The sequence below is a fragment of the Rosa chinensis genome, chromosome 2, assembly GCF_002994745.2.
Source record: "Rosa chinensis cultivar Old Blush chromosome 2, RchiOBHm-V2, whole genome shotgun sequence".
In the NCBI taxonomy this organism is placed as follows: domain Eukaryota; kingdom Viridiplantae; phylum Streptophyta; class Magnoliopsida; order Rosales; family Rosaceae; genus Rosa; species Rosa chinensis.
This window is the reverse complement of record NC_037089.1, coordinates 68256000-68394670: the sequence shown is the minus strand read 5'-3', so window position 1 is coordinate 68394670 and position 138671 is coordinate 68256000. Positions and strand designations below refer to the sequence as shown.

General features: G+C 38.5%; 5 protein-coding genes, 4 long non-coding RNA genes and 1 pseudogene across 10 annotated transcripts; 3 read left to right on the top strand and 7 right to left on the bottom strand.

Annotated features, from left to right (window-relative positions):
• Nucleotides 1-15182: 15182 nt before the first annotated feature.
• Nucleotides 15183-19413, top strand: LOC121051380. Its single transcript, XR_005805536.1, has 3 exons — nt 15183-15780; nt 16456-16526; nt 19253-19413. It is a non-coding gene; the product is annotated as an uncharacterized LOC121051380 (long non-coding RNA).
• Nucleotides 19414-39797: 20384 nt separating this feature from the next.
• LOC112189259 lies at nt 39798-41098 on the bottom strand. Its single transcript, XR_005806469.1, has 2 exons — nt 40749-41098; nt 39798-40234 (listed from the first exon to the last, which is right to left on the bottom strand). It is a non-coding gene; the product is annotated as an uncharacterized LOC112189259 (long non-coding RNA).
• Nucleotides 41099-41887: 789 nt separating this feature from the next.
• On the bottom strand, nt 41888-45203 carry LOC121051682. The gene is made up of 3 exons (XR_005806468.1): nt 44434-45203; nt 43838-44356; nt 41888-42430 (listed from the first exon to the last, which is right to left on the bottom strand). It is a non-coding gene; the product is annotated as an uncharacterized LOC121051682 (long non-coding RNA).
• On the top strand, nt 42878-73065 carry LOC121051683. The gene is made up of 3 exons (XR_005806470.1): nt 42878-42976; nt 72328-72351; nt 72799-73065. It is a non-coding gene; the product is annotated as an uncharacterized LOC121051683 (long non-coding RNA).
• On the bottom strand, nt 59736-62679 carry LOC112184845 (annotated as a pseudogene).
• An 870-nt stretch (nt 73066-73935) lies between the features above and the next one.
• On the bottom strand, nt 73936-76737 carry LOC112189257 (elongin-A). Its single transcript, XM_024328550.2, has 8 exons — nt 76582-76737; nt 75705-75942; nt 75479-75616; nt 75269-75347; nt 75076-75150; nt 74867-74933; nt 74389-74439; nt 73936-74316 (listed from the first exon to the last, which is right to left on the bottom strand). The coding sequence occupies exons 2-8, from the start codon at nt 75894-75896 to the stop codon at nt 74205-74207; spliced, it is 714 nt and encodes a 237-aa protein (XP_024184318.1). The 5' UTR covers nt 75897-75942; nt 76582-76737; the 3' UTR covers nt 73936-74204.
• Nucleotides 76738-77077: 340 nt separating this feature from the next.
• LOC112190119 (glutamyl-tRNA(Gln) amidotransferase subunit A, chloroplastic/mitochondrial) lies at nt 77078-81828 on the bottom strand. Its single transcript, XM_024329540.2, has 10 exons — nt 81257-81828; nt 80460-80771; nt 79912-80091; nt 79697-79791; nt 79241-79316; nt 78989-79066; nt 78500-78593; nt 78361-78410; nt 77572-77685; nt 77078-77416 (listed from the first exon to the last, which is right to left on the bottom strand). Exons 1-10 carry the CDS (start codon nt 81797-81799, stop codon nt 77321-77323), a joined length of 1638 nt encoding a protein of 545 aa, XP_024185308.1. The 5' UTR covers nt 81800-81828; the 3' UTR covers nt 77078-77320.
• Nucleotides 81829-91147: 9319 nt separating this feature from the next.
• Nucleotides 91148-97750, bottom strand: LOC112188482 (beta-amyrin synthase). 2 transcript variants are annotated; one of them, XM_040514877.1, is made up of 16 exons: nt 97522-97750; nt 95311-95496; nt 94767-94856; nt 94455-94655; nt 94120-94204; nt 93806-93972; nt 93521-93712; nt 93289-93402; nt 93075-93194; nt 92842-92964; nt 92640-92756; nt 92397-92453; nt 92112-92302; nt 91803-91980; nt 91555-91719; nt 91148-91422 (listed from the first exon to the last, which is right to left on the bottom strand). In XM_040514877.1, exons 1-16 carry the CDS (start codon nt 97726-97728, stop codon nt 91303-91305), a joined length of 2313 nt encoding a protein of 770 aa, XP_040370811.1. In that variant the 5' UTR covers nt 97729-97750; the 3' UTR covers nt 91148-91302. The 2 variants fall into 2 exon arrangements, with proteins under 2 accessions (XP_040370811.1, XP_024183372.1); XM_024327604.2 differs by having other exon boundaries at nt 92640-92738.
• An 8402-nt stretch (nt 97751-106152) lies between these two features.
• Nucleotides 106153-106734, top strand: LOC112184844. The gene has a single exon (XM_024323073.1). The coding sequence runs from the start codon at nt 106153-106155 to the stop codon at nt 106732-106734; it is 582 nt and encodes a 193-aa protein (XP_024178841.1).
• Nucleotides 106735-131308: 24574 nt separating this feature from the next.
• On the bottom strand, nt 131309-132746 carry LOC121051324. Its single transcript, XM_040513553.1, has 2 exons — nt 132124-132746; nt 131309-131987 (listed from the first exon to the last, which is right to left on the bottom strand). Exons 1-2 carry the CDS (start codon nt 132744-132746, stop codon nt 131309-131311), a joined length of 1302 nt encoding a protein of 433 aa, XP_040369487.1.
• Between the last annotated feature and the right edge of the window lie 5925 nt (nt 132747-138671).

The following is a 138671-nucleotide window of genomic DNA, read 5'->3' as shown; positions in this document are numbered from 1 at the left end:
TAATGTTGTAGAGAGTTGTACAAGTTTGATTCACTAGTGATCGAATTTTACCCTATGGTGGAGTAATTAGAGTGGTACTCTTTGTTCTGCGGTGGTCTTAAATGTCTATTGAATTTGAATTTTGATTGTTGACATTTGGTGGTATTCTGCCATGACAGTTACTGCATTGATCAAAAATATTTGTGCTGATCCATCACCATGATATGATAGTCATTGTGATATTTGTTATTGTTTTGTGGTTTTTGATCTATATAGAAGTTAATGGAAAATGCTTTAGAACCCACATTTCGGCCAATATCCGATTACGACGATTTGATAGGTTAGTATGAGCTTTTATCTGTTTTTATAGGTTATGCATAGTGGTTTTTTTGTAGTGGGTAAAAGTGGATTGAGAAGTTAACAAAACATTTTGGTGTGGTGAGTGCTACTGACCTAGAAGCGTACTAATGATGAGCAATGTTAGAATAAATGTTTTGTTGGATGGTTAGTTAGCATTCAGCTATGAATACATGTAATTTCGTAGTTGCTTTTGTTGAAAAGAGAATGTAATTTCCAGTCCTTGTTTTTGTAATAGTTAAGAGAGAAATTTTACAAGAAAGTAAGAACTATTGGTTACAATATCAACATGCATTTATCTATGAATGAACCATTGTATGAGCTAATTACTTTCCTTATTATGGTAGGCTTTTTGGTTCCTAAAGAAGTCTATACAGTAGGAAAGTTTTAATTTATATTGTGTTTTGCTAAGTTCATGTGGTTTTGGTCACTTTGTAGTGGCTATGGATATATTAGTGTTCTGAGTTTCAATTATACTTTTTAGACACCAGCAATTCATTTTTCTGAGCGAAAGTTCTACCTAGAGTGTAATGCTTCAGTTCTTAAGGAGATAAAACTGTTAATATTGCAGTAGCAACCTAATACATGATTGATCATTTGATTTACTCATTATTGATTTGGAGCCAGTAGCAGTAGCAGTAGAGGCTGGAATAGGGGAAACTATCGATGTAAGAGGAAGCAAAATATGGTGGGAAGCGCTATCGAGAGTTGCGAGAGGAAGCAAGCTTAACTAGAGAGGATGTGGGATGAAAAGGAAAAAGTGACCAAGAAATACAAACAATTGAAGATAAAACTGAAGAAGAAGCAAGAAGAGATCAAAAACTAGAGAAACAAATGCAAACAACTAATGATGATGCAGCGTAAGATAGAAGAAGGTGCTACTGGGAATGAAGATATTTTAGCTGTACAACTAGAGACCAACATCAACATACCATAATCTTCATTAAAATATAGTACTTATATGTAATAACTAATATTGAATGTAATATCATATGCTACTGCTACTGCTACTATTGAATATGCTACTGTTAGATATGCTACTGCTCAGACAGCCATATTGCATGACCTAAATTGTGGTGGCCAAGTTCATCACTGAAATTAAAATTATTCCTGTAAATCACAACAATACAATGTCATCTGCTACAGTTGAATATACTACTGCATAAAAACAGTCATACATGACAATTTATCCCTACAATACTCATTTCCTTAAGAGCTCAAAAAATTAATTTGAGGCACCTCTACAATATAAAATTAGAGTGTGAACATACATATAAAAAATAAAATAAAAAGTTTCAAAGATCTATTAAAGATTGAATGTAATGCCATGAGCTACTCTGCTACTGTTGAATATGCTACTGAAGATCTATTATAGATTGACAGATCCAATTGCTCATGCTCATGCCACTGCTACTAATTCTGCTCCTGCTCTTGCTATTGCAAATGAAGCTGCTACTGAACCAAGAACACGTTCAGCAATAAAGAAGCAAAAGAATCCTGCTACTGCTACTGTTCATGCTACTGCTCATGGTATTGCAAATGAAGTTGCTACTGAACCATGGACACGTTCAGCAATAAAGATTGGACGATGACGAGTGCAGTAGTAGGACTAAGCGATGTCGTGCAGTAGCAGAACACGAGTACGAGGGTAGTAGAAAAATTGAATGAGTATGAGTGCAACGAGTGTGGTAGCAGGATTGGACGAGTGTAGTAGCAGAACACGATTACAAGTGCTGTACTAGAACTTGACGAGTATGAGTGTAGCGAGTGCAGTAGTAGAATTGGACAAGTGCAGTAGCAGGATTAGACGATGACAATCGTAGTAGCAGAATTGGACGAGCATGAGTGCAGCGAGTGCAGTAGCATGATTGGACTAGTGCACTAGCAGGATTAAGCGATGACGAGTGCAGAAGCAGAACACGAGTACAAGTGCAGTAGCATAACTAAATGAGTATGAGTGCAGCGAGTGCAGTAGCAGTATTAGACGAGTGCAGTAGCAAGATTAGGCGATGAGATAAGAGTAGTATGAGAGTGAGGTTTTGTGAAGTAACATAAAAGGGATTATTCTAAAGAAGAAGAAGAAAAGTAACATAAACGGATTATTTTCAGAAAAAAAAAAAAGTAATATAAAGGGATTATTCTCATAAAAAAAAAGTAACATAAAAGGATTATTTTTAGGAAAAAAAAAAGTAACATAAAAGGATTAGAAGTCAAAAAAAGTAGTTAAAGGTAAAAAAGTAAATTAATTCATGACATGTGGCAAATGAAGTGTACATTGTCCTTATTTGTAAGATTTAATTCTTATAAAGGGGTTAGAAGTCAAAATGAGTAGTTAAGGCTTAAAAAATAAATTAACTCATCCCATTGTCCTTATTATAAGATTTAGTCCTTATATGTTTAATTCAATCTTTAGAGGATGTATTTGTTAAGTCATCTTTTGTCAATAACTTATATGTAATTTGTTATATTATTTGTTCATGTGATTCGTAGTGATTTCTGATTGGTCCCTTAAATTAATTTTTCTTTCTTTTTTTTCACTCTTTACATGATCTCTACTATATTCGAGTGATATTATTAATTGGGACCATCACATGACAATATCATATGGTACTCTAGAACCACAGAATAATTCCTCGTATGTTGTAAGTTTTATTGTAATCGATCTTCTTGCTTGTGGAAGAAAAGGCTAGGAAGCTAGATAGAGTTACATATTACTTTTATGTTTAATCAATTTGAGGAATATCCGAGATGGAGGTATACATATACAAGTGAAATGAAGAGAAATGCGGAGCAAAACGATTGGAGAATACGATAACTTATCTCAGGTTAAAGAAGATACAGGGTTTCAGGGGAGGCCCTAAGGGTGTGCAAGTGGTGCTGTCGTACAAGGCCTCCTCTGTGTTTCAAATACACATATATAACATTAGATAATATATTTTGTTCTACCCATGCATGCATGAAAGACTTTTCAGTCTAGTTGGTAAGTTGAATTTGCTCTCTTTCCTTTTCCCCTCCCCCCCTTTTTTCTTTCTCCCTTACCAACCACCCCCATTCTTTCACTTCCCTTTTTTTATCTTTCTTTTCGGACTTCTTTTTCCTTTTTTTTAATCTCGTGTTTGTTGGGAGCTTTTATTTATACCTCCAAAATTAGTATTTGAACCTCTCAACTTAATAGACCTCTAATTTACTTTTACAAATAACCAATATGTTATTTATACCTCCCTAATTTTGTCAAAATGCCCATTGCCCAATAAAATCAATAAAAGTCTTTTTTTTTTTTTTAAGATTCTATTCATATCTCCAAAATTAGTAAATGGACCTCCTTCAATTTTTGAACAATTTACAATCCTATTTTACCTTAAAAAAAAATTAAAAAAATCTCCAGGTGGTAGTCACTCTCTCTCATGTAATTTTGTCACTGCTATTTTATTTCTTTTATTCCATATGTATTTTAGTGTTTCTTCCATGAACTTGTGCATGTGACGTTGACGAGTTATATCAAAAGTTCAAAGGTTAGCTAGGTACTATAGAACATATGAATGTGCATAATCATCATATGATTGTTCAAAGGCCAAACATAAATATTCAAATTTCTACTAGAAAACTAGGTATAAATTTCTAAGTAGAAAATTATATGATTGTTCAATGGTCAAACATAAATATTCAAATTTCTACTAGATAACTAGGTATAAATTTCTAAGTAGAAAACTGACAGAAAAGATGCTAAAACTAGGTATAACTTTCTAACTAGGTATTAAGCTTGATAGATTCTATCTCACCTCTGAGTCGGGGAGTAGAATCTCACCACCAAAATTGACTTTTGAGAGATAAAGAATAACTGTTGCTAATAATTTTAGGGTTTATGTTGGAGGAGAAAGTTTTCTCCAAGTTGTTCTTATTATTATTATTATTATTTTCTCCCATCTTTTGTGTCGTTGTTGGTAATTATTTGATATGAGTTGACAAAGTCAACTATTACTTAGAAAAAGAGAGAGATCTAAATATCAATCTTGGAGGTATGAATAGAAGCTCCCTTAGCATTATTTGAAACTTTTTTTTTCTCTGTCTCCCTTTTCCTTTTTTTAAGATTTATTTGAAATTTTCTTAGATCTTTATTAGCTATTTGAGGATAATTTTTACATTGTTGAATGTGATGTTGTCATAATATTAATTTTATTATGTCGATTTATTTTTTCGAAGTCATTATGCAATGAACATAAGGAGTTGGTCAAATTTTCGCACTAAATCTCTCAATTTTTAGGACCAACCCTGCAGGGCTTAGAAGCTCCATCTCTCTCATGTATGTTTATACTTATTCTGTATTATTTGTCGCAGAACTTACATCAGTTCAAGTTTTTGAGTATAAGTTGCATGGATTGTCTTTGGTTTATTATAGTATAACATTGCTCTGTGAATCACTTGTCGATGTACATGATTGTAATCACGTGTCTGCTTCACAGGTATGGTTCGAAGTTTGTATGTTACACGCACGTACATTGCCATAAAATGTGGAGAAAACTTGACCCAAAATTTTAGATAATTCAAAGTACAAACAAGGTTTTAAGTTTCTCCGAAACTGCCGAAATTTCCGTCGAAATTTCCGTAAATTTGAAGTACCGAAACGAAATTCATATGCTATATCATTTCCGTCAGGAGTTTTCCGAAATTTACCGAAATTTTCCGTACATTTCCGCGAAATTCTAAATTTCCGAAATATCTTCACACACAAAATATATTTAAATATTCAAACCGAAATTTTGTCCGAAATTTCTCTGAAATTTCTGTTAAATTCGTATTTCACAGTTTTCGACTTTTCGCTGACAAAATATGAAATTTTGATTTTTTTTTTTCAATCCTCCTCATAACACAGAAACTCTCTTTCTATCATGTGTATCATCCACCATATAATTATTAATTAAGAAGGTATGTTGAAGGCTTTACTGTTCTTTTTAGTTTTTACTAGTATTTTCTTAGTGCGTGGCTTTTTGACCACCATGACCATAATGATGTCTTTCAACTTTTTCGTAGGCTTGGAGTTTAGTTTTCTCACAACAAACTTTGAATTTTTCTAATTATTAGTGAAAAAGGCGTGATGGCCAAGCCTCCCACTGGTTCCAGCCATAAAAAAAAAAAGTAAATCACATTCACATTATCAATATACATAACATTTATAATTACATATAGAATTATATATAGTGTTTAGCAACTTACTACAGTTTTAGTTAATTACTCGTCGTCTCGTCCATATTAAATATCACAATTCTATTATTTATGTATAATTTTAGAGAGTTTACATTGTAAATAGGTTTATTATAGGTTAGTTTAGTCTATGTAAAAGTTTCATTCAAAAATATCATTTTATACATGCAATTAATGTGATTTCTTTATTTTTAACCGAAATTTCCACCGAAATTGAAACTTTCTCCGAAATTTCTTTAAATTTGAAGTACCAAAATCGAAACCGAAACCGAAATTTGAAACCTTGAGTACAAAAAAGGAGGTCAATGTGCTTTTAAGAGAAGAACAAGGATTAACAAGCAAACTACATAATTTGTTGATGTTTTGATACTCTTGATGCAGGATATAAAGCTGGCTTCACTGCCACAAATTTGGCCTTCACTCACCATCAGTGAAAAATGACCCTCGGTTCCGTGTCCCAATAAAGCGGCTAGTGGCGGTAATAAGTCATACAGAATCAATGATGGATTGATGGTAAAAAAAGTCGGAAAGTAATGGCGTCTGTTGGGTCATTGGGGACCAATCGTTACCATGTGTAACACCAGTAGTCACGGTCCAGCCACCGTTGTTGACAATACTTTCCTTTGCTGGCTTGACAAAGACCCAAGGAACCCACCATCGACTTGCAGGTGTCTGCCATTATGGGTCGCACAGAGACTTCATACAATCATACCCACTAATACAATTAATACAATCTCTGCCTCTCTGGTGAGTGGTGACTACCAAAGTTTCAAATTTCGGTTTCGATTTCGATTTCGGTACTTTAAATTTAAGGAAATTTCGGAGAAAGTTTCGATTTCTGTGGAAATTTCGGTTAAAAATAAAGAAATCACATTAATTGCATTTATAAATGATATTTTTGAATGAAACTTTTGTATAGACTAAACTAACCTACAATAAACCTATTTATAATATAACCTCTCTAAAATTATACATAAATAATAGAATTGTGATATTTAATGTAGACGAGAAATTAACTAAAACCGTAGTAAGTTGTTAAACTAGTGTTTTTATCTATATGTAATTATAAATGTTCTATATATTGACAATGTGAATGTGATTTATTTTTTTATATTTTTTTTTATAGCTGGAACCTAGTGGGAGGCTTGGCCATCACTCATTTTTCACTAATAATTAGAAAAATATAACCAGGGGGAGTAATACAAAAACCCAGTGAATGAAAATGAATAAGTGCAACAAAAGTAATATAAAATATTAGTAATAAGAGCTAGTACGATGTGGTTCGATCCATGTGGTTGAACTGCTCCTAAGTATATGAATTTTGAAAATGATTTTGGTACTTCATCACATGGGTATTGTATGTGTGTTGATCTCTTTCCACATGCAATCCATATATCAGATATTGTGGAATTACCCAATATGGTGTTTCATTGTATGAAGCATACAACATTTGGGATGAAGAATGATCAAAAAGGCCATATGTGCTTCCACCTTGTGAGCTTGATCCAATTCCGTAAGTACTTTCTGAGGTAGAACTCATTTCATGATGAGGATAATGAGAATGGAATGAGTTAGGGTTATCACTATATTGAGTTCCTATGTCCATTGAGTCAAGACTTGAAGAAAGTGATTCAAACTCATTTAAAGAAAAATGACTATCACGTCTTCCTTGTGCATCCCTAGCTCTAGAATTGTATTCACGATTTGCATCAGGATAAGTAGTATTATCATCACTACTATATTGGTTGTAGTGCCATGATTTGCCACTCCCCTGTCATTTCCATAATTTGCCTCACGATTGGAAATAGAATCATAATGTGGTTGGAGACTTAGAGCATGAGTACTTTGGTAGCAGATAAAGCAAAGAGGATTTTGTTGTATCCAATTTCAACTTGGTTGGAAAAAAAAAAATCAAAATTTCATATTTTGTCAATGACAAACGAAATTCACATAAATTTCAGAGAAATTTCGGACAAAATTTCGGTGTGAATTTTTTAATATATTTTTTGTGTGAAGATATTTCAGAAATTAAGAATTTCGCGGAAATGTACGGAAAATTTCTGAAAATTTCGGGAAACTCTTGACGGAAATGATATAGCATATGAATTTCGTTTCGGTACTTCAAATTTACGGAAATTTCGACGGAAACCTTGGTGACTACATATATTCCATTTTTAAGAAAAATTAAATAGAAATTATTCTGAAAAAACTCTACATGAGATTTTTCTTTCATATGAAAGAACAATATATCATCTCTTGGTCCATCACCGAATTGCAAAAATGCTCTTTCTCCTGCAAGCTGCAAATGAGCAAGTCAGCTTACTTGGCTAGAAATAATCACTATAGTTTCAGAGTATGGATGCTTCTGGGACTAATGCACAAACAATATATGAGGGTATAAAATTAAAAACTATAGATTCACAGACTATGCATGCTTCTTGCACTAAAGGAAATTTACTGGCCAGTGAAAGGACTATCTACTACAGAATAAAGAAGACAAGAAGTACATTCTGTTCTCCAATGTTTAGAAAACCAGTTTTTTCAATGCCTCCAGATTGATACTAATACACGATACAAACTTAAGTGACTTGAAGTAATTAGATATGCAGTCAACAAACCTGGTTATGAGATTGACGAAGTAACTTGAAGTAATCAGATATGTAGTCAACAAACCCATGCATATTCTGTATGGGTGCTAACTTCCATACTTCCTCACAGCTGTCTCTGGAAGTTCCTGCACATTTTTCATATGTTAATGAGCTTGAGATGAAAAGGTAAAGTAATATTTGTATCATAAACAAACATACATGCAGACATCAATGTGCAGCAACCAAGATCAAGGGCATATAAATCAATTAATTAAGATGAAGCTAAAGTAAACAACATAGATCTAATGACCAGCATGTTACACCAGCATTGCAAGTGCGCATCTACCATAAACTGAACTATAGTGAACTTAACTAAACAGAATGCCAACCAAGCTACAAACTGATGAGATATACAAAAAGCAGATCAGGTAAATGCAACAAGTTACCACTACCCATTTACCCTTTGCCATTTCCCTACTAAAGTTTGGATTGCCCCATATACAATTGCCAAAGGACTACAACCAAAACCACAAATTGGTCATAATTCGCAGAACTTTATCACTCCTAGATTATGATAGTTAGCAAGACCATTGGGAAATGGCACTCTTGAAGAAGTTCTTGGACACATTGAATTCAACAAAGGAAGATTGTTCTTGGTCCATCATTGGGAAATGGCACTCTTGAAGAAGTTCTTGGACACATTGAATTCAACTAAGGATGATTGGAGATAAAGCAACAGACAAATTAAGGCCAATGAGATTTATTGAAGTTACCTTAGACATTTCAAAAGCAAGAACATCAACCTTCCCATGGTAGTTGAGTGTTTGACGATCAGAGAGAGATATACTGAGAGAGGGGGGGGAAGCAAAACAAAGCTCTTTAAGGTTAAGGGTCTTGGTGACACTAAAACTCTTTTTTTTTTTTGGCTTTTATTGGTTCTATTACTCCCCTGAACATTGGGCCTAAAATCAGATTAGTACATCTTTCTGAAAATTGATTACGATGATCCTTATACTCTCAAATAACATCACCCGAGTCTAAAATTTAAATTTGGCTCGAAATATGATGTCAGCTATTGAGTTGGAGCCGACATGGGGGCCCACTTATCAGTTTTTTCAACCCACAAGAAGGGCAAAACAGACATTTTCATAATAAAATGATTTTTTTTTTATTTTTTTAAAAGGGGCTAAATACTGGTTACTACCCTATAGTTTGGGTCCAAAATCAATTCAGTCCTTAGACTTCTATTTTCATCAAAAACATCACTGTACTTTCAATTTTAATCTAATAGGTCCAATTCGTTAATTTTCTGTTGTGGGTTCCAGTTATAGTTAAGTTATTTGTTTAAAAACTTTTTATTTGATAGATTTCTAATAGTGAGACTCACTCCTAAACTGACTATGCATACCATCTCAACACTGCATCATAAAACATAGGCCTCATATGAGCCACGTCAGCAAGTTAACAAAATCAATTAATAGAAAACTAACAGATTGGACCTATTAGATTAAAATTGAAAATGTAGGGGTGTTTTTGATGAAATTAGAAGTTCAAGGACTGAATTGATTTTAGACTTAAACTATACGGTAGTAATCAGTATTTAGCTCAAAAAAAAAAAAGTTGTCTTCGTTTTCTTCCGAACCTCCAATTCCCTTTCCTCTTCCTTCTCCTTATCATTCTCCTTCTCCTTCTTCCGAACCCATCAAAAACCAACCTTCATCAAAGAAGCATCATAAACCCACCTACATGCAGGTGCGTATGCCATAACAAACTTACCTGTAACAATCCATATAAGCTCAAATGCACATCTTCAAACACAAATTGAAGTTCAAAACATATAATCACAATTCACAACATCTTCCACTGTACCCCAACCATAGTTCAAGCTCTCAATTTGAAGATACACACCAGCAATTTCAAGTATAATATCTTGCTTTCACAAAATTCTCACAAATTTGAGGCAGCGATAATCCATTAAAGAATCGACTCTAACTGATCAGCTATCTGGAAAACCAAGAATCATATCTCTTTCAAATTCAACACCGAACACTGTAAATACACAAAATCAAAAGCAAAATGTGAGTATGGGTCAAAACCTCGCTGCGCAATGTCATGGTCAAGACATTTCCTTTCTTGACCCGCTCCCAAGGATGAGCAAAGAGCATCCGAAGCTTGACGACAGAGCTCTTCCAGACGCTCGCCTCCTGAAACTGAAACTCGTATTTTAGCCTTGTTCGTCGTAGCTTTGCATTCTCGGCATCGATTTTAGCCTCGGGGGCCGAAACGCAACCAGTTTCGGTCGATTCGTCTAGTTTGGAAGGAGAGGCGGCGGCGGAGAAAGAGAGGAGGAGGAGAGTGAGAAAAGACAGAGGAATTGCTTGAGGGGTTCTTAGAAGACCGAGGTCTCAGTGAAGGGAGCGCGGACATGGAGGGGTCGGAGGAGACGACGTCGTTGCCGTCAGAAGAATCGATGGGTCTGGGTCTTTTCCGTTCAGACTGGAGCTAGTGAGGAAGTTGTTGATGACCCAACCCCTGTGGGTGCAGTGGAGCTAGATCTGGGATTGGCTGCTGGTGCGGATGCCCAGAGGTCACTTGGAAGCTCTATTTGCTTCCATGGCCGCTTCACAGAGAAAGAGAGAGAGAGAGAGAGAGAATATGGAGAATATAGAGAAAAAATTAGAAAAATTTGAAATATCCATTTTGCCCTCCACTACTAGAGAAAACCCATTTAGAGACAAAATTTTTTGGGACGGACCAATTTTTTGTCCCCCAAACACATAATTAGGGACAAATTTTTTAATTTTGTCTCTAAAAGTTTTGGTCTTCCGAATTGTTCATTCAACGTTGTTAGAGACAAATAAATTTAAATAGGGGACGAAAAATATTTGTCCCAAAATTTAATTGGGGATGAGATTTAATTTGGTCTCCTATATTTTTTTTTATTTTGTAAATAATTGGTAAAAATTTAAGCGGAGAATTATGATGACTTTTAAAATTTAGACGAAAAGAAATAGGGGTGAAATTTTTTGCCCCCAATTCTATTGGCAATATTTTTGCTTTACTGAAGTTTTTTTTTTGGCTAGTTTAGCAATAGTTAATAAAAGAATTTTTGTCTTACTTACATTTTCTTTTGGCTGGATTTAGCAAAGAATCAATAAGCAGTAGGAGACCTCTGGCGGGATTTAGCATAGAGTTAATAAGTAGGAGTCCTTTTAAGGTAGGAGAACTTTGGAAGGATTTAGCATTGTTAATAAGTAGGAGACTTTTTAAGGTAGGAGACCTTTGGCTGGATTTAGCAAAGAGGTTATAAGTAGGAGACCTTCTAGCGGGATTTAAGAGAGAGTTAATATAGGAAACTTTTTAAGGCTTTAGCGGGAATCTTTAGTGATGATTATGATTTAGGTCTCCATAAGTAGGAGACCTTTTATTCTGTAATATTGATCAGGGCATAATACCACTTTGAGTCTTATTCATACAATCCTCCAAACACCAATACCTCCGAGCAACAAGGTCTCTGTCATAGAATCTCTCTTCTCTCTTATTTTGCTTTCGCTTAGCCTCTAGTTATCTTTTGGTTTCTTCTCTTCTCTCCGTCTCATAGTCATTATAGTTGGAGAAACTATACTACGAATTTTCAGAATTTTTACTTCAAAATCCAAAGGCCTAAGATCTCTTCAATTAGATTTGTCGTACAAAAAAAAAAAGTATTTTTTTTTTTAACAAACAGCAAAGTTACAAGTCATATTTAATAAACCCTACGAGAGGAATAGAAGATCATATTTAAAAAAAAAATATTTTAATTTCTTATTATCTCTAATCTCTAATTTTACTTATTTACCCTTCTAAATTAATGTGGTTCATATAGTATATGTATAAGGGGTATTTACGTAAACAAAATTTATGATAATCATATGTATGGTATTTATTTATTTATTTATTTTTATAATTATATTTAGAACTAAAGTCATTTTACCACCATGAACTTTACATCTAAAATCATTTATGTTCCTAAACTTCTAATTTGATCACATATGCCCTTATACTCTCCAATATAATTAATCAAAGCCATTAGTAAACTAATTCATCCAATGATTTTAGGTATAAAGTTAAGGGTGGAAAAATGACTTTAGTTCTAAATATAATTATAAAATAAATAAATAAATACCATATTGGAGAAGTACAAGGGCACAAGAGTTCATATTAGAAGTTTAGGGGCACAAATGATTTTAGGTATAAAGTTAATGGTGGAAAAATGACTTTAGCTCTTATATTTATCATATATAATTTATCTTTAATTAAAATTTACTTGGACATTTAATTCAGCCAATGCGCAACGAAGATTTGAGTTTCTAGATAATCCGACCTCAACAAGCGTGATCAAGTTCTTCAATCATTAGTGATATGAATGTTAGCTTATTAGATTTACATATAAAAAAAATATGAAAGTCAACTTCATTAATGTCAAAAAAGAGATTATAGGTGGTTCCATTAAGTTTTTGAACTACAATGAGTTATTTTTTGAAACATGGGTTCATCAACTTTTTTTCTTTTGCAAAAATTGCTCCATCATGAATTATCCTCACTTAGATTCGTTTTGAGAGAATTTTTCTTCACCTGGATTCCACTTCTCACTCGGATTTCCCTTAAAGAAATACTCCTCGCCCAGATAGACTATGAGAAGATTTCTCCTCACTTGAATTCTACTCCTCACTTTGATTTCCTTTGAAGGGAATACTCCTCACCTAAATTCGGTTTGAGAAGATTTCCCCTCACCTGAATTCCACCCCTCACTTGGATTTCCCTTGAAGGGAAGGGAATGCTCCCCACCTAATTAAATCCGGTTTGAGAGGATTTCCCCTCATCTGGATTCCACTCTTCACTTGGATTTCTCTTGAAGGGAATACTTCAACCCATATTCGCTTTGAGGAAATGAGAGATTTATCCTTACACAGATTTATATTTAGGGGATTCACTTTGAGAGGATTTCTTTTCACCCAGGTTCGCTTTGGGGAGGATTTCTTTCAATTAGGAGAGTATTTTATATTGAATATAATGATGTTTGTGTTTCTTACTAAATATCCACTTTTATAGAATTGGATTATTCAATGTATGCTTTGGGAATTCTCCATTTTTTTTTACATGGTTTAAATTTCAAGTTAGTATTGATTTCCACTCTTGATATTTACTATAAAGATAATTTTATTTAGCTTACTTATGGATTTTCATTCTTGATATTAACTTTTGGTGTTCGATTTTCGTTACATTATGCATTTATGCTCATCATGAATTGTAATAACCCGAAACTTAGTATCCCTGTAGAGCACTCTAAGATACCTTAAACTTAGAAATAATCCAAGTATCTTCTAAGCATTTTTTTTTTCCGTTTAGAAACCGATAATACCACATGCTATACTTACAAGTCATATAGGTAATTTTTTTTTTACCTTAAGGAAAGCACTAAAGTTCTTTACTTATTAATTGGGTAAATGTGCATATGGATGTGTATGTGTAAATACATATATATATATATATATATATATGCATATATATATATTTAGCAAGTGGATTTATGCTTTCTTTCTTTTTATTTTTTTTAAATTTTATTTTATCCTTTTAATCATTTAACCTAAATAGTAATTAGTCACTCACCTTATAATAATTTGCCACTTACTTATTTTATGCTTAATTCTAGCCTATTTAAGCATATGATCTGATCATATTTTCCCACAAGCTTGAAGATCAAATGCAAAATTGATCAAAACTCCCTTAGTTGAAGAGAAAACCCAACTAGAAGTTCTTCACACAAATCCTTCACCCTTTCTCTCTTAAGACATTCCCTTTTGTGAAAGAAGTCCAAAGTTTGATCACAAGACCTTCTGAGTTTCTTAAGTAAGTACATGAATACATTTTTATGTTCTTTTATCTTTAAGATTTATCAAACTACATAATCAATGATAAGATGGAAAAGGATCTGCTTTTATGCAAACCAGTATTTTCGTATATAAAAAAATCTGTTTTTTCAAAAATAATTACATTATTAGATTCCTCATCAAAAGTTCTTCAATTTAGGCTTTTGAATCACTAAAAAAGGTTAAGAAATGAAGAAGTTATGGCTAATCAAGTTTTCAACTTTTATACTTGCTGGAAATCTCATGCAGTCATCACAACTTCAAAAATTCATATCTCCCTCATTTCTTAACCATTCTCTACAAACTTTATATCAATTTGAAGCTTAGGACCTCTACTTGTGATCTGGAAAGTTTGAGAATTAATGGTAATTTTATACTATACGTAAAGACTTAGATATCAAAGGACAGTAATAAAAATATCGGTTTCTGCACTGTTATGGTTCTTGACCATTTCTGGACTATATCACTCTGATCTGGACTATATGACTTATTCCATTGAATTCCTTATGAAAAATCCTATGACTTGGTGTCCTCACTTGACTATTTCGGACATGATTTGAACAAGTTATAAAAACAGAAAGTTGACGGTACTTGGTGTATTATTTTGATTGACGAATGGACACTTTGGACTAAGATTTCCAATACTATGGAAAAATGACTACTGACTCTTTGACTACTAACTAATATTCTCTTACTACTTTTAATTTTCAGTACCTTTATTTTATCGCACATTTACTTTCAAGTTTAATTTGCAGTACCTTTATTTTATCGCACATTTACTTTCAAGTTTAATTTGCAGTACCTTTATTTTTTTCGCACATTTACTTTCAAGTTTAATGTAATACCCCGAAAAATCCAAATTAAATTTTGTGGATTTGTATAATTGATTTCTCGGTATTAAGAGCGAGTACGAAGCTTGGAGAAGTTGTGGAAGTAGTTCGAACGGTTTTATTTCGAAATCGAACGTTATTTAGGGGGGGTCTCAAAAAGTGACTTTTTATGCGTACCGAATTTGGGAAAATTTCCTTCATGAAAGTTGTAGAGCTCGTCGATACGATCGCGTGCATATGTGGAACGCAATATTCGGAGTTCGTATGAGAAAGTTATGATCAATTGAAATTTGGGGAACTTTCTATAAATAGCAAAAAAATCCCGAAAATTTTCATTTTTGGAAATCTTCTGCAGATTTCTCTCCCGAGCCCAGATTTCGGCCTCTCTCTTCCACCGGCCATATCTCCCTCCACAGACCTCCGATCGACTTAATTCCAAAAGAAATTTCATTCACCTTGAAGTCAGTTAAAACTTCCTAGAAGACATCAAAGTGAGAAAAGAACCGTGGAAGGCGTTAGGAGGCCGAGAAGCTGCACAGCTCGAGCTGGAATTCGCCGATGCTGCTCTTCCTTCACCGGCCGATATCTCTCTCATCCGACCTCAAATCGAGTTGATTCCAAAAGGGATTTTGCTAGGCTTGAGCTATATTAGAACTTTGTAGAAGAGATCGAAGGGAAATAACCAACGTGGTAGCCTATACAAGTCGAAGAACACGGTATAGTCGAGCTGGAAATCACCTCCCTTCCCCAGCGTCATTCTCCCTCCTCCGGCCACCTTTTGCCGTGATTCTTGAGGGAATTCTGCACTTCTGAGGATGTAGATCATTTCCCCTAAGGTGGATTGCATCGATTTCATCTGTAGAGATCGAATTGGAACGAATTCAAAACTAGGGTTCATCGGATCCATCGGCTTCTAAGGTAAAATTCGATCGATTGGTTCATAATCAGACTTTTGTGTAGTTATGAAAGTTTCAATTCGAGTTAAGATGAAGAACTTTCATGTTGGGAGTTTTGTCTAATTTTGACTTTGAATGGGCGGCGGTGCCGCCACTGTGATGGTGGTTTCCGGCGACCTCCGGCCACCCCAAGGACAGTTTCTGTCCATTTTTGTGTTCTACGTGTCGATACGATCGTCTGCATATATTATTCATAATTTTTGGATATCGTATGATTTAATTATGAATGTTACGGTTTCGATTAATTTCGATTATTCGATTAATGATCTGTGAAGATCGGACCGTCCGATGGACTTGTAGTTTTGATATGTTGATCGTATGACTGTCCCAGTGACCATGTGTGGACACGGGAGAAGATCCGACCGTTGGATCTTCGTATAATTGTGGATTAGTATTTTGGAAGGCGATTCGTGAGAATCCGACCGTTGGATTTTCATGAAATTTTGTGGAGATATTTATAAGGAGGATTCAGGAAGATCCGACCGTTGGATCTTCGTGATAAATTAGGAGGATGATCCTAAGGGCGATCTGTGAGGATCCTACCGTTGGATCATCATATAACTGCGATCTGACCGTTGGATCGTCATTTAATTTTGTTTATGAGTTGTTGGCTAAGTTATGATCATATTGGATTTAGGTGATTGACGGTCTTCCTTGGTGAGCGGTTTTGATGGGTTTTGTGAAATTGAAGACGCAACGGGATTAGAGGTGAGTAAACCTCACGTGGTTCATATTACGAACCGAATAAATTTAATTACTTTATTTTGTCGTAATTGTGTGAAAATATTTATGGAATAAATATTTGTTTTAAATCATATGGACTTGATCAACTACGGTCCATAGGTAAGTAAAAATGATTTTATTATACAAATGAATTTCACGGTTTTTATACTTGAACTATAGTTGGTATTAGTGGTCATTCCTGAGTGGATGATTACGTATATATATATTTACGTGAAATATATATGTTGATTGATGTATGATTGGTATGATGAAATGATTGAGAATTGATTGGATATTATTCAAGCTATTAATCTCCCATTTAATTGTTGAATAATGAAATGTTGATCATGAGATGTGAAAGCTATTTTATATGGTCAATTATGAATATGTGGAAATTATTTTAAGAAGTAAAGATTTGTCTTGAAATAATATGTCTCTTTATATGGGTGTACATATAAATTTATACACATTTATACAATCTAAAACTTATAAAGATTGTATGTTGAGAAATTGGTTATGTCTGAGAAGTACAATTGTGAAGCCGGGTGTTATCTACTACCCCGTGCTTAAGTGAATTACTGGTAAATGTGTTTTGGTGTTATGTTTAGCCTTGGGCCCTAGTCCCTACAGATAGTGCACTATTATACTCTTAGGAAGGTTGCTTACTTTGAGTATACATACTTTGGTAGTGTCCTTGGTATGCTGATGGTTGTCCCATGCTTTGGTATAGTACGTTGGACCCTAGCATGTGGATTTATGATTTGTTACCAGTCAACCTGGTTTTCCCGTGTTTTGGGTATAGTACGTTGGACCCTAACACGTGGATTTATGATTTGTTACCAGTTAATCTGAAAATTCACTAAAAAGAGAAGTGTACTTATGTGAAATTGATCAAATATCTATTCATGATATGTGAAGGTGTTATGTGAAATTGATCAAATATCTATCCATGATATGTGAAGGTGTTATGTGAAATTGATCAAATATCTATCCATGATATATTTGAAATATGTGAAGGTGTTATGTGAAATTGATCAAATATCTATCCATGATATATTTTGAATATGTGAGGGTGTTGGTAAAAAGAAAATCAAGCATGCATTGCTTTAATGTTATTTCACATATTAATGATGCAATATTTGCTGATTGAGTTTTAAAAGAGAGTATCGAAAAATACCTACTTTTATGTTTATATGATTTTTGGAATTACCTTGTGAGTGTGTTGATTGTTTACCTGAGTTATAATAACTGTAATTAAATAAATCAACAGTTCTTTCTTGTTTACTCACAAGCTTTGCAAAAAGCTTACCGGGTTTGGTGTTGTTGCAATCCCGGTACACTATTCAAATTGTGTAGCGGGTAATCTCACAGGTCAGGAGAATCAGGGCAGTGATCGTGCGGTTTAGAGAATTAGTATTAGATTTACAACATTTGTTTTGTGAGGAGAATTATACTCATTGAGTTTTACAATTTGATTTGGTGAGAGTGTGTTGTAATAAGTAGCTTGAGGATTTGGTTTATGTAATATCAAGAGGTGTAATTAGTGGTTGTTTCTGAGAGAAAAAAATTCAGAGCGTTATTTGTATTGTTATTAGTCATGTTCCGGATTTGAATACTTATTTCAAAATTCGGGGTGTGACATTTAATTTGCAGTACCTTTATTTTATCACACATTTACTTTCACGTTTAATTTGCAGTACCTTTATTTTTTTCGCACATTTACTTTCAAGTTTAATTTGCAGTATCTTTATTTCATTGCACAATTACTTTCAAGTTTTGTTTATATATATATATATATACACGCGTAATTATGTATATATATATATATTAATTTGTCCACACAATTTCAGTTATATTTATAAGCTTGTTTATATGCTTTGTTACTATTTATGTAGCTGTTTTATTTACTACTTAAAGCTTTCTATGCTTTATTGACATAATTATATCTGGAGATGTGAAATTGGGTGATTAGTACTACCCCGTGCTTAAGTGAATTACTGGTAAAAGTGTGTTGTGTTATGAGAAGTTAGCCTTGGGCCCTAGTCCCTACAGATAGTGCACTATTATACTCTTTGGAAGGTTGCTTACTTTGAGTATACATACTTTGGTAGTGTCCTTAGTATGTTGCGGCTGTCCCATGCTTTGGTATAGTACGTTGGACCCTAGCATGTGGATTTATGAGTTGTTACCAGTCAATCTGACTTACCCGTGCTTTGGTATTATGGACCCTAGCACGTGGATTTATGAGTTGTTACCAGTCAATCTGACTTACCCGTGCTTTGGTATTATGGACCCTAGCACGTGAATTTATGAGTTGATACCAGTTAATCTGAAATATTCACTAAGAAGAGAAGTATACAAATATTTATTTTGATCAAATAAATGTTTGCAACATGTTATGTTATGGTGTTAAGTGAGAAGAGAATCGAGCATGCATTGTTTTGAGGTTATTTGCACCTATTATTGCTGCAGTATTTGTTGATTCGACCAAGAGATGTGACTATGTGATTTATTACCAGTTTATATATATATACGTCTGTTGTGTGTATACAAATACATATTTAAGATTTGGTGTGAACATATAAATGGTTCTCGGTACATTTTACTTGGTTGTTCAGTTTTGATTTTCTTATAAGACACACTAGTATAAGAATGTAAGTTGTACTTACTGGGTCTGTGTTACTCATGACGCTACACCTTCATGTTTTCAGGTAACGAGTAGATGCATGGGGGAAAAGGGGATGAACCTACTAAATAAAAGAAAGTTTTTCCTACTATTATTTCAAGAGAATGAGTACTGTAATATATTTTGCTAAACTTTGGTATTGTATAAATAATGATTTCGTTTCCTAATAAAAGTATTATTCAGATATATCTATACATAGTCTTTTACTTTCTTTCAATTTATTCAAGAAGAAAATTGTATTTGTTTTGACTCACGTCACAAATTCACGAGCCATATTTTAGTACAATATTGGCCTTGGATTTGGGGGCGTGACATGAATCTATTTCTGTACAACATTATGATTGCTTTCTTTGATGTTTCCTTATGAAATCCTGTTTACTCCTTTCAATATTCCTTTATCAAGGTCCAACATATATTTTCATTGCCTCAGTTTCATGAATTTTCTTGGAGTCAGCGGTATTTTATGATTAAGGCTTTTGGTGCAGGTATACTGATCAGACACATGTTCAAGGATAGTCCATATGCCTCTGGTTCTCCATCAAAAGCCATCTGCATTATTGATCATAATTTGTTACAGATATTATTTATAGTTGAAGACTTGTGAAGCATATTATGAAAGTGCTCAATTTGTTAATATTTGTTGGATTTGAAAAAAGAGTTGATGTTAGGCTCTGTTTATTACTATTATCCATAATAAATTCAAATTTTTGGTAAAAACAAATTCTATTTATATAATTGGCGACAACCATTAGATTTGTTGTCTAATATTATTCAATAATTTATTAAAAATAAAAATTTAATTTAAAAATAATTTAAAATTTGAGAATAAAAGGAGACGGAGTGAGTTTCGTCCCCTATTTGTCTAATTGGCGCCATTAAATTTGAAAAAAAAAATTAAATTTTGAAAATAAAAGGAGACGGAGTGAGTTTGTCCCATATTCCTCTAATTGGCACCAATTTATTTTATTTTCCCTCCATTCTCTCAATGCTCAAATGAGAATGGGGGATGAAATTTCATTGAATATGAGACAATTTTTAATTCTTCTCGAAATACATTAGGAGACGGAATTTATCGGTCGTTGCCTTAAATAATTTGGGACGAGCTTTAGGAGACGACTTTAGCCACAAAACGGTTCCGTCTCAAATTTTTTTGGGGGACGAATTCTCAGCTATTAGAGACAAAATAAATTTTTCTCTGAATGGGTTTTCTCTAGTAGTGCTCCCTATGGGCCCCCATGTCAGCCCCAACTCAGCAGCTAATGTCATATTTCGAGCCAAATTTAAATTTTGGACTCAGGTGATGTCATTTGAGATTCTAGGGACTAGGGGTGGGCGCGGTTCGGTGCGGATCGGTGTTAGGCCAATCCCGTAACCGAACCGCTTCATTCGGTTGTGCTATATTTAAAACCGCAACCGCATTTTAAAAACCTACACCACTTACTTCGGTTACACCGTTTTGCGGTACGGTACGGTGCGGATCGGTTTCGGTTGTGTTCGACTTTCTTTTTTTTTTTCGCATATTTTCGACCAAAGTCGACAAATTTAGCTATCCTAAAATGAGTAACCATTACTATCAAAATATCAATAAAATAACCCACTCATAATCTGTTCACTAAATCAAGTAATGAACAATTTAAATAACCTGTTCATGACATCAACATCTCAAGTTCTAAACTAGACAAATAAGTGAATAACGTTAACAATCTGTTAAACACTCAAACCTGCAGATCAAGTATAAAATATCAACAATTTGCTCCAATTGTTCAACATTTCAAACCAAAAAGCAATTTCCAAAACTAAATCAAACTAAATCACTTGTAGCAGTTGGTGTTGTTCATATGTGCTTGACCTAGTTGGTGTCGCATTGGGAGTTTGTGATGCTCCACTTCCCTGAGAATGAAATCAAACACATAATTTAGCATAAATGAACATAGTTTGCGTCTTTGCGATGCTCAACTAATTTGCTATACTAGTAGCTCAATAACAGTAAACAATGAAACAATCAATTAACAATTATCAAACACCCATTATAAAACACTCACACAGTCATTATCAAACAGTCTGTTAAAAAAAAAAAAAGGAAATTCCAACATAATCAAATAAATGCAAGGTTTAAAATTTGGCAAAACAAAAGCAAAAGGAGACAAAAGCAAAAGGAGATAGGCCATCAAAACCTCCAGATCACACAATTTGTGGAAGAACATAACAAATCTTCAATAGAAAACAGAGAATCATGACCGAAGAAGCAAGCAACTGCCCCTATCGATTCCATCTAGAGAAGAGATCAGACGACGTCCTCGGTCGGAGATCGATGCGTCCTCGGTCGGAGATTGACGGCGTCTTAGGTCAGAGATCGACGGCGTCCTTGGTTGGAGATCGACGGCGTTCGATGTTGTGAGAAGTGAGAGCTGAGAAGAGCGGCTGTCGAGAGAGAGAGAGAGAGGTGAAGGTCGAGAGAGGTGAAGCAGAGAGGTGAAGACTGAAGATTGAAGAGTGAAGACTCGAAATGAGGGGTTGACTAAGTCAGCTAGGGTTTGATAATGATCGAGAGTAATCCGGTGCATAAGAGAGTATGTGTAACCTGTTTTGCACCAATAACAAATCGACAACTATTTAACAATAATATTAATTTAAATAAAATAATATTTATTTTAATAAATATTAAATATTCAGGCGGTTCGGTTTTTTCCGGTCGGTTCACAAGGTGAACCCCATCCCGAACTCGAAAAATCCGGTCTGGTGCGGTCAAGTCAATTTTTCACATTGCTTTCATACGGTTCAGTCCTTGAGCCGGTTCGGCCGGTTTTTACCTTCCAGTTCGGTTTCTGCCTCCCTTAATAGGGACTATCGTAATCGATTTTCAGAAAGAGAAACCAATATGATTTTAGGCCCAAAATTCAGGGGAGTAAACTGAATTTAATCCAAAATAAAAACCAATTAGAGACACACCATCAGAAATATTGGTGAGCACAAATTGGGTAGACACACTGTTATCCTAAGAGTGGGGAGGAAATGTTATCCTTAGCCCACTTTTGTAGTAGTGCTTTAGATATGAAGAAGTCCCAATATATTTAGCCAGATTCGTAAAACTAGTGGGAGGGCTCAGCCACCGGAAATCTGCTCTCATAATCTCATGGGATTGGTTATCACCATTTTCCCCACATTTTCAAGTGCCAACAAACAGAATCAAGGGATTGGTTATCACAATCCGTTTTAATTTAATTTTGGCTGAACAATGGGATATGCTGAAATTTAAGGATGAGTATGAAGACAAAGAATCAGCTTAACATTGTTATTGATACTAGTGAGAGATAATTAATACTACAAAAGGAAATTGACCCAAAGAAAAAGAAACAAATGAACAAAAAATGATCATTATTGAGGAGTAATACAACTAAGGACAACCAGAATGTCTCCGAGGCTAAGAATTTGAGGCCACCACCAAGATTTTCTGAAAATGGGTGCTTCATTCAACGATGCGTTGCAGAGCTCAATTGAGCATTCGGTCCAACACTTCTCCCTTTACACATACAAGAACATTTAGAACGGCATCTTCTTTGGCTTGAATGTCCTCTCAATGGGCTTGCTCTAATTAGAAGAGGAACCCAAAAAACCCATTTGACTAGGCCTCATCAAAAAGCCCGCGGATCAAGTGGACCGATGGAGGCCCGCCGGCCCTGAGGGCTAAAAGCCCGGCCCGACCCGTTAAAAAGCCCACAAAAGCCCGCCTCGGTGGGTAGTGGGCCGGCCCGCAAAAAGCCCACAAAAACCCAGCCAGGCCCGTAAGCCCGGCCCTCCAAAGGCCCGCTAGGCCCAGCCCGTAAAAGATTATATATATGTGTGTGTGTGTGTGTGTGTGTGTGTGTTTATATATATATATGTAGATATGTGTGTGTGTTTATAAATATATATATATATAGACACATATAGATATATATATATATATATATATTTGTGTGTTATATATATATAGATATAGATATATATATATATATATATAACACAAATATATATATATATATATATATATCTATATCTATATGTGTGTATATATATAGAGATATATATATAGATATATATATTTGTGTGTGTGTTTATATATATATGTGTGTGTGTGTGTGGAAGTTCTTACACTTCTATATAAAATATGTGCTAATGTGCATATATATATATATTCTACATATTGGTTGACCAATCCGATCGGATTCGAAAATATGGTGAAATTGGCTAAATTTTTTACCACACTCATAATTTATTGTAATAAACTCATCCAACGGTCGGTTTTTCATTTTCTTTGAATTGATGGGGGTTGCTCTTTGGAGTGTATGATACATAAATATAGGTTTATAAGAGTAACTACGTTTGACCTAGTTGATCGAATTCGAAACGAGAACCAAATTGGCTGGATTTTCTACAACCACCATAAAATATTACAATCTCTCCATCAAGCGGTTGGTTTCTCTGAATTCATTTTCCACTTCATGGTTGCTTTAGAATGAACTTAAAAAATTTAAATGCAATGTATAAGTCATACAACTTTAGGAATAAAATTGGTATAGTCCAATGTGTTTGTAATTAAAATTAATTTTTTTTATCTTATGTCCACGCACATCCATCGATTGAATATATACAAACGTGAAGTGAAAAAATAAGCACGTTTCGCGGTTGCCACACCATCGGTCAACCAATAAAACATTTTAAGTGACTACGGTTGACCAATCTGATCGGATTCGAAAATATGGTGAAATTGGCTAAATTTTTTACCACACTCATAATTTATTGTAATAAACTCATCCAACGGTCTGTTTTTCCATTTTCTTTGAATTGATTGGGGTTGCTCTTTGGAGTGTATGATATATAAATATAGGTTTATAAGAGTAACTACGTTTGACCTAGTTGATCGAATTCGAAACGAGAACCAAATTGGCTAGATTTTCTACAACCACCATAAAACATTACAATCTCTCCATCAGGCAGTTGGTTTCTCCGAATTCATTTTCCACTTCATGGTTGCTTTAGAATGAACTTAAACAATTTAAATGCAATGTATAAGTCATACAACTTTAAGAATAAAATTGGTATAGTCCAATGTGTTTGTAATTAAAATTAATTTTTTTTATCTTATGTCCACTCACATCCATCGATTGAATATATACAAACATGATGTGAAAAAATAAGCACGTTTCGCGGTTGTCACACCATCGGTCAACCAATAAAACATATAAGTGGCCACGGTTGACCAATCCGATCGGATTCAAAAATATGGTGAAATTGGCTAAATTTTTTACCACACTCATAATTTATTGTAATAAACTCATCCAATGGTCGGTTTTTACATTTTATTTGAATTGATAGGGGTTGCTCTTTGAAGTGTATGATATATAAATATAGATTTATAAAAAATTAGTGTCTTTAAAAATTTATTTATCAATAAATTAATATCTATATATAAATATAGATTTTTTTTGGTACAATATAGTTATATATATCTGTTATCTTTGGTTGTATATGATCATTATCCATTGAATTTTCAAAGCTTGATTAAAACAAAAAAAAACTTGTGTCTTTAAATATTTATTTATAAATAAAGCCCGCAAGGCCAAGCCTGGCCAGGCCTGAAAAAGCCCGCAAGGCCAAGCCCGGCCCGGCCTGAAAAACCCCGCAAGGCCCGCTTTATATGGACGGGCTTGGATCCTTTGATTTTTAATAAAGCCCGGCCGGATCCGGCCCGCAATTATTTAAAAATATAGCAAGTCCCTTCCCAAGCCCGCTATGCATGGGCCGGGCGGGCCGGGCCGTTGACGACCCCTACATTTGACTTCTTCATGGGAGGGGCACTGCGTAATACAAGGCAGATAATATGAGAAGGATGTAACTTCATTAAAATGCCTTAAATAGAATGAAATAAGTTCACCTCCTCTAGAACGCAGTTCTCTTAAGGGCTGGGATCGGTTCTGTTTTTCAATTTTTTTGCAGGAACTTGAACCGGAACCAATGATGTTTTTTCAGTTCGGTGTTGCTACATTTTTTTGCCGGAACCGACTTGGAACGGTTCGGTTACGGCTTGTAACGGTTCCTGTACACATAGCAAAACAGCAGCAAATCTATCTAGTTTCTTAGCTTCCCAGCCACATTATGTTCTGCAATTTTCTCAGTTTCTCCATTAAAGAACACAGCATAACTGGAGGAGGAGAAGAAGAAGAATATGGCTTCCTGTGATGCCCCGGAAATTCATAATTATTTTCTGAGGATTTTCCAGAATTAATTTTATAACTATTGGACGGTTTCGTGGCTCGTGGATGGAGCAGAAGTGTTTCGGGCGAATAATTAATTGAAGGATATGGTTTTAGGGGGGTTGCTAAAGGTTGACTTTTTATTCGTTGAGATTCTCCGAAAACTTCCTTCACGAAAGTTGTAGAGCGTGTCGATACGAGTTCGTGGACATGCGGAATGCTTAAATCGGAGTTCGTATGAGGAAGTTATGGCCATTGGAAGGAATTTCCATTTTATTATAAATAGAAGTTTCCCGAAGGAGAAACTTACTATTTTCATTTCCTTCCATTTCCGGAAACTCATTTTTTTTCTCTCCCTTTTTCTCTCTCGGTCGATACCTTCAGTATCGAAGAAAACCGCCTGACCCGACCCGAACCCGGCCGATCCGACCCGGCTTTTCCGGCCAACTGCGGCGGTCTCCGGCCGCGTGAAACTTGGCCAGCAGGGTCGCCTCCTCCGTCTGGTCGTCCCTCTGGTGTTCTCTTACGGCGATTCTCCGTCTCGGTGGCAGTTCAAGGCGGTGCAGATTGGAGAAATCGGACCCGACCGGAAAACACAGTTCCGACGTCGGCACGGCTTCGATTTTTCTTGGTTGAACTCAGAACAGCCTCGCCGATCGATCCTTGGTGGTTGTTTGGATCGATTCACGTGAAAATTCGATCAACTCAGTTGGGATTACTGTTCACGGCTTGTGAGGTAGTTTTCGATCCCTTAAGCTTGTTTTCTGACTTCGATCCAGTTATGAAAGTCCACAAGCATGCTTAGATGAAGCTTTTTGATGTTGGGAGTTTTGTGAGATTTTGAGTTTTGGCCGGCGGCGGTGCGCCACTGCCTGTGGCGGCGTTCCGGCGGTGTTCCGGCCATGTATGGAACTGTTTCTGGTATTATATGTCTTCTACTCGTCGATACGAGCGTTTCGATATATAATATGCAAATTTTGGAGTTCGGATGGATTTGTTATGATTTTTGCCGTTTCATATCGGTGAATTTAATTGATCCGTGAAGATTCGAGCGTCCGATCGACTTGTGGTTTGGTCACATCGATCGTGGATGTATTCCGGAGACTTTGGGAGGTCTCGGATGTGGTTTCACCTCATTTGGCGTCACCTTGGGAATTTTGGTTCGATTTAGGGTTTCGAATGTTATCCCTTGTGATTCGTTGACTGAATGAGAGCTGTAATTCCATAGGTACGTGACCTAGTACCCTTTGGACAGCTATTTTGTGGATTGGTTGCCTTGTTCTGAATTGAAGACGCAGCGGGAATTTCGAGGTGAGTAATCTCACAAGGTTCATTGATGTATGGAATACCTTTATCGTTTGGTGAGTAAATCTCACGATATGTGTTGTGAGCAGGATTGATATATGTTATGAGTAGGATTGATATGTGTTATGAGCATGATCGATATGTGTTATGAGTAGCATTGATATGTGTTATGAGCAGGATTGATATGTGTTATGAGTAGGATTGATATTCGTTATGAGCAGGATCGATATTTGTTATGAATATGATCAATATTTGTTATGAACATGATTTCCCTATTGTTTTGGAGTTATTAGGTTAACTACGAAAATAGTTGATATTAGTGGCATTTGTAAGTGCATGGCTATGTATGTCTATATATATATTATGGGGTATATATATATACATATGTATTCTTGTATTAGCGGCATTTGTAAGTGCATGACTATGTATGTCTATATATATATTATGGGGTATATATATATACATATGTATTCATGTATTAGTGGCTTGGTAGTGGATCTTTGTGATGATTGTCACATGTAAAGTTCATGTAGAAATATCTGTGTGAAATCTATGTGATGATCGCTATCTATGTGATGACCAGCGATATCTATGTGATGAGTAGTAAGATGATTGCTATCTATGTGATGACCGGCAAAATCTATGTGATGAACGCTATCTGTGTAATGATTGGCGATATCTTTGTGAATCTATGTGTTGGTGCTTGAAATCTATGTGATGATCAGTAGAATGATGAACATCTGCGTGATGATTGATGAAATCTGTGCGATGATCAGTGTGATGATCGCTCGGTAACGGAGCTGAATTGTTATTAAGTTAACAAAGGTCGAGAGGACTGCTGTGATGGCTGGGGCTACCTACAGACGTCAGAGTGTGGGACTTCGATGACTACCTTGTCTTGAATTGCTTGACTTAATGTAACCTCCTGAACTAATTTATATGCAGGAGTTACTATGAATTGTCTTGCTTATTTTGTTATGTGATTGCCTTGATTTCTCCTTGATTTTATTGTTTGATGGTTTGTTTTACATTAGGAGCCATAGTGGGGATGACTTGAACTCTGTGGTGAGGATAAGAAGGTGATTCATTGTTTTTCATCATTAATGTCATGTTGATGACAAAAGCTCCTAGGGGGGAAAATAGGAATTAAGTGTGATTTTGGAAGTCGCCGTAGTGCGTTAGGGTAGTGTCAAACATTGCTTGACGGAGTCTTGTTTGACCGAAATTTGTGTAATTGGATGTTAAGATTGAGGTTATGAGCAGATGGCTTTTGTGGAATTTGTGTAATTGGTTTTGAATTACTCATACGAGCTTCATAAGCTTACCGGGTGTGTTGTGTGGCAACCCGGTGCACTATTCAATGGAATGGTGTAGGGGTTAATCCTGCAGGTTAAGGAAATCGTAGCTGAAGCTGGAGTGGCGCTTTTGCAGCTTTACGGTAGGAAGCTATCTTTGTGACTTTACCGTTGATAAGGACTTCCGTTGTAGTAAGCTCTGAGGAGCATTTACGTTTATCTTGTTGTTGACAATTTAATTCGTAAGCTGATGTAATATATAACTCTTTGGAGCGAGTGTATATTAACTTTGACGATTTAGGGCATCAATATATGTGTAAGTTTAAGGGAAAAAGATTTCAGGTACTTTGTATTGATGACTGGACATTCACGCATATATAATTATGGGGTTATATATCGATTAATTGTGTATAAAATCAGGGGCGTGACACTTCCATTTTAGATTCTTTCAAGTTCTAACAGCAATCTGCAGATTAAAAATCAAATCGACATTATGTCATTATCCAAAGTCAAAACACATGAAGATGGAAAAACACATCAAATTGCACAGTTTAAATGCAAACAACAAATCTAAAAACACAGCAAACTGATAAATCTAGAACACAAATCCATGCAATAGATCTGGAGAAATCTCATACCAGTAGTTATGAAGAAGAAGAAGAAGAGAAGATCGATTCAAATTGATGAAATATGCCTCTAGTAGTCTGGTACAATCTCCATAAGACTGAAATAATAGCTATGAAGAAGTGCATAAGAATTAAGAAGGAAGAGGAGGAGGAGAGAAGAAGAATGGTTGCCGCGGGGGGGGGGGGGGGGGATATGGAACTATGGAAGTATGATTAAAAAGAAACAGAGAATATAGAGAAAGAGAGAGACAGAACAGAGAAAGAGAAAGAAGAACAGAGAAAGAGAAAGAGAAAGAATAAAGAAAGAGAAAAAGGGACAATAAAGAAAGAGAAAGGGAGGTGGTGGAGAACCGAGAGACAGAGAGAAATGGGAGTGGGAGGGTGAGGTTTGTATTTTATTAGAAAAAAAGACAGAATAAGGGTTTGGGCAGTTGAAAGTGACTTTATGGGGAAGGAGTAAGACTGACAGCACGTGTAGGTTAGGGGTTTGACTATGGATATTGGTTCCAGACACTCTTCCAGAACTAAGAACCGAAACCGAACTGAAAACTCACAAAACGGTTCGGTTCTGAAAATAAACCGATTTTGACAGCCAAGAACCGCACCGAACCGGCCATTTCTGTTCGGTTCTTTCGGTTTTCGGTCTAAAAATCCCAGCCCTAGTTCTCTTCATAACAGCAGCATTTCTCACCTTATGATGACTGCTCAAATGGAAGAGCCAAAAAAGGTTAATACCAGGAATGTAAAACCAGAATATGTGATTAAGCATACATGGGGCTTTAAGAAAATCTACAGAACACTTTAATAATTCCTCAAGTATCAACACGTTTTTGATGCAATATGTTTTGGGTATCATTTTATGGTAAATGAGGCCAAGTTTTATGTAAAGGAGTTCATTTTTTTTTCTCTAAATCTCATGTTTACCGAATAGAAAATATCCTAATTAGAGCCTTGACCCCGATTACAAAGAAATGATACCTAAAAAGTAAAAACATGTTGTATGCCATATTAGTTTGTATAAGACCATATGTGATATACACAAATCGGAAAATAAACTGCAAATTGGAGGGAAGAATATAACACAAGTCATACGGGCATGCCGCACCATGCTTCATCATAGAAAATTACATTACGTTTCAGGCTTTCCTGGTCCACGCTTGGGTCTCATTAGTTGTTTTTTGGGTTTTCTTTGTTGTGCTAGTCTTGGGCCTGTCTTCTTTTTTACCAAAGGAGGTTAAGGCCCAATTTGACATTGCTTCCTACGGTGCTTTTAGAACCAAAAGCGCTTTTGGGTCTAATCCAAGGTGTTTGGTAAAATCTTAAAAAGCTGCTTTTGGTCACTCTAGCTTCTCCCAACAACAAGTTTTCAGAAGCTACAATTTGTAGCTTTTCAAAATGACTTCCTCAGACAGAATGTGAAAAACAAGAATTCGACATAAATCCATAGAGACTACAAAATCACTGAAGATTGAGTAATTTGGACACAAACCCACAGAGACCGCGGGAAGAAGACGGAGGAGGACAAGTTGAGACGCCGTATCCGGCGAGCTTCGACACCCCAATCTCAAAGCCAATCCTCACCGATTCGACTCAAAACCCCAATTGAATCAGACCATTCAGACTTTCAGAGCTCTCGAAGTCATCGAGAGGGACTTCCTCGTCACCGCCGAAAGCTTCACCTCTCTCTTCTCCTCCCTCTGCCTCGCCTCCCCTAGGTCTGCAATTTAATTGATCGTGCATGTTCTTCTTCCCCTCTCTCTCCCTTTCTGAACAATCTGCAAGTTCATCAATCCCATTTCTTCCCAGCAAATTGAGTGGGTAGAGGTTTCGCGATTTTGCACCATGCAATTTCAATAGTCATCTGCAGTTGGTAACCCATGAATTGAATTGGTTGCTAGGGAGTGATTAGAAAATAGAATGGTCTTGGACTCCTGGGTATGGATCTCGACCAGAGAGAGATAAAGATGAAAAGAATGTTTAATTATATTGATCATCACAATCTCAAAAAAGTTATGTTCATTAATTAATATTAATTACTTTTTATTCTCACACCACTTTTGAAAAATAGTTTATCAAACACTGAACTATTTCTCCTCACAGCAATACCAAAAGCAATTATGGCCACAACGAGTAGAACCAAAAGCACTTCTGCTCACGACACAGCAATGCCTAACTAAACCTAAGTCATTTTTCTTTTTTTGAGTAAGGAAGATCGACAAGAGACAGGTTCCTTTTTGGTTAATTTTATTTATTCTTGGGGTTACCTAGTTTCTTGTATTTGCGCTTAACAAAAAAAAAAGGTGGGTGTGTTAGGAGTATGTTGAGTAGCATGTTTGTGTGAAGGGTGTGCTAGTATAGTGTGCTCTATAATGACTCTTTCTGACAGCCTTCTGGGCAAGTCATTATTGTACTGCTTGCTAAATTGCATAGTAGTTGACATTTTCAACTATAAAAAAAGATGGTTTAATTTTGCTTTCTTCAGCAAGTTGCTCTTTGTGTTGGAAACGTTGTAGTTGCCTGCAAAAATTAACCAGAACCACTGCAAGGAAAAACAATCATTCTGTATTCTATTTAATGTATCAGTCTTTGACGGATAGATTTGGATAAAATCAATAAGATGATAGATCAAGATCCAACTATAAGAGAACAGAAAACCTACCTCCTCCACCCCAACCTCTTTTATTGCTTGATGGTGGAAGTGGAACCTTTTCATAGAGACGAACATGCCGACCTTGTTTCCCTACAAAATATGAATAGTTCATAAGCCTTTTTTTTTCCTTTGGATCACTTGAGATAAGAGCAACACTACACCAGCCTTTGAACCTAAAAATTGTAAATTATGCAAGGCTTAACCACAAATCTAGAGGGTGTCTTAAAAAATACACTAACAAACCCTTTTAGAACGCGCCCCACACGCTGGTGTGTTTCTGAGAAGTTGATGTTCGGTCCGGCGGCGCGTCCTTGGGACGCTGTCGTCGGACGGGCCTGTGAGGCTACTGTGTGCACTGGCGGGGTCCTATGGCTTAGGCGCGGCCCAGGAACGGTGGTTGCAAGGTGTTCGAAGGGTTGGGTAGTTCTAGTCCGATCTGACCTTCTCTGGTCGTGGACGAGCTCAGGGATAGAGCGGCGATGATGGGTTGTTAGCCGACGGCGAGATCTGGGGTCTCTATCTCCTGTATGGATAGGGTTTCTGCCTGAGGTGATTGGGTTCGGAGGATCGGGGCCTCAATCTCCTGGCAGTGATGATCACGAAAGGGATCTATCATGCTTTGAGGTCCGGCCTCCATTGGTTGCTGAGATCGTCATTCGATGGAGTCAGAATGTCGGGTTGATGACGCAGGTTCGTTGGCAGTGGGAATGGAAGTCTGTTGTTCGTTGGCGGCAGAGTCGGTGCCGATATTGGAGGACTGCAAATGTGGAATTGGTTGGGGCCTTTAGAGTTTGGGCCGAGCTTAGGGAGTTGGGCCCTGGTTGGTGGGCTACTGTTTTTAGTTGTTTAAATACTAGCTTTTTTGTTTTGCTAGTTTTTAGTTGTGTTTTATTTTCAATAATTAAGTTCCTACCGAGTGCAAGTAGGAGTACGAGGGCTTGGTTCCGGTATGTGCACTCTGTGTGCCTGGTCTGCTCTAAGTTGGTGGCGAGTTCCTTGCATTGGCAAATGGTCGCAACCTTTTAGTAGCAGTAATGTGTCTACTCTAGGCAGGCGGCGAGTTCCTTGCTTTGTGAAATGGTCGCTGCCTCCTAGTGGCAAGGTGAAACTTAGTGTCGCCGGATGTTTTATCCAGTGGCAACATAATGGAAAAGCTGTGAGTATGAGAATTATGCTAAGCTGTAATCGAGTTGCAGACCAAGTTATCTTTCCGTCGTGTCACCGCTGTGTGACTTATGTCAAAGCAAATAGAGTCGCCAGTGGAGCGTTCTTTGTTAGCTGGTGCTTAGTTGAATACAGTTGTTTAGTAGAGACTCATGATAGTTTTTCAGGATGTTCTCTAGTTGCGTATTGCAATAAGGGGTTTTGGTTTATTGTCCCCCTTGTATTCAACAGTTTCATTAATGAAGGCTTGAGAGCAGCCGCACCACCATTTCTTCAAAAAAAAAAAAAAACCACAAAGCTAGAGAGCAAGTATTTCAACAAATTAACAAAATGATCCTTGCTCTGCTAGAATATGATGAGGGAATTGAATTCTTCAACCAGTCAGCCGCTTCATTTTCAGCCTCATCCACTTCCCTCAATTTGGCCTGAAAGTAACCACCCAGTTAGATAATTATACAAATTTCTCATAGAATCATTGAATAGATCTACAACTTAGCATTGTTTTAGGGAAACTAAAAGAAACAAATTTGGCTGGCCAAAATGGAGAAAAACCCACCTGATACAATTGCAACCATCTGAAATTGACTTTCTTTTTCCTCATCCTTTCGATCACCAGATTAGTCCTCTCAATACCAAACTCCTTCTCATAGAATTTCTTCCACAACTTATCGGTTACTGGACTCAAATCCCTACCCTACAAATAACAACTCAACAAACATATCAGAACAATTGCTAGAGCATGGCAAAAAGATTTCAAGAAAAAAAAAACAACACTGAACCACTTACTTTCGTACTCTTCTCGATATACATCAAACTGGTCTTTTGTACAATGTGGCAAGATTTGCTCAGGAAAATCGAAATCCGTTTGGCCTACATCCCCAAGGTACCACTTACTCTCTCTTACTCACTCACCGCCGGCAAATTTTCCGGGCCGGAGAGTCCTCCTCCTCCCCTTACTATCACTGAAGCCGATCACACCAGGTTCAATTTCTGATCTGTATTCTGATTCGCGTTTTCGTGCTCTTCTTTTTTTACTTTGGTTTGGATCACAATTTCGTTTCCTAAATCTGTTCTCTAAAAGACATTTCATTTGTAATTTTGTGTTGTTTCCATCATACAGATGCTGTGGCATGTTGCAATTTGCGTTAAATACCCATCTTACTGGTGGAAGAAAACGAGTTACTGTCGGTGCCTGTATATGTTGTATATGGGATTTAAGGATGACTTGTTTTTCAGAAGTTTCACTTCATTATTTAATTATGGTAAGTTTGTCAAACCGGATTAGAAATTAAAGAGATTTGTGTTTCCGTCTTTACTTCCAGCCTTCTGAGCTGTACAAATATTGATTATATTTTCCTTGTGTTTCCTTACATTTGACTATGGCTAATTGAATGTGATTTCTTTTAAATACTAATATTGATTACTTTCATTCTGATTTAGATCTTTGAAAACATGTCTGGGCAAAGCTAGCGTTCAAATAAGGTTCCTACTGTTATAATGCTTGGAATTATGAAAGCTGAAGAAAACGAGCAAGAAAGTTCTGGAAAGTTTTCTTGTATTACTTTATGAAATAAACTGATTACAAGAATGCAATTATATACGAGAAGGAAAAACAAGCAACCATGCCTTTTAACCTCAACTCTACCCATAACTAAGCTTAACAACTCTACTTTAACAACTAAAAGTAAGGTATGAACAGTGGAAGTTAAGGTATACAAGTAAACCAGAAAACCATGCTGCAGCCATACTGTAGCAGTAAACTAAGCCATGCTGCTACTGTCAATACTCCCCCTCAAGTTGGATCAAGAGGATTCATTGATCCAAGCTTGCCCAAAATTATGAGAAACTGACTAGTGGGAAGAGATTTGGTGAAAATATCAGCCAATTGATCATAGCTTCGGGTGAAGTGAGTATCACTGATCTTAGACAGAACTTGAGGTCGAATGTAGTGACAATCAACTTCTATGTGTTTGGTTCTTTCATGAAAAACCAGATTAGAAGCAATATGCATTGCAACTTGATTGTCACAGAAAAGGGACAATGGCTGACAACTAGGAAATCCCAAATCAGATAGGAGACCCTTTAACCAAATAAGCTCACAAGCAGTGGAAGCCATAGCTCTATACTTAGCCTCAACACTAGAACGAGCAACAACAGTTTGCTTTTTGCTCTTCCAAGTAACCAGATTTCCACCAACAAATGTATAGAAGCCAGTTGTTGATTTTTTATCAAGAGAATTGCCTGCTCAATCAGCATCGGTGTATCCCATTATGTGAGTGTTTCCATTGTTTTTCATCAAAATACCTCTTCCAACAGAACCTTTGAGATAACGAAGAATTCTCTTCACAATGTGAAGATAAGCTAAAGTTGGAGCATGCATGAATTGACTAACAATGCTTACATCATAAGAAATATCAGGTCGAGTGATTGTGAGATAGATAAGCTTACCCACTAATCGCTGATAGGAGGTTAAATCCAAGAAAGGCTCACTTAATACATTAAGTTGCAGCTTGCTGTCAAGAGGAGTGCGAGATGGTTTACAATCCTCCATTTCTGCATCTTGCAGTAAATCAAGTATGTACTTTCTCTGATTGAGAAAGAGACCTTTATGAGAAGTAGCCATTTCTATGCCAAGAAAGTACTTAAGGATTCCCAAATCTTTAATAGCAAACTTGTTTCGAATAGATTGCTTGAGAGACTGAATCTCCTCAAAATTGTCACTAGTCACTATCAAATTATCAACATAGATGAGCACCACAAGCTTACTGGTTGAACCAATTCGAACAAACAAGGAAGAATCTGCATTGCTTCTGTAAAAACCAACTTCCTCAAGTACTGAACTGAGCTTAGCATACCAGGCACGAGGGGATTGCTTTAAACCATAAATGGACTTGTGCAACTTGCATACTATTTCAGGATCATGAGATTGAGGATGATCAGGAGGTAATTTCATATAGACCTCCTCTTCAAGATCACCATGTAAGAAGGCATTTTTCATATCCATCTGGTACAACGGCCAAGAATGGTTAACTGCAACTGATAACAAAACTCTTACTGTACTCATTTTAGTAACAGGAGCAAAAGTCTCCTTGTAGTCTACTCCATATGTTTGAGTAAAACCACGAGCTACTAAACGAGCCTTATATCTCTCCACAAAACCATCAGAATGAAGTTTTGTTTTGTAAACCCAACGACTGCCAACAACTTTCTTTCCTTTAGGAATTCAAACAATACTCCATGAATTATTGTCATGGAGAGCTTGAAGTTCATCTGCCATAGCTTTCTTCCATACATCAAAATGATTAGCTTCCTCAAAGCTTTGAGGTTCATGAGTACCATCAAGAACATTTAGAAAAGCAGAATGAGCCGAAGAGAATTTCTTATAGGATATAAAGTGTGTCATTGGATACCTTGCAGTATAGGTTTTGTAGTCATTTAGCTTGGATGGGGGACCTTGATCTCATGAAGGATTCATTTGAAGAACAACTACAGAAGGTGATACCAAGGGATTTCTACGAAGAACAACTGCAGGTGTAGAGGTGGGCACATCAACAGGTTGAGTATCAGTTTCTATATTAGAGGATACTGCTGGAACTTCCTAATCTTCTTCCGTACTAGTTTCTGCATCAGTGACTACTGCTAGAACTTCTTGAACTAAAGTGTCAGAATTAAAAAAATGAACTGCAATCCTCATTAACAGGAAGGTTAGGACATGGAAACAAATCAGAGAGAACCTCCCCCTGACCAAAATCACATGATTTTCTAGTGAAATAGGGAGTAGCTTCATCAAATCTCACATCCCTGGAAACAATTAGTTTCCTGGTAACATAGTTATAACATTTATAACCCTTTTGAGTAGATGAATATCCCAAGAAAACACACTTATCAGCTCTAAGATCAAGTTTATCACGTTGATGAGCTTGAATATGAACAAAACACATGCAGCCAAAGACACTTTTAAGTGAGACAAATCAATCTTTCTTCCTTTCAACACTTGAAGAGGTGATTTGAAACCAATCACTCTACTAGGGAGTCTGTTGATGAGATATGTGGCAGTGAGAACACCTTGAGACCAAAAATTTTTTGGAACATTCATTTGAAACATAAGTGCTCTTGTTTTTTCAAGGAGGTCTAGATTCTTTCTCTCAACAATCCCGTTCTGTTGAGGAGTACCAACACAGCTGGTTTGGTGCACAATGCCTTGTATGCTCAAGTAATTTGACATATTATTGGACATATACTCAGAGCCATTATCGGATCATAACACATGAATGGATGAAGAAAATTGAGTGATGACAAGTTTATGAAAATCCTTAAAAACATCCACAACTTCACTTTTGAATTTCAATAGATACAACCAAGTAATCCTCGTAAAATCATCTACAAATGTTACAAAATACTTGAATCTATCATCAGATTCAAGAACTGGACCCCAAATGTCTGAATGAACAATTTCAAAAGGATTACTAGCTCTAGAAAGAGAGGAAGTAAAAGGCAACCTAGAGGATTTTGATAGATGACAGACATCACATTGATTGTCTGCTTTGCACAAATTTGGAAAACAAAAAAGACAACACTTTCTCTGAAGGATGAGCCAAGCGTTGATGCCATAGATGATGCTCTTGTGTTGATCTTGAACTGACTTGGAAGGCTTTGGAATCAAAAGAGTTCTTGGACAGATAATAGAGACCATTCAAAAAGAAACCTTCACCAATTGTCTTCTTGGTGATGAGATCCTGAAATATGACATTATAAGGGGAGAAGATAACAAGACATTTTAATGTGTTTATAATTCTTCCAACATATAGGAGTTGAAAAGGGAAAGAAGGAAAATAGAGAGCAATTGACTCAACAAGGTTGGAGAGTAATTTGATTGTTCCCTTTCCTAAAACTGTGGCACCTTTGCCATTTGCTACAGACACTTTAGAAGGAATAGACAATTTTTCAAACTCATGCAAATTTGTGATTTTATTTGTCATGTGATCCGTAGCCCCTATTTCTATAATCCAATAATCATCCATAGCACAAACATTGAGAGTAGTAGAAAAGGATTTTAGAATACCTGAAGCTTCTTCATGTGGAACATAATCAGTATCTGCAAGGAAGCCAGCAAACTTTCCAAGGAGTGCAGTGTGACCTTCAATCCCAGGCATGATTGTTTCTTCACCTTCACTATGCATCTTCTTCTTGATGAGATAAGCAGCAAATTCATTGATTAAAGTAGTGGGATTAGAGGTGAAGTTGAGCCTACCCTCAGAAGAAGAGGAAGAGGAAGTTGCTGCCAGGTTTGCTTTTGGTGGATTCCAACTCTTTTGAGAGCTTTTGCCTTCCTTTAGAAATTTTGGCTTCTGCTCAGGATAGAGAACCCAACATCTTTCCCTGACATGTCCAACCCCCTCACAGTAGCTGCATTTCAAGTCAGGCCTCTTGCCTTTGTACACTTTAGCTTCCGCTTGCTTGTGATTAGAAGCATAAGCTCTGGTTTCAGATGTACTTGTCTTGGTCTCCATATTCATCACCTTTTTTTGAACTTCTTCTCTTTGAATGGTGGCACACACATTGTTGAAAGATGGTAGCTCAGTATTCATAAGAATATGACTTCTCAAATCTTCATATTCTGAGGTTAAACTTGCAAGAAGCTGAAAGATCTTATCCTCCTCAGCTCTTTTTAACAAAACACTAGCCTTGGTAGTATGAGGTCTATAAACATCTAGCTCATTTCACATACTTGTAAGACTAACAAGATGCTGAACAAAGGGCTTACCTTCTTGTTGAAGATCAGCAATATCTCGTTTAAGTTGAAACACTCGAGCAGCATTATTCTGATTTCCATACATCTCCTTGACATTATTCCAGAGATGCATAGATGACTCAGAAAAACTGAAAATTTCTGCTATTCTGCTCTCCATGGAGTTGATTAGCCAAGACATGACGAGTTGATCCTTGCATAGCCAAGAATCAAGTGTAGGGGAGTCAGCTTTAGGCTTCTGTATAACTCCATTGACATAGCCAAGCTTAGACCTTCCTCCAAGAGCAAGAGTAAGAGTTGTAGCCCAAAAGAGATAGTTGAATTCATTCAACAAAACAGAGCTAAGACGTTGGTTTGGATTAGACTCCACATCGGAAGAATTTGTAAGAGGATCATCATCTTTAGAATCAGATTTCCCAGCCATCTTAAGCTGGTGAACTTAGGAACTAAACGAAAAAGAAAAACACAGACTCAGGCCTTGAATGCCTGCTCTGATACCATGAAGAAAACGAGCAAGAAAGTTATGGAAAGTTATCTTGTATTACTTCATGAAATAAACTGATTACAAGGATGCAATTATATACAAGAAGGAAAAACAAGCAACCATGCCTTTTAAACTCAACTTTACCCATAACTAAGCTTAACAACTCTACTTTAACAACTAAAAGTAAGGTATGAATAGTGGAAGTTAAGGTATACAAGTAAACCAGAAAACCATGTTGCCTGTTGGTGAGACGAGAGGTCATGCTCTCCTCAAGAAGAAAAGTGATGCTCTAACTGTGCAGTTTCGTACGATTCTTAAAAAGATTGTGTCAACCAAAGAATCAATGGGAGATATTATGAAAACCTCCTCCTTCGCCCTTACTGAAGCCAAGTATGTTGCTGGTGAGAACATCAAACACATTGTTCTCGAGAATGTCAACACTGCCTCTTAAAGTTTGATCAAAGCAAGAGAATGTTGCTGGTGTAAAGCTCCCAAAATTTGAATACTTTACTGAAAAAGAGAACAAGAATGACCTCACTGGATTGGCCAGAGGTGGACGATAGGTTCAACTATGCAAGGTTGCTTATGTTAAAGCAATTGAGGTTCTTGTGGAGCTTGCTTCACTTCAAATCTCAGGGTCAATGCTCTGGAGAATGTGGTGAAGCACTAGTACAAAAATTGAATCAGACGACGGCTAAAAACTGTCGTCTGATGCGGAGGTAACTGTCGTATATCTCGCTGACGTCTGATGAAACACGATTTAGAGAACTGTCGTCTGAAGAACTCGGCATCTATGTCGATAGCATGTCGACAGGCTGTCGATAGCTTGTCGACATCATTAACTGTCGTGTGAACATCACTCAGACGACGGGCAACTTAAGAACCTGTTGTGTGATTGTGATTCAGAAGTCATTTTTTTCGTTATAACTGTTGTGTGACTGTTATTCACACAACTAAAACATTGATTGCATCTGTGATCAATATTAGTCTCACACAACAGTTTTTATTGTATGCCTGTTGTGAACATTGTACGCACAGCAGAAAATGAAATCAAAATTACCATATGAATAGTAAATACCAATATATATCTAATATTGTTATAATCCACATAATTATACTGAAATGTATTACACAATATTGCCAAAAAGGAGCACTGTACTACTCCATGCCAACACCAAAATATGGAGCACATCTATACAACTCCACTAGCAAAATAAGTGAAGAAATGCACTTGAAATTGTCACTTTGGAGCACAAAAATACATTTCTAGCCTATTTCACTTCACAGCTTCTAGGGCATGAGCAATTGCATACATTACAACTTGAGGATGTTCTTCAACACATAACCAAGATGATGCAGCCACCAGTAGCCCAACAAACTTTGTAAATAGCTAACCAAGATGATGGAGCACCTCCTCTTGCCAATCCTAAAGCAACTCCCATAAAACTTGCATTTTCTATAAAACCACCGGCTGCAGTGGATGATGTATGAGTACCATGTCCTGAAGCATCTCGGGGAGTAACATAAAAAAATTATATTAAAAAAATAAGAAAAAGAGAGGAAGAGACTTTTATCAAAAGCTAGTATCAACTATCAACCCACATTTGATGCTTGGCTACTGAAAGATTCTTGGATTTCTCGATAATGAAAAGAGATTCTTAACAAAGTCTGAAAAAGACAGCAAAATCTGTCAAATTTTAATAAAAATATTCTTATCAAGATATGCTTATGCCACATAGAAAAAGCTAGAGACAATTTAGAATTTTAAAAACTAGACTACTGCTAAAGGAGTTTCTGCTGTTGATTGTGACCATTTCCGCTGCATAATATGCTTATAAATTGTTTATAATTACTATCAAGTGATCCAGTGGAATTAGTTACATAAGCTACTCCTTTCTGAAATTGGTAGGGAGCACTAAAACAGTGGGCACACAACAAATCTCGACTAAACTTATCAAATGAGAAAATGATAAACCACAGAAGAATAAATAAACCAAAAATTAAAAATGACCAACCTATTGCAATGGGAGTGATTGAACTTTTCTCCTCCTTGACATATTGCCTCTCCAACGAGATGGAATGTCTCCCATACCCTCATCTCTAAAGCTTTCAGACTCGGGCCAAATTCCTGAGAAATAAAATAAAGACTTGAGCAAAAATTATACTTAATCTCAAACACTTTACAAGCATGTCAAGAATTTCTAAAAGTTGACCAATGTCCATGACTCCAATAATAGACCCAATGCCTGATTGACTCCTTGAAAGAATTCCATTTCTAAAATGAGAGTCTACTTGCAGAAAGTTTCAACTTCTAGTTGTATGCAAATTAAGAAACCTGTGAGGAATGACACAAACAACACCGGGTACATCTGCATAAAATAAGAGGAAGGTGTATATTACTACATGTACTTATAGAAAAGAACCAGTCCCCCTAACTCAAAAGCACAAAAAGTACAGTTAACATGTCACCAACATTGTAACACCTACAATATGCTTGGCTTGAGATGGAGTTAGAACTGCAGCAAACCCTGAAAATCCATGCTTGTAGCTGTACAAAATTGATTCCTTTGTGGCTTCTTTGCTGTCAATTTCCAATCACAAGCTATTACGTTCTTACTATTTCTGGATTCTTGTCCAGTTATTCTATCAAATACTGTTTCTCCAGATGATCTTTCATGTACAAGTAGTTGAGTGCATACAAAATGCAGTGTAAACATTTACATACATATCTGTTCAAACCAAAATTTCTGAAAATGTCTATGCATATTACCAAAAGAATGGAAGATAAGTACCTTTGTCGATTTTACCAATAAGCATACTCGGAAGTGAACCATTTGAGCTTGTTCTTCTACTCGAACACTGCAGTGATAAAGCAAGTGTCAATCATGTATGCAGACAGAACTAAACCAATCAACCAGTTAAAGAAGAAAAAGCGAATGATAATGAGTGATGATCCTAACCGATCTTTTGTGGTGACTGATATTGATTGCATATTTAAAACAGTGGAGAAAATGTGTTGGGTCTTTGCAGACACTTCCCGAACAACCTAATAAGTCAATTGCAGATTTTATAGCATTAGAATACGTGGTAGAAGTGTAAATTGCCAGAAAACTCGAATAAATCTAGAATCTTATAAAGAAGAAAAAACCAGATTGTCTATCTTAGCAAAAACCATCAAGATAGATTATGAATAAACTCTAATCTTAGCACATAGAAGATACATAGTAATCTCAATACTTTTCTTACTTTTCTCAATATAATCAAACTGGAGAGGACAGAGTTCTCCCTTAAGCATTAGAATAATTGGTCGACTTTGACCTTCTCCTTGCTCTAAAAACTAAGATTATAAAAAACACTCTAACTAAAAATGCAAATGGTATCAAACCAGATAAAACAAATAGAGAGACAAGTTTCAAGTTTCAGGGCATGCTTTGCTTGTCTAATCTGAATCACTGAAGATCGAGGACAGAAAAATAAGTGTAATGGTTCTCAAATCAGTTGCTTGCAACAATAAGCTGCAAGTTTGAGAAAATTTCAGAAAACTGGTAACAAGCAAGAATAGGGTTAACTACTGAACATGTGTACTTTCCAAGGCAGAAAGATGCACCTGAATGTTAATATTTCCTCCATGGAATGTCTCATAGAACTTTTCGAGGTTATCTTTTCTTGGTTGCCTGATATGCATAGAAAACAGTATCTGCCACAAACACAGAACTTTTAATTCGCAAATGGTATAATAGGAATTCGAATCCACCATAATTTACTGCAATTGGAAAATCGAAAGTGTAATACCCCGAAAAATCCAAATTAAATTCCGTGGATTTTTAGAATTGATTTCGCGGTATTCGGAGCGAGTACGAAGCTTGGAGAAGTTGTGGAATTAGTTCGAACGATTTTATTTTCGAAATCGAACGTTATTTAGGGGGACTCAAAAAGTGACTTTTTTATACGTATGGAATTTGGGAAAACTTCCTTCATGAAAGTTGTAGAGCTCGTCGATACGATCTCGTGCATATGCGGAATGCTAAAATCGGAGTTCGTATGCCAAAGTTATGGGTATTTTCGTGTGAGGGGTATTTTGGTCATTCCATCATAACTTAATTATGGGGCTGATCAACCCTATTTCCAGCCATTCGACCAGAGAGAAAGAGAAAGAGAAAGAGAAAGAAAGAAAGAGAAAGAAAGAAGGAAAGAAAGAAAGGGAGATCCGTCTAAACCGTCGACATTTTGGAGAAATCTCAAGGTATAAAATTGTTCTTTACCTCATAATCTTTGTTTTGAGTATAACTTTGCATATATAGTGGATGATTTTAGAGATTTCAAATCCGGCACTATTCACAATTTGGGGTTTACAGTTTTCTTAATTGTTGAGGTAGTTCTAGTTGTTTTCTGAACTTGGTGTAGTTGAGAAAAATGCTAGAAGGGTTGAGATGAAGCTGCTATCAAAATTTGGTGACCATCGGAGGTGGTTGACCGACGTTGACCGTCGTCTGACCTCCGCTTGTGGCGGCGCGTCGGACCTTTTTTTTGAGTTTTCATTATCTAGGCGATGATCTACGTATCCATACGAGCGTTTTGATATATTATAAGGTTATTTTAGGAAAAGTGGATAAATAGTGGATTTACGTTTTGACGTTACTATTTAACGTTTTTACGTTTTATCTTCGGTTTACGATCTGTGAAGATCAGACCATCGGTTTTACTTCAAATTTTAATATGTTGATCGTATGACTGTCCCGATGACTTTGTGAGGTCACGGGCGAAGATCCGACCGTTGGATCTTCGTATAATTGTGAAACAGTGATTCGGAAGCCGATTCGTGAGAATCTGACCGTCGGATTTTCGTATAATTTTGAGGGGAATTATACTCATTGAGTTTTACAATTTGATTTGGTGAGAGTGTGCTGTAATAAGTAGCTTGAGGATTTGGTTTATGTAATATCAAGAGGTGTAATTAGTGGTTGTTTCTGAGAGAAAAATTCATAACGTTATTTGTATTGTTATTAGTCATGTTCCGGATTTGAATCCTTATTTCAAAATTCGGGGTGTGACAGAAAGTGGCTAGAGGATGCACTGCTAAAGTTAAACAACTTGTTATTCGTACCTCGGTTATGCCTGAAGCAATCTTTCCAGCAGGTCTAAGCTTAACAATTTTGTTCCTGCTTTCAAGTGAGAAGAACAAATTGGTTGCAGAGCGCTTCCGTATTAGCCAAAAAAGGAGAGTAACACACCAGAAACACATTTAACTTCACTCCATTTTTCCCTATCTATACATACATAATTAAAAACAAAGCATACTACTAAAAGATGTAATGTCTCCAAAAGCTAAGAAAGATGTCACTCACAGAATTGAAATAGGCTTGGCAGCACCAACCAAAGTCTCTATAACTCCGGCCGTCCCTCCCCGAACGTTCACAACAGCAAAAAAAAAAAATAATAATAAGAAACCTATAATTCACCACACCACCTTTACCCAGTTTCTCAAGTTAAACCACGTTTCATTTTATAACACGGACGGTGAAATTCGAACCTGCAACTTGACAGATCCATCAACCGCGATGCGAATTCCATAGTGCGAGATTGAAGACGCAGACTTCACTATGATCTTGCCCTCAACCAGTTCCTGGAAAATTCCAATATCACCTTTCATCATTAATATAAAATAAATAATGATAAAGAATTTCAAAGAGAGAGAATTACAGAAGGACCATAAACTCGATTAATCCGGGAAAGCTTGAGCTCAATCGACATTGTTAACGACGCAGCCAAATTCAAAACAAAGAACTTCAACTCACCCTCTTTGCATTTAATGCTTCAAGGACTCGAGATCGAGCCTGATATTTCTTCTAAACTTCTACATTTAGCTTTGGATCATCAATTGTCCTGTACCTAACAATTTTGACATTTGAATCAAAACTTAGTTACCCATAATCAAAAGACTAAAACTTTGAATCAAAACTTACCCAGAAACCTTCTTAATTATCTTCTTAGCCCCAATATTGACATTTTTGCCTTCAATCCCAAATCCACAGCTCCAATTTTCAAATTCAAATCGTGGTTACCCATAGCTGAATTTCAAATCCGCCGAAAGCAACACGCCACTGTCGAAAGATCTGAAGAACACTAGAGGTCTACTCATTAGGTTTTCTACAGCCTCTGAACAAGAAAACCCCAAACCAATCAGTTCACACAAAAAACACAATTGAATTCCTTCAATTTTTAGGTCTCAGGAACGAAACAAGAAGACGACGAAGAACTGGCGTCAGAAATTGCAAGAGAGAGGGGGTTGTTACCGGTGAGATTGTTGGATTTGATGTTGGCCTGAGCGGTAGAACTCAGAGTTGTTGGGATCGACGGCGATGGCCTGGGTGTAGAGGTCAACGGCGAGCTCAGAGTGGTCTCAATGAAGGCCTTCGCTATTTCCCAGATCCAATTAGGTTTTCGTTGGGGTTTGTCGGAGAGAGAGAGAGAGAGAGCTTTCTTTGGGGTTTGTGGAAGAAGAGATAGGGTTTGTCAGAGAGAGAGAGAGGTCGGGGTCGGGGTCGGGGGGGGGGGGGGGGGAGAGAGAGAGCTTTCTCGAAGAAGAGATCGAGTAAGGGTTTTGGTTCTGGCTTTGTGTCGAGAAAGAGTGGGCAACTGTCCACAGTGAGGAGTGATGGTTTTGGTTTTTAGGTGAAAAGTTCATGTTTTTTTTTGCCTAAATGTAGGGTTTCAAGCCCTATCCTATGAATTTGGATAAGCCCCCACTCACACAACAGAATTTTATAACAATGTGGTCTGAGTATATGAGTTTTAAATTTGAAATTTGTCTCCTATCTATTTGGCTTCCCTTGTTGGGGAGTTGGAGAAAAATGATGGTGGGAAATCTCCTTGCTTTCTGCCACACATATTAATCAGACCACATTTTTATTGTTTCTCGTCGTATGATTACTACATGTTGGGGGAAAAATTTGGGTTTGAAGAAGAGTTTGGCACCACAGACATGGTGGGAAAATTGCCGCTCAATTACTTTAAGGTCATACAACAGTTTTATCCTTAAATGTCTTCTGAACTAGTTCATTATACCATATCAGATGACATGTTTTATAAAAGCGACGTACAAAAAAATAAAAATCAATCAGACGACAGAAAACTATGATGCGTCGTCTGAGAGGTGTCGTCTGATTCAATTTTTGTAGTAGTGAAGCCTAGGTTGGAGAATACAATAACTTATATCAAGGGGGAGTTGGATGAGCTAGAAAGGGAGGACTTCTTCAGGTTAAAGAAGATACAGGGATTTAAGAAGAGGGAAATTGAGAGACAGATAGCAGCTGCTAAGAACTTCTCGGACGACCAGACTACAGAAGTTATGTCTTTAAAAAAGGGTATTTCACTATATTCAGCTCAAAATTTGTTGTCTGGATGTATGGGAAAGGACGAGGATATCATTGTCTGAATCGAGATGCTAGATTTATATGTTTGTTCTTAGAATGTGTGGTTCTGGCTGTGCTTCTTGTTGTTAAGAGGTAAATTTCTATTATTATCTAGCTGGACAGTCTTTTATGTCCTGAATAAAAGCTCCATCTCCCTAATGTATGTTTCTATTTATTTTGTATTATTTGTCACTAAACTTACGTCAGTGCGTGGTTTTGATTTGGTTGCCTGGAACGTAGGGCTAGATTCGGTACTAAACCGAGGCCATTTCTCGTCAACCGCCGGCCGAACCGACCTTCGTCGGTAGTCACTTTTTCAAACCGTTACCGTCCGATATAATCGGTATACCGACTAGTCAGTAACAGAGATTTCGGTTTGCTATTGGTCGGCAACCACAATGAAACCCAGAGAAGAAATCTGATGAAAAAAAAAAAAGATGATCTATCAGTTTGCAGACACCCAATTGCTGTGGGAGTGATAGAATGATTGGTGTTTTGTAAAGAATAGAAATTTGCATGACCCAATTTGTCTTTTGTGGAGGAACAACTCAGATTTTGACTTCTTGGATTTTGATTATTGGGGAATTTGGAGTTTCAACAGTTCACTTGATATAGAGAAGAAAGAAGAAAGAAGAATAAAGAAAGAAGAAGAAGAAATGGAAGAGAGAAGAAAGAAGACGAAGAGGGAAGAAGAAGAAAGAGGAGGACAGTATTCTGGCATTCTGCAAGCTGTGTTTGATGAAAGAGGGAGGAAGAAAGAATATTGAGTTTCTCGAATTGGGGAGAAACAATGAATGAAGACACATTTTGTTTTAATTCGATAATAGGAACCAAGTCGTTATAAATATAAAATTTGAACATATTATATTAAGAGCACAAGCTGCTCTAGTGGTCGGGAGCAGGGGTGGTGTGTAAGAGGTTTAAGGTTCGAACCTTACCGTCTCACGAGTTTTTATCCATTTTGACATATAAACTCGGTATATATACGTATACGGTTGATACAGTATACTGACTATATACGGATATTCATACCGTAGCCGAGTCAAAGAGTCAACTTGGTACGGCTTAGCCGAACCGAATTGTCGGTAGGCCGATATTTCGGCCCATAACGGTTCGGGCCAGTTCGAAACTCGGCTGGTTCAGCCCAATTTCCCAACCCTACTGGAAGGTCTTTGGTTTATTTACATATGTTACTACATCATTGCTGTCTGAATCATTTCGCCATGTTGCAATGACGTGTCTGCTTGGCATATGAAGTTTTTTTTATTTTTTATTTTTTTATTTTATTATTACTTTGTTGTAGAGAATTGGAAAAATTGTATTGTATTGTATTGTATTCATCTCACCATAAGGTTTATATAGGATTACATCATGTATACAAAAGGCAATACATAATAGCTATACTAATCAATCGCACATTACAAGTATGTCAATCGCATACATTACGAGTCTGTCAATCGCACATTACAAGTATGTCAATCGCATACATTAGGAGTCTGTCAAGCGCATATATTAAACAATACCTATTGCATAAATAGTCATTATCATTTACAACACTCCCCCTTGGATATTCCATGTCAATAGTGTTGCCTCTGCTATGCGCTTCTAAGTTGACTCGTCAAAAACCTTACCAAGTAATAAAAACTCTGTGGGAAAAAACAACCTTGGTCGAAGGAGAAAAGAGCACAACGCGCGTGAATGTGAAGTAGTTGACATCCTTCAACACTCCTCCTTATTCCGCTCAAACTCGGTGATGACGCTTTGATCGTTGCCTCGCTAAAAACCTTGCCAGGTAACAAAAACCTTGTGGGACAAAAAATAACCTTGGTCGAAGGGCAAAAAGAGCACAACACGTCCTTCACTCTTCGAGATCGAACATGTAGACATCATATCTCCCCCTGATGTGAAGGTCTGCCCCTGATTTATACAATTATGGGAGTTCGGATAACTTTCTTAATCTGATGCTCTTCATATGTTTCTCGAAGGTGGATTTAGGTAATGACTTGGTAAACAAGTCCGCTACATTATCCTCTAAACGGATTTGATTCACTTCAATATTTAGAAGTGTTTGTTGTTGCTAATTGTAAAAGAACTTAGGCTATATATGCTTGGTGTTGTCACCCTTGATAAAACCTAACTTCATTTGCTCAATACAAGCTGCATTATCTTCATAAATGCATGTAGGTTCATCTGTGGTAGACTTCAAACCACAAATTCCTCGAATGTGTCTAACTACAGGCCTTAGCCATATGCATTCTCGCACGACTTCATGTAGAGCGATAATCTCTACATGATTTGAGGAAGCAGCAACAAGGGTCTGCTTTGTAGACCTCCAAGATATCGCAGTGCTTCCCATGGTAAAAACATAACCCGTTTGGGAGCGACCTTTGTGAGGGTCAGAGAGATACCCTGCATCAGCAAAACCCATCAAGACATCTTTGCCATTTTGATGGAGGGAAGGAGGAGCACGGAAGGTGGCATTTTTCCTTGTGGAGTCCGATCCCACACTTCCGTTATTTCTTTTCTCTATGTAGGGATAGAACAAGCCCATATCAATAGTACATCTCAAGTATCAAAAGATTGTCTTTATGCCAATCTAATGGCGGCGTGTTGGCGCAGAACTGTGTCGAGCTAACAAGTTTACTGAGAATGAGATGTCTGGTCTTGTGCATTAAGCTAATTACAATAATGCGCCTATTGTACTTAGATAGGGCACTTCAGCCTCTAATAAGTCTTCATCCTCATCCCTTAGACGAAACGGATCTTTTCCAAGCTCAAGACTACGACCGATCATGGGAGTACTCACAGGGTTTGCTTTATCTTTATTAAAGCACCTTAATAATTTTTGGGTATATGCTGACTGATGGATCATAATCTGAGGCAAAACTGTGTTTTCCCAAGATCTTTCATCTTAAATTCGGATTTCAAGTACTCAGCAGTTTCCTTTAACTCATCTACAGTTCCAATTTGGTTCATGTCATCGACATAAACTGCTACAATTGCAAATCCGGAGCTTATCCTTTTTATAAACACGCATGGGCATATTTCATTGTTCTCATATCCCTTCCCAATCAAGTAGTCACTTAGACGGTTATACCACATCCGTTCGGATTGTTTCAATCCATATCGTGAGCGTCTCAATCTTATTGAAAACGCGCTCCGGGGTTTAGAGCCACTTGACTTGGGTAATTGAAGTCCATCTGGAACCTTCATATATATCTCTGAATCTAGATCCCCATAGAGATATGTTGTAACCACATCCATAAGTTGCATGTCAAGTTTTTTGGAAACTACCAAACTGACAAGGTAGCGGAACGTTATAACGTCCATTACGGGAGAATATGTATCCTGTAGTCTATTCCAAGGCGTTATGAGAAACCTTGCGCCACAAGGAGGGCTTTGTATCTAACAACCTCATTTTTCTCATTACGCTTTCTAACAAAGACCCAATTATGGCCAAAAGGCTTTATACTTGGGGGTGTTAGCGTTATAGGCCCAAATACATGTCTCTTTGTTAGTGAATCCAATTTAACCTAGATCGCATCTTTAGGCCAGTCTGCTCTTCGTTGACATTCTTTAACGGAGCGAGGTTCGATATCATTATGTTCTATAATTCCTTGAGCAATACAATATGCGAACACATCATCAAGGATAATAGAATCTCGATTCAACGTCTCATGTACACTAGTGTAATTCATGGAGATCTCCATATTCCTTGGAATTGGTTCTAACATTGGAGCATCCCCCAATGATGTTTCTTGGACATAACCATAATCCGGAATATCTTCATGAGACGAGTTATTTATGTCGATGATTAATGGATCTTTCTGTGCCAAACTCACTTTCTTTCTCGGGCAAGAATCCATCGAACATTTGGGCCTCCCACGTTTCCTTGCTGGGAGCCTGGCCTGAGCCACATTACTATCACTATTAGTGGTGGTGGCGCCATGCCCAATACCCCTAGGGGAGGCGCCATGTCCATGATTTTTAGGGACATCAATCCTTGCAGGCATGTTTGCAGCATGTATATGTGATCTTGTCACTTTAGCGTTATCAGAAAATGCATCAGGCATAGAGTCTGCTACGTTCTAAAGATCAAGAATTCTCTGCACTTCAATTTCGGACTGTGCGGTTCGGGGATCAAGATGTGACAAAGTACGGACAGACCACGACAATTCTTGTCGTTCCTGTTGAACATTATTGTTCCTATCTCCCCTTAACGACGAGAAGACTGTCTCATCAAAGTGGTAATCCGCAAATCTAGCAATAAATAGATCGCCTGTCAAGGGTTCTAAGTAGCGGATAATGGTTGGAGAGTCATATCCAACATAAATGCCTAATCATCTTTGAGGACCCATTTTGGTGCGCTATGGCGGCGCAATTGGCACATAAACTGCACACCCAAATATGCGTAAGTGTGAGACATCAGGCTCATATCCAGTAACCATCTGGGACGCAGAAAAGGGTTGAGTGGCAGTATCCCTCAGACGAATGAGCACAGCTGCATGCAATATTTCATAGCCCCAAGCAGAAACAAGGAGATTGGTGTGCATAACCAATGCTCTAGCAACCATTTGAAGTCATTTAATGGCAGCTTCTGCGAGACCATTTTGGGTGTGAACATGAGGAACATGGTGTTCAATCTCAATCCTAATGGACATGCAATAGTCATTATGTGTTTTTGATGTAAATTCTCCAGCATTGTCAAGACGAATTGACTTAATGGGATAATCAGGGTAGTGAGCCCTTAATTTAATGATTTGTGCTAGGAGTTTAGCAAATGCAGCATTTCTTGTGGACAATAGCATAACATGTGACCATCGTGTCGATGCATCAACCAACACCATAAAATATCTAAATGGTCCGCAAGTTGGTTGAATAGGCCCACAAATATCACCTTGGATTCTTTGTAAGAATGGAATATTTTCCTTAGTGTCCTTTGCATAGGATGGTGTCGATCCTAATTTTGCTAAGGAGCAGGCTTTGCAGAAAAAATTAAGGGCTTTAGAAGCAACCAAGGAAGTATCCGATTGAGCCACAAAGTCACAATTGACTTTAGAAGCAAGGAGGTATTGGTGGCGTCAATACCACTTTTGGGCCGCAGGGGGTAGGCGGCGCCAGCCCTACCTTGGATCGAATTTTGGTTCTGACTTCTTTTCGTTTTGAAAAATGGATGTCCGTGTGAAGTCTTTAATATACGGATCATCATATCACGACTTAGGTGTCTCAAACGGTCATGCCAAAGCCTATATGTGTAAGAATCTCATAATTCATCTCTCATGATATGGTTAGATTCAATAATTCAAATTGTGGTTGCATACAACCCACTAGAGCATCACATAAGTTTCTCTAATACTCGTTTATGTCCGTAGTCATTAGAGGTGATGCAAATGAACTCTTATCCATTCTCACAATGTGTTTCCATATGAAAACCATTGGCTCTTATATCTTTAAAACTCAATAGGGTCCTTCCAGCCCTAGGAGCATATAGAGCTTCGGTAACATTAATACTTGTGCCATTTGGCAACATAATTAAATTGAGCTGGTCCTCGACCATGAATCAATTGTGATGGTCCAGCCATCATAGTCACAGAAGATCGACTAGGCGTCATCCATAGAAATAGTTGCCTATGTTGCAATATAGTATGTGTGGTGCCACTATCAACAAGGCATTCCAACTCTCCAGGAAACATACTAAAAAATAATAAAGTTCGGAATTAAAACATGTCCATGACATCAAATAATAATACGATACTTTATTAATAAAGATAGCCAATGATTACATCAAAGGTCCCAAAAAGTCTAATCCAAAATAAAATTAAACTAAGCCACATTATAGTCACTCTATCCGTTTGGTAACTCCAATCAAATATGAGCAGAAAAGTAGAGAGAGATGTTGGTGGAGCGAGGTTCTCTTAAGTACCATTAATCTCAATGACTTTCCTAGACATCATATTTCATTGGGTGCACCACATAAGAAAAAGTTTAATACAATTGTCATTTATTGACTAAGGCATATTGTCATTACAAAAATTCTTAGAAAATAACGTGTTGTAGAGAATTGGAAAAATTGTATTGTATTGTATTCATCTCACCATGAGGTTTATATAGGGTTACATCATGTATACAAAAGGCAATACATAATAGCTATACTAATTAATTGCACATTACAAGTATGTCAATCGCATACATTACGAGTCTGTCAATCGCATACATTAAGCAATACCTATTGCATGAATAGCCATTATCATTTACAACAAATTTTTAATTTTTTTGAAATAGAAGTTGATTGCATTAGATCAGCAGCTCGCCAAAGGCTAAATGGCTAGTTTGGGATTGCTATAACTTTTTTAAAAAATTGCTGCTGCTATGTTGTGAGAATAATCAGCTGTGAATTAAAACAGTTTCGTGTTTGGTAAATAAAATTTTTAAAAGTACTGTTAATACATAAAACAACTGCAGAGTGTGTTTTGATCCATATCAGCTTCTAAAAGCAACACTGCTTCTATAATCTGCTGCCAGTGACCTTTAACTTTCAATTAAAACTGCTTTTTATTTATTTACCAAACACAATAAAATCTAAATTTTTTTAACAAAAGTTGATTTTTTTAAAAGCAAAGCAATCCTAAACGGGGCCAAAGTCTACAAAGTTTACATAAGCCATCCGGCAAGAAAATCCTAACTACCTATCTAAACCAAAGCAAACTCTTAATAATCATTGGGACACTCACATTTAAGGGAGCCTTTACAAGAATAGAACAAACCTCGCCTTCTACGGAAAGTAAATCATTCAACTAGCCCTAACTTGCCAATCACGCAATTGTGGTACAAACTAAAAAAACTAGAGACGTCATAGAAGACTCAAAGAAGCTTGTCCCTGCTCACATAGGCTCATACCCAACAAAAATAAATTAGTAAATAACTAGCTCCTTCCCTTTTGAGTTGGAGCTCATACCATCAGATACCCTCTTCGCTTTCTCCTTCTTGGAGACTTTTTTCTCCTTCGCAGCCTCACCAAGCGCTACACATTTTTTCTTCTCCTCATTTGGCAATTTGTTTTTACTGCCCACAAGACGTCCTCACTTCCTCTTTCTACTACCTGAGCTACCTTCCTCCGACATAGAAACCAAACCAAAGCTTTTTGGCTCCAGATTCAGATTGTGTTTGCCTACAGCCAAACTAGTTTCAGTTTCTTTGGAGATATAATCATTCCATCATCAGAGCGACCTCTCCGCTTCCCAATAATCCTTTCTAGTGTCATGGTAGCCTCTTGCAATTCTCTAACCACCACTTAACATCGAGATTTATTCAAGAAGGAACTCAAAGCTGGTTCCAGAATTGTACTTGGAAGAGGAGTCTTGAAAACTAGGGTTTGACCATGAGTCAAAACCCTAGATGGCAAACCCGAGACACCCGTAGCAGACGTCCCCTAAAGGGAAGCCCCCGACTGCAGTCGCAAACCGCCAGCCATCACAGACATTGCAGCTGCATGTTATGCCTCTAAAACAGTCCTCTCCCCCCATCCTCATCTTCCTCCAATGCTGGCCCCGAGCAAGGCAGGCCAACGTGAGTCACCAAACCACAGGTAGAGCAACGACCAAAATTTTTTTCATATTTAAACTTACACAGGAACTCGACCTCGTCCTCCACCCAGTACCACCGCTTGAAGGGCAGCGGCTTGGTGAGTTTGCCGGCCTTCTTCCCAACCTTGTCAATCTTCTGAAACTGTCCAAGGTTATAACCTATCATAGTCATCACCCTTTCGGACCTAAAAGTAGGAGCAATACCCTGAAGAGTTATCCAGTATGAAGCCATGGTCAGAGGGATCTTCTCCACAGGTATTACGCTGTCATAGCAAGCCAACACCACCAATGCATGATTATACCCCCATGGAGCGCCCTTCCAAATACGAACTCGATCTGAAGGATCTGACAGCGTGAACTAAATCCTTTGCCCCTTTGCCTCCTCCATCTACAAGGATCCATTAGTCCGCCAAGCATTGCAGAACATCCCTAGGCAGGAACGGATTTTGAAATCCCGAGCAGTGAGTAGCTTCCCCACCATAAAAACCTCTGATTGCAGCAGACCTTGGCCTTGTGTAGGCCGGAGATCCACCTATATTTCTTACCATCAGCGATAGCAAGCGAGGATGCTAGCCTAGCATCCATGGCATCAACGGAACTCATTGTTGCGTTGAAAGGAGATAGCAAAGAAACCATAACCCTAACCCTAGCAGAGAAAGAGAGACGACTCTGACTTGTATAGGAAGTTGTTTATACTTTAAGCTAGGTAGAAATGGGTTGCTATACAATGTGGAGGAAGCTCGACATTGTATAGATTATTCAAAAAAACAAAGAAAGAAATGGTTTGTGTACCTGTGGAGAGCTTGACAGGAAATGAAGCTTCCATTGTTGAGCCAAGCCATGTTTCCTTTTTGCTTCGATTACCATGATCCATGTGTTGAATTGTGCTCAATTTTCTTTATTTTTTTTCTGTTATCCCTTTTATATCCTGGTTTTCACTTTTCATTACTCAGGTGATTGAAGATTCCTGAAATTAGTGCATCATGCAACTGCCAGCTAGCTCGAGTCGTATACCTACTGAACCAGCTCTACATATATCATGAATAAGTTGGACTAGAATCATAGAGAAACTAAACAATTTAACAATTAGAATCGAAGCAAACTCCAAAATATATGAACTGCATTACAATTTACACACATGAAGGCTATAGTTTACAGAAACACTACATGTTCCAAAAACAGACAATGGAATATCACAAACAATTAATTTTCAGTGCGACTTGAAAGACAATAGTGATTGTACATATAATGAAGAACTGGTGTCTATTAGGAACAAAAGGAAATGCAGAAAGGAAAAGAGATAAATTAAAAACAAGATCATATTTTCATTTATGCCCATCCAAAGATGAAAACTACAGCATATAAAGGTAGAGTCTGGGACCATTGTCCTCACAACCACTAAATGAAACACATGTCCAAATGGACTGGAAATATCTTAGCAAATAGAGATAACTATTGAATGTGGATTTAGATGGAGTGGGTGATGAGGATAATCGGTCAAGGGTAGAATGGTCCTAACAATTCCTCCCCTCATGGGATGAAGCCTGTCCACAGGTGCCAAAAGTTGGAAAGCGAGTAACAATATCTTAGGCTGTTTCCCATGTTACATCTTCTTTGGGTAGCCCCACCCATTTGATTAACCACTAAGTGATGAGGCGTTTCCTTTTGTGCACGACCGGCATATCGAGCACAACTTCTGGTGTCCAATCAAGCTGCCCAGTTTCATCAAATGGAGGAAGAACTAGTGAGGAAACAGTACTCTCACCCACTCTCTTCTTGAGTAACGACACATGGAAGACTGGATGGATGCGAGCATGAGGAGGAAGGTTCAACTTATACGCCAATTTCCCAATTCGCGCAACGATCTGAAACGGACCATAGAATCTTGGTGCAAGTTTGTGAGATTTCCTTTTCACCAAGGATTGTTGCCGATAAGGGTGAAGCTTGAGGTATACCCAATCCCTAACCTCGAATTCTCTCTCTGTCCTATGTAGATCTGTTTGCTGCTTCATGCAATTTTGTGCAATTTGCATGTGTGATTTCAGATTCTGCAGAAGCGCATCTTGAGTCCTTAATGCCACATCCACAGCCTGAACAGAAGTCGAGCCCGGTAAATACATCGAGATCGATGCAGAGGAGGAGCCATATAAGGCCTCATAAGGCGACATCTTGATAGTAGAATGATATGAGGTGTTAAACCAATATTCTGCCCAAGGAAGGAGCTTGCTCCAATTATCGGGTTTGTCGGTAACAAAGCATCTCAGGCAATGTTCCATTGAACGGTTCACCACTTCGGTCTGCCCGTCAGACTGGGGATGGTAGGCAGATGAGTGACAAAGTTGTGTGCCTTGAAGCCGGAAGAAGGCTTTCCAAAAATTACTCAAGAACACTGGGTCACGATCAGAGACAATGGATTTAGGCATACCGTGGAGGCGGAAGATTTCCTGGATGAAGGTTTCAGCAATTGTAGCAGCAGAATAGGGATGTGTTACTGCTATGAAGTGGCTGTACTTAGACAATCAATCCACCACTACCATGATTGAGTTTTTGCCATTGGAATCCGGAAGACCATCCACGAAATCCATGGAGATATCGAGCCAGACGTTTTCCGGAATTGGGAGAAGGTGAAGCAAACCAGGACGGTTGATGGTTTCATAAGATTGCTGTTGACATTTGTCACAACTGGCAACAAATCATTTCACGTCCTTTCTAATCCCAGGCCACGAGAAATTTCTGGACAATCGGACAAAAGTACGCAAATACCCAGAGTGACCCGCTGTGAGAGAAGAGTGGAACTTGGTGAGTAACTTGGATCTCTATTCTGATGATTCCAGAACAAAGATCTTATTCTTGTAAAGTAGACGATCATTGGACAAAGAGTAATTTTTCTTTGTTGGAAGTCCTTGCTTAAGTGCTGATATGATTGATTGGGCCTCTGTGTCTCTGGAACAGGCTCTATCAATGTGAGGTTTGCAATCCAAAATGGGAGCACTGATGCTTTGAATGGAGCAGGTCTCATGTTGGCGAGATAGCAAGTCAGGAATTGTGTTTAGACTCCCAGGTCATGTGTTTCATTTAGCGGTTGTGAGAACAATGGTCCCAGACTCTACCTTTATATGCTGTAGTTTTCATCTTTGGATGGGCATAAATGAAAATATGATCTTGTTTTGAATTTATCTCTTTTCCTTTCTGCATTTCCTTTTGTTCCTAACATTCTGGTATCAAAGCCACCATGACTCTATGTGGAAACCAGACCTAAACCCCCTCCATTCCCATGACTACCACCTCCATACCACCGTTACCGACTACTCCTCCCCACAGCTTCGCCGCGCAAACCTCTTCCTCTACCTCCCAACCTGTGCTCACTATGGAGCAGCTACAATCCCAGCATGCAGACCTTCAGCAGTCCATCACTTCCCTCACTCATCACTTTGCTTCCTTGCAGAGCACTGTGTTCCAATCCATTCTCCATCGACCCACCACAGGCCCTTCCTCAACCACCTCCCCCCCCCCCCCCCCCCCGACCACCTCTACTACTTCGTCCACCGACTCTCCCGCCACCACTTCCTCCCCAAGCCAACACATTCCTTTTGGCTCTTTTTCCTCTGTCACCACATCTGGGTCTGGCTCCGTTTCCTCCCCTCCGCCATGCTCCGTTCCACCACAGACAACCTCCACCACATCTCCCCTGTCCACTTCCTTTCTGGCAGATCCCTCGTTCTCCACTATCACCTCGACCCAGCAGCCCCAATTTTTTTACCCAGAGGGTACCTTCCCTTACCCATACCCACCTTCCATATTCCCGTACCCATATCCTCCACACCCGTTTCCATACCCACCCCACCAGATTCCATACTTCCAACAACCATCACCACACAACACCCTGGAGTTTCGGCCTCCAAAGGTAGACTTACCTCATTTCACCGGAGAAGACGTGGTTAGCTGGCTATCTATGGCCGAACGCTATTTGCGCGCTCACGGAGTTCCTTCGACTGCAAAGGTGGCCACCATAGCCACCCACTTTGGGCCTGACGCATCGATGTGGATGAGCGCCTTTGAGTCGCGCCACCCCAACCCCTCCTGGGAATGCTTTGTCAGAGTTTTTTTGGAACAATACGGCGCTGGCAACATCACTGACCTCAAATCCACGCTTTCCCATCTTCAACACACCGCTTCCGTCGACGAGTTCGTCAATGAATTCACGAAGCTAGTGTGCAGGGCGCCAGAATGGAAAGATGCAGACCTCTTACCCATCTTTCTCGGAGGCCTCCGTCATGAGATTCGCCACGATGTCCAGGCTCTAGAGCCTCAAACGCTCAACGTCGCTCAACGCCTTGCACGGCAGTTTGAGGCCAAGCTCAAAGATGCCTGCGCTGCTCGCCCACCCAAACCTACCCCTTGGGCCCACTCTACACGAGCTATTGGTGGTCCCAGTCACAGCTCCACACCCACAACGGTACAGTCCACCAACCCCAATGTTCAATCCTCTTTGGCCTCCTCCACAACCTCTGTACAACGACCCCAAAACAGAGGTACCTTTAGGCAGTGGTCCACCACGGAGCAGCTCGACCGCAGGGCACATAATTTGTGCTTTCATTGTGAGGATCCGTATAGCCTTACTCATGTCTGGAAAAAGCCGGTCTTGGCCATCCTTGACTGCCCCGTCCCATGCATCGAGGACTCCCCACCATCCACCGATCAACCTCCACAAGAAGAGCCACCAAAACCGCTTCCTGAAATTGGGTACCCTCTTAATTCCATTACCCACACCAAATTAGGGGAGATGATGCATTTCCAGGGCTCACTTAATGGCCAACCGATCACCATCTTTGTCGACTGAGGTTCCGCGATGAACTTCTTGAATCCCTCAGTTGCCCACAAATTACACCTACCCATCACTCAAATTAAACCCATTCGCTTCACTTCCGCTTCTGGGCATCCAGTCTCACCTTCGGGGCAAGTACATAACGTAACTGTTCAAATTCAAGATTATACTCTTACTGACTCCTTCTTACTGTTGCCTGTGTCTGGTTACGATCTATTATTGGGGGTTCCCTGGCTCGATTCACTGGGGTTCATGGGCTGGCACTTCTAAAACAAAAAATAATGGTTTTCATGGCCAATGATAAATGTCATGTTCTGCAAGGGTTGGTCAGCACACATCCGAGTCCTACACCGTTCAATCGAGCTGAAATATTGGGCCTATTACCTTCAGATCAATTGGATGATTCTCCAATCAACGTCCAGGTCACCGTTTCTCATGACAAGCCCATTCAGCTTCTGCTAGACAAGTATCAGGACCTTTTCACTCAGTTTGTGGGCCTTCCTCCACAGCGGCCCTTCGATCACAAAATTCCTCTCTTGGCAGGGACCAGCCCAATCAATGTTAGACCATATCGTTACGCTCATTCTCAAAAGGAGGAATTAGAGACTCAAGTACGGGACATGTTAGCTCAAGGACTGATTCGCCCAAGCACAAGTCCATTCTCTTCCCCGATTCTCCTTGTCAAAAAGAAAGAGGGTACGTGGCGTTTTTGTGTGGATTATCGCTAGCTTAATGTTGTAACGGTAAAAGATCGCTTTCCAATCCCTATTGTTGATGAATTGTTAGATGAACTTCATGGCTCTCACTATTTTTCTAAATTGGATTTGCGGTTCGGCTATCATCAAATAAGGATGCGCACCGAAGACATTCATAAGACAGCCTTCCGGACTCATGATGGTCATTACAAATTTGTCGTAATGCCATTTGGCCTTTCAAATGCCCCCTCAACTTTTCAAGCCTTAATGAATCATATTTTCAAGCCATTATTGAGGAAATTTGTTCTAGTATTCTTTGATGATATCTTAATTTACAGTGCTGACTTGGATTCACATATTCAACATCTTGGGGAGGTGTTTGCTCTTTTGCAGGCCAATAACTTGAAAGTCAAACTTTCCAAGTGCACTTTCGCGCAACCCACAGTTAGCTATTTGGGTCACATCATTTATGGCCAAGGAGTATCAATGGATCCAGAGAAAATTAAGTGTTTATTAGAATGGCCCAAGCCCAAAACACTAAAAGCACTTTGTGGTTTCCTTGGCCTAGCTGGGTATTACAGAAGATTCATTAGACACTTTGGACAACTGGCAAAGCCACTTACAGATATTTAAAGATTGATGGTTTTACATGGTCTCCTGCATCGGAAGCAGCTTTCCAACATCTGAAACACGCTATGACTACTGCTCCTATCCTAGCATTGCCTGACATCTCGAAGCCCTTCACAATCGCAACTGATGCCAATGGTATGGGATTGGGTGCTGTTCAGTCACAAAATAACCATCCCATTGCTTTCATCAGTAAGACTTTCTCCCCACGAAATCAGCTGCTGTCGGTCTATGATAAAGAGATGTTAGCTATACTTCATGCAGTTGAAAAATGGCGACCGTACTTACTAGGCAGCCCATTCACCATCATCACAGATCACCAAACAATCAAGCATATGATGGATCAAAGGATCTCAACTCCCACCCAGCACAAATGGATGGTGAAACTGTTAGGATATGATTATACGATCGAATACAAACCTGGCTTTGATACCAGAATGTTAGGAACAAAAGGAAATGCAGAACGGAAAAGAGATAAATTCAAAACAAGATCATATTTTCATTTATGCCCATCCAAAGATGAAAACTACAGCATATAAAGGTAGAGTCTAGGACCATTGTCCTCACAACCGCTAAATGAAACACGTGTCCAAATGGACTGGAAATATCTTAGCAAATAGAGATAACTATTGAATGTGGATTTGGATGGAGTGGCTGATGAGGATAATCGGTCAAGGGTAGAATGGTCCTAACAGTGTCCATATGAGACCCTGTTGATGAAGTAACAGCATCCGAAGCCTCAGCCATTTCTGTCTGGACATATTCAACCGCTGCAGTGTGTCCGACATCAGAAGATTTACTTGACAGTAGAATTCCCTCCAACTCAACTGCTATTTCTTCCATAGTAGGATGCTTCTTTCCTTTCATATTCAAGCAACGTTTTGCAAGATTAGCAACCGCCGTTATCTCTTCTTTCTTACCTCCCTTCATAACTTCAGCATCAAGAATATCAAACAAACAATCCTCCTCCAAGGAAACAATGAAATATGTTGCTAGGCTTCTCCAATCTTGTATCCCTTCCTGTGACCTTGGTACAAAAACTGGTTTTTGTCCAGTCAAGAACTCAGCAAGGACTACTCCGAAGCTATAAACGTCACTCTTGTCTGTAAATTGGCTAGACCAGAAGTACTCAGGGTCTAAATAACCAAATGTTCCGTTTACATGTGTGGTAAGATGTGTTTGGTCAATGGAAACAGATCTTGATGTCCCAAAGTCTGCAACTTTTACTCTATGTTTATCATCCAAGAGTATGATTGAAGACTTAATGTCGCGATGGTAAATGGGCATTGAAGCAGATGAATGTAAGTAGGAAAGGGCTCCAGCAACTTCCATACCAACTCGTAATCGCATTTCCCATGTAAGAGGAAAATCCTCATCACGATTCACGACTGTGAATGTATTGAGAAAGGGTTCCATTGGGTAGGAATTCATAGAACAATAGGGGAACTTCGCTGTCTAAACAACATCCCAAGAGTTTAACCACATTCCTGTGGTTAGTTTGTGAAAGAATCACAATTTCATTAATGAATTGATTCACTTCTCCTCCATCTACTATTTTTGACTTCTTGACAGCAACAATTCTTCCATCCGTCAACATTCCTTTACAAACAGTACCTTGGCCTCCTTCACCGAGAATTCTGTCTACATTAAACCGGTCTGTGGCTTTCTCTAACTCCTTGGCATTGAACAACTTAATCTTCTCAACATTGACTTCGCCAGAAGATAACTGTTGCTCCAACAACAAACCACCATTCAGTCTAAAAAACTTTTGCTTTCGCTTAATGTTTTTCCTTTTCCTTATGACTTTGTGCAACCACCATGCGCCAATGATATGAAGCAACAGTCCAAAAACGCTGCAGAGAACTGAATTGCTCAATAAAATTAGAATAATGTAGTAACTTGATCAAGAAGCTAATAAGTATTTGTTTCATATAACTTTTTTTTTCCCCTAAACATAGATCTGTTAGTAATCAAAGGGGTATGAATTTAGGATTTAGAGAATGTAGAGGCATACCTATAATGCTCAGTTTAATCGGTTGCAATGGCCGAGGCTGTGGGGACAGTGGGGTGTAGCATTCAAAGGTCCCATCAAAATTGTAACAAATCTTGCCGGAACCACATATATTAGGGCGATTTGGATCCTCGCATTCATTGATATCTAAAATTGAATTGATGACGATAAATTACCAATTGAAAGCTGGACTGAAGATCAATTAAAAAAAATTCTAGCTAGATCGACAATGTTCAAAAATGAAATTATTTAGTGTGCGTATCCACGAATAAGGGTTGTAGAAGCTTACCTTGACATCCACCACGAAGATAAGGGTTTCCTTGATAGCCCTCTAAGCAGGAACATGGACCAGACTCAAATTCGCAATTATCTATTCCTCCAGTAATCCTCCAATAGTCCAATCTAGCACTATGGGGATTGGGGACGTCGTCCAACTGAGCAATGGCAGGAGTATTTGTTGAATTTGACGCAAACCACTCTGGGTCTACGAGGAATGCATACTTACAAGTTCTTTCACTGGTACCATTTATTATCAACGGTCCAAAACTAGTAGTGAAGTTTCCACCATTGTCAGAAGGAAGGGGTGTCTGACAACAGTTGATACCACGGCAGTTATTATTTACTAATATACTACTGTAGCCTTGGCAAATAGACAAACCGACAGCCATTTTTGTCCCTCCAAAGTACGTCAGAGATGCAAGCCTCCCGCAACTCACTGCAGTGAACATGTTCCTATCGGAGAATAACCAAAAAGGGGTTGGATAAAGGTTGGGTGTCTGGCCGTGGTTTGGCATGTTAGAATGTTAGGGCAATCGGAGAAGGTGATAGGATTTTTTATTTTTAGTGTTCCCGCAAGAGATATATCCAGAACCTTCGGTCGACTGTCGGTAAGGTTCAAAAAAGGTTTGGGAGGCTTGGTCGAGTTGTCACACAATATTTGGAACCCCAGCAGGTGACAATTCGGTCCAATTCCAAAAGGATATGGGATTTCCATGCCTCCACAATGGCATTGACAATTAGGCTTTGCTAACGAGGGTGATGATGATACGCGGCTTACGCCAAGTATTGCACTACAGCTCAAAAGCCTCAAAGACCACAAGGTCATGAGAGTAATATCAACTAGGAGCAACTGGACCTCCATTTTGCTTCTCCTCAATTGCTCCTTACTCAAACAAGACGAGACTTAGAGAGTAAATTGTTTGATGTATTATTTATCTCACAGTGGAGGTATATAGAGAGGATTACAAGAATATAACAGGCAAGTACTAACTACGGAATAATTACAATATATTCTATTCTTAATATTAAACCATGACTCACGCTAACACTCCTCCTCAAGTTGGCGCATACACATCAACCATGCCCAACTTGCTTAGTGAGTCATAAAACGCCTTCCGAGATACTCATTTGGTAAGTATATCTGCAAGTTGCTCTTAAGTTGGAACAAAAGGAAAGCTAATAATTTTGGCATCTAGATTCTCCTTTATAAAGTGACGATCAACCTCCACATGCTTAGTACGATCATGTTGTACTGGATTCTGTGATATGTCAATGGCTGCCTTGTTGTCACAATACAACTGCATAGTACTTTTGATTTTGAAACCCAGATCACGTACCAGATTTCTCAGCCACAGCAATTCACACACTCCGTGAGCCATACCTCTATACTCGGCCTCAGCACTAGATCGTGCCACAACTTTTTGTTTCTTACTCTTCCATGTAACCAAATTACCTCCCACAAAGGTAAAGTAACCTGATGTTGACCTCCTGTCTGTAATATTTCCAGCCCAATCTGCATCTGTAAAGCCACAAACCTCAAGGATGTTGTTGTGTCCAGAAAACAATACTCCCCTTCTTGGAGCTGACTTCAGGTACTTCAAAATTCTCATAACAGCATCCATGTGACTTTCACTTGAGTTATGCATGAACTGACTTACCACACTCACTGCATATGCAACATCTGGTCTAGTATGAGCCAAATAAATCAAGCGTCCAACTAACCTCTGATAGCGAGCTCGATCAGTAGGTACTCAGCTAAACAATGATTCTGCTCAATAGGAGTATCAATAGGTATGCAATCCAACAAACCTATCTCTGTTAGCAAGTCAAGAACGTACTTCCTCTGGCACAGGTAGATCCCTTCTCTCCCCCTGGCTACCTCAATTCCTAAGAAGTACTTAAGTTCACCCAAGTCTTTCATCTCGAACTCAGAGGCTAGCTGTCTCTGCAGTCTATCCATCTCAACAGTATCATTGCCAGTGATTACCATATCATCCACATAAATAATTAGAGCTGTTACCTTCCCTTGTTGATGCTTGAGAAACAAGGTATGATCTGAGTTGCTCTGTTTGTAACCAACCTTCCGCATGAACTGTGAAAATCTCCCAAACCAAGCACGAGGCGACTGTTTGAGACCATACAGAGACTTTCTCAATTTGTATACAAAATCACCAGGAGAAGCAACTATATACCCAGGTGGAAGGCTCATGTATACTTCCTTGGCTAACTCTCCATGAAGAAATGCATTCTTGACATCAAACTGTCGGAGTGGCCAGTTTAAACTAGCAGCAAACGATAGCAGAACCCGAATAGTGTTCATCTTAGCAACAGGAGCAAATGTTTCATCATAGTCAATACCATACGTCTGAGTAAACCCTTTTTCTACAAGACGTGCTTTGTATCGATTCACTGATCCATCTGCATTATGTTTCACAGTAAACACCCAACGACAGCCTACAGCCTTCTTGCCTTGTGGTGGAGGCACAAGTTGCCAAGTATTGTTCTTCTGCAACGCCTCCATCTCTTCATCCATTGCCTTCCTCCACTTTGGATCCCCCAATGCATCCTGCACTCTGTTAGGTACTGATACAGCAGATATTTGATTCACAAATGATTCATATGACTTAGACAACCTCCTAGTGGACATATAATTGGCTACTAGGTATTTTGATTTGGCAGTAAGAGTAGGTTTATATCTTTTGGCTGATTGACCTCGAGTGGTCCTATTTGGTAACACATATTGCTCAACATTAGACTCACTATTGCTAGTACTAGTGGGTGGACATACCTCAAATGAGTGATCTTCAGTACCAGGAAGTTGTGGGTCAGGGGTAGAAGTGATGGCAGTAGGGGCAGTTGTGTCTTCAACTGAAACTGGTGTCTGGATGTCTGGAGCTTCTGCTTCTGGAGGTGATGAGCCAATGCTCTCAACTGGATCGGTCAAAGTACCTCCTGTCTGTGCGACTTCTTCTCTGCTTTCTGATTCCTCCCCCTCTCCATGATAATGATATAGCTCTTCAAAATATGAATTCTCCCCATGAAGAGCTGTATCGGAGGAGGAAAAATAACTCATGTCCTCAAAGAAAGTAACATCCATAGTGACATAGTACTTTCTGGTTGGTGGATGATAGCACTTGTACCCTTTCTGATACCCTCCGTAGCCCACAAACACACACTTAAGCGCTTGGGCATCCAACTTAGACCGCTGATTTTTAGGAATATGGACAAAAACAGCACAACCAAAGACACGAGCAGGCAGATTATGAAAGGAAGGTAAGGAAACATGAGAGGCAAGAACCTCAAATGGAATTTTCCCATGAAGGACACTGGAGGGAAGACAATTGATAAGATGGGAGGAAGCATGAATAGCATCGCCCCAAAGATACTTAGGCATATGAGCACTAAAGAGTAGGGCACGAGCCATAACAAGTAAATGACGGTTTTTCCTTTCAGACACTCCATTTTGCTCTGGTGTTTGTGGACATGTGGTTTGGTGAACAATCCCATGGGTTTTGAAAAACTCTTGGAAAACATGATTAACATATTCTCCTCCATTGTCAGAACGAAGGACTTTAATAATGCTATGGTATTGTGTTTGAACAAGGGTACGAAAAGTTTGAAAAGCTGGAAAGACTTCATCTTTGGTTTTAAGAAGAGCAACCCATGACAATCTCGTACAATCATCAATAAACAACACAAAATATCTCATACCGGACACAGTGGGTTCTCTAGAAGGTCCCCAAACATCAGAATGAATCAACTCAAAAGGAATAACACTTTTATTAGAAAGACTAGGAGAATAAGTAACACGATGACTTTTGGCCAAGACACATGTTTCACAATGTAAAGCAGACTCATCCACACCAATAAACATAGTAGGCATGGTTTTCCTCATAAGACTAAAAGATGGATGCCCTAAACGGCGATGCCACAACCAAATTTCACTTAGCTTGTCATAATTCGAAGTCAAAGCGGCGCGGGACGGTGCTCCTGGTTTCTCCCCTGCGTTTGTCTGATCCAGATGGAACAATCTGCCCCTCAGATACCCCCGACCAATTAACTCCCTGGTGAGAAGATCCTGAAAAATCACATACATAGGATAAAAGGTTACGGAGCATTTAGACTCAGCATTCAACAGTGGAACAGATATCAAATGATGAGACAAGTCAGGTACATATAACACAATATGAAGTTCTAAAGTGGGAGTAATACGCACGGACCCTGACCCTAACACAGGAAAAGCCTCACCATTGGCATTGGTGACATAGGACACTGGTGGGGAAGACAACTCAATAAAATATGATTTATCATAAGTCATATGGTCAGAGGCACCAGAATCAATAATCCATGTATCAGAACCAACAAAGTGAGAAACCTTTAAAGTCATACCAATTTTACCTCGACCAGCTATAGAAGCTGTAGGAGTAACTCCACCTGCTGTATGATGATCCTGACCAACCACGCCACAGAAATCTGGTTCTTGGACCAATTGAACAGCAGCTGCTTTTGCCTTAGGACGATAGCCTTGCTTTTTAGGTTTAAGGTGTGGGTTCAACTTCCAACAAGTCTCCCGAACATGCCCAAGGTCGTTGCAATAAGAACATTGAGGCCGAATGCGGTTGGTGAAGCCTTGTGGGAAACCTTGCTGAAGAAGTGGGGCTGAACTCTGCTGATGAAGGAACGGTGCCGGTGACTTGGCCTGAATGGCTAGGCTAGATACTTCAACCTGAGCATGTTTGACACTCTCCTGCTGAGACTCATCCTTACGGATGTATGTAAAAGCAGTGTTCAAACTAGGCGGGTCTGTCATTCTGAGCAACTCTCCCTTGGCACTGCTATGCTTCTCATCAAGCCCTCTCAAGAATACATGAACCCTTTCTAGCTCTTTCTCCTTCTAGTATCATACAAGATCTTCTTGATTCTTGATCTTGCAAGGACGCTTCTGATCAATTTCAGCCCATACAGTCTTCAGCTTGGTGAAATACACAGCGACTGGTTGCCCATTCTGTTGCATACTAGCAGCTTTACACATCAACTCATGAACCTATATAAAATCAGACTCGTTGGTATATAAATCCCCCAATGTCTTCCATATCGCCTCAGCAGTTTCACATTCTTCCACCATCTGTAGCACATCATCAGTCATGGCTCAAAATAGAATTGACATTACAAACCCATCATCATCTTCCCACTTAGCATAGGCCTCCACATCATCTTCCCTAGGAGCCTTGATTGTTCCAGTCACATGCCCCATTTTGTGGATTCCACAGAGATAAACTGACATAATCTTCTTCCATGTTTGGAAATTGGTACCAGTGAGTTTGGTACCCCCAAAACAACCACCTTCTGAGCTCTTGACAGAGACCTCAACCTTCTGCACCTCATTGACCTTAGAACTTTGACTGTCATCACCACCCATTGTAATAGTACAATAGTAAAAAACACATAAATCTCAAAGTATGCAGCGGAAATAAGAACATAAACAGCTCCAAAAAACAATAACAGATTCTTCTTTTCTTTCCTTTTTTTTTTTTTTGGAACCTGTTGAAGAGAGTTGACAGTGGACCGAGTTGAGTTGACTGGGTCGAGTTGACCGAGGTGAGTCAACTGGGTCAAGTTGACCGAGTTGAGTCGACTGGGTTGAGTTGCTTACTGCTGTGCTAGGCCGGAGAGGCCGGAGATTGGAGCAGACGCCAGAGGTGGGTCATCTGGGCACGGCCGGTGTAAAGGCTGGCGAAAAACGTGGCGGAGAAGAGGGATCACAATCTGGGCACGGCCGGTGTGGCACGATCTGGACCTCCGGTTGTGGCACGATCTGGAGAAACGGACTGGAATCAAGGGACGACGCCGGCAACTGGATCTGAACGGCGGACAACGGTGGCGGTCTGGACTGGAGACGAAGCCGATCTGGATGGGGAAGGAATCCGATCTGAAAGGAAGGCAAAGCTGGTCAGAACAGATGGAGCCGGCAGTATGTGGAGGTTGGAACACCGGCGTGGTTGGTTTGACACAGTGGACCCGGTTTGGATTGATAGGGAAGCAAGTCGGTCTCTAAGGAGACGAAGACCAGATAAACACTAGAGGACGACAAAATCAAACCTAAACAAAGTGGTTTGGTTCTGTACCAAATCCTCGGAATGAGACAAAAAGAACTAAAGAGACAAAGCCCTTCCGGATCTTTGCTCTGATACCAACTCAAACAAGACGAGACTTAGAGAGTAAATTGTTTGATGTATTATTCATCTCACAGTGGAGGTATATAGAGAGGATTATAAGAATATAACAGGCAAGTACTAACTACGGAATAATTACAATATATTCTATTCCTAATATTAAACCATGACTCACGCTAACGCCTTGATATCTTCTTCCTCTTATTCCCTACCTATCTATAGAAGGAAGCTTGTAGTTGATGAGCAAATTGGCGACTAATTCTCAAGTCTCAACTTGTTTAGAATTAAACAAGTATGAAAATAAAGGTGCTGTACAAATGGAAGTAGGAAAATAAAGGTTCTGTATAAATGGTTCTTATTAATTTATTATACATTTTGAATGCAAATTAGGATTCGCACTTCGCTAAATGAAAAAATTAATGCATGCACTTGGCTTCATCATTGACTGAAGAAGGAAGAAATAATGTAGCTGACTAAAATCTAGTCATAATCAACATGTATTTTTGTACATGCAGTGCGTATTCTATCATTTTATGAACTTACGGCAAAAGAAAACTACTTATGTGCAGGCCACCTCTTTTCTAATATTTTTCTGTTCTGATTACTCTAGAATTGACTCACTCAGTCCATATTTGTCTATTCTTATTAGTCTATACTTGACTCACTCGGTCCATATGTATTGCTTTCATTACATGTTTCACGAGGTCGTCTCTATTATTTGGCCGGCGGGCCATGTTTTAAGTTTTATTATAATCGATCTTTCTGATTGGTGGAAGAAAAAGCGATAGAGTTACGTACTATTATGTTTAATCTATTCGATGAAGATCCGTTATCGATTTTTCTGACTGGTGGCATGGAAGAAAAAGCTAGATAGAGTTACGTACTATTATTTTTAATCTATTGGATGAAGATCCGTGGTCGTGGTCGTTCTGTGTGTGTGTGTGTTTCTTCGTGTGTGTGTGTGTGATACGAAGAAATATAGGGTGGTAACTGAACAAGTCGATCTAGGTCAACACCTGTACGTAAGAGTTGAGGAAAATGCTACAATTTTAAGGTATAGAAGTGATGGTAAGTTCTGTAAAACTGTATCAAGGATCACCAAGCACAAAACATAAACATAGAAATGTTTTAGAATATAGGTTGGAAAAGAGATTGTAGAGAGAAATTGGTGTGTTCTTTCATTGATAATTGGAGTCTTGTATATAGGGATTACAAGTACATAGTTTTGGAGTATAAGGATTCCTATTCTAACTAGAACTAGAAATCTAGAACATTCTCTCCTATTACAACTATATAAAGTAATCATAGTTTGACAAGGCACACTAAAATCAAATATTCTTCAACACTCGCCCTTGTGCTGCTCAAACTTGGTGTCACTGGTGACATCATGACGCTTCAAATGTTGCCTCGTTAAAAACCTTGCTCGAGTAACAAAAACCCTGTGGGACAAAAACAACCTTGAGGAGAAGAAAAAGAGTACAACACGACGTCCTTCACTCTTCGAGATCAAACAAGTAGACATCATTCCTCCCCCTGATGTCGACATCTCCCCCTGATTACTACAATCATGGGAATTTAGATAATTTTCGCATTCCGATACTTTGCATATGCTTCTTGAAGATGGATTTGGGTAATGACTTGGTAAATAAGTCCGCTACATTATCATTTGATCGGATTTGATTCACTTCAATCTTTAGAAGTGTTTGTTGTTGTTGATTGTAAAAGAATTTAGGCAGTATATGCTTAGTGTTGTTGCCCTTGATGAAACCTAAATTCATTTGTTCAATACAGACTGCATTATCCTCATAAATGCATGTAGGTTCATATGTGGTAGACTTCAAACCACATGTTCTTCTAATATGATCGTGATGTAGAGCAATAATCTTTGCATAATTCGAAGATGTAGCAACAAGAGTATGTTTTGTAGACCTCTAAGATATCGCAGTGCTTCCCATGGTAAAGACATAACCCATTTGGGAGCGACCTTTGTGAGGGTCAGAGAGGTACCCTGCATAAGCAAAACCCATCTAAACATCAGCATTGTTTTGATGTAAGGGAAGAGGATGACACCGGCGGTTTAGCCAGTCACGGCGTCAGGGAAGGCGGCTCTCGGGCCAATAGGGCCCGATCCCATTCTTTCGTCCTTTCTTTTCTCTCTGTATGGATAAAATAAGCGCATATCTATCGTACCTTTTAAGTATCGAAATATTGTCTTTACACCAGTCCAATGGTGGCGTGTTGGCGCAGACCTATGTCTAGCTAACAATTAAGTTCACAACAAATGAGATGTCTAGTCTTGTGCATTGTGCCAAGTACAATAACGCATCTATTGCACTTAGATAGGGCACTTTGGCCTCTAGCACATCTTTGTCCTTATCCTTTAGACGAAACAGATCCTTTCTAGGTTTAAGACTTCGACCAATCATGAGAGTACTCACAGGCTTCACTTTATCATCATTAAAGCGCCTTAATATTTTATGAGTATATGCTGACTGATGGATCAATATGTCATCACTATGGTACTCAAGTTCTAATCTGAGACAAAACCGTGTTTTCCCAAGATCTTTCATCTCAAATTCGGATTTCAAATACTTAGCAGTTTCTTTTAACTCATCTATAGTTTCAATTAGATTCATGTCATCGACATATACTGCCACAATTGCAAATTGGGAACTTGTCCTTTTAATGAACACGTATGGGCATAATTCATTGTTGACATATCATTTCTCAATCAAGTAGTCACTTAGATGGTTATACCACATCCGTCCGGATTGTTTCAATTCATATAGTGAGAGTTTTAACCATATTGAAAACGTTCTCCGTGGTTTGGAACCACTTGATTTGGGTAATGGAAGTCCATCTATAACCTTCATATATATATCTTTGAATCTAGATCCCCATAGAGATATGCAGTAACCACATCCACAAGATGCATGTCAAGTTTTTCGGAAACTACCAAACTGACAAAGTAGCAGAACGTTATAACGTCCATTACGAGAGAATATGTTTCATCGTAGCCGATTCCAGGGCGTTGTGAGAAACCTTGTGCCACAAGGCGGGCTTTATATCTTACAACCTCATTTTTCTCATTACGCTTTCTAACAAAGACCCATTTATGTCCAACAGGCTTTATACGTGGGGGTGTCAGCGTTACAGGCCCAAATACCTGTCTCTTTGTTAGTGAATCTAATTCAACTTGGATCGCATCTTTCCATTTAGGCCAATCTGCTTTTCGTTGACATTCTTCAACGGAGCAAGGTTCGATATTATCATGTTCTATAATTCCCTGAGCAACAGAATATGCAAAGGCATCATTAAGGATAATTGAAGATCTTAATAGAAAAATACTATAAGATATTATAGTACTTGACTGCAAATTTGGGTTCAGATCAAGATTACTCTCTTTAGGTAATGACCAATAACTACAAAATGACACTATTATTTACCAATAGCAGAGTCTAAAACTAATATCCCATGCAGCCAACAATTGCAATAGTCCATTAGCCCATCGTAAAGAAAAACACTCAAATATTGTAAAAATTACCAAACATGCACAAGCGAACGGTTCCAAAATCGAAATCGTCCCAAAATCCAGATCCTCCCTAAATCCATCTAGGGCTCCTGCGAAACTAGGTGAAGAAGTAGCCGGCGAAGCGAGGCTGTAAAGCTAGGCGGCGAAGCAGCCAGCGAAGCGAGGGCGCGACCCCGGTGGTGAGGTTTCTGCCAAGCTAGGGCTTGAAGGTCAGTAGAGAAATTTGTAGTTGCTGAAGGTCAGTAGCTATAGTCTGATTATGCATTCAACACTGTCGAAATTTGATTATGCTTAGTAGTTTTAGCTAATAAATTTTGGTTGAGAAATTCTGAGGGTCAATACCTTCAACCTCGTATTGTCATAGGTTTTGGGTAAGCTATAATGGACTGTGTGTTGTTTATTTGTTTTGCAATTTGGTAGAGCTGTACTGATCTTAATTTGTTTGTTATTTCTGCAGGACTCAGCAATATTTCATTTTCAGGTCAGTAGCTATAGTATGATTATCAGTTTTGTATTGAGGGTCAGTAGCTTTAGTTTTGTGTTTATGTTAGTTTCATATGGGATTGGTGGTGTTGTGATGCTTTAATTTTGTGTTTCTGTTAGTTTGACAAAAATTTGTTGCTTTTTTTGGTTCTGTGTTCTTGCAAGTTCATGGATTAGTTGCAAAATTTTCTGCTTGTATCTTCTACGTACTTCCTTTTGTTTTTTCTTTTCCAATTTTTATCTCGGAAGGAAATGGAAGAAACTATAGAGATTAGGCTCCAAGTTTAGTGACAATTCTTATGTGTTTGAATGCATGATTTCTGAAGAGAAAGGATTAGAGTTGTTTCAACATATTTGAAGAGAAAGGATTAGAGTTGTAATCGCCAAAGCATTTTTGGGCACACTTTGTCATCCCTTATGCTCTATGTTGCTAGTTAACTTGCAGGATGGAGCTAATGAAAGCAATGCTTAAGTGAGCAAACGCGAGAAGGCTAGGCTAGTATACTACTGGGGGTCAGTAAACTACTGAGGGTCAATATACTACTAGGGCTAGTATACTACTGAGGGTCAGTACTCATATTTGCATTTATCATATACACAGATTAATCGCAATGGCAAAGAGGAAACAGTGTTAATTTGCTACCATATGTAATATGCTTGCAGCAATGTATCTATAAGATTTCTTTTTGCAACAATGTTAATTTGTTTTGTTGAATGAGATTAATAACGAAATGTTGATCTTTTGCAAATGTGGATTTGTGCTTATGAGTTTATAGGATTTTGACGAAAGTAAATTGACATAGACACAAGCTTTTTGAAGTCTTCTTTATTGGTTAATGTTAATGAATTGATTTAATTACTAAGTTTCAAACTAAAAATAATGGTGCAAGGTCAAATAACTTTGGCTTTTTTATGTGTATACCAACAATCCAACAAGTATTCAGAATTACCTCTGGAAAGTGGAAAAAATTGGAATTCACGTATGTCAGAATGATACTGAAGTTCAGTACATTAAATCTGAAATCCCTCAGAATGATACTGAGGCCCAGTGCATTAAGTCTGTAGAAGTTATTTTGGTAATTTACTAGTTAACATAATTAATTTTAAAAATGGCCGCATGGGCCTGGAGTCCTGGACCTTGCGCAAAGTTCAGCTACAGTACCGCAAGGGAATTAGAAAAAAAAACAGGTTTGCTATTGATAATAAATGGCCTGAAATTATATCTAATGGTAATTTGCTATACTCTTTTCTCAATGTCAGTTTCTTTTCCCATCATTTTGTCCAAAACTTTACATAATATTTTTTTCATCTTAAAAAAATATAATGAATTAACTCATTTTTTTCTCCCACTCTCTCTTTCTCCGGTAGACTGTACACAACTTCACCACTATCGATTTCTCAAATTCATCTACAATAATTAACTAAAAAATAAGTGACTCTTGCATGTGGGAAGGTTTCTATTTTCTAATATATACTCCTCAAAAAAAAAAAAACAAAAAGGTTTCTAATATATAATATAGCGATAGGTTTTTTTCTTTTTGTTACAAAAATAGCAATATCTTTCATCTAATGGAAGATATGAAGAAAAAGAATCAGCTTAACATTGTTATTGATACTGTTGTGAGATAATACTACATAAAGATGACCCAAAGAAAAAGAAAGAAATGAACAAAAATGATCATTATTGAGAAGGAGTTCAGTACAATTGAAGACAGCCAGAGTGTCCCCCGGGCTAAGAATTTGAAGCCACCACCAAGATTTTCTGGAAATGGATGCTTCAATCAACGATGTGTTGCAGAGCTCAATTGAGCATTCGGTCCGACACTTCTCCCTTCACACATACAAGAACATTTAGAACGGCATCTTCTTTGGCTTGAATGTCCTCTCAATGGGCTTGCTCTGATTAGAAGAGGCACCCAGTTGGTTCCCAGAAAACCCATTTGACTTCTTCATGGGAGGGGCACTGCGTATTGCAGATAATATGAGAGGGATGTAACTTCATTAACATGCCTTAAATAGAATGAAATAAGTTCACCTCCTCTGGAACGCAGTTCTCTTCATAACAGCAGCATTTCTCACCTCAGGACTGCTCAAATGGAAGAGCCAAAAAAGGTTAATACCAGGAATGTAAAACCAGAATCTGTGATTGAGGATACAAGGCTTCAAGAAAATCATCAGAACACTTTAATAATTCCCCAAGTATCGAGACCTTTTTTGATGCAATATGTTTTGCGTACCATTTTATGGTAAATGAGGCCAAGTTTTATGTAAAGGAGTTCATTTTTTCACTAAATCTCATGTTTACGAATAGAAAATATCCTAATCAGAGCCTTGACCCCAGTTACAAAGAAATGATACACCTAAAAAGTAAAAACATGTTGTATGCCATATTAATTTGTATAAGACTATATGTGATATACACAAATTGGAAAATAAACTGCAAATTGGAGGGAAGAATATCAGTGCATGAGTCATATGGGCGCACCATGCTTCATTATAGAAAAATACATTACCTTTTAAGATAGTCTAATTTTGCTTTCTTCAGCAAGTTGCTCTTTGTGTTGGAAACATTGTAGTTGCCTGCAAAAATTAACCAGAACCACAGCAAGGAAAAACAATCATTCTCAATCCTATTTAATGTACTAGTCTTTGACGGGCAGATTTGGATAAAATCAATAAGATGATAGATGAAGATCCAACTATAAGAGAACAGAAAACCTACGTCCTCCACCCCAACCTCTTTTATTGCTTGATGGTGGAACCTTTTCACAGATACGAACTTGGCGACTTTGCTTCCCTACAAAGTATAAAAATTGTCAATTATGCAAAGTTTAACCAAAAAGCTAGAGAGTAAGTAGTTCAAGAAATTAATATAATGTTCCTTGCTTTGCTAGAATATGATGGGGGGAACATACGTGCATCTTCTTTTTTATATGAATTCTTTAACCGGTCAGCAGCTTCATTTTCAGCCTCATCCACTTCCCTCAATTTGGCCTGAAAGGAACCACCCAGTTAAATAGTTATACAAATGTCCCATAGAAGCATTAAATAGATCTACAAATTCGCAATGTTTTAGGGAAAGTAAAAGAAACAAATTTGGCTGGCGATAATGAAGAAAAACCCACCTGATACAATTGCAACCATCTGAAATTGACTTTCTTTTTCCTCATCCTTTCAATCACGAGATTAGTCCTCTCAATACCAAACTCCTTCTCATACAATTTCTTCCACAACTTATCAGTTACTGGACTCAAATCCCTGCCCTACAAATAACAACTCAACAGACATATCAGAACAATTGCTAGAGCATAGTAAAAACATTTCGAGAAAAACAACATTTAAACAACTTACTTTCGTACTCTTCTCGATATGCATCAACTGATCTTTTGTACAATGTGGCAAGATTTGCTCAAGAAAATCGAAATCCGTTTCGCCAACATCCCCAAGGTACCTTATATTATCTATCGCCACATGAACGCACAGATCAACCAAAGATGGAGCTGCTATTCCCTTCCCATTCTCTCTAAAAAATTCCTCATCCATGCTACCTGATCACTTCTTCTCAGCCTATGCCCCCCAATGCTGTTACCTAAACAAAAAATATATTCTATCAATCATCAGATGCCTTCATTCAAAGTAATCAACCTTCTCCATATGAAAAAGACAGAACCCAACTGCTCTGAATTCAACAAAAAAAGTAGGCTCTATTTATTGTCGGGCAAAAACAAGCCTTAAAAGCTTCGAAAAACAGTCGAGCAGAGTTTTCTCTATCCCAGAAATCAATCTCTTCCCACCCATTATGACATGAAATAGAGAATTGATCAGTAAACTAACTGTTTCCATAATATAAAAGCTCAAAACTTGATCAGCAATGGTCAACCTAAACTCATATACCTCTGAACACTAATCTAACAGAGCTGAACATATAAACCCATCAGCTTCATCAGCAAGCAATAACAGAACAACAAAACAAACAAAATTCATATAAATTCATAAACACAAACCCACATCAAATTCAGCAAAAGGGTCAACCTTTCTCTATTAATCTCCCCTAACAAAACAACACAATCCAGATTGATCAAAATGCAAATCCCTAATCCAATCCAATCCAATCCAATCCAACCCAACATGCCCAGTTACACATATTCAAGAAAAACATAAAGCTCCAATCTTGACCGGAAAAAAAAATACGAGAAACAAAAATGGAATTGAGGTTCTGGGTACTCACCGAGTGATCGGAGACGGGAACAGAGTGGTTGACGGAGGTGAGGTGAATTACTGGATTTTATTTTTATTTTTTAAAGGAAAAATAATTTTCTTTTTTGGGTAAATGTGAACAAGTATATTAGGATTTAGGAAGATGAGGTCCCCGGTTGGTGTTTGCTTATGTTATAAAGGTTCTATGTGGCTACTGCTAACGTGCGCTGGGGGTACCAAGTTAAGCTGGCGGATCTATTGATGCTTCTCTCCTGGGATAGTGGAATTCTTAACTAACAACCATCACGTCACTGTTATCTTTACCGCCGTAAAGCGGTAAACTTTTCTCGTAAAAATTCTCATTTTCAGGAAAATTAAAATTAAAGAAACTGAGTCAAAGAACCACATTGTCTTTATTTTTATTTTTCATCAACTAGTGAAATTAAAGCTTTTCAACTTTGATTCGAACACTTCACTCTTTTCTGTGGGAGAATCAGGTAATGGTGGCGACAATGGAAACACACTCATCACAAAATTTAGGCAAGATAAACAGCTGGTAATTTATAGAAGTTAAACATTATATTGCACTGCCTCTATCCAATCCTCGAATAGTTCGTTGACTTAAAGCACCTTCTCAGGTTCGAATCGGAGAGTGGAAACAAATTTGTAATCTGATTTGCTCAAATCTAACTGAACTAATTGTTTGTGATAGATTACATTGATTCAAAATCATCTTTTCAATCAGCACATCCAACCATCAATTCTGGTAGCTAGCATGGTTTATCCTCATCTGCTATCAATGGAGGTACAAATCTGCAATTTTGAAGGGTCTGCTCAAAGATGTGACCCACTCCAAGCAACTTTTCCTGCAAAATAGATAGGAGTGTTTGAATTTATTTATCGAGTACTAAGCTTAATCCATTTTCACTAAATAATAACCGGAAAAAACCAAGGTCGGGTTGAATGGTAAGTCTCAATACAAAATTGACATGTTGCAGTGCTGTAGGTGAAAATGCAGTACCTCATCGAATGCTGCACCAATCATTTGAAGACCAACTGGAAGGCCTGCTGACCCCCCTTCGGCATATCCACATGGCAGAACCAATGCAGGTAGACCTGCCAAGTTAACATTAACCTGTATATAGAATTAAGAGGAAACAGGTCAGAGCTGTTTAGTCATCTTACCATTGACGGGCAATAAGGTTTTTGGAAAAGAATTAGCGTGCATGTTATATGGATATACAAGCGATAGAGTGAGTGTTCGCAGGATCCCCGGGATGAGATCATGGGCAGTTGACCAGTTCAAAGTTTTTACTAGAACAACACCAAACAACAGTGCGAAGTTTAACTGTCTACTCTTTGTTCAAAGCCAAAACAGAAGTTGGGAGTCACAGGTTGGAAATGTAGATGCAGTTGAAGTGCATGTCTTAGAAATGCATGACTGCAATTGAATATAAATGAATGTACATACTAGACAGACATAGTTGACAACTTGACACTACAGCAACCATAATCACACAAAAAAAAAATTGCTTTGGAACAAGAAATCTGAACCGTTGTCCTACATATTAGAATACAGTACATATGCAAATACCTGTTCTAGCATTAGAATGATGAAAAAGAAAGCTAATTTACTAATATTTATGCTTAGATGAGTTGAATTGAGTATTGATGAACAAGAGAAACACAGTTTGTTTTCTACATATCTAATTAAGTAATAATAGGTATTCAACCATCATAGAACTCCCAGTACATACAAACAAGTATAGCAGAAACAGAAATTCAGAATTGCGGTACTCAAGAGGCTCACCGTCATTATGTCGCCCGCATACATTGCTAACGGATCATTTTTCTTTTCACCTGGAAAGATACAAGCAAATGGGTGATTTACTGAAAAATATGTAATGTAAAGCAAAGTAGAAAACCATGCATGCCAGAGGTTAGCATACCAATCTTATACGCAGCAGATGGAGCAGCAGGTGAGATTAATATGTCATGTTCGTCCAGTGCCGCCTTGAAGCTTTTCCGAATTATCGTCCTCACCTAAAACACTATCACAATCATTAATTCCTTCTCCAACAGAATAAAGCATAGGAAAACCTTTTAGAGCAGCCCCATCTCAGTGCAGTAATCAAGAATGAACTACTTCTATGTTCTGGCCCTGAAAGAATGAAGTACTAAATTGGCTTTGCTTAATGCATTATTCTAAATTCCAGAAACCAATGAAGACCAAAAAACTAAGCCAAGAAACATTCATGAAAAAAATTTAGAATACAAGATCCCTGTCAGGTGAGCCCTAAGATAAATGGCAAAATTTCTTTTTGGAATGCTAATGGATTCTTTTTGGTTTCTTTGTTTTTATATTGTCAGCAGGCAAAAACTAATGCAGCACTAACACACTTTCTATTAAACAAAAAATTTTAGCATGGTCGACATACCTGCTGGGCGCGTTTATAATATGCATCATAATAACCAGCTGAAAGGGCATATGTTCCGGTCAGAATTCTCCTTTTGACCTGGAATAGCAAAAGCATTAAATCAGGTCACTAGGACACTAGCTTGTATAAGTCTAATTATAACTTTGAAGTCCTAAGTCCAGGTTTTAACTACACCAACAGCACTGAGGAAATGCTGGCCATGAATTGAAATTTTAAAACCCAATAGTGTTGACTAGCTAATATATAGAGTACCTCAGAACCAAATCCCTTGGCGCGGGAGTCCATGTATTGCGAGTTCAGCTCATCAGCAGCAACTTGGTTTCCATACCTGGATATTGATACAAAGATAATGGATCATGCGGATATACCATCTAATGGGGAGGTTTCAGAACATGCAAATCTTTGTTCTCCCAAATCTAAACAAGCTTCTATACAAACAACTGTCTCTCACAGACACTTGGGTCCTTTCAACTAATTGATTAGTAGCTGAATATCACATGGGCATCATAAATCAAAAAGTCAAGTGCGTTTTCTTTTGGTCGATAAAGTCTTTTACTTGAAATGAAAGTAGACTTGTGTAAAATCAAAATAATGTAAAAATAAAATCAAACTTTTAAATTCCCAGATGAAAACTATTAACAAGTCCTTTTACACACAACCTTTGCAGAGGTAAAAATATACTACAGACACAAATTTTAGCAATTTTACCTGAGACCATCATAACGCGATAAGTTCGAAGATGACTCGGATGAAGCAATGACATAGTAGGCTGGCAATCCAAGTGAGAAAGATGGTAATGAGACCTGCATGTTAATGGTTCAAGAAGATACTAATCAATACACCAAACGGGTATACATGAAACCTTGGGTTAGGAACAGAGAAGTAAAGCAGTTAAAATGAAAAACTAATAATAGAAGGTAGACCTCTGTTACGGAGCATCCTAATTCTTCAAGATGCAGTGCAGCAGTACGAATTGCAGAAGTTACTCCAATATCAACACCATCATCGAGAGTTTCACGGATCAGACCAATTTTTAGTCCTTTCAGAGGTTTAGACTGTAGCAAACTAATGGAAACAAATTGAGATGCAAGGTCAGGAACCTCCTGAAAGAGAAAATAAAATGCATGTCAAGCAAAACATATCTAGAAAAGTGGTGTTTAGTCTCTACATTCAAAGTACAAACCAACAATTTTGTTTAGATAAATTTTGCAGAGTTCGCCCTCAGGATGAATAATGACTAGATAAGGTTGGCTTATACTGCTAAGATATGCATAGTGAAGTTAAAATTGGTAATCATGGTACTGTTAGAGCCTAGGACATTTTTGTTTTCCTTGGAGGTTTCTCGAGTATAAAAATGTGGAAGCACATTTTTCAAAGTTATTGAATACTATGGTATGGAATCAGATCATGATTTGTGCCAATCAAGTTTGCAAAAGATTTGAAATAGGATCATACTTCTAAAAACACTTACACGCTTGCTGCTGGTAGCATCAAGTCTATCATGACCAGAAATTGCATGAAGAAGAATCCCAGCATCAGCAACAGATGTTCCAAAGCAGCCAATAACATCAAGAGATGACGCATATGCCATAAGTCCAAACCTCGATACGCGCCCATACGTGGGCTTCAACCCAACAACACCACAAAACGATGCTGGCTGCCTCACACTTCCACCAGTATCACTTCCCAACGATACCATACTCTGCCTAGCAGATACAGCTGCAGCTGAGCCTCCTGATGACCCTCCTGGCACCCGTGTCGTGTCCCATGGGTTTGCAGTCACCTAATGAACCAACAGATGTACCACCTGAGTAAACCAACTCCAGTTACCAGTGGCAAACATAAAGAACAAACTTCCCCTACCCCATTTTCTTCAAGTCTCAACAAAACCAAGCTCTTTCAGTACCCACAAGAAAAAGAGTCACTCACACTCTACACTTCACATAAATCACTAAACCAACTTCACCTCTATTGAACCACATTTTCAGATCTTACTCCAAAAAGAAATCCTACATTTTCCTTTCCATCCAGCTTAACATAAGGAATGAAAACTACGCAGCCCACGAAAGCTTTTCAATACTTCACAAGAAAAGGGGCAACTCAAATTCAAATATGTCCATGAAACACTAACACTAGCTTGTTCAAATATTCAACTACATTTTCATTTATTCCATCTAAGTTTTCATTTGAATTGAATTAAAAGAACGAAACTTTCACAGAACCCACAAGTAAATTGATAAAACAAAGTAGACCCAGAAGATCCAAAACCTGAAAGGCGGAGCCTTCGGTGGTGCTACCCATCCCAAACTCATCCAAATTGGTCTTGCCCACCACAATCCCACCCAACTCCTTGATCTTCCTGACGGCGGTGGCATCATACGGCGGCGTATAGCCCTCCAAAACCCTGGACCCCGCCGTGGACGGCATCTCCGCCGTACATATGTTATCCTTCACCGCCACAAGGACCCCGGCCAAGGGTCCCACCTCCTCATTCCGGCGAAGCTTGTCGTCGAGGTCGCGGGCCTGGGTGAGGACGGCGTCGGAGACGTGGAGGAAGGAGCGGAGGTGGGGCTCGGTGCGGCGGAGGCGGGCGAGGAAGGACTCGGCGAGCTCGGCGGCGGTGATTTGGCGCGAGAGGAGGGAGTCGCGGGTGGAGAGGATTTGGGATTGGGATTGGTCTGTGAGGGTGGAGTGGGTGACGGGCTGTGAGGATAAGGAGGAGAGGGGTTTAAGGGAGGTGTGGCGGCGGAGGAGGAGGGGTTTAGTGCGGAAGTGAGAGAGTGAGCGCGGAGGTTGGAGTGTGGATAGCATTTTCACTCTCTGCAACCAAAAATGCGAGTTACAGTGAGAGACGACTATATACATTTGGGTTCGGGTCGGGCACCCCAAACCTCCATTTCGGCAACTTGGGCTATCGATTTTAGATTTATTTATTTATTTATTTATTTTGATAAAGGATGCAACATGATGACTTTCCCGGAGGTCACCGATCCTAATACTGTTCTCGCTAAAACAAGCTTAACTTTGGAGTTTTGATAGGATGTTGTGCATTATTGCTGGTATGATCGCGATCATCGCATCCTATATATTTTAGATTCTAGCTCTAATGAATGTAGAAATGACACGATATAGTTGTACAAAAAAGTCTAAATATAGATTTGTAGGAAATTTTAAAATGATTGATTTGAATTACAAGATCATTGGGACTTCCGAGATAAAGTCTTTTTTTTTTTTCCTGTTCTTGACATAACTTGATATCAAGGTTTGAAAAATCGCTAGGCGCTTGTCGGTCAGTGGCCAGGGGACTAGCGCCCAAGCGCTTAGGCGGCGCCTAGGCGGTTTTAATTTTTTAATTTTTAATTTATTTTTATAGCATATAAATATATAAATAAGAGTGTATATATATACTTAAAAGGATACATAAAGAGTTAAAGGCTTAATATAATTTATAATTAAGAATAATAATATATTCTATAAGAAAAATAAAATAATAAAATATAGATTCCAATGCCAATCGAACACACCTATGGGTTCCCTAATCCCTATTCAACACCAACCCAACAGATAAGCTGGAGACCAGCAAAACAGAAATTGGAACGACTAGATCCTTTCAAGATCTCATCCAAATTCCTCTTCCAGTAATAATCCAAATTACTGGGCTGTTTGTTCTTCTCAAGTTGTCAGAATAGCTTAGCTTGTGGTCAAACTTGAGTCTTTACAGAAGTTCTGCAAATAATTTTGCGTCTTTCGAACTTGGTTTTGGTGTCGTCGTCAGTGATGAAGAGAAGATGTGCGGTGGAGCAGAGGCGCTGTGGAGCTGCGGGGATGAAGAGCTGAAGAGCGATGAAAAGCTGCGGTCTGTTTTGGCCTTTCGAGAATCGACGTCTTGGCCTTCTGCCTCGGTCGCCCAGGCACTCGCCTAAATCCTGACCACCCAATACCTCTGAATACCTATTACTCGAGTCGGCTTGCTGTCGCCCAGAGCCTAGGCGGCTTGGGTGGCCGTTTTTTAGAACAGAGCTTGATATTGAAGCTAACTCAATATTAACTTATGCATCCGCTAATGTGTGTTATTAAATATTTACTTAGTAAATTGGCGATAGGGAGTTCAAGTAACAGCTAAATCGGGTTGGTATATGAGTCGGGTTGAGTTGAATCGAAGTACCATTTCAATGCTCAAGATCTTATTTTAGTAGTATTTAACCAGTTTTGTTAAGTGAAATTAAAGTGAAATTCTACTTTTTATAATGTCTGGCTCTGTTTGACTAGTGAACAATTCTTGGCCAAAATTTTTCTCATCTTTTTCTCTTCTCGAGTTAGAAAATGTTCGGGTTGGCAAATGACAACTTAATCAAAATCATAAGTGACTTTATTCATAAACTAGTCTAGACAATCACTATTGGAGGATGAGTTGAATAAAAGCCTTCGTTACCTTATTTTTCATCGAAGCCTCTCTCTCTCTCTCTAACATTTGGTCATTTCCACTAGTAATTAGATTCTTAATATATGATCTATGAAAAATCTTTTACTTTTTATTTTTGGTCTATAAAAGTCTCTTACTTAATTTGAAGTATACTTGTGTAATATCAAGAAAATGTAGAATTATAATAAATCCATTTAAAAATCCAAATGAAACTTGGAATATCAATTACTGTACATGCAACCTTTGTAGGGGAAATTTTACAATGTGTTAACGTATGACATGCATGCAATTGTCTTAAAGTGTTAAAATGAGTCCTCAAAATAGTAATATTAGTCCTCAAAGTGAAACATGAGTCCTTAAAATGGTAAATATTCTTAGTTGAAGTGGTAAAATTAGTTGATGCAGTGGCGGAGCTAGAAATTGATCCCAAGTGAGGCACTCAAAAGTTAAAAAAAAAATCGAAACTAAAAATATCAAAATTTTAATAAAAATAAAATTATAATAAAATTAAGGAAATATTACGGAAATAAAATTTTATTAATCAAACTTATAGTTTTTAAATTTTGGACAATATTTCATAATGGAAATATGATTAATCTTTGAATTTTAAAATCATAAAAAAAAACAATAGTGTTAATGGTTTTTTATTAGAAGAAAGAATAGTATTACTGTTAAAAAAAAAGTGCATTGTTGGTAACATAGCTCGAACCTGAGACCAAGTTAGACCAACTTCACATGGAGGAAAGCCTCTACCACTGCAGCAAGACAGCTACCAAGATAGGTATCATTGCTATTATGAAACTAGCAAAGTTTTATACTTAAATTTTACTGGGACACAGGACCCACCGTGCCCCAACGTGGCTCCTCATTTGAGTTGATGTATAAGAAATATTAACATAACATAGCGCTAACCCCCTTTGTAGAGGGAAAGATTTACTACAAAAGAATTATAGCAAATTACCTAAGACTGTCATAATGTGATAAGTTCAAAGATGACTTAGACGAAGTAATAACGCAGTAGGCTGGCAATCCAAGTGAGAAAGATGGTAATGAGACCTGCAAATTAATGTTTCAGGAAGATGCTAATCAAGACACAGAAAGGTTTATGCATGAATTTTGGGTAAGGAACATGCAGAGAAGTAAGCAGTTAAATTGAAAAGCTAATAGTAGAAGAAGGCAGATGATGCAAGAGCATATGTGGTAATATCAAATGCATCATTTGTCATTTAATTATAGATTTGTAATCGTTGATAATTCATTCTCTAGACATTTTGAGGGCATCTTATTGCACTCTAATTTAGGATTTGTAGATACATCTACTAGCAAGCTAGTTTGCTATCTCACCAAGAATAAGTAACACCCTTTTAGGGGACCCACAAGCCATGGTGGAGCCTAACCGCGACATGCATTCAGTAGCGCGACATACAACCTATCCCGTGGTAGTCGGAAGAGGCCAAAACCTCATCGGGAAGCAACCTTCCCGGCCTTTCCAATATGCCTTCACAACATACTTTCTACACTAGAATAAGGACCTTTAGTCCCATATATAGAAGAAAATGTAAAGAAGAGGGACTCCCTTACCTATAAAAGGGACCCCTCCTCCCACTTAGAATGCACTCCATTACATCCTCATGTAATCCCCTTGGGCCGCAAGGCCCAACACACATAGTTAAACATTCAAGTGGAGGTAGTCTCCCGCTAAGTTGGAAGATGAACCATTATATATACTTCTCATGTCTCATTTACTTTCTCTCTCTCTCTAAAGCTAACTAGAGCCTTCAATTCTCACGTTAACGAGATTTACTTTTGATTATCTTTCCAATTTAGTTTAAATCTACTTGGTTAGTGTGACCCCTATATATATGGATATTGTAATTGTTATCAGATAGCATATAGTTTATGAATAAAATTAGTTTATTTGCTGTATGTATTTGCCCTATTTTATGAGTTTGCTACTCCTTATTGTTGGTATCTGTTGATTGAATGTTGGAGACTTGCGTTCGATACCTTTTTCCCATCAATTTGGTATCAGAGCTTTGGTGAGAGTGTGGTGGATTCCATGGCTTGAAGTAGGCTTGATCAGGGAGGTTCTCAAATGGAGGGTCGTTATAGCAACGACATGGAGGATTCAAGATGATGATTCAATAACTTGCAAAATGTATCAATCGCATCGAAACTTGACTCCAAGGAGGTAAGAGTTCTGACGGGGAGAGAGACGTTTATCAATGTGTAACTTGCATCAAAATCTCATGCCAAGATGGTAAGGGTTTTGATGGGGAGGAGATGTTGGCCCTTTTCATCACTGTGCTCCGTAGTGTAAGTCGGACGAAAGTGTGAAACCGGTTAGTTTCGACTATGAACTATGTTTTAGGACTTGTCCCCCATAAATTTTGCATATTCCCAAAGAATTAGTTAATCTTTGAGCCAAGAAAAGAAATCTCAATAAGTACTCCCAAGACTACACCTGTTATGAGCATGGTAGCATGTGTCTAGCAATTAAGGTTATTAAGCTATAGTTTTTTTTTTTCTTGTAATATCAATTAAGTTATAGTTGTGTGCAGGCGTATAGAAAACATTAGCTAAGTTCAATTAATTATATATGCCCATGCTTTATGAATAGACAAGGTGTTCTGTGTGAACAAGGCGTCCAAACAAGAAGTTATGTATTTGTATGAGGTATACAACTATTGTAGTTGATACGTGTAGCATAGACAAGAGCATATACGTGTGCATGATTATAATGTTGTGTCATGCTATTTGATAACAAGTGTATGAAATCATGGTCTAATTGCAACACATGAGAGTGTAATTGAGTCAATGCATAAAAGGTGTGTACAAGAGACAAGCATAACTTAGACGTGGCATTGAATTATTAACCACGCATCTGTTGACCAACTGTTTTAAGTTAGTTCATCCGTGTGAATACCTAGGCACGTGAATAACCAAATAAAGAGATAAGAAGACTTATCTTGATGGTTGGCTCTGCTGCAAGTTCAGTGAAGAGACCAGGTGTTCCATTTAAAGATATTCAAAGTGGAGGCTCGGTGAATAACGTGGGGTTGAGCTCGAAGGATTGATCATATTTAACTCGCGCTACCGCTAGGACCGGCAAGTTTTGCAACGTGACTCATCAAGGATGACCATCTGCAGTTGATGGCTGCCTTTTGGTGGTTTCCTGAGAGCTAAATGATGAACGCTGTTGTCGATTGAGAGAATTGCTCTCTGGTGCAAAGAGAAGAAAAGATGAGTACTGCACAACTAGGTTGGTCAGCGGAGGAAGTTGTTCAAGCTCCCAGAGGATGGATCGAACATGGGTGTCCAGAGAGGCTCAACGGAGGAAGTTGGGCGGTGGTGCCTTAATGGAGGAAGTTAGGCGGTGGTGCCTCAGCGGAGGAAGTTGGGCGGTTGTGCCTCAGCGGAAGAAGTTGGGTGGTGGTGCCCTGGCCAGCGGTGAAGCTCTACAGTGTACAGCTCGGCGGTGTCTACCCAGCGGTGAAGCAGTGCCGCTGATGGTGCTTAGCGGGGGACGGCTGTGGTAGCCGCTGATGGTGCTTGGCAATGGATTGCCGCTATGATGCAGCGGATGTGAATAGGTAAGACAATTGACCGCTGATGGGTGCACTAATAAATTGTTGTGGTGCGGAGTGAGTGCCAATCTTGATGTTAATCGAAGAACATGGCTTGGCGGAGCTTTAGTACCTAGCGGAGGAGTTCAGCGGTGGTACCAGCGGTGATGCCTAGCTGCGATGCTCAGCGGTGACGCTCAGCAGAGTCGTGGCCAGAGGTTGTGAGGTTTTGGGACGTCGACAGCTAGTAGAGTAGTGGCTAGCGGAGGGATTCAGCGGTGGTGCTCGGCGAAGCGGAGCCTTTTTCTTAGTAGTTGTGCTCGGCGGAGAGGAGTATTTGGCCAGCGGAGCGCCTGGCAGATGTCACTTAATGGTTTAGCAGAGCTAGATGATGAGTAGCCGCAGATAAATCTTAGCGAAAGAAGCTTGATGGTGCGTCAAGCTGGCTAGAGGTTGTCGCCGTCGGCGCTTAGCGGAAGAAACTTGGCGGTTAACGGAAATTATTAGTGGAAGAGATCGTCAGGATTAGCCTTGACGTGACGACAACCTTGCTGGAGTTTGACGCTATGGCAGAAAGAATTTTGTGGCGGACTATGAAACTCTGGGTGTCCAAAGTAAATTGACACAATTTTTTTAGTTGGAATTGACCAACCTTATCAGGGTTGACCAGCCCTGATGGGTGTTGACCGGATGCCAACGGGCCAAAATTCGTGGTAGGTGACGAAGCCTTTGTGTTGGCTTCCCACAGACGGCGTCAATGTTAACGTTTGGATCCGTGGGGATCTAATTAACGTAAAAGAGAGAGAGAGAGAGAGAGAGAGAGAGTATAGCACGAGATGTATAGTGGTTCGTCTCCCGCCTTAGCGGGAGACTACGTCCACTTAAAAACTTAACTAGTGTGTGTGTTGGGCCTTGCGGCCTAAGGGGATTACATGAGTTGTAATGGGATGCTGATCTAAGTGAGTGGAGGTCCCTTTAATAAGTAAGGAAGCCTCCCCTCTTACACTTGCTTTCCGATGTGGGATGCAAAACATAACTATTCTAGTGTAGAAAGCATGTTGTGGAGGCATGTTGGCGAGGCCGGGAAGGTGGCTTCCCGGCGAGGTATCGGCCGCTTCCGACTACCGAGGTGTAGCTTGGACATCGGGCTACAAGATGTATGTCTCGGTTGGCCCCACCATGGCTTGTGGGCCCGCTAAGAGAGAGTTACTTATGCTTGGTGAAGTAGCAAAACTAGCTTGCTAGTAGAGGTATCTACAGATAGTGTGTTTGAGGTATATTAGATTTGGTATTGTTTCATTTGGTTTTGACATAGTCTAATTATTGATTCTGTACGTTTTTTGTGAAGGGGTTTTCTAAATTTGCCTTGGTTGCACACCGGTAACTTCTAAAGTAAGGAATCAATCATGAAGTTTATGAAACTTGATACTACTGATAACTTCTCATGCTATAAGGTAAAAGCACACTTGATTAAATATGAAAGTATTTTTAAGATATGCTGCATCATTAATGAATAGAAGGTTGTTACTAAATGACTCTGTTTTTCTTTTTTTTTCCTCTGCCGATTTCTTTAAGTTTCAGGTGATCTCATAATTTAAGTTAAGGGAAGTAGATATTTGCTTCACAAGGTATACTCAACAAGTTCCTCACAAAATCCAATTGATTATTGCAAGCCAATGTTTTCTTGAAATTAATTCAATTCATTTTCACAGGTCACACATTGCATCTTCAAGCATTCTTCAAATCTTGCGTACTCCATGGCTCGATGGACAAAATTTCCACTCTTACACTCTACAAAGCATGAGCTGACAACCGTTCAGATCAGTACACGAATGAGCTTCGTGGTTGTTGTACATAGTGTTAAATGAACATGTGAAAAATTTGTTTCAAACTGAAAACTTCATTTGATTATGGGTAGTTGTTAGTTCACTTAGAACGACAGAAATTGATAACTGTTATGCACCCCTAAATGCAGTTATTTTTGTCTATACAAGCGGTTTTATTTGTAATAATACCAAGTCCCGCGGCAAAATGTGGGTAAATTTTCTAGTGTATAGGTATAGGTGCTATACAATAAGCTTACTCTTAAGAAGACTACAAAATGTCAAAGCAAGATGATTGATTAGCATATATATAGTTAAAAACTTACAAACCACTTGGTATACGTATTCTACACGGATTTTCTCTTTTGTAAGTTAATTTGTAATATGCTGCTTCCTTAGATGAACTTATCAATTTGTTATGCACCTAAACGTCTTCCTACTTGAATGGCGGGTAAATGAGATAATCAATTCTTTTATGTACCGCACTGGTGACATGACCCGACAGTTGCTTAGTGCATTTGTTTTGCATCTTTTACTCAATACGAGTTTAACATTTAGGACCCTTAAATGCAATTATTCGACTTCATACAACTTATTATAACAAACATTTTTAAAAGAGGATTGTCGATTTCTTTTGTCTTTTTGTCTTGGAATTCTAATAAATGAACATATCTTTGGGTAACACTTTATGGGCGCATTTGGTAGGGGGGACTGGACAGAATTGGACATACATGCTTATCTAGTGGAAGACAAGCCATCCAAAGTTTGGCAACAACATGGACTATATTAAATGAGATTCTAGAGTCCCAAAAACACCTTAACAACTTCTACCATAGAGACACCAAAAATCATGGGATTGTGGAAGCCTCATTCTCACTCTCCACTTTACTTCAGTTCATTGATCATTCTTATCTCCCTAAACATGACTAACCTTGATGAAGAACACAAAAATTGAATCAATTCATTCTGCTAGCCTTCTCCACAACCTTCACCCGTTTTGAAATTAACCACAAAGACCTCATTCCTAGCCCTAACATTCATAATTGAATCAAGATTAGCCTAAAGAAACCCGAAACCACCACCATAGACGGTGTACCCGATGGTGGCTGAAATACCTAGAAACCAATTCTTCCAAAACATAATCAAATTCTAAAATCATGTAAACTAGCATGTAGAACACGAAGAGTATATCAAGATTCAGACCACCACAGACGGTGTACCCGATGGTGGCTGAAATACCTAGAAACCAATTCTTCCATAACATAATCAAATTCTAAAATCATGTAAACTAGCATGTAGAACACGAAGAGTATATCAAGATTTAGACCTCATGCACCTCAAAACATCGCCGGAGCAGCCTGAATTTGTAGAAAAACTATTGGAGACCTCAGCGTTCGATTCTCTATCCACACCCACCAATTGGACCAACTAAGGCTAGAGAACGTCAGCGACTACAAGACGGATCAAACCCTACCGGTGCGCCGGCCGGAAGTGGCCTGACGGAGGAGTTCTGATCAGGTCACCGTTTGGAGATTCATTGGTTTTGCAGGTTGGTGGTGTTGATAGTTTTAGTTCTATAGTACTTAATCCTGTTGGCACCAAACATGGGTCAAGGCATCCTATAGCATAAGCCAGGCATGAGGAGTGCAGGACTCCTAAAGAAATTATGACGGGGTAACACAATCCCCCCTAACAAATGCACCCTAATTGAACAATTAATTGGATCAGTGGAGATTATATGGGAAGTTCCAACTTTCCAATTTGCCGAAAACAAAGAGGCGTTTCAAATTTCCCACTCCTTAGCGTTTCGCGCCAACTGTAGCAAAATTCTTGGACTCAAGAAGGAAAAGGGGAAAAACCAAACCTTTCATAAGTAAAAAGAATGGTTATTATCACAAATGGTACCTGAACTACACCTCAATCTTATCGATGGTACCTGAACTTCAATTTTGATCACAACTAGTACCCGAACTTTTCGATTTCATTTTAAATGGTACCTAGAGCCACCTTCGGTCACTATTCCAACTAAAAACGGCATGGGAGGCGATCATAGTGATGATTTTTGATGATTTCAAGGGTTGCGATCATATATAGTGATGATTTTTTGGTAATAGACTTGCCTTGAACTTGTTTTTTTATTTTTTATTTTTTTAGATTTGGGTTTTTTGGCCGGAATAGTGATCGAAGGTGGTCTTAGGTACCATTTAAAATGAAATCGAAAAGTTCGGGTACTGGTTGTGATCAAAATTGAAATTCAGGTACCATCGATAAAATAGAGGATAAGTTCAGGTACCATTTGTGATAATAACTCAAAAAAGAAACAAGTAATGGAAATAAAAAGTGAACAAGCAAGAAAGCTCTATAACAACAATAAACAGTAGTACAGCCCTATGTATTATTTATCTTACATACAGAGATTGATATCGTTTATATTCCCATTTTCATCTACTGAGATGTTTGATCCTTTATTTTGGATGAGAGCTACATAATATGGGGAGCCCCTTAGCCCTTGGAAGGCAAGGGAAAACAATTGCGATATTCTGCAAGAGCCCACAGTGGGAATGTATTTCTATATACTGGAAAATGTAGCATACAGTTCTTCTTGAAGACTCCGGTGATTTCCTGCCATATTAATTCAGTGTTTAATAGTTACAAAACACTGCAGGTGCTACTTAAAATTAACATACTATATACTTTGTGAATATCTTCTTCACTACCTGGATGAAAATTTTGTTATGCAAAGAATTAAAATACCTGCTGGGGAAAATCACCATTTTCCAGTTGAGAATTGATTATAAACTTTGCTGCGCGATGAAGAGGTGTTGGGTCTCTTTCTGCCTGTCCTCCATGAATGAGACCCATCATAGCCCAAGCAGTATGTACTAGATTGGATCGGTTTCCTTCGAGAGGAATGTATGTCTGGATCACCCAAGTAAGAGAGATATTGAGTTATCATAATTTAAGACGGATTAGGAAACTCAATGCTTTAATTAATTAGTTACCTTTTGTGGACATGAAAGATAGCTCTCTCCCCAACCACCGTTTTCTCTCTGCACCGTAAGTAGAAAGCTAACCCCATTGCGCATGGCTGCACATGTGCTAAATGTCTTGCCAGCAGCTGCCAATCCTCCTAGTGCAAACCAGGTACCATATGTGAAGCAAACTCCCCAATCTCCATACCTGTTCAAATGTTTATAAGAGTTTACTTATTATTCAAGTTCTCCATTTTTTTTTTCTGCACTAGGTGAAAGTAACAAAGTAACATATTTTCTTAATCATAGATTTATTGCATAGAATAGAAACATATATACCATGAACCATCCGGCATTTGTATATTTTCAACGTAGCGTACGGCATTGGTGATGGAATGTTCAATCTCTTTCTTCCTGTGCCTAGGGTGTAGCTTCTTAAACAGAACTAAAGCCTGGATTACAGTTGAAGTGCACTCAATATGTTCATGCTCAATCACAATGTCCTCAAAGAACTCTGTCGGATTTAACAGCTGAGGAAATAAAATAAGTAAGAATACGTTAACTCATTGGACAGAGTTCCCCGATCAACATGTATGCATGATATCGATTTGATAAAATTCTTACTTCTAACCATTTTGCTGCCCCTGCTGGCTCCCAAGCTGAAAAACCACCATTCTTGCTCTGCAATGATAGGTAAAGTCGAGCATTTTTTATGAGTACAGAGACATAAGATACCAATGAGCTAGAATGGAGAAGTTAAAATAGCTGAAAGTTGATTAAAATCTTGGAAGTAAAGCAGCTCTTGCAGAGTAAAAGAATCATTAATAACTTTCTCCAGATTTGATTACTTTAGACAAGTTATATCACCTGTAGGGAAAGAAGAACATTGACTGAATCGTACAAGCGCTCAGGCTCCATTTTTTCACCAACTATCTCCGATGGCATCATCGACAACAGAAGGCAACACTGTGGAGGTGAGTGTGACTATGTTGAGAAACATGGAATAATAATTAACAAGCTATGTTGGATAAGAAAACCTGGCGTGGAGCATTGGAGCAAAGTTTGTTACCTTTAAACCTTCTGCAGTGCAATCAGAAAGTTGCCATCCATGATCTTGATCGGAGTAAGTCCACGACCCTTTAGAAATGTGGCGGTACATGCTTTTGAAGTCACCAGAAGGGTTGTCCTTGACCTTCAAAATTTGAGTGCAAAGTCATTAGCTAGTCTGAACTCTAAACAAATAACTGGACTGACATTTCTCACAAAAAATGACAAGTGACTTCATTAGAACTAGATACAAACCTGAGATTTCTTTATGAAGTCATGTCCTCTAGCAAGCGTTGGTCCAATTTCATTCATGAGATTACTAGCAAGCAAAGCTTGAATGGCAAAACTAGCATCCCACTCCTGACTGCCAACACTCTGCACCATAATATAGAGTAAATTTTCAATGTTGAAAAAGATGAAAAAATAAAATAAAATAATTCATATATATTGTATCTTGTTGTGTACTAACTTGCATCTTCATCCCATCTTCAGCAACCCATAAATAATCCGGGATCCTAGCGAGATGCTTCTTGAAATAGTCCCCATTTGGATCTTCAACCCAACAGGCAAGCATACATAACACCTATTTATCGAGTTGCGCAAATACCAGTAGAATAGGAAATAAGCTAGTTAGGAGTTAGGACTGGGATAATTTATGATATCTAACATAACGAGGTAAAGATTTTCTCCATATACATTACCTTTTCCACACACCCCATGGTAATGTATCGGCTGTTCTCGTCTTCGTAATGAATATGCTTCATCGTCACTTGTAGAGCCTTTTCTCTGATCAACTTGTTGAAGGGCCAACGGGTAAGAAGAGGCTCTGTGGAAATGTAGAGGCTATCCCAAATGAGATCCTGTATCCAAGGATGAGGGTAGTAGATATCCTCCTGCAATTAAATTTGTGTAATCAGGTGATTCAGGTCCTGAATACAAACTATTTTATGGCTTGAAATTTGAAGTAAATCAAGTTGAATACTCACTTTGGCACATAGATGGCGTACTTCCTTCCAATTGATTTCATTGTAAGGTTGAATAAAAAGTTCGTCCCTCAATTGAAGAATGAGAGGTGTAATTGGGCCAACAAACCTTTTTCCATACAGGTATGACATTGGCATGTAAGTCATCCTACAATAGCACCACATTTTTGCTGCATTTGTATGAGAAAGTAATTAAAATCACAGTAAAAAACTAAATCACCAATACATAGAAATGAGTATTGCTTATCGCTAGCATTTCAAATAGAAAATGAAAGACAATGACTTGAAGGAGAGCAGGCAAGCAGTGTGCTAATTACCTGGATGCATAGGAAGAAATGAAGGAACAATCCAAAACTCTGGGGGCATAGGGTTGCTTCCAGACCAATTAAACAAACCAAGTATCTACAAGAAATTAAATGCATACAATTAAAATCATTTTTGTGGATCTCACTATAGGCATAGCATTTGATCCTATTGCAACGCCTCTCCTCCTTTGTACAGAAATATAACTTGTAAGTTTAAAGAACACTGGCAGTCACAAAATAGTCCAATCTGGTCTAAATTAGCATCATTTATTTAAAACACAGTACTGATCGATCGACATCATTTGGTGAACAGATTTGGTAGCCTTAACATTAATACCGGTCCTTACCGAAAGCCAAGTCTTTCCCCAAGAGGGTATGTGTGTGACACCACCATGATCAAGAATCCACTTTCTTGCTCTCGGACAAGCATTGTCTTGGCCACCATCATCAGGTCCTACTCCGAGAATACGCATACAAATGTAGTTGAGAGCTGTGCTGAACATGGTGCTATGACCTTCGACATGTAGTCCCCAACCACCATCTTCATTCTAATATATCTCAAAGTATACATGAATAATTCACATTCTTTATACAGCGGCAGATTGAAGTGTACAGAAATGGATAAATTTGGGCCAATGAATATCAAAGACTATATGTACCTGATGATAGTATATGTAACGCAGAATTTCTTTGCGATGCTCCTCAGAGAATACACTGTTAAGATGCCCCGTAATGTGCATAACTATGACCTGAAAATTTAGGGTAGAAAGTAGACATCCAGTTAGTAGTTGTAAACTTGTAATATAGTCCTAAAAGTAAAAGGTAAAAAGTAAAAGAAACAAAATACTTTACATTAAGCAAGCATGAAACCTCCAATTTGTTACACACACATATAAAGAAATTAGCAAAATATCTATCAATAAATGTAAGTTTTATGTAAATCGATCATCAATCATTTATGTTTTACGGATGTAGTGATTGGTTAACATGATACTAACAGAACTGGTTTTTGGAGATCCTTGTAATTCTTAATTGGATTTCCAATATTCCCCAGTTTGTTCTGGGTTTGCAAAGTCGAGAAGATGGGGTTGCATTTACATGCACACGAACACGTATGTGTTTCTCTCAATCCACAACAGTTCACAATGGTACCTCGAGTATTGATGACTGTAAATTATAGCTATAGAGAAGCAAAGTACTGACCAAAGGAGGAAGGAAAAATAACGGGCCAGCATTTTCCGCAGGCCAATGGCCATCGCTTGCCTGCAATGCTGAGAAGAAGTGGACAGACCTTCTCAGTGCATCTGTGGTTTTTTCGTATGTGATAACCTCGCCATCTTCAATTTTTACTGGAGGAATTGTCTGTTTGAACTGCTTCTCCCTTAGGAACTGCAGTTTACAATAGTTAAGAAAATCAATAATATGATTTTTGATTCCAACAAAATACGAAATTAAACATCATTTTAGTTAGCCCCTAATATATTAATGAGGATTATTAATGAACTTCCAAGCAAATGTTAGCTAGATTGAGCTTCGAAAGCAAACAATGAAGCTTTTTTCATTTAGGCGGGAATACTAATTAAGGAGCTTTTTTTTTTTTTTTTTTTTGAGGGGAAAGGAAGATATATTAGTCAGAAGTCAAATGAAAACGTTTTGATATTTTTGGGTGGTTATTGGTTGCTAGCTCATGGCTCATATGTAGGCGGACTTCACTTGGCCTAGATAGATACTGTTATCGAAATATAAGACTGTATAATCAGTGGGTCATTCGGCGACCAAAGAATTGATGATCATTTAACATATAAAATCAAATAATGAGGGCCAAGTTTTAGTGACTAACCAACTTAAAAACCCTAAGACTTTTCTCTCAAAAACCAGGAGCGTCCGGCAAGTTTGGATGCCCGGTCCGGCAGCATGCCCTTGCGGCGGCGTCGTCGGACGGGCTAGAAGGGACCATGTGTCCGGTGTTAATGGGTCCAGTCGAGGTTTTGGTTGCAGGATGAGGACGTTGCTGTCCCGGGTGGTTGGCGCGTTTGACGGCGAAGGCTCGAGGCGGGGGGATGACTGGAAGGGGGGGTCGACGTCGCCTTGCCCTCGGGAGGAACGCGAACGACCTGGTGGTTGTACCTTGCTGGCGTGTGTCCGGAGATCCACGGGTTCAGATCGGATTCGAGGTGATGGAGATGGTCGGGTGAGGAAAGCCACTGGGTTCAGATCGGATCGGTTTGACCCGACTTGGTTTGGGCGTTTTGGTTCCGAGTTGAGGAGGGGCGGCAAGGCTAGATGGCTCGAGGAAGGTGGCGGTGGTGTTGCTGCCGGAGTTGGGACAGCATGGGAGGCGCTGGCAAGACGGCGGCGTTGTGATTTCTGCACCCATTTTCGATTTGGGCCTGGTGGACTATGGGTCTGGGCTTTGACCCTTGACCCGGTTATATTTTCTATTTTGTCTTATTTTCATTTACTTTTAATTAGCTATGGCTCCTTGCCAGCAATAATTCCCTGTCTCTTTTGGGTAGGGCAATATGGGCTTTGTCCCGGTATGCACACTCAGTGTGCCTTGTCTGCTCTAGGTTGGCGGCGAGTTATTTGCTTCGTTAAATGGGCGCTGCCGCCTAGTGGCAGGGTGAAACTAAGTGTCGTCGGATTAACTTTTCGGTGGCAACATAAGAGGAAAGCTGTGCTAAAACTAGTAATTATGCTATGTTGTAATCGGGTTACATATCGAGTTCTCTTTCCGCTGTGTCACTGCTATGTTAAAGCAAATGGAGTAGCTATTTGTGCACTCTTTGCTAGTTGGTGCTTGTTAGAATACAAGTCTCATGTAGAGATTTCTGATATTATTTCGGATAATATTCTAGGTGCTTATTGTAATAAGGGGTTTAGGCTTAATGTCCCCCCTTGTATTCGACAGTTTCATTAATCAAGGCTTGAGGGGCAGCCGCACCAGCCCTTTATTCAAAAAAAAAAAAAAAAGCAACTCCAATAGCTTCCTATATTTTATTTTTTCTCTATTTTAAGGAAAACGAGCTTCTTTTGCTGAAACAGATTTCCTTTAACTATCTCCATTTTAAAGATAGTGAGGAAAGAGAAAGCAAAATTATTTAAATTTACATGAATCTCTAAAATTTTAAGAAAGAATTATGGAGATTTTAGAGATTGCTGTAAAATAGGGAATTTGTTGAAGTTGGAGAAGAAAAATTGCTTAAAGCTTTAACTTTTGCTTTCCTATAATACAAAAATTACAGAGAAGTTGTTGGAGTTGATTAGTTTGTTAAATAAAGAACATTTCGGTGCAAGCTAGATTGTTAAATAATTCAGCGACTGGGGGTTTCTACACAGCGATATATACTGATACCAATGATTCTTCATAGAGATGACATAAAGCAAGAAAGGTCAACCCATTGTATCAAGTACCTGCATTCTCCAAAGAAGGTCACCACTGGGTTTAACCTGATGGCGGTTGTTGTAGAAATGAAGACGAGCTGCTTCAACCTCAGCTCGCTCTTCAGCAGTTCCTACGTTGGGATCAAACTTCCATGTCTGCCTTCCCACGAAGTTGTTTGTGCTATAAATGTAAGCCGAGGAATCTTCCCCACCTTCTGCAACCTTAAGCTTCCACATTTCATGGAATGCTGCAATATATTATTGCTAGCTTTATTGGACCGGTATGTATAGCTAGCTTAACGACCTTCCTTTATATAGATAGTCTCACTGGACGCTTATGGATAAAACTCCCTTGTAGTGTGAACAGACACAGAACTAGAGAGGGGCTAGGTTAAGCTACAGCCCACCTCATTTTTGTGGAAAGAGTATTTTAAGTACAATTTTTATATAGGGTGTAGCCTTTATAAAGTCAAAAATCTCCTCTTGTCCTCTTATTTTTGCCTTTGTCCCCATTTCTTAGTTCTAATTTTTATCTAACTTAGTTATCAATTAAGAACGTAGCTTTAAATTAAAGAACTTTGGTTTAAATTTTAGTAGCATTTTTCATGTAAAATTAACTCTAATTTGCAGCCCACCCAGTTTTTCAATTCTAGTTCTGTCTCTGACCAAGGTTCTAAAAAACGGCCTAGGCGGCCGACTAGGTGTCAACATCTCGTTCCGATTTTGGCCTGGGGGACGTGATTAGGCATCAGGCCTCCAGGCGACCACTTAAGCGGGTTAGGCAGAGGGTATGCGGCCTAGGTGGACCTGTTGGGCGTTGGGAGCTGAATTTTTTTAAATATTTTTTTATTCTTTTGATTCTGGTCATGTATCAAAAGGACGAAGAAGAAGATTCAAAACTCCAAAGCATTTAGAGACTACTCTGTGAACTAAAACCTAGTCCTCAACTAAGTCCTTGATTCAAAATTGACAAACCAGCCCCGACGACTTGATTGGACAATGGTGGTTTCGGCGATGAACCCGATGAGAGAGAAAGATAGGAACCAAAATTCAAATCTTAAGTATGATGTTATCAATTGGTCGATGATTGGAGCTTTCCTTGGTGAAGACAACAAAGACCTTAGGTGTTTGGTGGTCAATTTTGGCGAGAGAAAGAAGAAGGATGATGAGAGAGGTTCTGTACTGAGACTACAGAGAGGAAAATGGGAGAGTTCACGATTCTTCTTCTAATCACACTTAATTAAAAATGACAATTATGCCCTTAAACTAATTAATATAATTACAATCATAACACTCTGATGAAAGAGTGGAAGATAATTAAAACTAAAAGAAAAGAAAAAAAAGCTTTAAAAGGAAAAGAAACATACACTTGTTTATATATATATATATATATATGTTATAAAATAAAAATAAAATAAAGTAATAATAAAAAACCGCCTAGGCGGGGGCGCTAGGCCCTGAGCTACTGCCCGACTAGCGCCGAACATTTTTTAAAATCTTGGGAATAACCGATCGAGTTGTGCGGGTTAATTAGCTAGCTCACAATTGTTCTAAAGTTTTAATGAAGAGTTAAATTATCGCGTGAAGAAGTATGCATGCTAGCTAGCTATAGGTTTCAGAGGAGAGACTAGCGTACTACTTCAAGTGTATTATTGGGATTACTTTGTTTTGTCCGGAAAATATGAAGCTAGGTTTTTAATGTTCATCCAGTTTCTTCCGTCTTATGATAGTTAACCAAATTTCAAGTATCATGATATGATCTTGCCCAAGTCAAAAGTGTGGCTTTTGGTTACTGGAGCCTGCAATAGAGGATACCCTTTTTCATTCTGTTACTGCACCGTACCTAATGACTTTTTGATACGGTTATCCATATTCTCTAGAGCAAAAGATATAGAAAAATTAAAGTGTTCTATAAGGCATATGCCAGCAGTGCCTGAATAAAGATGCCTATTGTAGATATGGGGAGTATTAGGCTCACACTCACTCGAGTGTTTATGAGCCACACCTTGATGTGGTCACATGGCTATAAGCCTATAAGTTTGAAAATTTGTTCACATGGTTTGAAGTATTAAAAATCTCGTGAGAAATTCTAAGTATATTAGGCACTGGTTAGATACCAATTAATGATGTTATATTAATATTTGTTACAGTATTCAAGCATCATTTCTAGTGTTTTTTAAGAAACAACCCAAAGTGTTCAATAGGAAATTATCAAGCACTACTATAATAGCGTTGAATAGCCAATCAGTGACAGTAAGTATAGTAGGAAGAATGAAGAATGTTCAGCGCAATGTTATATAGTGCTTCAGAATATTGAAACTCTAGAGCCAGAAGTCATTGAGTTAGACACTCTACGAGACTAATCTTGCAACGCTCTCTCCAGTTTGAACATTACAGTGCCGCGAGTTTCTAAAACATAAGCCTAATTGTTCCACTTACATTCAAGAAAACCGCAAGGCATTGTATTAAATAATTTTCGTAAAACGTGTAGCGGAAACATTGTAAATCATGTGAGGTGAAAACACTGGAGTCATTGCTTTAATTTATTCATCTAAATCAAAGTTTGAAAAATTGCTAGGTGCTAATCGGGCGATAGCAAGGGGACTAGCGCCTAGACGCCTAGGCAGTTTTGTATTTTTAATTTTTATTTCATTTTTATAGCTTTTATTTATATAATTAAAAATATATAAAGACTTAGAGAGTAATAAAATTGCATCTAGAATATTCAAATTTCAAAAGAGTCCTAAAAAATCAAAATAGAGAGAGAATTTAATGTCACGCCCCGAATTTTGAATAATAAATTCAAATCCGAAACATGAAATAACAACTAAATCAAATAAACGTTCTGAATTTTTTTCTCAGAAATAAACACACCTCGCCTCACTCACTAATACATAAACCAAATCCTCATGAGTTTAACATTACAACACACTCTCTCCAAATTTAAATGTAATCTCAGTGAGCATAACAACCTCACAAAAAAGCTGTAACTCAAATACCACTACTCTAAGCAGCTTGATCACCTTCTCGATTCTCCTGACCTGTAGGATTTTCCGCTACACAATTTGAATTGTGTACCAGGATTGCAACAACACAAACCCGGTGAGCTTGACAGCCCGTATGAGTAAACTTAAGGATTGCACAAATTTAATATAACAATTTCAACTCAAGCAAAGAAATTGTAGAACTATCACAATCACAACGACCACCACAAAGCCACGTCACTTTCTCACTCTCATATATATATATATATATATATATTATACACTTATGAGTCACTCCCCGTTACCCTTATAAGGTCACTCAACATTTGGCAGACAGACTAGAGCTCTAACTGATCGCAACCACCAGCCCAGCGCGAGAGCGTGGTTCACGATTTAATACTATTAGTAACCACCGGCCCGGTACAAGAGCGTGATTCACTAATAGATGCCATGGTCACCCCGTGACCTATTGATCTCCACAGATCAATATATCTCAACCAATCAACAATTTATTGTTTCTCAAACAATAAAACTCAACACCTCACTATATGGTTTCCTCAACAAAAATCCATCAATACATATATATTTTTCATGTAAATAATATATGTACATAGACATTCGCACAGGAATGCCTATTAATACCAACTATAGATCTCGTACAATAAAGCAATAAATTCCTTTTTATAAAAAAAATCATTTTCTTACCTGTGAGCCGTAGCCCTATGAACCGTAGTCGATTGAGTTCATATTTTCCAAAACAATTATTTAATTCAAAACCATTTCCACAAATAAACATAAATATTTAGAACTTCGGTTCGTGAATGAACCATGTGCGGTTTACTCACCTCTAATCCAGCTGCGTCCTCTTAGCAGCACAACCACGATATTATGAATCGTCCGCCAAATCATCCCGTTGATCACCTAATCCAATACGATCTTAACTTAGCCAAAAACTCATAAACAAAATTAAACGACGATCCAACGGTCAGATCGAAATTATATGATGATCCAACGGTCGGATCCTCACGGATCACCCTTAGGATCATCCTCCAAAATTATCACGAAGATCCAACGGTCAGATCTTCCTGAATCTTCCTTATAAACATCTCCACAAAATTTCATGAAAATCCAACGGTCGGATTCTCACGAATCGCACTCCGAATCACTATTTCACAATTATACGAAGATCCAACGGTCGGATCTTCGCCCATGACCAGACATGGTCACTGGGACAGTCATACGATCAACATATCAAAACTACAAGTCCATCGGACTGTCCGATCTTCACAGATCATTAATCGAAAAATCGAAATGAATCGAAACTGTAAAATTCATAACTAAATCATACGATATCCAAAAATTACGAATTATATATGCAAACGATCGTATTGAAACGTAGAACCTAAAAATGTAAAGAAAACACATTTTTGACCCCCGGAGGTGGCCAGAAATGGGACGCCGGAGTTTGGACAGAGCCGCCGCCGACCACCGCCAATGGTGTCGGGGCCAGGCTGCTCCTCTTCATCTCATCAAGCCCAACAATTTTCCTAACTAGCATGAAGTCTGAAAATGAACGGAAGTGGTCGAAAATTACCTAGAACAGTTGAAGGTGGCCGGAAATTTTCCAGAAACCGGCGAAGAAATGCAGAAACCGGCGAGCCATGATTTCGACGTAAAAACTTCAATTTCAGGCCTCGATTACTTCTGGAGAGTTGTTAAAAACATCAAGGTGAACTCACTGGTTCAAGAATAAATCAAAATGATGCACTACAGCTCGAGATATCACGATCGAAAGGTTTTGGTGTTCGATCGAAAACCAGTCGAGCTCCGACGAAAGTGAATCCGGTCACTCTAGGTGCGATCCTTCTGGTATGATGATCAGCAGGTTGAGGTGAGTTCATAGAGCTAAGGATCGGAAGTTTTGGTGGCCGGAGCTAGGAGAAAACCGGCGTTGACTAAAATTGAACTCAAATCGGCTCAAGCTCCCCGCCGCCGTGTAAGGCTGCCACAGACGGGTGCGCAAGGACCAGGAGAAGCCAAGGGAAGAAGTTTGGTAAAGATTGGTGGCCGGATGGTGGAGAACTTGGCCGGAGAAGGTTTTGCCCAGTTTCCGGTCGGCTCGGACGCGTGAGAGGGAGAGAGAAATGTCAGTTTCCAAAATTGGAAACTGAATGGTATTTTTGGAAAATTGCCAAAAATGGAAGCTTTTATATTAAACTGGAAACTTTTTCAAAAAATCATAATTAATTCATACGAACTCCGATTTTTTGTGTTCCGCATATGCACGAGATCGTATCGATGAGCTCAACAACTTTCGTGAAGGAAATTTTCCCAAAATCCGTACGTATAAAAAGTCGATTTTTGCGTGCCCCTAAATAACATACGTTTTCGAAATAAAATCGTTCGAACTAATTTCGCAACTCCTCAAAGCTTCGTACTTCCTCCCATGACCACGAAATTAATACTAAAATTTCATCGGAAAATAATTTGAATTTACGGGGTATTACATTTAAGCAATAAGCATACAAATATAATAATAAATAAATAAAAATCGCACAGCGCAGCACCTACCGCCTAGGTGTCCGCCTAAAATTCAAACGGTCAGAGTCACCGATTCTTCATTAGTCATGGCAGAGAGGCACCGCCCAGCGCCTAGGCGGCTGAATTTTAGAACATTGATCTAAATCTTGATTTAGTGGATCATTTTAGAATTTAGAAAAGATAAATTTAACAAACTTGTCGGATTAATTGCAATGCATTAATCTACGCCAACAGCAACAGTAAGCCAGTGATCTTAAAGCGACTTATTATCTAAGAAACTGCATTTGTTTTGCTTTCAATGATCATTTCTGCTCAACAGTTGCATCAACGCGACTTGGAGGTGTTTTCCTTGACAAACCAGAGTATCCAACCTTATGATACTTTCCTCCTAAATGCTAAATCAATCCGCACTCGGTCCGAGTGGTTCACACCAAATCCTTGGTAGCTTCATGTCTACTTATAATAATTATTTTTTTTTCTTGAAATATTATAATTATATCTTCTAGTGGTTTCTTGTGATATATTATGCCCAGTAATTTACATAGAGGTTAAATTACTATTTCCATAAGCAAACAAGTTGGCTGTCCGAATTTCTATTAGAAGCATGATGACTTTAACTCGCGGGAAAAAGAAAGGAAAGTTGGCAGGTTGAACTTTTGTGGTAGAGTCGTCCCCTCGGTTGACAGGGGCTCAGGGCAAGCAGTAAGCCAAAAACCTCCAATCCGCACAGCATATATAGACTCCATAGTGTAAATTCTTGGAGAGGAAAAATATCATATTAAAAAAATGACAAATAAAAATATAACTTATTAGTAGATGAATCACACCCAATTGTGTCGAGACTTTTTGAGTTAAAAGTCAACATCTACTGGGTGGTTAAGTTGGAATAATATTGTAGCACAATGATAGACCACGGGCCACTTTTATCATTGTTTATCAGAGTGGGTCCCTCTCCAATCACGTCGTCAGTATGGACTCAGATTTGGGCTCCTTATATTGCAATCGGAAAATTCTTATTAGTGGGACTTGGATTGTTACTTGATTCACCACATCTCCAATGTGGGACTTGTGCCCCAATTTCCTATGAAAAAATTGGATTTGTTAATTGATTGCATTTGTAGACCTAGAGCTAGGCTGCACGTGAGAGGAAGTCTTAGAGAGGAAATATCTCACACTAGAAAAAGTGACAAATAAAAATATAACTTATAAGTTGCTGGATCACAGCTAATTTACTGAGGTCTTTTGTGATTAAAACTCAACACCTAATGGGTGGTTAAGTTGAGACAATATCGGTACAATAATGGGTTAAAACCACGCTTGTCACTGTCTAACAAGGTATTAGAACGGGTCTCTCTCCAATTAGGTCTCTAATTGTCATTGATCGGATTTGGGTTCATTAGATTGGACATCAAAAATATTTCAATTGTATTGTAACCAAGCATCCGATGTCGGCCTTGGATTATTACTTGATTGATCAAGTCCCATACATTGGATTGTTAATTGATTTACAAATTCATGTGAGAATTGGATTGTTAATTGATTTCTCGTGCTAATTTTGAGTTAGGTTGCATGTGAGGGGGCGTGTTGGAGGGGGAAAATCTCACATTAGAAAAGTGACAAAAGATTTATAACTTATAAGTGGGCGGATCACACCCAATTGTACAATGACATTTTGTTATTAAAGCTCAGCACCTAATTAGTTGTTAAGTTTGGACAATATTGGTACAAGGATAGGCCACGGGCCACACATGTCGCCGTTTAACACAAACATAGCCTATCGAAAACCAAGGGTGATATGTCTGCATTCACTAACCACAACAAACTTGAGCACAAAACGAGCGCCATGCTTGTGAATCATCAGCCTGTTCTTCAAGCCCCAAATGGACGGCATGGTCCCAATGAATGTCTTTGGATCAATCTTCTTCTTGGAGGAAAGAAGAAGACCAACGGCGTCGAGATCTTGTGAGATGGCACCACTGGCTGCCACCTTCCATCTGTAACTCTGTACTATCCCTATGGGCAAGCATGCTGTTGTGATATATAATTTTTTTTTTCCTGGCCATCTTGCTCACATTCCACCAAAAGAATGAATGGGCACAAGTTTTGATCACTATATGAACAACAATTTTGTACACCAATCCATGGTCCATGGCACTTCCACAACAGCATTCAGCAGTAACATATAAGAGGAAATTCAATAATTTGGAGGAGCGATAATGATAGGACTAATACACAAACGAAAATTTTCTTGTCACAAACATCACTCTTTTTTATCAGTGAGTACACAAGACAATACAATACACTACAATACATGTAGTGATACACGATGTATACAAAAATAAAATCACCAGGATCTGCAGTGTGTTTTTCTCCTAAGCTTCTGTAGAAATATTACCAATTGCTCAATATACATCATATATACAAGAACATTTCCAATGCCATCAACATTACATAAAGATATACTTATGTTTATGTTAAAGGTTTAAAAATACTCTGACAAGTCTGCTTAATTCTCCAGATCCCAGACAACAACTTTTCCATCCAATCTTGTGATCCAAGTCAAGGTGTTAGAAACAATGAAAGATGATTCCCCGAAAATTAGGACAGGGTATTTAAATGAACAATTGGAACCAATTTCCTATCCACTTACTAACCTGATGTGCTGAAGCGCATTACTTTAGAACTCCCTGAAGTTCCAAGCGGCACGATACAACTACAGTTACTATTGAAGGAAAGAATCGTATATGATTAGGAGTTTATTGTGTATGATTCTTTAATATCTGTAATTAGTTTCTAGAGATCTTTTTGCTTTACTTAGACCTAGAATAGTGGATCTGGTTTGTAAGACAACGCATATAAGTTGTACCAAGTTGTTACAGAAGTGTATGAAATAGTGTTTCTTCACAAACTTGTTTCTGTTCATGGTATCAAAGCCTCGACTCTGAGGCATACTTTGAGGCAAGAAACTACAAACAAACCCCTACCCCCCAAGGCAAGAGACAAAGACATGAAGTTGGTCGATAAGAACGCGGCCTCAGCATCACAGAAAGTCCCAGAACCATGGGAGAACTCTAATCATCCACTCTTTCTCCATCATTCAGACTAGCCTGGCGCAGTCCTTGTGTCATAGCCATTGATGGAAGATAACTATACAACATGGGTCCAATCCATGAGCATGGCCCTAACCATCAAGAACAAGAAAGGTTTTGTTGATGGAACTTTCAACAGATCAGCTGACAACCCTGATGAACAAAGGCAATGGGATCGTTGCAACACGCTTGTCAAAACTTGGCTGCTAGGAGCCATATCGAAGGAAATTTCGGGCAGTGTGATTCTTTGCAAAGATGCAAGAGGTATGTGGCTTGAATTACAAGAAAGATTTTCTCATACTAACACGGTTCAACTGTTTCACATTAAGAATGCAATCCATGATTGTGAACAAGGCACGAACTCGGTCACATCTTTTTTCACAAAGCTCAACGGGCTTTGGGATGAGAAGGATGCACTTTATGCATTTCCTCCTTGCAGTTGCAACACAGCCACAGAAGTGAAGACTTACATGGAGACACAAAAGACAGTGAAGTTCTTGATGGGGCTCAGCGACAACTATGCGACGATACGAAGCAACATAATAGGGATGGATCCTCTCCCTAGTGGGCATATGCAATGGCTTTGCGTCATGAGAAACAAGCAGAGGTTTCTAGTGGGAAGTCCATAGCACCATCCTAGGCATTTGCTTTTTCAGTGACAAAGACAAGTTGTGATATTAATCCAACAGAAGAGGCCAAATGTGAAAAGTGCAACAAGACCAACCACACCACAAAGAATTGCATAGCACACCTTAAATGTACCTATTGCAACTGGAAGGGACACACCTATGAATATTGTCGTAGGAGAAAGGCTGCAATGGAAGGAGGACAAGCACGACCAAGAGGTAATCATGTGACTTCCTCAAATGATGACAAGGAGACTACGAACACCTTTCCTTTTTCACAAGAGGAGTGCCAGCAGCTTCTAGGGCTCTTGAACAAAAACAAGCCTGCTTTGATCAATCAAGTCGGTAATGTACCAAATTATGAGGAACTTTAAGGTAAAGCTTTTCATCTTTCACAAAATGGTAAAGAGACAATATGGATATTAGATAGTGGTGCCACTGATCACATAGTTTGTAGTCCTACTCTACTTACTTCACTAAAGCCTATCCATAATTGTTTGGTCAAAATTCCTGACGGAACCTCGGCACAAGTTACTCATATTGGGACAGTGGCTTTCTCTCCTTATTTTATTCTTCACAATGTTCCATGTGTTCCATTATTATACTTGAACTTGATCTCAGTGAGCAAATTAGCTTTTGATTCGTTCTATATTACCATCTTTCTCAGACAAATTTGTGTCATATAGGACCTAGGTTCGAGGAAGATGATTGGAACGGGAACTGAGAGGGAGGGGCTCTACTGCCTCAATCTACCACAGAAAGGAACATGCAACGTGGGACATTCCAAAACACACAACCTATGGCACCAAAGATTTGGACATCCCTCTAGCAAAGTATCTTCATTGTTTCCATTTCTCACAAATAAAGCTTGTGATACAAGCAATTGTTCTGTATGCCCTTTAGCTAAACACACTAGACACTCTTTCCCATTGAGCACTACTTCTAGTAAATCTTGTTTTGATTTAATCCATGTTGACATATGGGGTGGCTATCATGTTTACTCACTCTCTAGTGCACAATATTTCTTGACCATAGTTGATGATTATTCAAGGAGCACATGGGTATACCTAATGAAACACAAATCTGAAACACGAATCCTACTCACTAACTTCATTCACTTGGTTGAGAACCAATTTAGTAAGAGAGTTAAGGTTGTACGGAGTGATAATGGTCCAGAGTTTCAAATCACCTAATTCTATTCATCCAAAGATATCCTTCACCAAACCAGTTGTGTAAACACACCACAGCAAAATGGTGTTGTTGAGCGTAAACACCGACATTTACTAAATGTTGCTAGAGCTTTTCTTTTCCAAGCAAATCTGCCCAAACGTTTTTTGGGGGATGCTATCCTTACTACGGCCTACCTAATAAACAGAACACCAACACCACTCCTTCAAGGCAAAACACCCTTTCAAAAACTCTTCCACAAAGAACCGAGTTGCTCTCACCTACGGGTATTTGGTTGCCGTTGTTTCGTATCCACACATCCAGTGAGACCTAGCAAGTTTGATGCTCTTTCTACTGAATGCTTTTTTCTCGGATACCCTCATGGTAAAAAAGGATACAAAGTATATTGCTTGAAAGATAAGAAAGTCCTAGTATCACGAGATGTCCTATTCTTTAAAGATATGTTCCCTTTCCAAATCAACCCTGATATTCTTTCTCCATCAAACACGGGTTTGTTTCCCCCACTCACTCAATCATTCCATTCCGATTTTGATCCTATCTCCACCAATATCCTTAGTAAACCAAACACCTCCAATCACTCTCATCCTACCATAACTCATCATGATCCCACATATTCCGTTTATACTCAATCTTCTGATACCCTACATCCTTCCACCACCTCCTTAGATATTAACACATCATCAGCTCCCACGTCTTTGGATACTAACTCTACCTTGCTGCCAGCACCACACTCACAACCCTCACCATCCCCACCACCACCACGTCGATCTTCTCGACCGACTAAAACTCCAACCACACTGCAGGACTTTCATATTGAAGCAGCTCTCCCCTCACAGATCGGCTCACCACCTCCTTCGAGTGAGGTAGTCCCTTCAGGTACTGCTCACTCACTCTCTAGTGAATTATCCTATGACAGATTATCTCCTCACCATAAAGCTTTCACCACTAAGATCACTATCCAGAGAGAGCCTACTTCTTTTTTCTGAAGTAGTTCAAGACATCAAATGGCGAGACGCCTTGCAGCAAGAAGTTCAAGCCCTTCAAGATAATAAAACTTGGAGTTTGGTCTCCCTCCCAGCTCACAAGCGACCCATTGGCTGCAAATGGGTCTACAAAAAAAGAAACATGTCATACAAAATGTCCATCAAACACTAAAACTTGCTTTTCAATACTCTGAAAGAAAAGGGGAACTCACATTCAAAATGTCCATGAAACACTAAAACTTTTTCATTTCAATATTCAAACATTTTCATTTATTCCCTCTAAGTTTTCATTTGAATTCAATTAAAAGAATGAAACTTTCACATAACCCACAAGTAAACTGATAAAGGTGACCCAGAAGATCTAAAACCTGAAAGGCGGAGCCTTCGGTGGTTCTACCCATCACAAACTCATCCAAATTAGTCTTGCCCACCACAATCCCACCCAGCTCCTTAATCTTCCTGACGGCGGTGGCATCATACGGCGGTGTATAGCCCTCCAAAACCCTGGAACCCTGCCATGGACGACATCTTCGCCATACATATGTTATCCTTCACAGCCATAAGGACCCCGGCCAGGGTCCCATCTCCTCATTCCGGCGAAGCCTGTCATCAAGGTCGCGGGCCTGGACGAGGACGGCGTCAGAGACGTGGAGGAAGGAGTTGAGGTGGGGCTGGGTGCGGCCGAGGCGGGCGAGGAAGGACTCGGCGAGCTCTGCGGCGGTGATTTGGTGGGAGAGGAGGGAGTCGCGGGTGGAGAGGATTTGGGATTTGGATTGGGTTCGGGTTGGGTAAGAAATAGAGAGAGACGACCATATACATTTGGGTTCGGGTCGGGTTTGCCAACTTCTCCTCCAATGAATGTGGAAATGATTTGATGGTTTGGTCCAGTACTATAGTTGATGTTTTGCATCACATAGTTGTAGGAGAAAATCTAGATATGGATTTGTAGGAAATTTTAAAATGACTGATTTGGATCACTGGATCATTCAGACTTTTGATATAAAATTTTGGAGTGTTTTTTTTCCCATTTTTGATGTAACGTGACATTGTAACTAACTCAATATAGATTTGTGCATTCGCTAATGTTTTATTGAATTTTGCTCAGCAAATTGGTGATTGGGAATTCAAGTAACGGCTAAATCGAGTTGGTATGTGGGTCGGGACAAGTTGAGTTGAAGCAACATTTAAATACTCAAGATCTAATTTTAGTAATATTTAACCAGTTTTTTTAAGTGAGATAAAGTGAAATTCTACTTTTTATAATGTCTATAGCTCTATTTGACTAGTGAACAATTCTTGGCCAAAATTTTTCTCATCTTTTTCTCTTCTCAAGTTGGAAAACAAATAAAACCTTAATCAAAATCATAAGTGACTCTATTCATAAACTAGTTTGGACTATCACCATTTGGACATTGGAGGAGGAGTTGGATATAAGTAGGGGTGGCCAAACGAAACCGAAAACCGAAAAAAACCGTACCGAAAACCGAACCGTAGCCGAAAAAACCGAACCGAAACAAAAAAAACCGAGCCGAACCGATTATGTTCGGTTCGGTTTTCGGTTTCGGCTATGTGAAAACCGAACCGAACCGAACCGAACCGAACCGAACCGAACCGAACCGAACCGAACCGAAATATTGTGAAATTTTATGACCATGGTTTACCAATCCGATCGGGTTCGAAACTATTGTGAAATTTGCTAAATTTTTTACCACACGCATAATTTATTGTAATCATCGCATCCAACGGTCAGTTTTTTTATTTTCTTTATAGAGGTTTCTCTTTGGAGTGTATGATATATAAATATAGGTTTATAAGAGTAACTAAGTTTGACCTAGTTGATCGAATTCGAAACGAGAACCAAATTGGCCAGATTTTTTACAACCACCATAAAACATTACAATCTCTCCATCGAGTGGTTGGTTTCTCTAAATTCATTGTTCTCTTCATGGTTGCTTTAGAATGAACCTCAATAATTTAAATATAATATATAAGTCATACTACTTTAGGAGTCAAATTGGTATAGGCCAATGTATTGGTAATTAAAATTGAAATTTTTATCTTATGTCAACGCACATCCATCAATGAAATATTTACAAACATGATGTAAAAAAATAAGCACGTTTCGCGGTCGTCACTTCATTGGTCAACCAAGAAAACATACAAGTGACTACGGTTGACCAATCCGATCGGGTTCGAAACTATTGTGAAATTTGCTAAATTTTTAACCACAAGCATAATTTATTGTAATAATCGCATCCAACGGTCGGTTTTTTTATTTTCTTTGAATTTATAGAGGTTTATCTTTTGAGTGTATGATATATAAATATAGGTTTATAAGAGTAACTAAGTTTGACCTAGTTGATCGAATTCGAAACGAGAACCAAATTGGCCGGATTTTTTACAACCACCATAAAACATTACAATCTCTCCATCGAGTGGTTGGTTTCTCCAAATTCATTTTTCTCTTCATGGTTGCTTTAGAATGAACCTCAATAATTTAAATACAATATATAAGTCATACTACTTTAGGAGACAAATTGGTATAGGGCAATGTATTGGTAATTAAAATTGAAATTTTTATCTTATGTCAACGCACATCCATCAATAAAATATTTACAAACATGATGTAAAAAAATAAGCACGTTTCGCGGTCGTCACTTTATTGGTCAACCAAGAAAACATACAAGTGACTACGGTTGACCAATCCGATCCGGTTCGAAACTATTGTGAAATTTGCTAAATTTTTAACCACACGCATAATTTATTGTAATAATTGCATCCAACGGTCGGTTTTTTTATTTTCTTTGAATTTATAGAGGTTTCTCTTTGGAGTGTATGATATATAAATATAGATTTATAAGAGTAACTAAGTTTGACCTAGTTGATCGAATTCAAAACAAGAACCAAAGCCATTAAGCCAACCATTTCATATAATGAAGCTTTGAAATTTGATTATGAACTACGAAGCAAGATTATTGTCTTGCCAAAAAACAAAAAAAAATTGTTTTATTGAAAGAAAAAAAAAACCGAACCGAACCAAAAAATACACAAACCGAACCGAAAAATACACAAACCGAACCGAACCGAACCGACAATTCGGTTCGGTTTTCGGTTTCGGCCTAAAACCGAACCGATCGGAACCGAACCCACCCCTAGATATAAGCTCTTTGTTACCTTTTCATAGAAGACTCTCTCTCTCTCTCTCTCTCTCTCTCTCTCTCTCTCTCTCTCTCTCTCTCTCTCTCTCTCTCTCTCTCTCTCTCTCTCTCTCTCTCTCTCTCTCTCTCTCTCTCTCTCTCTCTCTCTCTCTCTCTCTCTCTGGGTCCTTTCCACTAGAAATTAGTTTCTTTATAATATCAAGATTATAATCAAGAATCTTTTGCTTTTTATTTTTTGGTCAATAAACAAGTATACTTGTGTAATATCAATAAAATTTAGAATTATAATCAGGGTCCTTGACCTAAAGCACCAAAATGATTCAAAATTATCCCATTTATCCCAACAACAGATTTTTATTCCCACTAACTCAATTTGAAGAAAAATGACTATTCTACCCTCAACCTAATTTCTAAACTACAGCCACAGCCACTGTCCCTCTCTCATCCCACCGATGTACGAATCGATCTCTCTCTCTCTCTATCCAGCACGACCGTCACCGACATACTCTCTCTCAGATCACGAGCACCATGTCGTGGGCGACAGCGTCGTCTTCATCGGAGGAGGAGGACACATACTCTGATGAATTTCAGACCACCATGTCCTCAACGGACTCAATGCTCAGCGAAGCTTCAAGAAGGTGAAGGAGTCGTATTTGGGGAAAAGAGTGATGAAGCTGTGCAGGAAGCTGAGTTTTTTGAAAGAGTATCTGCCGGAGGATAGGAAGCCGATTCATGCTTGGTCTGTGATTCTATTCGTTGCCGCTTTGGCTTTTCTAGGTGCGTAACTGTGTATGATTTTGTTGTTGACAAAATGGAGGAGGAGAATTGATCTTCATAGATTGTGCTCTATTTTGGTTGCTGAGCATTTATAGTATATCATGTATATTTTTTGTTTTTTGTTATTTAATCAATTATGCTTGGATGGTATTCAGTTACATTGGGAATTGTAAGACACAATTACTTAGCTAGAAAACAAAGGAAAGCAATGTTGGACTTTTATTCTTAAAAAAGTATTGTGAAAATCCTGAAAAAGTTCTAGATGGAATAAATTTTGACTTACTGTACTGGAGAGTTATTATTGATCACATTCAACTCTAGTAGAGGAGTTCATAACACGTTGAAACTTGAAATGTCATTTGGTAAAATGGGGGGCAAAAGGCTTGTAAGGAAAGACAAAAAGAAGAAAAAAAGTTTTATCAGGAGGCAATAGAGGTCTATTGGGGGGCAATAGATGTTTTGAATTGATATAATCTCTTCATTTTTTTTTCTTTAATCAAAGTTTTATTTGTCTAATTTTAGGTAATTAGTTCCCACTCTGGCAACTGAAATATCTACTAAGGGGCAATAAAGGTCCATTGGAGGGCAATACAGGTTTATTGGTAGGGATAATAAACCTCTCCGGCCCCATGTGACATCTCCGACAACCTCTTCGAGGACTTCCAGCGAGGTTTCATAACCCTCTATTGCCCCCCCCCAATAAAGGTCTATTGGGGGGCAATAGAGGTTTACTGGCCCTCTATTGGGGGCAATATATGTTTATTGGAGGGCAATAAAGGTCTATTTAGGGGCAATAGACATTTTCGGCGACCTATGAAATCTCCAACGACTACTTTAGGGACATCCGGAAAAATTTTCAAAGAAGTCAGGTGAGTGGCCGCGGGTGACGAAATCCGGCGATAGTTGACCGGAATCTGGTGACCCGTGATGGGACTCCGGCGAAGTCTCCTATGACTTATCTCTCTTCCACTCTCTCTCTCTCTCTCTCTCTCTCTTTCTCTCTCTCTCTATGTAACAAAGAGATGAGGGTAAAATAGTCTAAAAAATAAACAAAAAATAAAAAGAAAAACTTAATTGAGTATTAGGGAATAGCTTATTAGAGTCTTTATAGGTAAAGGGGAATTAAAAAAACTTAATAGTGTAAGTGGGATAAATGACCCTAGAATTAGGGTAAATGGAGAAAAAACCCTTATAATAAATCCATTTTAAAATCCAAATGAATATTGGAGTATTAATTACTGTACAGACAACCTTAGCAGAGGGAAACATATTTCTACAGGAGATTTATAGCAAATTACCTAAGACCGTCATAACGTGATAAGTTCGATCGAAGATGACTCAGACTGCGCAATAATGTAGTAGGCTAGCAATCCAAGTGAGAAAGATGGTAACGAGACCAGCAAGTTAATGTTTCGGAAGATACTAATCAAGACACAAAAGGGTGTATGCATGAATTTTGGGGAAGAACAGTGAAGTAACCAGTTAAATTGAAAAGCTAATAATCGAAGAAGGTAGACCTCTGTTATGGAGCATCGATCCTAGTTCTTCAAGATGAGATGCAGCAGTACAAATTGCAGAAGTTACTCCATTAATATCAACACCATCATTGAGAGTTTCACAGATATCGAACAGACCAATTTTCAGTCCTTTCAAAGGTAGGTTTAGATTCCATCAAACTTATGGAAACAAATTGAGATGCAAGGAGTTGCATAGCTTGATGGCTAAGTTTTGGTGGGTTGACAAAATCTTCATTAATACATCGGCTTGCTTGAGAAAAACTCTGTGTACGTACCACAGTGAAGGGGGCTTGGGGTTCAGAAATATAGTGCATTTCAACCAAGCTTTACTTGCTAATTAATTAAGCAAGGTTGGCGGATTTTACATAACCCTAGCTTTTTAATTTCGAGGTTTTATAAGTCAAGTTATTTCCCAGAAACTGATTTCTCGGGGGCCAAGTTGTTGGGGGGACTCATCTGATGTAATGCTCCGCCATGTGCATGGCGTGAACTTTTGCTGCAAGGGCTTCGCTATCAAGTTGGTAAATTCAATATGATTTCTGTTTGGAATGATCCCTGGCTTCCACTACACACAGTTTCAAGAAATTTTCTTTATCTATGAAGGGCATGGAGGACTTGAGAGTCAAAGACATCATCGACCAGTACGAGAAAGAGTGTTGTATGCCTATAATATTTCAGGAACTCGAGGTTGAGATTATTGCATGTATTTAGTTGAGCACTTGGGTCGCCGATGACAGACTAATTGTATGGCATTTCTATAATAAAAGGGAGATATTCTCATAGAAATGGATATCATGTAGCTAGCTAGAAGGGTTGTGGGTTTGGCTGAACGTGCTTCATGTTCTTTGGGTCCAGTATGTATAAATAGGGTATACTAGGAGCGTATATGGGCAGCGAGAATACCACCAAAAACCAGGGTGTTTATCTGGAGGTTGTTACGTGGAATTCTGCCTACCAAGTCTGCCTTGCCTAAGAAGGTAAATATGATTGATAATTCATGTTTGTTCTGTGGCCATGCAATGGAAAAACTGAAAAAGGGTTGCATGTATTAAGAAATTGTGAAGTGGTTAATTGTTACTGGGCGTTCACTAAGCTTGGTTTGAAGGCTATTAAAGTGAGTGCAAAGTTCTTGCTGATCGCGCAAGTTCTTCGTGTACCTTTGGGCTATATGGACAGAACGTAACAATGTAGTGTGGAAGGGAAGCTGCTACAATGATTGGAATACGGCGCAGCATACCTTGAAGTTCTTGGAGGAGTATAAAAGGTGCATCCGGCTTGGAGTGGGAAGAGGAAAAGGCCTCCCGCTAAGTGCATGTGGCAGAACCCACCCAGCGGTAGACTGAAGAATATTAATGTAGATTGTAGGGCACGGTGGTTATTTTGAATCAACATGGTGAGTGCTTAACAGTATTGGCGTGGTATTTGTTAGTGGAGATGAGAGAGTAGAGAGAAGAGAGAGAGACACAGAAATTTCAAGAAGGAAAACTAAGCTTTCTTACATTACAATGAGAACGTACAGGTATTTATACCTTGAGCTGAGCTACACAGATGAGCAACACGTGGTAGACAGCTGTAGGTCACTAACTAATTAAGCATGAACTAACCCTAATTAGCAAGACTAATTAAGCACTAATTATAACAGCAACGTAACAACCTTTCCTACCAATGAACAATGCTAGGCTAGGAACTATATTTCTGTTAACAGCCCTCCTCAGCTTGATGCTTAGACATGAGCTTCAAGCTGGTGCAAAGGTAGTTGTGTTGTGGTGATCAAAGCCAGTCTGCAATTTGTTCCTTTGAGGCTACAAACTGAACCTTAATTGTACCAGCCTTGACTTGAACACGGGTGAAGTGCACATCAACTTCTATGTGTTTCAACTTTGAGTGATAGACTGGGTTGGTTGCAAGAGCAAGGGCTGAGATGTTGTCACAGTGGAGAGTTGGTATCTGAAGCAGATCAATATGAAGATCCTTAATCAAATGAGTTAACCATAGTATCTCTGAAGTTGTATCAGCCATACTTCTGTATTCTGCTTCAGTGGAGGACCTAGAGAATGCAGATTGTTTCTTGCTACACCAAGAAATAGGAGCACCATCAAGCATGATTACAAACCCTATGGTGGACTTTCTATCATTCGGATCACATGCCCAATCAACATCACAATAAGCTTGAAGATCAATGGGTTTAGCACACTGAGTAGCCCTCCTGAAGCATATGCCAACATCAAGAGTACCTTTGACATATCTAATTATTCTTTTTGCAGCAATGAGATGTTGCTTAGTAGGGTTGTGAAGGAACTGACAAATTGAATTAATGCTAAACGCAATATCAGGTCGTGGAAATGTGAGGTACTGTAAGCAACCAACAATGCTTCTGAAGTGTGGAATATCAGCAGAGTTCAAGGGTTTTCCAACATCTTTGAACAGTTTGACACCAGACTGACAGGGAGTAATTTGAGAATGACAATCATCAAGCCCAACTTTATGAATTAAGTCAGTAGCATATTTATGCTGAGAGACAAAAATTCCACCATGTTTGGGATAAGTAATTTCCAAGCCAAGGAAAAAGTGTAGATCACCTAGGTCCTTCATATCAAACTCAAGGTCCAAGGCATGTTTAATTTCTTCAATAAGAGCCTCAGAGTTGCCTGTGATAATGATATCATCCACATAGAGCAGCAAGTAGACCTTAGAGCATCATGTGGTTTTAACAAAGAGGCTTGGATCTGCATATGAAGTTTCAAAGCCAATTGTGGGTAAGAAATGAGTGAACCTCTCATTCCAGGCTCTTGGGGCTTGTTTAAGTCCATATAATGACTTATTAAGCTTGTAAACATGTGTAGGTAAGTGTGGATCCTCAAATCCTCCTGGTTGGGATATGTAAACTTCTTCAGTTAATAGGCCATGCAGGAAAGCATTTTTCACATCCATCTGATGCAATCTCCAACCTGAATATGCAATAAGAGCAAGGATTAATCTGACAGTTGTGTGCCTCACAACTGGTGAGAATGTTTCATTATAGTCCACTCCATATTCTTGACTAAAACCCCTTGCAACTAGTCTTGCTTTATGCCTTGCTGTAGTGCCATCTGCATGCCTCTTAATTTTAAACAGCCATTTGCAAGAAACTAAATTTTTATCTGGAGGAAGTAGAACCAAAGTCCATGTCTGCTGTTTGATTAAAGCATCATATTCTTCTTACATAGCTTGCTTCCATACAGGAATCTGCAAGGCAGTTTTATATGAGCTAGATTCTACATCTGCAGGATTAGCACTAACTAGAGTCATAATGGACAAGAAGCACTTCTTTTTCACAATTCCATTCTTACTCCTAGAAACCATTGGATGATCATTTTCTGTTGTAGTGAGACCAGTGATGGGATGAAGCAGATTGGCAGAGGAGCTTTGATGAGTTGACCTGTTTGGTGAGCAATTTAACACAATGGAGATGGATCCTCCTCCAGTAGAAGACTGAACAGTTAGAGCACCATTGTCCTCTTCAAAATGTATCTCAGTATTTGTATCAGGTCCAAAGGCAGGATATGAGTCAGAGATATCATTAGAAGTGATGACAGGAATATTATCAATGAATTGGCCTAGTTGTGCATCTTCTCTAGTATCATTGTTAGTAGCCACAGGAAGTGATGATGCAGACTCATTAGATGAAGAAATTTCACCATAAGTGCTATGTGCATTAGCTGATCCAGGATTATGATAACTATGAGAAGACTGAGGAGAGTGAACCTGACCTGTTGTTGTAGTTGTTGCAGTACCTGGTGTGGATGACAAAGGAGTTGGCAAGGACTGAGTGTAGGACTGAATGTGTAGCAAGTAAGCAGGTATTTCCATATATTGCTTTTGACTTGCAGAGTTAGCCTTGTGCTTGTTGATTTCAGATAGACTCTTCTTTGAGACAGAGGCATAAGGGAAACAACTTTCTTCAAAGAATACATGCCTGGAGATAATGTACCTTTCGATGGCAGGACTGTAACATATGTATCCTTTGTAGCCAGCAGCAAACACCAAAAATATACACCTCATTGTCTTAGGTCTTAGGTCTTAGGTTGAAGCTTGTTATGTTGAGCAGAAGACAATAGTGGATAACAAGCACATCCAAATACTCTGAGTATATTTAGTGCAGGTTGATTCCTATATAGCCTTTCATATGGAGAAACCATATCCAGGTTTGGTGTTGGCATTCTATTGATGAGGTAGGTAGCTATAGCACATGCATGATACCAAAATTGTGGTGGAAGGGATGCAGTGTGTAACAATGTGACAGCAGACTCCCTAATGTGCCTGTTCTTTCTTTCACTTACTCCATTCTGCTCAGGTGTATAAGGACAAGAAACTTGATGTATAATTCCATGATCATTCAGAAACTGCTTGAATTTAACATTCATATATTCTCTCCACCACCATCACTTCAACCATGATAAAGAAACTTGATGTATACCACCATCATGCTTAGTGGAGATGAGAGAGTAGAGAGAAAAGAGAGAGACATAGAAATTTCAAGAAGGAAAACTGTGCTTTCTTACATTACAATGAGAACGTACAGGTATTTATACCTTGAGATGAGCTACACAGATGAGCAACACGTGGTAGACAGCTGTAGGTCACTAACTAATTAAGCAGGAACTAACCCTAATTAGAAAGACTAATTAAGCACTAATTATAACAGCAACGTAACAACCTTTCCTATCAATGAACAATGCTAGGCTAGGAACTATATTTCTGTTAACAGTATTTTCCCCATGCACTCTCAGCTATGCATATGGAGGTTGACGCATGTAGGCATATCTTCTTTTGGCTATTCACCAAGATTGGGTGGCGGTTGAATCAGAATGTGATTGCTCACTTGTGATTATTATTGTTGCCATGTTATAGGATAATAATGATCTTTCTGAGGTTACATGTATTATTGACGATTATAAGTCATATTTGACATTTTTAACTCATTTCGAGTTAGGGTTTTTTACTTCAACAGTGTCTGAACTCTTCGAGGACTTTTGAAATGATACCTGAACTTTCAAAGTTATCAATGTGATACCTGAACTCATTTTTTCATATCAACGTCGTACCTGCGGTCGATTTCCGTCACAGAACAGTTAACTATGACCACGTGAGGCACTTAATGAGGTTAAAAGACTAATTTACCCTCAAAAGTATATACTTCAACAGTGTCTGAACTCTTCGAGGACTTTTGAAATGATACCTGAACTTTCAAAGTTATCAATGTGATACCTGAACTCATTTTTTTGTATCAATGTCGTACCTGCGGTCGATTTCCGTCACAGAACCGTTAACTATGACCATGTGCCCATCACGTGAGACACAAAATAAGGGTAAAAATGACCTTTCCCACTTCCTTTAGTTCTTCACGTGTCCCGTCGTACCTTCAGTTCTTCTTCTCCATTTCTATTTCCTTTTTCATCTGCAAAATGCAATTAGATGGGTTGATGACATTTCCTAGCAAAATGCAAAACCCAAAGCAAAACTTGAATCCAATTCTCTGATGGACGGACACCGCTGGGGACTCTATCTCATCGGAGTTCTCCAAGCACAACTTGCTCAACGGCTTTGCTTCTCTGAATTTATTGCAGGCCGGAGCGGTGTAGACGGTTTCAAGACTCTTGGCCTCCAGATTTGAGACTTGGAATTTACCTGAGATTTCAGACAAAGGGATCAGAGAGAGAGAGAGACAGAGAGAGAGAATATGGCCGGCGGCAATCCAGACCTTCTTGTGCAGCTTGCCAGAGATATGACGGAGGCGGGCCACGCCGTCGTGGCACTCAGCTTCCTCACCGCAACTAACATCACAGCATAAGTTAATGAATTTCAAAAATAGTCCGTGTCTTTGTAATTGAATCAAAATCTGCAAAAGTGAAGGAGACTGAGAGTCTCTCTCTTTCTCTCTCTGCAACTCTCTTTCTCTCTCTCTCAACAACGGCGAAAAGGCGAAGGATGGTGATGATGGGAGAAAACCCAAAACTGATTTTTCCGCAACTGTGTGTCTGTATATAACTATATTTATCTGTATATGATTTATCGAACAATGGGGCAATGATCATTTCACTGATTCCAGCTTCTAATCAATTTGTCCAAAAAAGAACCGGCCTTTAGTTATTCGCGGCTGTAATATCAGTACTTAGTGGGAGCATAGGAAGAGGTACTCTGGCGAGGCAATCAGTGGCAGTCGGGGCAGGTGAGGAACAATCTGAGGGTTTTACGGCGGCGGAGGTGGATGACGGGGCTGGCGGATGGGCTGTACATAGGGCTTCAGGCGATGACGGGGCATTGAGTGACGAGGAGCTTGAATTTTTGCAAGGTAGCCATATGGATCTAGCTGAGTTCAATGTGGTTGTAGTCAAGTAGTGCTTGGAAAGGGTTGGGCGGTTGAGAGAGAAGGTGAGATCTGATTTGTGGCCATGGCTTCCAATCGGAGGGGACAAATCAAAGGGAAGAAGACGTCGAAAAAGAAAAACAAGAAAGAAAAAAAAGAAAGAAAGAAAGCAAAAAAAAATACTTTTGAGGGTAAATTAGTCTTTTAACCTCATTAAGTGCCTCACGTGTTGGGCACGTGGTCATAGTTAACGGTTTTGTGACAGAAATTGACCGCAGGTACGACGTTGATATGAAAAAATGAGTCCAGGTATCACATTGATAATTTTGAAAGTTCAGGTATCATTTCAAAAGTTCTCGAAGAGTTCAGACACTGTTGAACTAAAAAACCCCATGAAGAACTAAAGGAAGTGGGAAATGTCATTTTTACCCTTATTTTGTGCTTCACGTGCTGGGCACGTGGTCATAGTTAACGGTTCTGTGACGGAAATCGACCGCAGGTACGACGTTGATACGAAAAAATGAGTTCAGGTATCACATTGATAACTTTGAAAGTTCAGGTATCATTTCAAAAGTCCTCGAAGAGTTCAGACACTGTTGAAGTAAAAAACCCTTCGAGTTATGTATTTTTTCGAGAAGCAAATGGTGTAACTAATAGGTTAGCTCACCTTACTAGTTTCAACTATATATTTGAATGATGTATGGTTACATTAGGCTTCTGTTATTATTCAGGATGCACTATATGAGAATGGTTGTAATATCGCTAGAGGTCAAGGCCCTATGTCTCCCTCTATGCATAGTTTTCATTTATATATAATATGACAGACGTGGGGATGAGTTTCCCAACTTAGCTAGGTTCCAAACTTCTTAAAGAAAAAAAATCATACTTTACCAATTGGAGATTAAGAAACATAACAATTTGAATTAAAATGGGACTTTAAATGGCTTGGCACATTGGGAGGTGTGATGAACACTCGTGCAATGCAATATTGGCATACCAAAACACGTTAAACTTTGTGGGCACTATTTTTTTTCTTGAAATTTTCCTTACCATAAGATATCTTTTGTAGAAAATAATTTTTAAAACGTGTTCTAATTAACGAAGCACTGAAACCTTGAACAAATTTTTTCATAATGATATTTAATGTTTTAGACTTTGAAAAATTGTAAAAAAATAATAATAATAATAAATAAATTAAAAAGTGTGTCATAATTTTTTAGTTCTATGATCTAGTTTGAGAAATACTTATTTGAGGGCGGTATAATTTTGGTGAGAGAATAAGAAAATGTAATTTTTGCCAAAAATCGTGTCTTACACCTGGTAGAAATCATTATACATAGATGGTCATGTGAGATACATATCAACATAAACATTTGTTTAAGTATTAGCAATATGGGATAAAGCTATGGTACATTAACATTTCTCATACATGTGCTATTTCATGTAATATTTACCACTTTGAGGACTTCGGTTACCAATTTAAGGGCTTATGTGGTAACTAGAAAAACATCCTCATCAAGGTAAATAACGTCCTTGTGAGAGTAAAATAGGTAACTAGAAAAAAGTCCTCATTAAGATAAATGACTTGTAAGGATAAAGTAGGTTCTCATTTGAGTAACTAAGTCTTAAAAATGGTAATTGTAGTAAGTTCTCATTTGAGTAATTAAGTCCTAAAAGTTATAATTATATATGAGGTATATGTTAACATATTGTAGATTTTTCCAGCAATAGAGTTAGAGTGTAATGCAGAGTTAAAATATCCGGCTATATATATATATCACCTCTATTGGTCAAAATCTTTCTTCTCCACAAATCAAGATCAAGAAGCTCCCGACTTCGGCTATTCCAGCCTTTCATCTAGATCTTGTCAATTTTAGTTACCCTAGAAGCTTTTCCAAGTAACCTTGACGGCCGTGTTAACCCATGTGCAAGTCAACGTGAGCTGCTCTTATCTTGACCTGTGTGTGGACTCCAGCTGTCAGCCATGGTGTGGTGGTCTACATGTATGCTAATGTGGTTTATCTAGCTAAAAGTAATTTTCATATTTCAGTTGTAATAATTGTTAGAGTAATTCTCTAACTATATATAGTTGTTGTGATGTAAGAATTGTGCGTGGAATCAATTGAAGAAAACTCAGAAAATTTGCTTCAACATTCTCTATATTTTCTCTCATCTTCTCCATTGTTAGGTGCTTAAAACCTTCAAGGTTAGCCATGGCAGCTATGTTATCATGGTATCAGAGCTTCGGCTCTTGATCCTGTGCTAATCTTACCCTATCTGATTGTACTTTTCAGTTTGCTTCCGCATCGTTTCAAGTTCCTCGTGATTTTGCAAGCATAAACCCTAGCTCTTCCTTTTGCTTTGGTTTCCTCTTGAAATCAAGCTTACAAGGTTATATCTCTGCTTGCTTACTTGTGTACGAGCTCTATATGATCACTGATTTGCTATTTGAAGTTTGGATCTACATATTGTTGCTCAAGACTTAGATCTGTTTCCAATTTTCCCGATCTAGTTGAGTTTGATGCTTATTTTGTTCTTGATTATGAAGAGACTATGTGATTACGAATATTTGAGAATTGTTGAGTATGTTCTTGAATAAGAGGTGTTAGATCTACATTGATGACTACTACATCTTTGATACTGTCAATTCTATGATAACTGAAGCTAGATAAGGTCTTATCTACTGTGATTGGTGAGAAATCATGATAAATCTCATAAGTTTGTGAAGCTTACTGCTGAGACTGATAATATTTGTTCATAATTGAAGTTGTTGTTGCAATAACATAACTCTTGATAACATAAATGTTGTGTTAATCATCATAAAGCTGAAAAATATCTTAATACCTTGTAGATTCAAGTCAAGTTGTGAAAAATGGCTATCACACAGTCTGATATCAACTCACTTCTAAGCATGATTACTGTGAAGTTGAGTGAGAACAATTTTGTTAAATGGAGCTTTCAATTCCAGTCAGCTTTAGAAGGGAATGATCTTTTCAACTACTTTGATGGTAGTTATCCCTATCCTCCTCGATTTGCCTTGACTGAGGAAGGATCTGTGACTAGTGAAGTCACTCAAGCCTACAAACAGTGGAAGAGAGTCGATAAGGCACTTCTTGGTCTTCTAATGGCCACTCTTGATGATGAGATTATGGAAATCATTGTTGGCAGCAAATCCTCTCATGAAGCTTGGCTTGCTTTGCAAGAGAGATTTTCCACTGTATCAAGAGCTAATATCATTCAGTTGAAGACTGACCTGCAGACTATTAAGAAAGGTGCTAATTCTATTGATAAGTATCTCATTCGCATTAAACATGCTAGAGATCAGTTGATCTCTGTTGGTGTTCATATAGTGGATGAAGACATTGTTGTTGTTACTCTCAATGGTCTACCTGAAGAGTATTCTATGATCAAAACTGTCATTCGTGCTAGAGATAGTTCTATTTCTCTTAAGGACTTCAGGGCTCAACTCTTGGCTGCTGAGAGAGATATTGAGGCACAGTTTGTTCCACATAACTCTCTGACAGAAATGGCAGCTAGAGGGACCAACTTTAGGTCCAACAACAACAATACTGCAGACTTCTACAATAATGACAAGGGAAAAGGAGTGTGGAATGGAAAACAATCAAGATGGAGTACTAACAAACAATTTTCTCAATGAGATAGTCATAACACTAAGAGCTACAATGCTACTGAGTGCCAGATTTGTAACAAGAAAGGGCACACTGCCTCAACTTGTTATCAAAATACTGAGTATAACTACTGTCACAAGAAGGGTCATATTGCCAGTAAACGTTTTCAGAATCCTTCTTCACCTGACTTCAAAGGTAACACTCTGGAGTACAGGAATAACATTGGCATTTCTCCTGAGTGTCAAATCTGCAGCAAGAAGTGGCACACTGCTGTCAATTGCTTCTACAGAAAAAATATCCCTGCTGATCATCCTTCACACTCAGTGATCATCTGTCAGATTTGTGGTCTGAAAGGTCATGCTGCACTTGATTGTCACCATAAAAGCAACTATGCATATCAGGGTGCAGAACCACCTTCTACTCTCACTGCAATGTGTGCACAATCTTCTGAAGCAAGTTCATCTGGATCTCAGAACAATGAAGTATGGATTGGTGACACTAGTGCTACTCATCACATGACATCTGACATCAGGAATCTCACCATTGCTCATCCTTTTGAGTCAAGCAAGTCAATTACCATTGGCAATGCTGAAGGTTTGCATATCAAACATATTGGTGCTGCTAATATTACTCCTGTTCATCATACATTCAAGCTTAACAATGTGTTACATGTTCCTCATTTTGCAGTCAATTTAATATCTTTTAACAAACTAGGATATGCTCTAGGATATAAGGGTGTATTCTGCTATAGCATTGAGCTTAGCAAATTGTGGATGTGTCGACATGTTGTTCATGATGAAACTTTCTTCCCTTTTCAGTCCACTTCTCCATCCTCATCGTGTTCTCCTTCCTCTTCATCACCCTCACCTTCTATTCTTTCTTCAGTTCATACTTCTCTTTCTTCTTATTCATCCTCCTCCACTGTTCATCACACCATGCAACCTGTTCTCACTTCAGATCAATTACAAGTTCTTCTTCTTTTTGAAGATGTGCCTCAGCATTCTGCCGCTATCTCAACATCTGCTGATGGGGGAGGTAGTGATAATGGTAATGGTGATAATACAGGTGGTAAAGGTGATAATACAGGTGGTGAAGACTCTAGTAGTAGTTCTAGTGTGTCATCCAGGTCTAATTCAGTTGTTAGTAATGATCAGCTTGAAAATACAAATGCTACTGTACTTGAGAATGCTACTGCCCTTCCTCAAGAACTGTTGTTTGTAGAAGATCAATCTCAGGTTTATAATAACCACTCTATGTTGACTAGGGCCAAGAATGGAATTGTGAAACAGAAGACTTTTCAAGATTATTGTGCTTTTTCATGTGTGGTTCAACAAGGCCTTTTTGATGAACTTGCTTATTTGAGTGGTTTTTCTGCTATTATGGATATTCAGGATCCTTTTGAACCAAAGTCATTTAGAGCTGCTACTGGTATACCAGCATGGGATGTGGCTATGAATGAGGAAATTGATGCATTACTAAAGCAAGGTACCTGGGAACTTGTTCTTCCACCTAAAGATAAGAATATAGTTGGAAGTAAATGGATATATAAGATCAAAAAGAATCCAGATGGATCAGTTTCAAGATATAAGGCAAGGCTTGTTGCTCAGGGGTTTAGTCAAGAAAAAGGATTGGATTATGATGAGACCTTTAGTCCTGTGGTCAGGCATAGTACTGTTAGACTTGTGGTTGCTCTTACTGCAATGAACAAATGGGAGTTGAGACAGTTGGATGTTAAAAATGCCTTTCTGCATGGTGATCTTAGGGAGGAAGTATACATGGCTTAACCTCAGGGCTTTGTTGATTCTGATCATTCTGAGTATGTGTGTTTGTTAAAGAAATCTCTTTATGGTCTAAAGCAAGCTCCTAGAGCTTGGAATGAGAAATTTTCCAATTTTCTTCCAGCTCTAGGATTCAAATTTTCACATTCTGATCCTAGCTTGTTTTTTAAGTATACTGACAAGGGTGTGGTTGCTTTGCTCTTGTATGTTGATGATATTATCATAACTGGCTTAGATAGGGATGGTATTGAAGCTGTGATTACTGAATTAAGTGAAGTTTTTGATATGAAAGATTTGGGTCCACTATCTTATTTTCTGGGAATCAATGTTCAATACAAGAACACTGGAATTCTTTTGTCTCAAGAAAAGTATGCTAAGGAGTTGATTGCAAAAGCTGGTTTGGAATCATGCAGAGAATGTAATATTCCTTGTCTACCACATGTTCAGTTGCTGAAAAATGAAGGAATCCCATTATCTAATCCTACACTGTACAAAAGCATTGTTGGAGCACTCCAATACTTGACCTTTACAAGGCCTGACATTGCTTATGCTGTCAACACTGTATGTCAATTTATGTCAACGCCAACTGATGTTCATTTTGCCTCTGTCAAAAGAATTCTTAGGTATCTGCAAGGTACTCTCTCTAAAGGTTTGTTTTACAAGTATGGCAATGGTGTTCCATATGTTAATGCATACTGTGATGCTGATTGGGCTGGTAAAGTTAATCACAGAAGATCAACTACTGGATTCATTGTATATGTTGCTCACTGTCCTATATCTTGGCAATCAAAGAAATAAGGTTCTGTGTCAAGAAGTTCTACAGAAGCTGAATATAAGGCACTGGCAAATACAGCAGTAGAAATCTCTTAGTTAAGACATGTCTTGTGTGATCTATATATTAGAATTCTTGCACCACCTCTGTTGAAATGTGATAACCTTTCTGCTCTTGCTCTGTGTTCTAATCCAGTATTTCACTCGAGGATAAAGCATTTGGACAATGACTTTCATTTTGTTAGAGAAAGAGTTCAGAGGCAGGACTTGTTACTACAATACGTTCCAACTGAGTATCAAACTGCTGATGTCTTCACTAAGGGATTACACAGTCCAGTGTTTAAGGAGCATTGTCTCAATCTCAGTCTAGTATCCCCTACTGAGATTGAGGGGAGGTGTTAACCCATGTGCAAGTCAATGTGAGCTGCTCTTATCTTGACCTGTGTGTGGAATCCAACTGTCAGCCATGGTGTGGTGGTCTACATACATGCTGATGTGGTTTATCTACCTAAAAGTAATTTTCATATTTCAGTTGTAATAATTGTTAGAGTAATTCTCTAGCTATATATAGTTGTTGTGATGTAAGAATTGTGTGTGGAATTAATTGAAGAAAACTCAGAAAATTTGCTTCAACATTCTCTCTATTTTCTCTCATCTTCTCCATTGTTAGGTGCTTAAAACCTTCAAGGTTAGCCATGGCAGCTATGTTATCAGGCCGAAGTGAGAACGCTATATATCTATCCCGACCAAAGTGAGAACGCAACATGTTGAGAGTGAGTAACACAAAAGGCACCTAATTAGTACAAAACAAACATTTCCAATAATTAACAAAGGATAGAGCCAAACTGAAAACTCCTTTGAAATTTTCATTTACCTTTCCTTGTCAATTTGAAAGTTGGAATAAGGTATTCCTATTGACTACTGAATCAGCTTTTGTGGACATATCTGCTGTCGTAGGACTTCTAATGTTAGCATTCATACCTCTGCGACACACACACACACAGATATAAGCCGTAATTTTGAATAGCCTAATTTCATTTTAGATATAATTTTGTCCTGAAAATTAGACAATAAACCCTCATCCATAATTGTTTCCATGTATATACATATATATATATTATTCAAATTATTAGCTAAAAAGAGTAGGGATATATTGAGGAAAAAAAATCAAATTCCAACAGGCAGATCTCAAACGAGTGGGGATTCGAAGTTGAGAATCAGTTACCTGCACAAACCGGTATTGGTGTAGGCCTCCTCTGCCTTCTTCTTTGCGTGGTATCTCAAGACATAGAGTCCAACGCACAATACATGGACGATTGTGGCCGAGAAGTAAATGATCATTCTTGGTGGCTTCAGTACGAGAGGATTTTGCTACCAAACCACATAATTAAGTTGCGTGAGTCCTAATGTTGCAATCAACGCAGCCACACTCCAGAGCCAAACAAGATTGCTCCATATCTGCTTCACACCTTGTTTGAGCACAAATTTCTTCGCAATATGGTAAAACAGAATGATGAGATGAACAAAGTAATTGTCTTTCCCCATTGTTGAACAGAATTGGAGATATATATATATATATATATATATATTTTTTTTTAAGGCTTGGATAGGTGAGGAAAGATCCTACCTATCCACTTAAATTAAGAAAAGGAAAACCAAAGTACAAAGGAGGGGGACCAAAACCAAAACCTCCCAGATAAAAGGAAAACGTACATGACACTAACGAAAACGAAAGTTCGGAAGACCTAACCGGTCTCTGTGACAATGTGCAAGTATAAAAGGTGGAGCAGAGTCCCACCAAAACAAGCTTGTAGAAGCTGTACCTAAATTCGCTAATGCATCAGCAACTTGATTACCTTCTCGAAATATGTGTGATGAGCGGAAGTTCATTTGAGAAATACGATACAAGCAATTGTGCCATTCGATGCGAAGCATCCAAGGAACTAAATGAGGACTGCGAAGAAAGTCAAGGATAAGAGAGGAATCCACTTCCAACCAAATATGTTTCCAGTCTCTAACCCAAGCAAGTTCAATGGCCTTGATGACCGCCATCACTTCCGCAACAACTGAGCTAGAAATTTCAAGATTAGCAGAGAAAGCACCCAGAACATGACCCCTGTAATCTTGAAAAACTGCACCATAACCCCCCACATTAGAACCATGCTTCCAAGCACCATCAGAGTTAATTTTAATCCACCCAGAAGGTGGAGGATGCCAATTGACTTCAATTATCCTAGGAGCATTGTGAGGCTTGCATTGGACACCAAACCTCTTCAATATCCGGAGATCACGTATGGTGTTATGCATGTTGCCGTGAGCAAGTCGACTAGCATACTGAATGTGCCCTGATATCATTTGACAAATCACACCCACATGAAACACCTGGCCATCATATTTTGCTTTGTTTCTAGCATTCCAAATGAACCATAAAACTGTTGTAAAGCAAGCCAACCATAGCTCTTTTAAATGTGGATTAAAGCCAGTAGAGTTGCCCAAATGAAACACGCCTAATATTGAGCCAGGCAAAACACCCAATTCAAACTAGTTAATCATGTGGTTCCAGATTCCATGAGCAAATGGGCAATGAAGAAATATGTGGTCTATAGAATCCAAATTAAGAGAGCAAAGACCACAACGAGAAGCCAAAGAGACTCCTCTTTTCTGCAAAAACTCATCAGTAAGCACCCTACCCCTTAACACCTTCCATGTCAACAATGAGATACGAGGCGTAATGTACTTAGACCAAATGCATTTACCCTAATCCATTGAAGGAAGTGGGGAGCGTAAAAAATGAAAAGCTAATTTAGCAGTAAGCTCACCCGAAGAAGATGGTGACCATATCAATGTATCATCAAGTGTAGGATCAGTAGCAATGGGCACCTTACTAATCAACTCACACAAAGCAGGATAGTGAAATTGAAGTAAGTGTGGTAGCTCCCAGGAACCAAGATTAATGAAAGTAGCCACAGACTCATTAAGGCCATCCACAATATCAATAGCCCCAAAAAAGTCAATCAAAGGCTTTCCCATGAAATTATCCTTCCAAAGGGACACCTTTAAACCTGATCCAATGAGCCATCGTGCCTTATCAATAATTACAGGCCAATGTTTACGTACACCAGGCCAAATTGAGGAGGGCGTATATGAAGTACGAAGAGCACCATTCCTCCAAAATCTAGCACGAATGAAAGAGCAACCTGTAGAGCTAGATGAAAATATTTCCCAACCACGTTTTAGAAGAAGAGAATGATTCAGAATTGTAAGTTGCTTTAGGCCCAATCCTCCTTCCTCAACTGGAGTGCAACAAGATTTCCAAGCTACCAGAGGGGCTCCACGTTTATCAATTGACTCTGACCAAAGAAAGTTGCGACACCAAACTTCCACACGTTGAAGTAAAGAAACTGGCCATTCATACACCTGAAAACTATATATAAACATACTGTAAACCACAGATTTAATCAACTGAACCCGACCAGCCATAGATAAAAAAGAGCCCATCCAACTTGAAAACTTCAACCGCACTTTATCCACAATTAATTGAAAATAAGACACCCGCGGCTTGCCATGAAAAATAGGGACTCCCAAGTAGGTAAACGGGGCTGAGCCAAGAGAAATGCCCAAGTTAGTGGCAATAGAGTGTCATCGATAATGAAGGTGCTTACTGAGAAATACTTGTGATTTTTCCCGATTAATAATCTGTCCTGATGCAACACCATAATCATCAAAGAAATGCATAATCCTTGCAAGATTGAGTCTGTCACCTCGGCAAAAAATTATGACATCATCAGCAAACAAAACATGGGAAGGAGCTAGAGTGCCTCTAGGAGAAGAAATTAGATGTAACCGTCCCGAACTGACAAGGTCTGAGATACCTCTGCTAAGAACCTCCTCAGCCAAACAAAAAGTACAAGAGATAGCGCGTCGCCTTGCCTCACCCCTCGACCACAAGAAAAGTAGCCCACTGAGCTCCCATTGATTGAAAGAGAAAGCTTAGCTGACCGAAGGAGAGCATGCACCCAATTCAAAAACTTTTGATGAAAACCAAAGGCTTGAAGCACATGAATAAGAAACCCCCAAGAGAGCGTATCAAAAGCCTTTGTGATGTCCACCTTGATTGCTACATTACCTCCATGACACTTAGAATCCAATAGATTAAAGCACTCAGAAGTCAGCAAAATACAGTCTGAAATATGACGGCCAGGAACAAAAGCATGTTGTTGTGGGGAAATAATTCGAGCCGCAATGGAAGCAAGCCTAAGAGCCATAATCTTTGGAATGATCTTGAAAACAAAGTTGGTCAGAGCAATAGGACGGAACTGTGTGATGGAATCTGCATGATCAACTTTAGGAATCAAAACAATCAACCCAAAATTGAAAGTAGACGGCATAATTTCATGGGTAAAAAATATCGCACAGCATTGACAACATCATCACCAACTATTTCCCAACAAGAGATAAAAAAAATGACCAGTGAAACCATCAGGACCCGGAGCACTATCCGCATCCATAGATTTCACGGCAGCCAAAATTTCATCCGCCATTGGAATAAGAGCGAGGGCATCATTTTCTTCAGCAGTAACCGTAGAGGGAATGACCCGATCAACTAAACCATTATCATGATGCTCTGCGTGGTTAGCAAAAAGATTTGAGTAGTAGTCAAGTACATGATTATGAATGGAAGATGCATCTTCAAAAACCTGGTCACCCTCACGAAGAAGAGTAATAGAAGATCTCAATTGGCGTGCTCGACACATGGCATGAAAGTAGGTAGTATTACGATCACCATCAGATAACCAACGTAACCGAGACTTCTCTCTCCAAAATAACTCTTGCAACCGAAGAGACTCAATTAAGTTTGCTTGAAGTTCATTTTCTATAGAAAATTCCTCATCTGACCCACCAGAATGAGCAATGTGCTCTTGCAGGATAGTTAAAGCAGATAGGTCAGCGTCCACACGCCGGTGAATGCCCCCAAAGACCTCCCAATTCCATGCATGCTTTGAGTGCTTTACGTAGAACACGCAGCTTATGTTGCAGAACCGAAGGAGGACAACCATGAGTGGAAACAGAGGACCAACATTGCTTAACAAAATATTTAAAATCACTGTGCTGCAGCCACATCTTACGAAACCGAAAAATACTTTGACAAGTCCCAGAAGCTTTTGAAAAAGACAGTAACAAAGGATTATGATCTGAGCAAATCCGCGCTAAAGTACAACAATCAAAAGAGTTCCAGACATCAAACCATTCTAAGTTTGCAAGACATCGATCCAACCGAAGTTCAACATTACCCCGTAGACCACAACACCGAGCCCACGTAAACTCAGCACCTTTAGTATCAACATGAATTAGTTCGCAAATATCAGACATAGCTTGAAATTCCTCGCAAGAGCGACGACAAACAGGAGCACCACCTTTTTTCTCATGAGCTCCTAACACCGCATTAAAATCACCAAACACTAACCATGGCCCTGAAACAAATCTGCCCTTAACTTCAGCGAGATCAGTCCATAGTCTTCCACGCTCAGCCATAGTAGTGCGAGCATAGACTGCCGTTATAATACAATTAACTGAATCATGCATGACCTGTAGAGTGACTTGCTGATCTGTCACAAGGAGAACACGCACCATTGGAACAAGAGAAATCTTACCAAACAACCATAAATTAGGCCTAGAACCTCCGCGATCGTTAGTACAAATTGTTGCCAAACCAAAACCACGCCAAAATGATGATGGGATAGAGTTCAAAGCAACAAAAGGCTCAGCTATACACAGTATTTCCCGCTTGTGAACCCGAATAAAATCTTTTAAGGCATTCTGCGTAGGGGCATTAGCAATACCCCTGACATTCCAGTATAAGACTTTCATTGAGAAACAGTTTTAGTACGACGGAGGTACTCCTCCCTGTTCTCAATTTGAGTTGCCCTGTGCATAGACTTCCTCTGAGCTTTGGACACAACTGTTGTAAATTCTTCTTCTTCCTCAAGACGATGAGTTTCTTCATACCAAAGAGAAATTTGAGAGGAGGCAACCAATATATATATATATATATATATATATATATATATATATATATATAGCAGAAAAGTGGAGTAGAAACTGAGCTTTTTGAGAACAAAAAATAGGGCTCTCTCTGTTGCTACTATTTTACTTTTTGGACGATGACTTGTTGAACAAATGCACGAAAACGATGAAGAATTGAAGATGAATTAAGCGTGGATGAGGGACCGTCGATGCACGAGAGAAAGGACAATATTAGGATTGGAATGACGTTTGGCTCTATGGGTCCACATGTTTTCTTAATTCGAAGTTACATCTTTTACGGTTGTTACTTTTAGGCCTTGTTTGATTTTCGGAAATGAAAGTAGTTCCTTTGTCTTTCCCATGGGAAGGGAAATGAACTTTCCAAAGAAGTTTTCATTCCGATGTTTGGCAATGTAAGGAAAGTTATCCGGAAAGTTGTTAAAAAGTATGTAATTAATGGAATAAAATAATATATTGTGAGTAATAAATGCAAGGAAAGAAGGGGGAAAAGTGATTCCTTTGGAGTATTGAAGGATTCATTTCCCCCCCCCCCCCTATTTTCCTTTGCTTTAAGAAAGTATTTTCTTTCCTTTTACATCCCAAACACAGGAAATGAACAACTTTCCTTTCTTGATGCTTACTTTCTGCGAACCAAACGAGGCCTTAGAGCAAGCAACGACCTTTCTTCCAGACATTTTTTTTCTAGAAAAAAATATATACTGCATGGATTTTCTCTGTGTATGTTAATTTGTAATATGCTTCTTACTTAGATTAACTTATCCGGATTTTCTCTGTGTAGGTTAATTTGTAATATGCTTCTTACTTAGATTAAATTAACATTAACTTATCAATTTGTTATGCATCTAACGTCTTCCTAATTGAATGGCGGGTCAATGAGATAATTAATTCTTCTATGTATCACACTGGTGACACGACAGTGGCTTAATGCATTTGTTTTGCAACTTTTACTCAATACGAGTTTAACATTCAGAACGCTTGAATGTAATAATTTGACTTCTTACAAATTATTTTATAACGAGCATTTCTAAAAGAGGAGTGTCGATTTCATTTGTCTTTTCATCTTGGTATTCTAATAAATGAACATATGTTTGGATAACACTAATTGAACAATTAATTGGATCGGTGGAGATAATATGGGAAGTTCTAGCTTTCCAATTTTCCAAGAACAAAGAGGCGTTTCAAATTTCCTGCTCCTTTGGGTTTCGCGCCAACTGTAGCAAAATTCTCGGACTCAACTCTTCGACTTCTTTTTTGTGTTTACCTGCTGCTAGCCTGTGAATTATTGGGCTGATGGGGCCAGCCCCAAATAACTCAATGGATCAAAAAAACAGCAGGCATGACACTTGTAAATAGGAATGAGAATACCGAAGGCATGAAATCAAGTTTGCGAAATGCAAATCACCAATAATAAAGGCATCGCCGGAATCACCCGCTCACATTCCCAATTTCCCATTATCCCATAGCTCACTAGACAAAGTCACAATCATTGAAAACACACTGCTTCAAAGGTATCTAATGTTCACTTCACTGTCGAAAACGTCTTTGCTAAATTGGGAAAACGATTGCTCAGCTGGGTCGTATTGTCAATTTTTACCTCCTTTAATAAATAATTACTAGCAGGCCCCACCCGTTATTTATGTGGAGAGAAGTTAAAGATAGTGAAAAAATTTCCCGTATAAATATTACATTTTCTGCTTTTTTAATTTTTTTTCCATTTTACAATTTATCATCTTATCCTTATTGATTAATTATATTTTATAGTTTTTTAATATATAAAGATTAAATTGGTAAAAAAATTCAGTTTTGGAGAGCAAGCACTCTTCACTTAATAATAGTATAGATAATTTACCATTCTCCTAGCATATGGGTACATCGTCCACAAAAAGTACAAAATGGCATCAATATATTTTTGTAAACTGAATAACTGATTGATATAAGTAATGAACATGTATATCATTCACCATTTCACCTATAAGGCTAAAAGAATTCTGAGAACATATGTGCCCTCTACTGTTGGTCATTTTGATTGGTAATTATCATGGTGCCTTTGTTGGAATAGCTCTTCAATATCGATCATCCTTAATGAGTTTTAACATTTGGTAAGAACCTTCCCTTATTTTAATCTTCTCGATAATTATGTGATATGGGCAAAGAGAGATCGTTGACAAGATTTTTTTTTTAGATTTTTGATTCCTAGTCCAATTTATTTGGTGATAATTGGATGCAGTCCTTCCACTTTTTTGCTTTTAATTGCGGTCATTTGATTATTTTCATTTGTTTATTTTACCGTTTCAGGAAAATAAAGGAAACAAATTAAAATTCCCTAATTTTTGCATCTGTTACTCCAAATTTGAACTTTTGAATTTGAATTCAATCTATCTAATGTATCAAAACAACTTGTAAAACATTTTCAGGCAAAAGAAAGCATATCATAACAATATAACATATCTACATGAAAGGAAACAACTTGATCACATCATATTACTACCCATGAACCTACCGGTAAGTCATATGTTACTACTTCTTTCCCTCAAGTTGCGTGTAAAATAAATCAATTGCTTTGCCAATGGAAGACACATCAGATTCACTTTTATGGCTTGGATCCTCCTCAGGTGTTCTGCCATCTAAGGAAGCCTTTATTTTTCTTTTCAAATCACATTAATCGTTGAAATTGGGGTAAAGTTATGGAATAAAGCAATTCAACCACGCAAAATACTTGTTGTTTAGATAGCTCTTCATGGGCGGTTGCTTACAAATGATGCATTGTAGCAGCTAGGTTTCTCCCTACCATCTTGTTGCTCTTTCTGTATTAGTCATGTCTAGTCGTCTATGCATCTTCTTCTACAAGGTCCTCAGATTGTGGCTTTATGGAAAGGGCTCTTGACCCAATTTAGGCTCAACAAATGCCCACTTACTCCACTAAAAGATTTGTGTGCCCACTTACCCAATTTAAATATAAAAAGACAAGTTTGGTCTTTAAATAATTAAAAACTCATTGGAAACTTAGCTGGACTCTTGACACAGTCGTCGGAATCCAGTCACCGGTCGCCAGAATCCAGTTGCCAGTCATAGGTTGGAGGTTCCCAAAGAGGTCACCGGAGACTTTTATTACCTTTATTGGGGGGCAATAAAACAGGATGCGGGATTCCGGTCACCGGTCCGTAGGTTGCCGGAAGTTCACAAAGAGGTTGTCGGAGACTTTTATTGACCCCAACAAATTTTTAATGGGGGGCAGTAAAAAGTTTATTATGGGGCAATAAAAAGTTTATTGGGTATTATTAGGAGGTAATAAAATTGGACGCCAGAATCTAGCGGCAGGTGACAGGATTTCGGTGGCCGGTCACCAGATTCCCTCAACCGGTGATCGGAGTTCGGCGAAGTCTCTCTCTCTAAGTGAAAAAGGGAGAGAGGGCAAAATTATCTCAAAAATAAACAAAAATAATAATAAAAATTAACTTAATTGGGTATTAGGGTAAAAAATATGTAATTTGTTGGGTAAGTGGGTAATCTTATAAAATGCATGTTTGGGTAAATAAGGTTAATGGAGCTCAAATTTGGGTAAATAGACATTTTCCCTTATGGAAACCGTAGATGGGTTTGCCTTCTGGTTTTTCTCATTCCGGAATACTCTTGAGGAAGTGTTTTTTAGAGCTTGTGCTTCTGCCCTCTCTAAACATAAGCGTCAACTTTAGTTTCTAGTAACTTGCAATCTAATTTGGTATATTTGGATTACTAGAAATTTGCTGCGTTTTGAGGCTAAACTGTTTAATCTTTTAGGGTTGTTCAACGAATCTGCTAAGCTTTCTTCCCATCCCCACAAAAAGCATGCAATTGCTTCTATTTATTCTATTCTTGGAATGTCAGAATTGTCGGCCACTGCTACGTACTAGTTTCATTCCGTCCCTCAATTCTTAGGAGGTGGGTCTGTGGGTATTTGGCGGAAGGATTACTCTGACTTTAAAGGAGGAGCAACAGTGATGTGGACTACAAGGGCAACAAGTTGTTGATGGTTTTGCGTACGTGGTTCCTCCCATATTTACTTTGGTTGGATAGTATGCATGTAAGATCTTAGAATTTGTCTATCGTTTGATTCATTTCTATTTAAAGCCCTCTGTACTACCTTTTATCTTTTTAATAAAGTAGAAGCTGCTTGCTCTCTACTGAAAAAAAAAAAGGAGGCCCAAGCCAAATAGAAAGTATGCATGTAAGGTTGTAGAAGAAAATAAGATTACAAATGAAATAGTCATCTTATTTTAGTCAGACATATATCATCTTAATGCTATATTTGATTTTGTATGATAAATTATAGAGAATATAATAGAGAAGTTCTTGGAATTGCGGAAGAAAAATTATGGAGATTTTAATTTTTAAATCCACATAATAAAGATTTTATAGGGAATCTGTTGGAATATTCATATATGGTTAAAGTGTTAAGGGCTAATACTAGTTACTACCCTGTAGTTTAGGTCCGGAATAAATTCAGTCCTTAAACTTTCAATTTCATCAAAAACACTCATGCATTATCAAATCTGGTCTAATAGGTCATTCCTTCAATCTTCCATCGATTGGAGCCGTTAACTTGCTGACGAGCCGTTAACTTCCACCTATCAGGCAAAATTCTAAAATTATCCCTACCTCAGTTCCACCTCCAGATCCAGCGCCGTCTTCCACCTTCGATTATGTATCTATTTTGGTGACCAAACCAGATTGCCCCAAATAATGAATTCTCTGGTTCTCTTCTTCCCTCTTGGAAACACCACACTTCAAATTCTCTGGTTCTCTTCCTGATGGATCCTCCGACCTTGAAACTAGGGCTAGGCACGGGTCCGGACAGGCCCATTACTGACTGATACCGAACCCGGTACCGAAAATATTATTCGGGACGGGCCGGGACAGGACTTTGTTTTTTCAAAGTTGGTACCGAAGGTACCAAAACCGATCAGAATCGGGTCAGGCCCGGGCCTAATTCAGGATACCCAACTTCAGTACCTAAATCCAAATTTTACAATTCAACATTAAGAGAGGAGCATTAGGATTCAATGTTGATCTTCCTCAAACGAGGGCCATCTTTGGCAACGACACAAGTAAACTGCAATGGGAAAACACAACAAGTAAATAAGATCGGAGTTCTTCTTTCTAGGGTTTTTCATTTCCATATTCCATACAAGCACAAGTATAGTCAATCAAGTTCCAAGTCAAACCATTTGCAAATGATTTCAAATAAAATTATAGGTAAATCTTAAACGCATTCACCAAATTTGTTCTTGAAAAAATGGATCACGCACCTCAAGTATCAATAATTATACACAACGATTTCCAACGACCCAGAAAATTGAACATGTTTATAATACAATAAGATTTTTACATTACACTATCAGAACTCAAAACTCTGTAAAGCAAAGTCAGGATTGGGAATCATTACACAAAATATTAAAAAAAATAAAATGAAACACATAATCATCGTGTCAAAGATAAGATCACTCCAAAATAATTCATTTTCATTTCCAGACAGAACCAGATCTACCAATGGAAAAGGAAAAGTCAGATCAAATCGTTCTAGATCTAGATCATGAAAACTAGGTTCAGAAATTGAAAACTAATTTCTAAAGTTGAAGATTTCAGTTTCAATTTTCTAAGCAGCCAAACACAAGAGTCAAAGCAGTTTCATAGCATGGGATGGGGAGGGGATCTGGGATTTAGATGAAGAACATAACTACAGAAGAAGATTGGGAGAGTGGAGAAGAGAGA

Coding starts and splice junctions, on each gene's coding strand:
- LOC112189257 (XM_024328550.2), bottom strand. CDS start 75,896: ATGGATGAGGAATTTTTTAGAGAGAATGGGAAGGGAATAGCAGCTCCA. Junction 75,151..75,268: donor ATATAAAAAAGAAGATGCAC/GTATGTTCCCCC, acceptor TATACTTTGTAG/GGAAGCAAAGTCGCCAAGTT. Junction 74,440..74,866: donor AAATTAGACTATCTTAAAAG/GTAATGTATTTT, acceptor CCATTTGAGCAG/TCCTGAGGTGAGAAATGCTG.
- LOC121051324 (XM_040513553.1), bottom strand. CDS start 132,746: ATGAAAGTCTTATACTGGAATGTCAGGGGTATTGCTAATGCCCCTACG. Junction 131,988..132,123: donor TGTCTTGCAAACTTAGAATG/GTTTGATGTCTG, acceptor ATGTGGCTGCAG/CACAGTGATTTTAAATATTT.
- LOC112190119 (XM_024329540.2), bottom strand. CDS start 81,799: ATGCTATCCACACTCCAACCTCCGCGCTCACTCTCTCACTTCCGCACT. Junction 78,411..78,499: donor ATCTGCTGCGTATAAGATTG/GTATGCTAACCT, acceptor GTATCTTTCCAG/GTGAAAAGAAAAATGATCCG. Junction 77,686..78,360: donor ATGCGGGCGACATAATGACG/GTGAGCCTCTTG, acceptor TTCTATATACAG/GTTAATGTTAACTTGGCAGG.
- LOC112188482 (XM_040514877.1), bottom strand. CDS start 97,728: ATGTGGAAGCTTAAGGTTGCAGAAGGTGGGGAAGATTCCTCGGCTTAC. Junction 92,757..92,841: donor GCACTGCAGAAGGTTTAAAG/GTAACAAACTTT, acceptor TTCTCAACATAG/TCACACTCACCTCCACAGTG. Junction 92,454..92,639: donor ATGTTCTTCTTTCCCTACAG/GTGATATAACTT, acceptor CTATCATTGCAG/AGCAAGAATGGTGGTTTTTC.
- LOC112184844 (XM_024323073.1), top strand. CDS start 106,153: ATGGAAGATAACTATACAACATGGGTCCAATCCATGAGCATGGCCCTA.